This window comes from Strongylocentrotus purpuratus, unplaced genomic scaffold (genome assembly GCF_000002235.5).
Source record: "Strongylocentrotus purpuratus isolate Spur 01 unplaced genomic scaffold, Spur_5.0 spur5_scaffold_4, whole genome shotgun sequence".
Taxonomy (NCBI): Eukaryota; Metazoa; Echinodermata; class Echinoidea; order Camarodonta; family Strongylocentrotidae; genus Strongylocentrotus; species Strongylocentrotus purpuratus.
Window position 1 is genome coordinate 33,160,150 of NW_022145610.1, and position 144,179 is coordinate 33,304,328.

Sequence of the window (144,179 nt, forward strand, 5' to 3'; positions counted from 1 at the left end):
GGAGCTTGATTTCAAAACGTGAAGCTTGAAATATGTAATGGCCAATATGGTGAAACAGTGGTGAAGCTTGAACTATGCAAATGGCCAGTATGGTGAAACAGTGGTGAAGCTTCAGACCGGCCGAAAACTTACAAAAGTGAAGCCTCACCTATGGAAAACTGACACAAGTGAAGCCTCACCTATGTAAAACTGACAAAAGTGAAGCATCACCTATGCAAATAATTCAAAGGGTGAAGCCTGGACTAACACATTTGCTGATAAGAGTGATGCTTTGCCTTTGTTTTTTGTAAAGCACATGAAGTGATGGTGAAACCCTGAGGTTACAAATAATTGGCTCAGGTGAAGAAAGGTGATGACCTGAGGAGGGTGGGTCCAGGCCACAGAGTGACCCTTGCATTAAGGATAGTATGTATCACCATAGGAAGACGATCTGATTAGATTTTGGAGCACGTAGGTCAAAGGTCAAGGGTCACAGAGGTCAACTTATGAAATTCCATACATTGAGATTGTTATCATAATATCTCAAGAACCACTGGAGATTTAAACTTCAAACTTAATGATAGTGTGTATCACCATAGGAAGACAATCTGATTAGATTTTGGAGCACGTAGGTCAAAGGTCAAGGGTCACAGAGGTCAACTTATGAAATTCCATACATTGAGATTGTTATCATGATATCTCAAGAACCACTGGAGATTTAAACTCCAAACTTGTTTAAATTGCTCTATGGCGGAGGCATCATTTTCGACTGCACGCAGTCAAAATTCCATCTAGTTTTATTATGAATTTCAAGTTAGAAAACATGATTTAATAATGAAAACCTGTATTGTCTAGGGAACAGGAGAAAGATTTTTTTTAATTCATGAACTTAAATATTGTATCAGTATTTATTAACGTATCAGTATTAATCAGTTCTATCTATTCTTATGATTTGTTTTTGCATTTTTTAAATATTTTTATAATAATATTTGATTGATATATTCTTGGTGTAACCATATGTATTTATGTTCTATTTTACCTGGATTAAGTGTAATTTTTTGTTGAAAGAAAAGTTGTAAACTTTATTACCGAAAATTGCTTGTAAGCTATCATGTATTGTTTTATTTTTAAGTCTTGTAGATATTAATGTAAATTTGAAATAACACGTTGTAAAAGCTTCAGTTATGCAAAAACAATCATGGTCTTGAGGAAATTTGTTGTTAAATTCAAATACGCAATTTAGCTAAATAATACCTGACACGTACATGATTAAAATGTAACTTATATTCCTGGAAATTCAGATTATATTCATGTATATTTCTAGATAGTATCTCATTGATGATAAGCAAATAGATCACTTCCGATTATATTGACTCCATTTCAACATTTACTAATTAATTAAATAATGTATTTGTATACTCTTTATTTCCTGCAACTTTTAATTTGATGCTCTCTAATGTTTTTACGCAGTATCTAAAATGAGAAATGATTCTAATCTGTGCTGCAATTTATTATTTTCTACATGCATATTTTACATGAAATTACAAAAAGATGAAATATATAATGCTTTATTATATTTTTATTGTGTATTATTTTTCTGAATTATGTTAATATTTTTCTTCTTTAAATTCTATTTTCCTGTCATATTTAGATGCATATCATTCTTGAATAAAGTTATGAGGAAAAAAAAATCAAGTTTTCACATTTATTGTTTGTTGATTTATTATAACAAATACATTTGAATGCTACACTTGACATACTTTGAAAAAGTAATTTAGGTGCTTTTAGGATATTTGAATTACCTGATACAAAAACAAGCATTAGTTTCAAACATAGTATAATTGAAAAATATATGTTATGCATTTCCATTGAAACTGAAATATGAATTACCTCCAATGTTAAAAATTTAATAAAAAAATTGATAAAATAAAAAATGATTTTGAAAAATCCAAACAATCAAATTCACTTTTTTTATTGCGAAACTTGGTTGGGGAATAAATAATAATTAAATGTGTTTATCGGGTGCACACCGGAATATTACTGGCCATAAAGATCATGTGGCATAATACTGAAACTTTAGCTTTAAAAACATACATAATATTCTGAACACGTACGGAATCTGTTTCCCCTGCATACACTTGAGGTCTTCTTCATCGTCATGTTTTCTCGTCTGAATCCTTAAAGAGGAAAGCAAAACCCTGCAGGTCTGTCATTACATTGCAGTCACTTTCACTATCCCCAGTGTTCCTTGAGTCTATACTATAACATTCCTTGTTTGTAAAGCTCTTGGTATTCTCATAAACATCACTCTGACTAACATCCAAGTCTTTCTCAGTGTCACTGGTATCTGTCTGGGTGAGTTTGTGTTTGACTGGATGACGCTCATTTAATCTTCTTCCATGTTTGTTTTTCCTTGAATTGGGATCAGCTTCGTTTTGCTTTTCCTCTCTGAACATGGCTTGGAGGGTATCTTGGAATCTGAAAAGTACAAACACACAGAAACATGACTTCTATCCTACATCCAAACTTCTTGATTGATTGATATTATCATAGATGATTCAAGATTTATCCATGGAGATGTATTTTATTCTACTCAGTGTACTTTCATCACCAGTAGGTACAAACTAACATTGGACTCAATGACAAGTGTATTGGAAATATGTTCATGGTTTCAAAATGTAAAGAGGATGATTAAAGATAAAGTTGAGTTCTGGTCATGTGATTGCATTGTGAAAGAAGCATTGTGGAATTGATCAGAAAAGGTTGATCATCTAGCAATAGCATATAGGTATTGGTGTGTACTGCAAGGTACTGGAATGATCAAAATGATAACAAATTTGGCCCAGTCTTGGTAAAGTTACAAGCACTGTACACAGAAAGATGTATATGGAGCTACGCAATATCTATCCAGGCCGGATAGATATGTTACCAAATATATGAATTAGTAGGCGGTTTCCCAGCAAAATTTGTATCATCACGTATTAGTCAAAAAATATTCTTTTACATGATTGTTATAAGAGCTTCCATTTCTTTTTTTGAGAGGGGGGCGTTTCCAAAACTGGTCTATACCTTTATCCCTTTGCTTACAGGAACCTGGTGGTCTCTGTGTTAAGCTTATTGGACCTATACAATTCAGTAGTCAACAGAATAAATTAAACATTAACAAAAAAAAAGGGCTATCGTGATGACTACAGTGATGGAGACATCTCTATTACATCAACAGAAATACTTGAAATAATAACAATTTGTCACAATACCATCCCCTCTCTAGTCTCTGAATGACAATGACTGAGTACGGCAATTGCACAGTCATTAAAAACATCACGCACCCGCTTCGTAACAGTTCATATTTAATGTATCACATCGATTTTAAAATGCACATAACATAGAGGAAACTCACTTCTCGATCCTGTTGAAGTTTTCCTTCATCTTTGAGTTGGCAAGGCTAACAATAAAGTCTATGTAATCCTCAGAAACTAGCAGTCTACCTTCCTTTGTGAGAGGCACCTCCAAACCATGAGTACTGCGGATTGCCTGTTGGTAATAAAAGCACCAATTGGCACATTAATTCTCTTAACACCACTTTATGCCTCCTGTTTCTTATTCAATTTCATTTATTTCCACAGATTCATAAAAGACAATGTAAATTACAATAAAATATAAAAGTATTACAACAAAAGATGAACCGGCAGAGGGGGTGATCAAAAACCACAGAGGTTTATCGGGGGTCATCCCCTGATTAAAATTACAATATAAAAATACAATAGTTTTTTTTTAATTAAACAATAACACATACATGTACAAAAACATATATAGATATTAAATGCAAATCTATGCGTGGGGTGAGTAGTAGTGGGTTGGTGGTACCAAGAAATACAATATAAAGAGGAAATGAATGATATACAGGAAAGAAATATTGAGAACAATAGAAAGAAACACCGTACAAACTATATCTTATTTTCTTGTTGTTTTTGATGTTTTTAATTTAGGATGAATTTGAACTGGTTCAACATTTAGGTAATGGAGGAAGAATGTATTTCATTGCCTTTACAATCAACGGAATAAAGAAAACACAATTCTGAAGGGAGTTTTAATAATGTTAAACATGTTTTTGTATTTAAAAATTAAAAGGGATTAGATAATAACATTTTTAAATAAAGGACTTACTGCCATAATCTTTCCTCCATTTCCAATTGTGATTCCTGAATTTCTGAAGCCAGATGCCACTGCTGCTTGATGCTGTTAATTGAGACAACATAAATGAAACTGATGATATATCAGTCATGATAAATGATACATAATGCAAGGCTTGTATTTCTTCATTCCAATTTTCATTATCCTCTTTCTTCTCCATCTTTCTCTTTACACCTCTCTTGTTCATCATCACCATCACCACCACCACAAGCACAATCATCATTATTATCATCATTGTTATCATCATCATCATCATCTTTACCATCACCATCACCACCACCACAAGCACAATCATTATTATCATCATTGTTATCATCATCATCATCACCATCTCCATCACCACCACCACAAGCACAATCATCATTATTATCATGATTGTTATCATCATCATCACCATCACCACCACCACAAACACAATCATCATTATTATCATCATTGTTATCATCATCACCATCACTATCACCACCACCACAAGCACAATCATCATTATCATCAACTCTCTCTCTCTCTCTCTTCCTCTCTGTTAAGGTCTTCTGGTGGTGTGAGGTTCCTACCATCTTTCTGGCATGTTCTGTTGTTTCACATTGGACATGAAGAACGAATGGCTCAAACTTGAAAACAGCCTCTCCCTTTGTTTCTTCTAGATCTAGAGCTGAAATCTGTTACAAGAAGATAAAGGAATTAATCATTAATGTTTTGAAATTTAGAGCGACAATCACAAGCCACAGACCTTACAAAGGCATTTCTTTCATTGGTGGTAGCAGCACTAGGTATTAATAACCCCTTGCATTTATGCTTCAGATAAACATCACAATAAGGTCTTTAAAAAAACAAATGTTGTGTTGCCCTTTAGGTGCCAAAACATGGGTCGGTCGGTCGGAAATCTTTTTTTTCTTTTTTTTTCTCCCTTTTTGGGCTGATATTCTTCAGTTTTGAATGTTTTCATATTTTTCTTCTCTAAAAAGTAGTATAAAAAAACTTTTAAAAAGTCAACCATAGATTTCAAGACTTTGGGGTCGGTCGCAAAGGGCAATACAACATCTTGTTTTAAAGCCTAATGTACATCTCTAATCTCTAGACCATTAATCATTAAAATTCTTCATGGAAAAGGTTGGGAGATGGAAGTGGATGGCATAAGAGGGAAATGAAGACAAAAGAAGTCAAGGGAGGGAGTGTCATGGTACAGAATTTCATTAACTTCTATATTTTCAACAGGGCAAATGCTGACTTTGCTAATAATAAATAATGATTATAATGATGAACAGTTATAAAATAAATGGATGAATTTATTTGAAAAGAACTTACAATGTCTGCAGTTGAAGCCGATTCATGAGACACAAAGAGCCACCGACAACCTTTTTTCCTAACACTATATTCATCAAGACTCTGTAACAAAAATACACAAAATGTATAAGATAACTTGTCTTTTATAGAGGTTTAATTTAAATTACAGTTTGAAAATACTAACACAAGGCAGTTATTGTAATCTGGTACATCTACATGTATACGGTATCAGACTAAAATTATGATAATGATATTGATAATGATGATTGTGACAATTATCAATAATAACAACAATGGCAACAACTACAATAACAAAAATATTAATAATGACAGTATTATTATTACTTAGAACAATTAGTAGAAATAACAATTATAATCAATACTAATAATAATAATATCAATAATAATGCTAGAACCCTACAGGGTAGGGTGTATACCTATTCTAAATCTAATTATAAATAGACCTAGAAATAGATCTAGAGGTCTATTACTACAATAATATAATAACTCCATTGATAATATCTACTAAATAATAATAATGAATGAACGAATGAATAAATAAAATTAAACCAATAAATAGAAAAAAGATAGAAAACAAGGCAGCATTTCACAAAAACGTCATCTAAGTACAAGTTCACTGACATCCTACTTAAATGCTCCAAAAATTGTACTAGAAGTAGGCCTACCCCACACATAGGTGCATTTCTATCCTGGCTGTGTATTAAAAGCTGTGCTATTGATTCTCAACATTTCAAACACCAATGTACAACTAGAGTCTAGATCTACAAAACTCAACTGATTTCACTCAAAAATGGTACTTTAGTGACGATTGATGACACCTAAATACTCACAGTAAAATACAATTTTTTGAACTTTCCGATGTTAGAAAGAGTAATTCAAAAATTCCAATAGTGAGTCCACTGTCAAACTTGCCGATCAGCCGCATCGGCATGATTGTGTGCATCTGTGTGTTATGAATGTAATGTATCAACTTTTCATGTATTCAATGCTTTGCTGGAGTGGCCTACCCGAATGTTGACGTATGGGACTAAAGTGAAAAATACTCGCCTCTGAAAACAAGATTATCCGTCCAGAACAAGAACTTGTCGTGAAATAACTGTCATGGTTATTGATGATTTCCACAAGGCTAATTATAAACTGATCTATTTCACCTTTTCGACTAAAATCCGTGCATTTAAGGCGACTTGCCTTTGTTTTGGAAAATGCCATTCCTTCTCTCGGTAGTACGAAGATGCTAGCCTGGCGGCCTCATGAATAAACATGATTACTTGACGTCACGATACGTCATCCCTTCGCTCCCTATAAAAACATATTTTCGTAATAGTGGCCTAGGCCTATATGTTTCATTTTGAAGAACTTCAGTCAGTGTTCTCGCTCATTAATTATCAACTCCATATATCTCCTAGCATGATTTCATTTAAACTTGTCACAGGCTTAGGAAGATTTTTAGGATTGGGGGGGGGGGGGGGGGGGGGGGGGGGGGGGGGGGGGGGGGAGGGGGGGCTCCATCATTTGTTTTTGACCCGCCGTTTGAAGATTTTTTTTTACCCCCCCCCCCCCCCCCCCCGTTGTCACCATTTTAGACAGTCCAAAATTTTTAAAGGTACACAAAGTTTTGGGAAATTTTGAAAATTGGGTGGATGGTGAATCTTTACAATTTTGATATATTTTGATGCACTGAAACATTTATCAAAATTTACTGGGAGCACCGGTAAATTTTTCTCGAAAGCAGAAGTGTTTTAGGGGCTAAATTTTCTAGTGCTTCACTGGTATTATGAAAAATGTATTGAACAGGTGAATAAAAATGCTCAATGTACCCCCTAAATTCGGAATAATTTCTCAGGAGTCCAAAGACTGAGAGAAAAACAGAAAAAACACCCCCTTTTTAAAGAAGTCGCCCGAAAAGTTTACCGGACACTTTGGTAACACGCATGCAGTCATTCCGACCCCGGAGTGGGGGGGGGGGGGGGCCGGGGATGTTAGTCAGAGTGATGTATATGAGAATACCAAGAGCTTTACAAACAAGGAATGTTATAGTATAGACTCAAGGAACACTGGGGATAGTGAAAGTGACTGCAATGTAATGACAGACCTGCAGGGTTTTGCTTTCCTCTTTAAGGATTCAGTTGAGAAATCATGACGATGACGAAGACCTCAAGTGTATGCAGGGAAACAGATGCCGTGTTCAGAATATTATGTTTGTTTTTAAAGCTAAATCTTCATATTATGCCACATGATCTTTTTGGCCAGTAATATTCCATTTTTAGTATTATATCATTAATCAGTGTGCACTCGATAAACACATAATAATTACTATTTATTCCCCAACCAAAAAAAGTGAATTTGATTGTTTGGATTTTTCAAAACCATTTTTTATTTTATTAATTTTTTTATTTAATATTTTTATTTAATTTTTAAAACTGGAGGTAATTCATATTTCAGTTTCAATGTAAATGCATAACATATATATTTCAAATATACTATGTTCGAACTAATGCTTTTTTTTGTATCAGGTAATTCAAATATCCTAAAAGCACCGAAATTACTTCATCAAAGTTGATTTGCAGAGTAGATATATGTATGTACTATGTACCCCTAGTGGATGTCAAGTGTAGCATTCAAATGTATTTGTTATAATCAATCAACTAACAATAAAGGTGAAAACTTGATTTTTTTTTCTTCATAACTTTATTCAAGAATGATATGCATCTAAATATGACAGGAAAATATAAAAAATAGAATTCGATTCAGAAAAATATTTATATAATTCAGAAAAATAACACACAATGAAAATATAATAAAGCATTATATATTTCATCTTTTTGTAATTTCATGTAAAATATGCATGTAGAAAATAATAAATTGCTGCACAGATTAGAATCATTTCTCATTTCTCATTTGAGAGCATCAAATTAAAAGTTGCAGGAAATAAAGAGTATACAAATACATTATTTAATTAATTAGTAAATGTTGAAATGGAGTCAATATAATCGGAAGTGATCTATTTACTTATCATTAATGAGATACTATCTAGAAATATACATGAATATAATCTGAATTTCCAGGAATATAAGTTACATTTTAATCATGTACGTGTTAGAAATTATTCAGCTAAATTGCGTATTTGAATTTAACAACAAATTTCCTCAAGAACATGATTGTTTTTGTATAACGTTACTGAAGCTTTTACAATGTGTTATTTCAAATTTACATCAATATCTACAAGCCTTAAAAATAAAACAATACATGATAATAATAATTATCCTTGCTTATATAGCGCCTTACACTTACTTTATCAGAAGTCTCTAAGCGCTCTACAATAATGCAGCATAATTACACTGGCTTTAGCAGTGCAGCTGTTACGCACGCTGCGTTTCAAGGAATAAATTCCTGCCAGGTACCCATTTACTTCACCTGGATGGAGTGTGGCAAATGTAGATCAATGTCTTGCCAAAGGACATTATATGAAAATATATATAAACAAATAGAATCAAATTCATTTAAAACTTTTAAAAAATGAAGAAAAATATTTATATAATATATATTTATATAACTTAAAAATAAAACAATACATAATAGCTTACAAGCAATTTTTGGTAATAAAATTTACAACTTTTCTCTCAACAAAAAATTACACTTAATCCAGGTAAAATGGAACATAAATACATATGGTTACACCAAGAATATATCAATAATCAAATATTATTATAAAAATATCATGAAAATAGAGTTATTACTGATGGAGTTGTTAAAATTTGAATTTATAATGCAAAAACGAATCATAAGAATAGATAGAACTGATTAATACTGATATGTTAATAAATACTGATACAATATTTAAGTTCATGAATTTAAAAAAATCTTTCTCCTGTTCCCAAGAAAAGACAGGTTTTCATTATTAAATCATGTTTCTAACTTAAAATTTATAATAAAAAAATTGATACATTATTCATTTGACTTACATTTTAAGTATTCTCTGTATTATCATGCACTTTCTTGATTGTCATAGGGTATATCGTTTACAAATTTGAAGAAAGACAGAGTGATAGACCATGGAACCTTGTTATAGTAAACACTTTGGGAACAAGGAGATTATTTGTATGTTGAAAACTTGTTAACTGTATAACCTGTCCTAAAGAAACGTCATAAAAAATAAGGGGGTATGGTAAAAATATGTTATGTTAAGAGTTTGTTTTAACAAGATTCCACTGTAATCAGTTGTATAATGCAAGCTAATTAAATAATAATGATTGCTTGATTTTACAGTCTCTAACTCTCTATCACCATCTCGCTTTGCGTGTACATGTAAATATTCAAGAATTACAGCTTACTTTGCATAAGTTGAAGTCGCACAAGTTGAAACAATCATTTTGACCAAACTATGCAAAACTTGATATTAACACTTCTAAAGCCAAATTTTGCATAACTTAACTATTGGTTTGCTGTCTGAACAGATTGGCCTTAATATGCAGAGTTAAGTGTATTTGCAACACTCAAAGAAATATAACCATAAGCATTTCCTTAAAGCCCCACTGTCCTACTTGTAGCTACTTGCTCCCTCATATATAGAAAACTTCCCCAATCGGTGCCTGTTGGTCCCCCATGATCCTCTTTTTCTTATGTTAGTTGAGAGCTAAGTTGATGAGATAACCACCTGTCAGTAACCTGGCTGATGTCTAATCTCTTCTGGCCCAGTAATATTGACGGTCTTTAATAAGTACTTATGAGAATATCTAAAAGTAAATACATGAATCATTTGCTTTATAGTTTTATGTGTGGCTTTCTCGAAGACCCCATGGAACTTGAGCTCTTGGTATCTGGAACCTTCTGGTTGGACTGATATTGTCTCCTGAGTCGCTAGCCTGTAGAGTGACAGGAAACAGAGGTCAGAGGTCATTGCTTGGGTCAAAGGTCATTGTTTGGGTAAAATGGTAATTTACATTCCTCAATGAAAGAGAAACAATATCAATTGTTTTATTCACAGAAATGTTGAAATGGGAAAGGATAATGTATATATATATATGAAAGAAACAAATTTTACTTGCAAATAGAAAGAAAAAAAAGCTAATAACTGATATAATTGCATAATACTAATGTGTATGACATGAAATAGAAGTAGAATCATGAACCATCTTGTTTCTAAACAATTTGTACAAGTATGTAAATGAACTTTCAAAATATTGATTGCTGGACTGGACATAAATTATCTTCAATGGGCATGAACTGTACAATGTAGGTACTTATTTCTGTTTTGGGGAAGCCATTTGTAGTCTCAAACTTCAATTTCTTGGGAGGGATTTGCTGCCCAAATATAGTTAGGGCATTCAACAAAAAAAGATCTACATGAACACCCATTTTCCTCATAAACAGTACATGCTTGTGAGTACTTACCGTTGATAAGAATTCTGCTTCTCGACCGGACGCCACGTAGGGCCGCACAAATTCAGACTGTTGGGGCGGCCTGTGACGAGACCTGCCAGCAATATCCGTAATCTGGGATCGCATCCGTTCCTGTAGTTTGCACAAAGTATAACAATAAAAAGAATTTAATTTGACTGAATTTGATTTTCAAAATTTCATATACAAAACAAGAAATAAGTTCAAGACAATGTTAGAATTTAAAGAAAGTAACATGGATGCCACAAACAGAAAAAGATTAACTAAACACTCTGTACCTACATTACAACACGATGGTTTCTTTTACAATCCTTGTGAACTTACAATTTTACAGACATGAAGTGGCATTCTGCAGGGCTTGGCAGATATAAAAATGGAGAGCAGTGAATTTGATCAAAGCTATTAAAGTCGAGTTGCAACTTTCAAGCAAAAGAGCCTTGCACATTTTCAATTTCAAAACGAATTAAACAATGTTGCTACTGATTTGAGGATCAAGCTACATCTAAATTGCAGCTATAAAGCAAAAAAGCCTTAAAAATCTTAAATTTCAAAATAAGCTAAGTTCTGCTGATTCAATTCAAGGTGGAACTCACATTGAGGTACGGTGATTGTGTGATGACTTCTGCCAATTGCTGCATGCGACGATCCTCCTCCGTATTGTAGCTTACATTATTCACAGAATAGCTCTCATCTGTATAACTGCCCATGGTCCTGAAGATATCACTTGTTCTCTCGCTGGAGTCAATCTCTGAATCAAAGAGATAGGATGGCAGCCTGTACTGCTCTGAGCCATCGTTGTGGCGGAAGTCAGAGCGTCCTGTGCGTTGAGCGCGAGGAACATTGTACAGGACATGTTGACGATCATCGGCAATGTCGTAGGAACGGGGCTTGGAGTAGAGCAACATGTTGCGCTGGCGGTGGCGGATGACAACGGCGCAGCAGCAAACGATGAATAGGAACACGACAACGATGAATCCCAGGATGCCAAAGACGATGCCGATGATTTGAGCATCAGAAAGGCCAGCTGTTAAATTTAACAAAGAATAGCAGAATGAACATGTGCGACAACTAATGAAAGCAGGACAATGAGTATTGATTAACCTAGGGGTTGTTAGGCATGACCTCCATTGGGCTTGTTTTCTGAGTTTCAGCAGGACATTTTCAACAAATTCATTAGACTCCTAAATAATATGATCAAGCATATTTCAGGGGTTTAGATCCTGGTAAGAATGTCTGATTTGGTCACGATTCTGATTCGAAACATCTGATGGAGTCTTGGGACCATCAAGATCAACATGGTGAATGCTAAGCTCAGACTGGAGTCTCTGGAACATGCATGGTATATCAGATTCAAAGTTTACCTAACAAGTTAAGAGCCAGAGCCACTGCTCTAAGATGTTGCATTATAGCACCATGAGATCAATCCTACTATGAATAAAATAATGTGACTGATAAGTCCAATGTAAATCAACAGCATATGGGGTTTTGATTTCAAATCATTCAAATATTGAAGTTAAAGGGCAAAAATAAAGACAAAAAAGATTTTTCAAGATTAGTTGGTTGGTTTAAAGTTGGTTTGTTTTACCTGACCGAAAACAAAGCATGTGTTTGCTTAAGTAAATGTCCAGGGGGTAAACAGCCTTAAGTTCTCTTTGAGGGACTTGGTAATAAAGATTAATGCCTAACCAAAGCTAGGGCACTAGCGCATCAACTGGGCTTTGAACTCAAGACCTCCCAGTTACAAGACCACTGCTCTACCACTGAGCCATCGTGCCTCCTTTGAATAAATCCAGTAGTGTGTCATTCTTAATTTCTCTTAACTCTTCTGCAAAGCTCAATGATTATGCGCTCCCCTCATAACTTACTTGTCTGGGATGATGTTGTGGTGTTGGTCATCTCAGTGATGTTTTCCGTTGCCATGGTACTCTCCTCCAGGGTGGTGGTTATAGTAGGAGGCTGAGTCCTAGGAGCAATCTCACAAGTATCTCCCTCATAACCACTAGGGCACCTTCATGAACAAAGCATTATACAAGGTTTTAGTCATGATGGTGTGACCTGTAGTATCACTTGTGCATGAAACACATATCTATAATTGTTGTTTAGATGCAAGGAGGCAGTAGCTGAATGTTGTATAGGATCATGAAGTGCCCTTATAGCTCTCAGCAAACAATATTCAATGAGCCTTTAATCAGTATATCACCTGCATCATCTGCTCAGAGCCAGAAAGGCATCCTAGCATTAACTCTACAGTTGAGCATGTATGTCAATGAACATGTATCAATTGGGAGTTGATGAGATAACCACCTGTCAAGTGACCTTGAAGGGTGGTCTAATCCCTCCTTCACACTAGTACAGATGGCCTTTAAGCCCACTGTGCACTTTACTATCTGAATACAAGTAGGGAGATGGGTAAACACATGTAACTGTATATGAAAAGAATAAAAATGAGCTTATACTCACTGGCAGACTCTCAATCCATTCTGCAAAGAACATGTTCCTCCATTGAAACAGAAAGTGTTTGTGCACTCTTGGGTAATTTCTGAAAAAGTCAAACAATATCATCAAATTACAATATTTCTTTGACAAAAATAATTATGCGTTGCAGATATTTGCTTGTGCTAATCTTCATAACCTTCATATTGGATGCACTTCCAGGCTTTCAAAATAATTAGCTTTGTCTGATTTTAACTTTAGGTTAAATACATATACATGTATGTATTAAAGTCAAATGATGCAATTGAATTCTAATGTTTGCTAAGAATTTTATCTGGAGCCAAGCTAAGTACTATGCAAATATTTCTGTCTGAAGCATTGAATTAAATACCAACTATTTACATGTACACTGTAAAAATGCGGTACCGGTAGTACAATACTCGCAAGAGTTTAACAGTGAAATGTCTACTTACTGGTGAATTCAACAGAGTTAATATCTGCAGTGATATTCCCTTGAGAGGCAATGCCTGTAGTAAGAATGCCATCAGTCTCAAGGGTGTTCACAACGAGAGCTGTGAGGGAGCTCTTTGAAGTATTGACCGACTGGGTGAAGGAAACATAGTATGTCGCCACCACACTGCCGTTGGTGAAACCAGACACCGTGCAAGACTGGAAGAAGTCTTGCAGGTTTGGCTCCAGTAGGAAGAGATATCGTATCTGAAATGGTCACATAAAAACACATACTTTTATCTCTTTTTCTTTAAATACCATACACATGAACAGCTATTTATCCACAAACCTCTATACGGTAAGCCAAAATTTAAGATACATGCCCGCAATGGGTGATTTAGTTCTTAAACAGCATTGGTAAACTAACAGTTAGCTATGATATAAACATAAACAAATTGCCACAAAGTAATCTGATTATTTTTACTATTGAATATCCAAAAAGAGCGTCATAAAAAATGAGAGAAAAAAAAGAGAGTACTTCTGACACTATCATGCAAGATTATGTAAATGCATACAAAGAGCAGTCTGAATATTAATCCGCAGACTACTGAATTTCTTCATTGCCACAGGCTTAATACAGGAGTCTCCTAGTTCAAGTAGGTAACAGGTTAAACATACTTTCCTGCAAGATTTATTTGTACAATAAACAATTGCAAAACAAAACCACAAAAATGTATATTACTGAGCTAGCTAACTTGAAAGATACATTGTAGAAATCATCAAATGATACACTGTACATATTCTGTACATAGACTTACCGCATTGCTGACTAAGAAAGCTAAACTCGAGTAAGCCTGGCTAGAGGAGTCGGTGAGGTCAGAGGTGAATATAGCTGGAAGACCGCTGATAAAAGTGGCAGTGAGCTGGCCGCGGTATACTTCATATACTGTGTTGGGAATAAAAGAGGTTGATAGACTTAACTCATATCCTGCCATGAGACTGCTAGCGCGCTATTGTTATAGTGCTCTGTGCACACGAGCGCGCTATCGATTGATTGCTACGTTCAAGCTAGCGAGCCACCGCTTGTCTGCTTTGTGCACGCTAGCGCACATATGTAATAACAGTTATTGTTCATGCCAGTTGCACCGTGCTGAGTGCTTTTGCAGCGCTATTGAAAGTACCATCGCGTGCATCAGATTATCAGCTTTGGATTACGTGTCTTTGTATACAACAGTCAGATTGGACTTTCTCGAGTAATTCAGCGATTTATTTTTGGTAAAGATTTCAATAACACGCACTTGAACCAACCCTAAAATTAACTTGGCACACAGGAGATTTGTGACTGGCACAATAGGGATTAGCACTGTGGCATTGGGTGCATTGTATGGGTGGCAGCTTAAGAGTTAATATCTACCTTAGATAAGTAATTCTGTAAAGGTAAATGATCATTTTGTCCGATGTCATTTTTTTTTTTAACCTGACTGCTAAAAAGCATGGGTGTGCTTGTCAGTAAGCAACTAAAGGACCAACGGTGTTAAGTCCTCTCCGAGGGACTTGGTAATGAGAATTAATGCCTTACCAAAGGGCACTAGCACATCGACTTGGTTTCGAACAAAGGACATCCAAGTTATGCAACCACTGCTACATGTATCTACCACTGAGCTATCACACCTCCTTCGTCCCACCCAACTTCTATAAATCATTATTTACTTGTCTTCATCAAGATCATCAATCTCCATATCTTATTTTCCCTTTTCTCACCAGTCAGTTACTCTAATTTGGGCTGTTAACTTTTAGTCTAAACTTCTTTAAGGTGTGCTTCAGTTACCATGGAACTGAATTTTAGACCAAATATGCACTCAACAAATTGTAGCAGCCTTATTGCTCATAGTCATTACATCTTCTGATAGACTATTTGGAAATTTTACAGGGGTGGTAGTTTTGTGAGCAAAATTATAATGCACCCGTTTCACACAGACTGTATTTTGACTACCTGAGACTACAAACAAGATCATTGCCATGTTGCATAAAACTTACCATTGATGGTAAGTTTGTCATCAATAGCAACTACCGTGGTAACAGGGCTCAACAGCCAATCAAAATCGAGGTTTCCATGGTAGTTACCATTGATGGCAAAGTTACCATCAATGGTAAGTTTTGTGCAACAGGGGCCCTGCCTACAAACTACTACAGACTTACATGTGCATACTCCATCGTTAGCAACGTAACCTCTTTCAATCATGCAGTCACAAGAATAGCTTCCGGCAGTGTTAACACACCTCTCTCCTTCATTTGTGCATGACATGTCATTCAGGCATTCATTGATGTCTGTGTACAAAAAGGTAATAATAATAATAATAATAATAATAATAATATTGAATATTTAGGAGCAGGCTAAAAACAATAAGTACCATAGCACTTACAAATACAAATATATGAAAAGAGGTCTCACAGGAAGTAGATCACTGGAGAAAAAGGTAAGTTTTGATGCTGACAAATACACGGTACGTACATTGCACTTGTACAATACAATAATTCGTAAACAGATGTGAATATGATCAGGAAAACAGAAAAATAACAAAAGGAAAATTGAAGCAGGCAATTTTATTGGATTACCAAACATTGGGGAAGAAAGAAACTTCAAATTATTTAAAGACTAAATAGTCATATTATGTGTGTGTGTGTATTGGGTTTTTACAGACGTGTATCAATCAGATATGATTATTTACGTCTGGGACCGACCTTTAAACGTCACCATCCGAAAGACGTGACTCAGTTTCGAACCTGCGTCCTCGGCTGAATCAGTTTGTAACTTCCACTTTTTAGCTGGATTACAGGCGCACGCCACAGCGCCTAGTATATTACAGTTGCTCAAGTGTGGGCATATAGAGGGCAGCACATGGACGTACACACAGGAGTGTTATACCCATTATCTCAGTGCTATGTAGTGATCGGCAAGTTGTCTACTTCTTGGACGACTATATACCCACGCATGAACATCTTTAATATATGACATCTTTATGCCTAAAAAATGTATAGATTATTAAAGAATACCACGACTTCCAAGTGCTTACTGTAATACCCAAAGTCAGGTTTTTATTTATCTTATCTTTACTTTTCCTCAGAGTATGCCATCCATCAAATTTCATATGAATATAAACAATTTTTGCCCAAAACTGAGTAATTCTTTCTTTGCAAATGAAAGTCTTAGCTACTTAAAAAGCTAAAACTTAAATTTCTCTTTTCAAGAATATTGATAAAATGTGAACACTGATATGAAGGAACAGTGTTTTCACTGAAAATCTTTTCATCAAAATAAAATAAAAATTGATTAAAAATCTGTCTCTAGCAATTAAATTTGAGATACATGTTCTTAAACTTGGTGTCATTTCAAAAGTTAACATCTCATGTACATGCTCCACCGGCAATGTACTGCCATATAGTATACCAGGGCCCTGACTGATAGAGACTTGCCATTAATCTGTTTGGATCTCTAGTCCTCAATCAATTGCAAGTTTACAATCTCCCATATCTTAAGTAAACTATGGCATTGTTGCGATTGATTTGAATCAATCATAACTCGTGAGTAGTTTGCCCCTGGTGTTTTAAAAATCAATGTTTCATCCAGTACCTGTACAGGTTGTGAATCCATCTCCCATGAACCCATCTTGACATTGACAAGTATAGTTTCCAGAGGTACCAAGGAAGATACAGTCTGAGTTTGTTGTGCAGTTGTCTGTTTGCTCCACACATGGATTAATCACTGTATACAAGAAAAAAGAAAGAAAAAAGGCTTCAAATTTATCAGGTTTCATCAAATCTATCAGAATAAATCACTTTCTGCAGTCACTAAATCTTTCAAAATCCATCACTTTGAAAAGCCATTAACTTTGTCTGAATTCATCAAATTAATATTTGACTCTTGTACTGTGATTCATTAAAGTACAATGGGGACCAACAGATCATATTGTAGCATTGGACAAATTTTAAGATGAATCATATTTCCCAAAGAATCTCAATTCGTCTATATGTATCTCATTGATTTAACCTGAGAAAAGAAAGTTTGTGAATTACAGCTAATGTGAATTGTACCTGCGTAAAACAAACGATATAACTTCATTGATCATCACTCCCACTTTTCTTGTTTTACAAGCTCTAATAATGCCTATATCTATGAATTGAAGAAAAATATTACCATTACGATTTCAAAGGAGAAAAAATAGAGTTTTCATATAATATCTTGATGTATTGTTAAAGTTTCATAGATTATTGTGCTACAATAATGTTGCTCAACATCAAAATCCTGATTACTCCAAAAGTCTATTGTTTGCAAAAATGGCCTATATGCAGCCTAGAAAAAAATCCGGTACGAAATAAAAAATTCTGTTAGGGACTAACCTGGCTGTCCAACAAACGCAGTACTCCTGATAATGACATTATCTGGCAAGATAACATTATCATCCCTCCCTTGAAGCCCTGCCAGGAAAGCCACTAGAATCTCATCTGCCGTGGTCGTAGATGTCGCAAGGAAGTCCAGGATGAACTCGACCTCAACTCCCAATGTCTGGAGACGAGAGGTAGAGACGGAGACAGCCGTGTAGTTGGTCAGATCGGCGCTTTGGAGGAGGGTGTCCACCTAGAAGACAAGGTATTTTCAGAGGAAATTAGTGACAGTCAGGATCATTACAGAAACAAACATTGTATTACAGCTGGACAGGGAACATATCTGTTGAGGGCAGGAAGAACATCTACTAGTACTCTGAGGTAAAGGACGTGAGTTAATACCCTTCTGGCTCTCATCAGGGACCCGTTTCACAAAGCCTTGTTTCAATGACAAATGACAAAAATCAGTGACAAATCTGTTGATAACCAATCAGAAGCAAGGATTTCAGTAGCTTATAACAAAAACTGTCATTTGTCACTGATGACAAGTTTTGTGAAACGCCTCCCAGGAGATATAAAATTTACATCAATAGAGATCGAGTATTCACATTCGTCTACAAGAAGGATAATCAAAACACAAAATCAATGTGTCATTCACCTCTTGGATTCAAAATAACTATATCCAAGAAAATTGTAGACCTTTCAATATTTGTTTCCCTTCCCTCCTTCATTTGTCTCTGCGTACATACTAATAAAGGTAATTCTGCTTGATCAAAAAACAGAATTTTTGTCACCTCCAAAACAGTATATTAGATAAATAGTGCAGATCCTATATTTACAAATATTAGACGGATCCTGAGATGTGATTTGTCCAGAGCTTGTGACATAACAGCATTTGCGAGGATCGTAATTGTTATATTGCCCATCCGGTTGCTATATTGACCGGCTGTGAAAATTAGTATATTTTTCTAACATTTTTGTCGCCCTAAAGGCCCATTCACTACAGATTTCAAGGAAATCTATTTTTTTTTCTCATCAATTTTTTCTTCTAATTTTGTCCTCAAAAAAAATTTCGGGCAAAAAAATGACCCCCCATTTTTTTTTTAAACCAAGGCTTTCAAATATAACAGAAATTGACTGGCAGGGGGTATATAACATTCTTTGGACCGGAAGGGAGTTATATTTCCACTTGGGAAAATATAACTCCCTTTATCGGTCCAAAGAATATTATATTACGTCCTCTGCCAGTCGATATCTGTATAGTATTACATCTTTATTACTGATCAAACTTTAAAGCATATGTACTCACATTTATTTCAAGCTGTGGTTTATACAAGGCAAAATCATTGTAAACAAAGTACTGTCCGAGCACCTCCAATCCAGCTATATCAGTGAAGGTTGCAGTGAGAAGCATTGACATGGCAGCTGTGATCAAAATGTACAAAATAACCTTTGAATCAAGTGTATTAAAAACTGAAATTTCATTCTACATAACACATTTCATACTTTCATACAAAAAAATTGTGTGCAATGAATGCAAGGACCAGTTTCAGAAATTAAATGCAACTCTCTAAAAGTATCAAACTAAATCCTTTATTTGAGAAATAAAACATTTATATCCAGTGGATACAATGATAATAACTACAATGTTAATAATAATAATGACCATTTCTTATAAAGCACTTTACCAGTTAACTGACAAAAGCACTTATAATATTATTATTACCCTGGTCACTGGATTCAATTATGATTTTGCACTTAACCAATATTTAAATGGTGCACAAAAACCACCACCCAAGGTGTTCAATGTATCTACACTGTGGTTTGAATTAGACCGATTTACAATGACATCAAAGAACAATACAGTATGTGTATGGACTTACATAAAATTATACAGAATGTATAGATTTCCATGATTCTTTTAAAGCCCATCTGTACTGGTGAACAGGAGGGATTAGACCTCCCTGCAAGGTCACTGGACAGGTGATTATCTCATCAAATCAGCTTTCAATTAACATAATAAAAAGAGGATCATGGGGGACCAACAGCCACCAATTAGGCATTGCTTGCTACATAGAGGGCACAAGTAGCTACAGTATAAGTAGTACAGTATAAGTAGTACAGTGGGGCGTTAAAGAATGAGATTAGATTACCACAAATGGGCACAAAATGATCCCAATAGAGTCAGTGTATCAATGAAATGATGTACTTACGTAAGCATTGAGAGTTGACCACATAGTAACCTGTCCTGCAGACGCACTGGTATGATCCAGCTAGGTTCTCACATCGGGTGTTCACCTGGCTTTCACAAGGGTCATCTAGACACTCATCAACATCTATCAAGGAAATGAAAATAAGGAATGAATTATACAGTAATGAATCACAGAGGAAGTATTATTCTTTGATTGGTCTTGTAGCATTATTGTAATCAAGAAAACTTGGTGTTCTGAAACACTTTGGCACCTACATGTAAACAAGTGCCCTTCTGTAAAAAATATTGCTTTATAAGTATGATTCTTTCACTTGATTTCACAGTCAACTTTGAGGATTCTCTAAGTTCATTCTGAATTGAACATTGTGTTGCTGTACCTTAGTAAGGGATATATTAAACGTGTTTGAAATCATTACAAAAAACTTTGTAATTATGAATTCAAGATGACTATACATAGCACACAAATGTAATCTGAAGGCTCTCTCAAAGATTCATCTGTTCTTCATATACCCTGTTTCAATGAAAATAAGTTCTCATCACTCAAATCATATGTTCATAATTCAGCCTAATGGGGAAGTAGAGAGCAATACCAATGTATACCTTGGCATTGTCCACTGCTGAGTGCATAGCCATCAGCACAGCTACATGTGAAGGCTCCGTAGGTGTTAAAACAATCTTCCATCACTGCATCACAAGTACTGATACCTAGTGAACACTCATCAAGATCTGATGTACAAGGAAAAGAACAAAAAATAATTGTGATGATGCTGATGGTTATTGCTGATTTAAAACAAAACATCAAGCTTTGTGATATAAAGCTGCTTTCTATTATTTATGTACTTCAATGTGGTCTTTTACGGACAGACATTTCTCATAGCTTCTGCATCTCCTGTCCAATAAGAACCCTTAAATAATCTTTGATATAAACAAACTTTCATAGACAAGCGAAAGACCAGTGCAAATTGACAACACTTCAGACAATCAGAGAATTAATTACTTTTTGGTTCACAGAAGCCTTCTCTGGATTTTCTCAGTAGAAAGCAATAATTTTGTTTCTTCTCCTTCAGAGCTCTTGATAGCTTCTAGACCAGGGGCCTGTTTCATAAAACTTTTTATCTATAACAAATGCTAAATTTCTATGACAAATTTGCTCTCAGCGAATCAGATGCCATGATTTCAGTAGCTTATAACAGTAGCTTGTAACTTGTTATTGATATCAAGTTTTATGTAACAGGGCCCAGAACCATGTACTCTCCATTCTAGTGCTGTGACTAAACTACATTGTACCATGTTCAGTTTGGTTGGTATATTTTATCTTTTGTTGCCTGTCATACATAAATTCATTTTCATTTTCCTTGAATCATTATTGAAATACACACCATTACATGATCTGCCTCTAGCTCCTTCAGGGGAGATGAGTCCAGTCTGACAGGTACAGATGTAGCTACCTATGGTGTCTGTGCAGGTAGCCAGGGGATGACAGTCATTCAGGGTATCCTCTACACATTCATCAACATCTGGAAGGCAACAAGAGATATCATTACTGTGTTAAACGCATGGCTACAAAGGCCTCACTATCTCCAGTGGAACTTTCATTCATCCGGAAAGAATGATTTTTTTGTTGTTTTGCCTTTGAGAACAGGATCTACTGAGATAATGCATCAGTCAAAGGATTAATTGTTGTCCTGAACATCTTGCACAATGTCAAAAACATCTAACAAGCATTCATTTCAGATATGTTACATCTGTAAGGCTATTGTAAGAATTCCTGGGGATAATGCAACATTATAAATATATATTTTATTGGATTATGATATTTGTGAAATGACAATTAGTTCTGTAAGAGTTTGGGATCTTGAATCTAAGGTTGAGAGCAAAAACAGGTTATAATTTAGTATCAGGAGTACAGGTCAAGTTCAAGACAAGGAAAACCAAGGTTCTGTCTGACTGTATAAAAGGATAAGATTGATATTATTCTAAAATATGTATGTCAAAAGATAAAAGGAAATATTTATTTGTTTTTTATTTACTCATTTTTATCTGATATAGGTTTGTGATTGATTCTGGGGCTTGCTATTGATGTGGATCAAAAGCAACTCTTTTCAATATTGGACGTAGTTGAAAGACTAGTTCAAGGATTTGTACCTGGCTGGCTCAATGGTTGGAGCGCCCGCCTCATGAATGGGAGGTCGTGGGTTCAAACCCCGGCCGAGTCATACCAAAGACTTATAACAATGGGACCTAATTCTGCCTTCTAGCTAGGCGCTCAGCATATTAGATTGGAGAAGGGTAGTAATAACATATTACGTTATGCAGGGCCCGCTGGAAGAGCAGTTTCATAACTGAAGTGGCTACCCTGGGTAAATAAAACGTTACTTTTATTATTATTATTACTTACTTGTGCAAGCAGTCCCATTAGATGCAAATCCATCATTACATGTGCAGGTGTAGCTACCAACCGTGTTATTACAGCTTGCGTTCTCATCACAGATGTTCGGATTCTCATCACACTCGTTGATATCATTGCACTGGATGCGACCATCACCACGGTAACCAGCATCACATGTGCACAGGTAGGACCCGTTGGTGTTAGTACACTGGGAGTTGGTGACGCATGCATCTGGTGTGTTACACTCGTTGATATCTGAAAGTGGAGAAATGTGATGCAAAATATAAAGACAAACCCAAGTCAATAAAGTGACAGTACTTTTTAACATAACCATTTAACTTTGAACCAGTGCATTACAGGGAATTAAAGATGAAGTTGAGTTCTGGTCATGCGATTGCATTGTGAAAGAAACGGTGTGGAACCGACCAGAAAAGGTTGATCATCTAGCATATAAGAATTTGTGTGTATTGCAAGGTTCTGGAATCATCAAAATGATAAGAAGTGTGGCCAAGTCTTGGTAAAGTTACAAACACTTGCACAGAAAGATGTATATGGGACTACACGAACACGAGGCGTAAAAAGCCGGCCCCCGATTTTTACGATGTTACATGCATATTTAGAATATGAAGGCATTTGAAGAGCCATGCTTTTCAGGGAACATGGCTTAACTGATGTTCTTCCACACTTGCATACTAAGAATGAGTAATGCTCACAAATTATTTTTCACCTCTTCCCAGAACTCAACCTTCTCTTTAAGCGGGTGTTGTGTAAAGTCTATGGGAAGTAGTCAATAGGTTCATTCAACTAAGATGGAAATTTCCAATGCATGATCATCAGTTGTTGGTGATGTTGGATTACCAAAAGAAAAATTAAGCAACTTTATATCTGAATTACAGATTTTGTACTATTTAGCCAAATCAAGGTACATATATTAGAGGTACATATATATATATATATATGCAAGATCCAAATGTAAAATAATACAGCTCTGTCTCTTTAAAACAGATTTTATACCTTTTTTTATGCCGAGCACATCTTAATGTGTCACTACACCGAGCTACGTAAGCTACTTAACAAACAAGAATGTTGTGTACAATAATCAAATATCATAGACAGATTGTATGCCATTTTTATGCCGAGTACATTTGAATGTGTCACTACACTGAGTTACGTACGCTACTTAACAGACAATAATGCTGTGTACAATAATCAAATATCACCGCAACTTCTGATAAATCAGTGGTCTCACAACTTCCATTCACTCACCTTCACACTGGAGTCCGTTGCCTTGGTAACCAGCTAAGCAGGAGCAGTTATAACTCCCAGGGAGATCTATACAAGCAGCATTGGTATCACACTCATGACGACGAGTGTCATTCTGAGATAGGGTGCACTCGTTGATGTCTGGGTAGAAACAATTTAGAGAATGAAATATTTACTGTAACCTGCGTGGCAAAATATTTTAATGCAGAAGTACACAAGGAAAATAAGGGATGCATACATACAGTGTACAAGTTTAAAGTTACAAGAAATTGTGGCCTTTATATTGAAATTTGTAGAAGAATAATCAGAAAATGTTTGAAAAGATTAAACATTGTTTTTACAAGTATGTTTCTTGAATATTAACTGTGACATATTTAGTTTTCAATATACATATAAATAAAACTACATTTACAAGAATTGTGAACAAGAAATGTGAGAAAATATCTTGTCAGCCATCCTACCACACATTCTCTGAAACAACTGTGACCCCATGACGGCTTATTTGATTTTTTTTTTCCTGTAATGATTGGGTAATGAAATACCAAATTATCTAACAAATTCATTTTAATTCTATGGAGGATTGCATCAAAGGGTATAAAGTCATGGAACAAGTTCTGCAACTCTGGATGTAATACTGAATGCCAGATGGGGCCTTGGGGGGGGGGGGGGGGGGGGGGGGGGGGTATGAGGAGTAAATAGTCTGAACCATATTCCTAACTTACTGATACAGCTGGTTCCAGTAGGGTCATATCCACTGGGGCATTCACAGATGAAACTTCCAGAGGTGTCAACACAGACCGCTGGTGATATGCAGGTGGTGTCGTTTACACATTCATCGATGTCTGTTAGGAGAAAGAATTTTGATCCAAGTAAATCACAATTGCCCCTTTTCAGGATATCAAAAATAATGAGCAAATACAAAATAAAATAAGATTACTTGCACAATGAAATCAATTCTTAATGCTTTCAAAATGGATGATACTGAGTGCAATGACATAATAGAGTAACATATGCAATAGTATGAGTATATTTACAGTAATACATCCAATTCAATTTAACATAAGAGTGGTCCTATTAAACCGAAAGAAACAATAACTTGCACCTTTAATCAAATAAGATACATAGTAATGTAAAGGAATTTTGATAACACTTTAACAACACTTATCACCTATCACCCAAATATAATGATGGAATATTAGAGGATGATTATTTTACATTTCACTGAATTGAATTTCTTTAAGATAAAATACTCACTTTCACAGAATGTTCCATTTCCGGTGTAACCACTCAAACAAGAACAGTTATAGGATCCCTCTGTATTGACACACTGTGCGAACTCATGACAATCATTCCCATTTGAACACTCATCAACATCTGGAAGAGAAGAACAGGTAATAGCTTACATGAATTAACTCCAGATCAATTACGGAAGTGAAGAAAAGAAGATTCATTACATTATGCACTACACATGACGAGCTAAGGAAAGAAATGTATAGGTTTTTACAACAATTAAATAGATTCTTTAACAAAAACTGCCCCAAAATCTGACGTTAATAACAATGTTGTACCTTTTTGTTATTTTAAAACACAATTCATCTGAAAAAGAATTATGCAGAAAATAGGATAATGAACCTTTGAACATGGCTTGATTTTATAGAACAGATTTCCAGCCAGAAAATCACATTTTGGGTCTTTCCAGGACAACTTTGAAAAATCAAGAATTTTCAAGGATTTCCAAGGACCCAAGGAATCCTGTTAATGCTAGTTTTGTTCTTCATAGATAATTATCAGATCATAATGGGTAAGTAAATGACTTGAATTCCATATCAAACTCACCAAGACAGGTGATCCCATCTCCATCATAACCACTCACACAACTACACATGTAGCTGCCAAAAGAATTGATACACATCGCATTGGTTCCACATAAACTGCTGTCAGCACACTCATCGATGTCTAAAAGGAAACAAAAACATGTAGAAGTTAATAAGTTCTCCCATAATTATTAAAGAATAATGAGGAAAATTTCTTCTTAATTCGTTAGTCAAGTAAAACACCTATAAACATTTCTAAAAACATCTTGAATGCTCAAGCACAATCTAATAAAAAAGCGTTTCACTGGATTGTGAATTTCTTTATTTATTAGGAAAACAAGGAGTATATAAAAATAGAAAAAAGGACAGAGTGAATAACAAACAAACTCAAATTTTTTGAAAGAAGGATATGTGCAGAGATTGAGCAAAATAGTTTGAAACTATTCTAAAAACAATAATCTATTATTGTATTGAGGAAACTGCACAACAGAATACTCTTGCAACAAATAATAGAAATAAAACACATGTTTGTTACCTTGACAAATTGATCCATTTTGTACGAATCCGGTCATGCATTGACACATGAAACCTCCCACTGTATTAATACATATCTGAGATGCTGTATCACATGTGTTACTTCCATCTTGGCATTCATTGATATCTGATTAAAAAAGAAAGGAGCAAAACCAAAACATATAATTAAATAAATAATATGTACCTCACAATGTTTAGGCACAACCATAAACTTATAAGAATCCCTTACAGAAGTTTGTTCAATTGCATTCTTAAAAAGAAATATTGCTAGTGAACTTAATCATTCAGTATTTCGTCAATATATGCCAATGGCATCTACATCATGGGACTCATTTACACTTAGTTTTCAATGATAACAAAAGAATAAGAAAATGTAAAATTTAGTGTTATATGTACAATTTTTCTACAAAATGCATGTATGGTCAAGAAATAAAGGAACATATACAACGTGCATGCAGGTAGGGAAATCTTTCTTGGTTTGAACTTTAAAGGTACACACTTCTGTTTATCTTCAAAATCTTGAACTCAGAGCTTATATTAATAACCCATTGATTCCTGATTTCTTTTCTTCCAACAGGCTTTTAGTACAGGGCCCCATTTCACAAAACTTGTCATCAGTGAAAAATTACAGTTTTGATTATAAGCTAGTGAAATCCTTTAATCTGATTGGTTATCAGCAGATTTGTCATTGATTCTAGTCATTTATCATTGAAAAAAGGCTTTGTGAAACAGGTCCAAGGAGTCATCCTGTTTCCATAGGAAATGGATTAAGGGTATGATACAGATCCTCGAGGATGTACGTCACAAGAATGTACAAGGTATAAGTTCACAAGGTCAAAGGTCAATGATCTTACCATTGCATGTGCGGCCATCAGTCTCAAGGGAATACCCCTCAGAGCAGGAGCAGTTGTACCCTCCAATGGTATTGGTACAGTCCTGATTGCACATGTTGCTGTATTCTACATCAGTGCACTCGTCAATATCTAGAAAGGAAAAAGAACGGTAATGGTTAGTTGAATGTCAATTGAGATTTTAAAGGAGGCGAGTTGGCTCAATTAGTAAAGTGTCTTCATGTCAAACCACAGATCATGATTATAAATCAGGGGGTGTTTCACAGAACTTGTCATCAGTGACAAATGACAGCTTTTGTTATAAGCTACTGAAATGCTTGCTTCTGATTGGTTATCAGCAGATTTGTCACTGACTTTTGTCATTTTTCATTGATAAAAGGCTTTGTGAAACACCCCCCAGCTTGGATTGATGACTCCGAGCTTGTGTTGTCTGTGAAATGAGCCCTTTCCCTGATTCATACATGAAGATGCACACTAGGAAACAATGTAAAACAATGTGATTGATGTCTCTCATACACGATGTCAAAAAGTCCTGATGCACGTTCAGAACCCACTGCACTCCTCACCAAGAGTAGAGTGACCCATGTATAGTGGTTCACCTGTACATCCCCATCAGTTATACTGGGGGGAGGGACCCAAGGGTCAAGGGTCAGAGTGATTAAGTTCAATTATCTCTATCCAAGGCACAGGCAATACAAAGTAACGAATAGTAATAACAGAATAGTGCTTACCTATACAAGATGTGATGTCGGAGCTGTTGAATTTGTAGCCATTGTAGCAAACACACATCTCCATTCCGTTGAGATTAACACAGTCTGCATTGCTACATACAGTACTTATGCAGCTTGTTTCCGCTGAAAAAGAAAAGGGGACCAATCTTATTATACATTGTCACCTAATTAGCCTGAAAGAGGGGTGACGGAGCTTGAAGAGGGGTCATGAGAAAGAGACCCCTGAAAACATTTTTCTAGAATTAAATCTTGTAAAAATAAGGGTATATGTACTGCACATCCTTACTTGGGTGGCAATCATTAATTTCCTATACAAATTGTTTGGGAGATATTATTTATTTTGTGTCCTGGACATTCTGTGTTCCAGTCCATTTTCTTCTTCTATTCTGTTAGAATTCATTTTTTGTCATTAACAGAAATCAAGTTTACTATGAATAATGATGACTGACTGGTTCAAAATAATATGACTAGTAATCAATTGTGATTCTTTGTGCAACATATGGCCAGAAGTTTAGAGAACTCTTTGGTACTTGTATCAATGTAATTTTTAATCAAGAATGAAAAAAATGTGAATTGAATTGAATTGAATTGACTTACGGACACAGTTGCCTTGCAGGTCAGCGATGAAGCCTTCATAGCAGTAGCAACTGAAACCATCTGGGTTCTGAGCAGGGGTGGTATTGTTACACCCCTGGGGGCAACCACTGATACCAAGTGCACACTCATCCTCATCTGGTATAAACACAAAGAAAAGATGATAAACAAATGCAAGATATTTAATCCTTTAACTACTGAATTGTCTCAGTCCCATAAGCTTAATACAGGAAACATCTACATGTAGTTCTGTAAGCTATGGGCTAAAATTGCAACATCTTGAAACAATTCAGAACCTTAACCACCATCAAGGTTTTGGAGCAGGGGTGGTGTTGTTACCCTCCTGGGAGCAACTAATGATACCACGTCATAGTCATATTCATCTGGTATAAACATAAAGTTAATGATTAGATAACTGAAAAAAGTATATTCATTTGACCTTGTATCATTTTCTTGATACTACTTAATGTGACAAAACATCTATATTCTTAAAATATATCAAAGACAACATGGATATATAAAAAGCATTGAATCCCACATTATTATTTTTTAAATCTAAAGAAGATGTTAACTTATTCTTAATTTCTTTGTAAATCAATACTAATGCACATAAACACTGATTATGAATACTTTGTATTGTTGTTAACATCAATATCATAATTATCATCATTTTTATCAATTCATAATTACTTCAAAGTGTTCAATATTTTTTTGTTTTTATTCTACTGAATGTGATATTGATATCTTTAGCAGATGCTAACTTACTCTCAAACCAATTGAACCTCAAGTCAACAATATACACACTCAAAAACAACCCCACTGATTACTTCAAATTTTGCAATCATGCCATACTTTTCTATAAACTCTGATGGAGACGATATTCATATCTAAAGTAGATATTAACTTTTTATTTGTACTGATCATGATTTCCGTAAATCATGCAGAATACTAAGTACTTTCAGAGATGTGACTATAATAAGTCCTACATTAAGAAAAAGCATTCAACTTTGACCCCTCTTCCTAGATACTACTGATTCGGACCTAAATGTGTATGTACATGTATGTACATCTTAGGTAGATGTAAACCTATTCTAAAACAAATTAATATCGAAATACGACATTACACAAAGGAAACACTAAGATACTGACGATATATAATATAAGTGTGCCATTATATAATACACTTACCAAGACAAGTGTTTGGGAGCGAGAGATCGATTCTGTACCCATCTGTGCATGAACACTCAAAGCTACCCACAGTATTGGTACACACTTGCTCACAGTCATCAGCCTGGGTTTGACACTCATCAATATCTACACAGAAATGATAAATTGAAAATATGTAACATTCCTTTTCTTCTTTAAATTGCAAAAGCTCACAAATATGTTGAATCTGATATGCAGGTGAAAGTTTTTTTAAATCAAGAAAATTTGGATATTGGTGGCAAACTTGCGATAAAGGAAGAAATAACATGATAAGAAGTTAAAATGAACTACATGTATAAACATTTCTATGTCACAACTGAATATGATTTTAATGGGACAAAATTGAAATAATTCTTATCATATTGTCAGATTAAAAACTTTGGTAACTCTCATTTTAAAGTATTTCCTTAAAATATATATCAATTTAACAAGTAATCTTAAAGGGATATGTAGAACAAACGTAAAAGATTTATCTCTGCTCATCTCAATTCAAACTGGTGATTATTGAGTCTTAATTGTATCCTAAAATCTCTACTTTGCAGTTCATTGACTTTCAATTATTTATGAATATCTAACCGTGAAATAAAGCTGTATTAATAACGTAATCTGACAAACCTTGACATGTCCTGCCATCCCCTGTATAGCCAGACACACAGGAGCATGAGTAGGAACCAACAGTGTTTGTACAGATACCCAACGTTGAGTTACAGTCATCAGTACCAACAGCACATTCATTCATATCTGAGTGAGAAAGGGAAAGAAGAAATTGAATAATATTTTTGTTTTTTTTTAAAGAAGGAAAGAGTATGCAAGCCTAAATTATGTTTCTGCCTTAAACTTTGGTCAATATCACGAATAAGAATACATAATACATGTACATAAATCATTGTGAACACATGATTTTTAGAAATACAAACCCAACGAAAAACATAAAATATTATAAATACTAGAAGATTAAATGTAATATTTATGCTATAACAGGTTTTTAATAAGCTGGTTTGGTAATATTCAGTCAGGATCTCTCATTGTTTATGATATACCAAATATGAGTTTAAAAGATTATGTACAGATTAATAAGTTCTTTTCCCTTATCCTTGGTTCTACACGAACAACATACACAAAAGAATGATAATGCAGCCATGCCCCAAGCCAAAATCCTGTTTGGAACAGACTTTTTCAAATGCATGAAGGCTAAGCATGTTCCCAACAAAGATTTAATGATATACAAAAACATTTAGCCAAACAAACAACTGCTTTAAAACTTATTTTAAAAAAGTCTCATTTACAAAATGAATGGCAAAGTAAGGGTTAAAAGATAAAACAACAAGAAGACTGACTTACCCACACAAGTCACACCATCCCCTGCGAATCCAGGCTTGCATTGGCAGCTGAATGATCCCACAGTATTATCACATAGAGCATTGCTGGAGCAAACAGATACATTGGATCTGCACTCATTCACATCTGTATAAAAATAAACAATATTCTGAGCTATGTACTTTGGAAATGAGTTCTATGACACATCCAAATATGCTAGGACTCGGTGAAGCCATCTGGATTAAGAGAACACCAGGCAACATGCATAAGGACGGTGGAGGGGGGGGGGGGGGGGCTAACCAGTTGTATGACATCTATGACATGGCAATCACCAAAGGATGCCGTTTAGCTTTCAGAGATGTGACTCAAATGAGACCTACATTACAAATAGCATTCAGCCTTTTGACCCACCTTCCTAGATTCTACCAATTGGACATTCATGTAAATATATACATATATCTTAGGTAGATCTCAACTTATTCTCAAAGTAAATCTGTTCTTCTAGTTATACCAGTACATTTATTGAAGAACTTTGACAAACAACCAATATAATTCATTGCACTTACCCTCGCAAGTAAAGCCATTTCCAGAGTAACCAGTGTTACAGCGGCAGTCATATGATCCTTGGGTGTTCAGGCAGAGGCTTGAACCCTCAGCACACTCATCTAGTCCTGTGATACACTCATCAATATCTGCAGGATGATATTTATATAAATCCTTTTATCCTTTCCCTGATAAAAAAAATCATCAACACTACATAGAAATGAACATCAAATTTGTAGAAAGTTTCTCTTATTCTTTGAATGCTTCCAACAGGTGCTTATTTACAAGCATGTGCTTTCTTTCTTAAAAGTCCATCAATCACCTTCGTCGTCATTTTCATCATCATTATCATCAATATCAACATCATAATCAACCGACCGACCCATGTTGTGGCACCTAAAGGGCAATACAACTTTTCTTTTTAGGCCTCATCATTGTCATCATCATAAAACATATCAACATAATAATTAATCATCATCATTGTCATCATCATCATCATCAATATCCTCCCTCCATATCCTCCTCCTCCTTCTCCTCATTATCTTCATCTCAAATCTAAAGACCTACCAACACAAGTGATGCCATCCCCCACCAGACCCACAGGACAGGTACAGAGGTAGCTTCCCAGGGTGTCTTCACATGTAGCTCTAGGGTGACACTCCCTGGATGCAAGCAGACACTCGTTGATGTTAGAGCAAGACGTGATGCCATCCCCCTCCCAACCAGACTCACATGTACAACCATAGGAGCCAACAGTATTGGTGCAAAATGCATTGATGTTGCAGTTGTCAAGGTTACGAGCACACTCATCGATATCTGTTTGTAAAGGAATAATCAAAATTTGTTTGCATCATAAATACACTTGCAGTTGTGGAAAAAATGACTCTATGAGATATATTTATAATGAAGTATATTACACTCATTCATCTTTAGAGACAAGTAAGCTTAATTAAGGATGCTAGGTTCATAAAAGGCTGAATTACTCAATACATGTAATAATGTCACTTATTCTCATGGATATTCTATGACATTCAAGTATTGCATCACTGATGAACAGTCTTGGCATAAAGTGACAAAACCCTTGATGAGAATCAGCTGATAAGAGCCAGAAGGGCGTTAACTCTATTTGCTGTGCGTGTATGTTGTCAACTCTTTGCAAGAAGGTCATTACTGCCATTAAGACTAGATAGCTGTTAGAGCCTTCTTGGCTCTCCTCAGATGATGTGCACAATGAATGAAGACTCTCACCTGAACATGATTGTCCATTCCCCTCAAATCCTGCAACACAATCACAAACGTAAGAGCCAGGGATGTTCGTGCAGTCAGCATTAGGATCACAAATTTGAGTAACCTCTAGACACTCATCGATATCTGGATGAAGGAGAAAATTAATACCAGGGTTCAGAAGTATAAACACGTATTTATTTGTGATTACCATTATGTAAATTCTTCATAAAATACCCCCTTAAAAATCTAAATACATGTAGTTAACAAAACTGTTGTAATTGTAATACAATTTTTATTCTGATCATTAGCATCATTGACTTTGCAATCATCTCTATCATTATCATCATCACTTCCATTATCATTCCCCCCCCCCCTCCCCCTCCTCCTCCTCCTCCTCCTCCTCCTCCTCATCATCATCACGGGTAAGACCCTCATCTCCTTCCTCTTTGACTCACCTGTACAGCTGACCCCATCTCCTCTGTAGCCATCCAGACAAGAGCAGCTGAATGATCCTACTGTATTGACACAGTCTGCATTCACATCACAGTTATCTGTTCCAAGTTCACACTCATCCATATCTACAATGAAAAGAATAATGATACTATAGTAAAGGAAAAACAACTAAAATAGTTTGAGAGAGAGAGAACAGAGACTTACATGGAGGTACAATGCATATTGGACATTTAGAAACGTAAATATTTTCAGAAAGAAAGAAAAAAAAACATCACATTATAAACAATTCTCCAGGTTTTGAGGTTTAATGTCAAATTCATTTTTGTATTTTTTTTCTTCTAAATTTCAAGAGACACACATAAAGCTGTAACAAAGTAAGAGATAATCCTAAGCTTACCGATGCATGATCTAAGATCTGGATGGAGCTCATAGCCAGGATCACAGTTACAGGAGTAAGATCCTAGGACATTGATACAGATCTGTTCACAAGCTGGTCCTCCATCCGCGGCTGATCGGTTGGCCCACTCCACACATTCATCAAAGTCTGAAATAAAGTTATGCACATTAGTCATGCGTGTATTGGGCTCTGTTTCATAAAACTTGTTATCAATAACAAGTGTCAACAACTGTTATAAGCTACTAAAACCATTGCATTTTGATTGACTGAGAGCAAATTTGTCATAGAATTTTAGCATTTGCTATTGATGAGAAGATTTATAAAATGGGACCCTAGCTGGTCTAGTGAATAAGTCACTGGACTGTGGACTGCATATTACAGGGTTTTAATCCCTGCCATGGCACTAATGACAGGCTTTCACCAAGGCATTCATTTACACTTGTCACTCTTAATATCATGGAAGTTGACCTAAAGCCAATTAAGGAAGTAAATATTATCCGAGACCACTCACAAGATAATAATTATAATAGTTCAGTTCTTGTATAGCGCATAATACGTTATGAAATAACATCTCTATGCGCTTCCAAAGATAATGGGGGATACATTTGAAAGGGATGTGATGGAGGGCATTTCAACCCCATTTAATAGCCCTAGATGACAGCAGATAAATTCTCATCAACCCTTTCAGTACTGTAGGCTGTCTAAATCCCCCGCAGTGTGATATTGTTTCACATGGATAATGTTTCTATAAGAGGAACAATGGAAAAGGAACTTTGGTTGGAAAAATTGTCTCTTGAATATTCCATGGGTGATATATATTTGTATACTTGGTGGCTATAATAATAATAATAATAATAGCTAGTTCTTATATAGCGCTTTTCAGGACCGAAGGCCCTCTCAAAGCGCTTTACAGATATATATATATTATTACCCCGGTCATCGGATTCAGGCTTACCCGCACACAATGTATGCACATTCTCCACTCCCTGGGGAGCATTCCAGCCAGGCGTCATTTTTACAAGCGCACACTTGCTAATCTAAGCACATTAATTCCACTGAACTACATGTAATTACCTGCACATTTGAATCCATCCCCAACTAGCCCATTTGGGCAAGTGCCTGATCCGCAGAGGTTACCCGTACTAGGTGCCATGCTGTCAATGCATGTTACTCCCGGAAAGCAAGGGCTATCAGTGCAAGCATCATTATCCAGCTGGCAGAAATCACCCGTCCAACCCGGGCTGCACACGCACACAACAACCTAAATTAAAAACACAACCAAATGGGGACGATGAGTACATATGATAGATACATGTATCAATAATAGCTATATTTTATAGCACTTAATACTAATATTTCTACAATTAGGTACAGTCTCATGTTATTACAACTACCCCGTCTTTGGATTCAATTGCTTTTTTGCACACAATGAAGTGCACACTCTCCACTCCAGTGGGAGCATTCAATGTAGGACGTACACTGTGATGGCAGGTAATTAACGACAATAATGTAACACACACACATATCCTAAACTTTTGATCAAGATGGAAAAATAATGAATATGCAAGTTATATAAAGCTTAGGAGATGTTTTTAATGTAAATTTGAAAGCAAATTTTAGATATTTAAAAAAAAAAAAAAAAAAAAAAAAATCGTTTTCAGTTGTGTTTTGAATTGTTCTGTTAAATAGAAATGCAGGAGATGAGAAGGAAGAGAGTTCCAGAGAATGGGTGCAGCTTTGGCGATTCAGTAATATTCAGTAATATTTCATATTGCACTGATCAAAGCACTCACCGCAAATCTATCATTGATGATATTGGAGTCGTCCGTGTACTGGTCATACACGCAGGTTCCATTATTCTGGCAGTCACAAATCTTGACCACTGGTTCAACAGGGCTGTAGACTTGACCGTCTGAAGCACGGATGACCAGACTGACCGGCGCGGTGGACTGAGGTGTCCAAATAAATACACCACCTAAGAAGCAGAAGATATAAAGAATACATTGTAAGTGGGCATATCAACTATGGGTAGGAAATCACTGCAGTCTTCACTAATAAGTATTAACCTGTTGAAAACTAAGTATAAGATACATGTGACTTTGGCTTGAGTCTGTGAGAAATGCGCATTATACCAAAATCAAATTGTATCCAACAATTTAGGATTGTAGTTTTTGAGAAAAATACTGATAATGGCACTTGATTTGCTTGATATTTATCTCTTCATATATTCTTTCCATCTCTCATTTCTTATATTTCTATTTTTTTTCTTCAATTATTTTTTTCTTCAATTATTTCAATACATACTCACCAAATTGCTAAATTCCCTGTTTCTTATTTTGTGTGTATTTACAACCAATTCCAAAACTATTTGGATAATCTAATCACAAATGAAGTATGGTTAAAGAACCATTCATTAGACGAAATTCATCTTACAATCAAATTGTCTTACTTAGAAGAATTAATCAGCATGCGTAAATGTCAAGGAAAACAACTATGTAAACATGTGACTTCTATAATCTATCATAGCATTCATTCAAAAAGCGGTATGGCTGGATGCATTTGATCTTACTTGAACTGTTGATCTCTGCACCAGGTACATCATTCAAGAGGTCAAAGGTCACATCACCGCCTTCAGGATCTGTTGCCATGACAGTAAAGTTGACTGGATTCCCAACCTCCACCTCGAGGTTGTTACTAACTCCTGTGACGTTTGGTGGGAAGTTCACTATTCATGGAGAAAATGGGGGAAAGAAGTTTGAATCAATAAATAGGAGAAATATATGTATGACAATATGAGAAATACTGCAAAACATCACAAATTCTTTAACTAAAATAAAGTTTTCTTTTACAGTTCATGGTGAGATCTCTGTATATAGTTTCATGGATGTATTTAACTTAAAAGTATCATAAGTGAATGTTCACTTTTCTCCTCGGTTTTATTAAAGGGAAATCATATTGTTTCTCAATTTTGAACTAAATGGTCACAAATACAAATGATCACAATTTTTTCGTCAATTGAGCGGTAACTAACAAATGACATTATCATTTATCAAAACAGATAGACCTGTATGGGTTCTCCTAAACAAATTATTTCTTTTTTTCACAAATTCTTGTATAAATCTATTCTGGGTGGATTTAATTATGACCCATTTAGGTATAGACACTGAATATATAAATAGGTATTGGTGATTGCCGCTAAAAGCAGTAAAGTGAAGGGGGAAAAGGGAGCCATGATGTGACACAGTCTAACAGATTACAAGCTAAAAAGCAATAAAAAGAGGAGATCAAATAAAACCTCTACCACTGTTTCCTACGATAGTAAAATGAAAATAAAATTGAATGAAAAAGATTTTGAAGACTTACAGAGTATATCATTATTGGTAATGAAGGCCTCTTCCGTCAGTTTTGTTGACATCCCGATGGCATTGTCTCTGGTTGCTAGGGAATCATAAAGACACTCTCTGCTGCTGCCACAGGTGTCTTGGGCTGATGCTAGGAAGGCAGGGTCACTCTGCTCTGTGGCTGCTATCAGGTCATCCAGGAAGACCGGGGTGAAGGTCACGTTATTGAAGGTCACCCAGCTCTGTCCACTGCGGGTGTAGTTAAAGAGGGACTCACTGACCAAGATGCGCCCTAGAGGAATGAAATAGGAATTGAAAGTCACTGATAATACATACACACTTCTGATTCTTAACCCATTGACAATGACTGTAGACATATGTATGCTCTGGTTGCAATGATGCTCCATGGTCAGTTTCTAACAATCAAAATCTGATGTTGATACCTAACTCTAACCTGAAACCTAACCTAAAACATGTATTGATAATAATATTTTGCTTTTATAGCACTTAATACATTGACGATGTCTCTATAAGCACTTTACAAATATATTATTACCCCGGTCATCAGATCTATAGCTATAGGCTTGCCCGCACAAAATGTATGCTCCTTCTCCACTTCCTGGGGAGCATTCCAGCCAGGCACCATTTTATAGAAGCTCACAATGCTGAGCAAACTACACTAAGGTTGCATCCTACCGGGTCCCATTTAACACATGTGTGGCAAATGTGGATTATTGTATTGTCAAAGTACGTTGGTGCCGGGCTGGGATTTGAACCCTGTACCTTGTGATCTGCAATCGGGTGACTTACCCACTAGACCACAACACCTCTACAAACCACGGTACCTCACTTCCCATAACCTCATAACCTTATAACTTTAACAAAATAAAGCTCAAAAGCAAATGTCGCTGACTCAAATGTATAGGATCACTTAACCGTGTGAGCATAAGAACAATGTACACATAACACATACATGTACATGTATAGTGTAACACAAATAAGTAGAATTTTAGATGGAGAAAAAACACTCACATGATTCTCCAAAGGTGAATAGATCACTGTCAGTATAGTTGCCCTCAGGTCCTGTAGCAGTCTGCAGTAAACCATCTGATCTCATGAAGTCATTCCAGATATCACCATCCCACACACCTATAAATCAAAAGGACAAAACAATTTTTTTTGTTGAAAATATACCTTTCATTACATAATTACTTGCTTATACTCAATGTGCTATTAGTTTAATTAACAATTACAACACATACATTTTCATTAGCACACTTGAAAGCTACAAATTAATTCCATAAATTCAGGCTTCTTAATGCATCAAGTAATTTTGCCCTGTTTTCTTTCAATAAGAATAAAGTCACCATTCTTGGGTAAGAATTAAGGCATTCTGTACTGAAAAGGTAACTTTTGACTATTAAAAATCCTAACCATTGCTTCACAAGAGACCTTTAGGGAAATCCAGTTCCAGTTACTGTAACATTTTTGAGACATATTTTCGCTATTCAAACAAATCTTATTCAGAAATCGGAAATTCCTTCCTTGTCAATTTAAGATGAGTCGATTACCCTGACACTTCTGACTCTCCATCTATTTTTAATCCTTTCCTGTCACTTGTCGTGCTCAATATTATTCTGATTAAACCAGAATTTAATTGATACGAGACCAATTTTTGAACATACCCAGAAGTCCTCGAGTGACGCCGGTCTTGTAGCTCTCTGGAGCTGAGAAGACGATATCAAGGAAACCCTCAATGACGCCGACGTTGATGGACATCCCGACCTGCCAGTAAGCAACAACTCTTAGTGATCCATTGCTGATACGCTGCTGTAGGGAGAAGCCTCCATTCACATATGCCCCTAAAATCCGACACAAAATGAGAAATAATCAATGTACAGTTAAACCTGCGTTAGTGACCACCTGTCTACAAAGACCACATTTTTTGTTTCCCTTGAAAATGGTTTCTCATTGAAACATGTGCTATAGGCACCTGTCTACAAAGATCACTTTTCTTGTCTCAATTGGGTAGTCTTCATAGACAGGTTTCAGTGTATTAGGTTTGAAGCAACTAACTGAAATCATTCATAACATTGGTAACACGCCTCCATTTACATAATGCTCCTAAAATCCAACACAAAATGAGATAATCAATGAATTACCGTAAATCACAGTGTATAAGGCGCACTTTTTTGCCGCTGAAAAAATTTGAAAGTCGGGGGTGCATCTTATACACAGGTACAGAAAAAAAAGTTTCGATTTATGGCGCTATATGCCTGGCAATTTCTGCCAGCTCAGTAATCAGTGTGTTGACTCACCACTCGGAAACTACAACAACACTCAAATTTGTCTGTCATGTTGGTTTGAAAGTACTGAATCTTTCTAATAGATCTCAATATGTAGTTTATAATAATAATTCCTCGATTTTTTTTTCTATTTATATCATGCATGACTATTGATGTTTGGCATAGAACACAGTGCTTCTGCTAGGTGATGTGATGAGGCTGGTGTGGGACACTTGGTATCATGAAGCCTTAGAGTCTGGACCTGTTTTTAATTTACATTAATGATCTTACACATTCTTCTACAACGACATTGTTACTATTATTTGTGACAAGTTCACAACTTCAACTGCACCTCGATGTAAAATGAAGGTCCTTCCCCGCGTGGGTTTTCGGCAACAAAACAACAACAACAGCAAAACAAAAAACTTTTTTTTTTCTTCTTTTTCCCCTCAAAATAGGGGTGCGCCTTATACACAGAGATTTACGGTACCGGTAGGTTTGAAGCAAGTAACTGATATCATTAATATCATTGGGAACAAGACTCCACTCACATAGCCCTCTAAACCCAAAATAATTGTATTAGTTGCAGTGATGAACTTGAACACTTAAGCGCTGGTAACATGGAGAGATAAGTTCATCAGAACTATTTTATATGTACACTGTACTGTAAAATGTAAAACGATAAGATATCAGAAATGCTGAAATATATCTTCATTTAACTCTATTGCCCCTGGTGTGTAGCATACACACATCTAAAACAGAGGCAGTTTTAGAATATAATAGTTTTGTATTAATTTACCAATTGGATGCAATATGATTTATTTCCATTGACTACATCCCAAGTTATCTCAGGCTCAGTTCAGCTCAGCTCAGCCAAATTGACAGACATAAAAAGTATAGAATATAGAGTGTAATACTCATTGTAATACTCATTGATATAATTTAAAACCTTGATGGAAGCTTGAAATTAAGACCCCATTCACACTCCCAATAAGAGCAAAAAAAACTAAGACCTGTCATGTTTTACAAGTATGAATGGAGTATTATTAAAATACTAACCTTGAGACAAAGATGACTTATTGAAGAGGACTCCATCTACATAAACATCAAAGTCTGTTCCAATATCATTCAACTCCATCTCAACCTAAAGAAGATAAACACACCAAGAAAAAAAAGAAGAATTATAAAGACAGAAGTTGATCCGCCATGTGTCATACAAATAGACAAAGACAAAAATGTATAAACAAACATCGCATACAGGTCCAGACAATGATACAAATGTATCTGCTTGAAAGCAGAACCTGAAAGAAGAATCAATGATATTTGATCAAATCATTTACAAATTTTGGAACATGACTACAAAATTGAATTCCCTATGTTTACAAACAATGCATATATCCTCTCTCACTTTTTATTTGATGTTCCATCCTATATTCAAATCAATCCTCTTTTTCAAAACTTTTGCTTACAAGAGTAGAGTTGGCGGCCTGAGCAGCGAAGGCAACAAAGAAGGTAGCATTCGTCAAATCCTGGGTCTCTGTATCTAGCGCCCTCATTGTTCGTCCTTGGAGAGTGAAGAGATTGCTGGTACTGGTGTCATCTGGTATGGTGACCATCGTGTATTCCCCTAGACCATTAAAGGTGTAGATGTAGCCATCGAGGGTGGTGATGTGAGGGTCACCAAGCATCCAACCTAGCAGGAGATGTTCATATAACAAAAATGAATGAAAGTGGATGCTTCCACAACCTTTTAGGAGTTTCAACAGCAAAAATAAACTAGATTAAATATGGAACGAGAGAGGATTTAGCCACAGGCTGTTTGGAAGTCACCTACATGCATGCATATGTTGCATCCAGTTTAACAAGATGTTTCACATGGAAAACATAATAAGGATCAGATTCGGAATGAGAAAGGTCAGACTAAGTGACAAGAGTGGCATTAATGTAAGGTAAAATAAATGTAACTGCTCAGAGATTCACGTGCTAAAAATATATTGATTAAATTTGGAATGAGAAGCAAGGTAGGATTGCTTTGGCAAAGGTACATGTAGATTTCATGACAATAAATAGATAAAAATAGATTACCTGAATTTGGTGGCAGATATCCAGTGCATGTACCAGCTGGCCGTTTCTCAGTATACAGATCACAGAAGGCCTCATCATTAGAGGCTCCACAGCAGTAGTGACGAGGTGAAAAATCATACACTGACGCACAGGAATATTGGAGGAGAGATAAAAGTAAAATATTAAACAGGTTTCAATATTTCATAATCTTAAAGATGGCGCATTTTTAAATTTTAAATTTCAATTCAATTTCAATTTATTTATGTTTCCAACAAAACATTACAAATCAATTATAAACATTTACATCTAACTTCTAGAACTTGTATTGGTTTTCCTAATTGATTTCATTAAATAAAGATTGAAATATGTATTCAAAATAGAAATGAATTGATATTGTATCCATGTATTCTGTACAGTATCATTATAGCAAGAGAGGACACGCAATTAACTACATCACATTATCATCTCTAATCAAAAAGAAATTCCTTACCTAGCCAGTTTAGATAGGCAACAAAGTCGAAGGATCCACCAAGATTGAACTGGTATCGCTCTTCAAAACTGCTTGTAAGATCCCCTCCATAGCCTTCTATGAGTGATTGATCACCGCGGTAACAACAGTACATACCAGCTCCATTGTCACCAGGGGATATGCTGGTCTGAAGACAAAATGGCTCCCCTTTTCAATAGAATAAAAAATAAACAATCATTTGATTACATAATTTATATTATTCTTGCTTTCTTTCCTGCTTTAGCCAGAAGTTATGTAATTGTAATATGCAAAAAGAAAAGCTATCCAATTTCATGTATAAAAATTCAGAAGTTTTAAATCCATCTAAATCTATAAATATGTAAATAGACTCAAATGGCACTTGTAGGTATTTGAAAAAGAACACTTTCATCCATAATACATACATTCAACTCTTTTTACAACATTTGTTGTATTGTATGTGAGTTGGTCGGGAGGTCACATCCCTGCTTAGCCAGTACAATGAATAGGTTTATACCCTAACTCATATCTCTTGGAAGGCGATGTTAAAAGTCAGTTCCCAGATGTAACTATCAAATCTGATTGATACATCTTTGCATAAACTTCAAACCAAACGCACACACAGTGAACCTCTCATTGCTTCTACTAAGGTACATAAATTCCAAACTGGTAATATACATGTAAACTACTAGTACATGTACTCTTTCCAATTTACAAAAGTTCTTCCAGCACAAGAAATTCTGAGCAAGGAAAATGATCTTACCCTCAAGGATATTGATCTCCTCAATGAGTGCCTGATCCAAGGCACGCGATGACGACATAGTGGTCGATGACCTCCTACTGCGACGTCCAGAACTGTATGCTCCATCCTCGCCACCCTGAGTGAAAGAGCAGGGGCAGGTGCCCAGGTAGCGGTCCCAGGTGTTCGGAGCTGGTTCTAAGTTGTACCAGTCCAAGCAGAACTGTTTGGCGTTGATGGTATCCACCGTGTTGTTCTCAAGTCGGTAGATCCAACGCCCCTTCAGGCCAGTGTTGCCAACATATCTGAGGAAAGATTTAGTGGTTGTGTCTAAAGTTTGGCAAAATGTTGTAGACAGGTAGTCTTAATGTTGATCGAGTCCACTAGCTTCCATATAGCATATAGCACTTTTTACAATATACATGCCATGATTCACTATGCAAAGTTCATATACAATGTATAACAAATATCTTTTGCTGAAAGCCAAAAGTGCATTTTAACCTCATTGTTACTTTCTGCCAAGAGGAGTTTACAGATTGACTACCATGCAGGATTTGTTTGCTTCTTGTAAGCAATTGTTTTCAAACTTTTGGCTCCAAGTAAACGATTAAACGATATAACTTTAAAATGTTAATGTCTATCATCGAATACATCTACAATGATATGTTTGACTCACTGATCTGGTCTGAAGCGCTCATCTACTCCAGCAAATGGAGGATCATCAAGATGCATGTTGACATACTGGCCATTACCCAAGTTATAGCCCATGATGAGGTTGGTGCTGGCTAGGGTCACAGGGTCCCAGTTCATGTCCTTCTCCTGGTAGTTGAAGAGCACAAAGCTGTAGCGGGAATCGGTTACCAACGCCGCTTGGAAGGTGTTGGTCTGTGGGAGACAACATGATCCATTTATGTAATATCTACATGTATACATATTTTCAGCCTGTTAAGTATAATTCGTGGGCAGAAGATGTTGGCCTACTATTAGTATCAAATGGAACTGATTAGATAAAACTGCACTGAACTAGAATGGGCCTCGATCAAATGGTATGGTTCAGATTATATTAATTTTAACTACACTGGTTCCACACCTGGATCAAGTGGTACAGTTCAATTAAATAGAACTAGACTAGACTGGGCTTGGATCTATATTGATGCAGTTAAAATCATATGGAACTAGGTTCAACAGGCTCTAGATCAGATGAAACATAAACTAGACAGTGCCTGGATAAAATGGAATGAATCAGATCAAGCCTGGACCAGGGACCTGTTTCATAAAACTTGTTAGCAATACAAGTTACAATAAATGTTGTAAGCGACTGGAATCGTGGCATCTGATTGGTTCAGAGCCATTGGTCATTGAAATTTAGCATTAGTTATTGATAATAAGTTTTTATAGGGCCCAGAATCATACTGGACTACATGAACTCTGGACCTGATAGACTGTACGTGGCACTTACATTACTGGAGATGAATGATGGGAGGTCATTCCAGGTCACCACCAGCATCCACGTAGCATTGAACCCTGACATGTCAGGTTCAAAGGCTCTGATCCTGTAGCTGGCATCATCAAGTACGGCAGTCTGGTTGGCATTGTTGGAGTATGACCTCTCATATATCTGTATGAATGCAAGAAAAAAGAAAGATGGGCTAGTACATGTTGTTCAAAGTTATAAGGTATGTAAATGTATGTGGCAATGTATCAAGCTTAAGCTTGTCATAGTTCTGATCCTAGCTGTTACTGGCATGTCATCAAGCACTAGCACTTCATGTACTACTACTACCATTACTACTACTACCATCACCACCAACTCCACTACCACCACCACCACCACCACCACCACCACCACTACCACTACCACTACCACCACCACTAACACTACCATTACCACTACTACTGCTATACTAACACCATCACCAGCACCGCCACCAACACCAATACTTTCATACAACTACCATAATTGCTACAGTTCCATACTAAACTGACCTGATAAAAGACTTCTCCTTCGCCATCACTAATGTCAGCATCGGCCCAGAAGGGAGCCACTAGAGGCAGACGAGTGTCATTGGAGAAACCGTTAGGGTATGGATTGGGGAATCCATACTTCTCATCATTTTCGTTGATGAATATTATTAGCCCATTATCCATGAACTGTTGGAACAGAAACGAATATTTTTGTTATATGGAAGTTTATACATATATGAAATGTTCATCAAATAATCTGAAAATGAAAGAAAGCAATCATAACTGAACATATCTAGGGGAGGCATACATTTATAAGACATCTTACAAACAAAGCATGAGACATGAAATACACACACATATCTGTGACTTGAAAGTATGTATAGCTGTGAAAAAAATGCATTCATCATCCAGTATTTATATAACTGTAAACTATATCCATACCACTTTCTAATTAGGTTCCTTTACTGTTTTTTGTTATTATTTATTACAAGTTTAATTAATTAATTATCATAACAATGCATTTATCAAAAAGTAAGGAAAATATGTGAATCATATGGCTTGTTATGTTGGAACTATTTGAGAAATTCCAATATATTTCTCTTCAACCGTTACGATTGCTAAAGTGAAACTTAATGAACTTGAAAAGACACACATTTCAATTTCCCTATATTGACATTACTTTCTACTATAATGTATCACTGCTTACATAGAGACTGTAGTAGAATGTATCCCCGAATGGGAACCCAGTCGGTGGTCTGATGGTGGGGGAGATCTCCTCTTGTGTTGGGTTCCTGCTCCCATCCGAGGTGGCAGACTCTGAGGTGAGCGATAGCTGGCTATCTCCGTTAGATGTAGCGAATGGGAATAGGATCATCTCTGGATTGGTGACAAGGAGAAAAATGAAGGCAAAGGTGAAGGAGGATCTTATAAATGCCCTTAAAGCCCCTCTAAAATGTTAGGAGCCCCCCAAAAAATTGATGGCAAAATTTTACTTAAATTGTATAATAATGCGAAAGAGGATATTATTTGACACATTTCAAAACAAATGTGTTTACAGTCGAATATTCATGAAAGAATACAAAATTTAGGTTTTCTGCATACAACAGAAAACCCAAATCTTCTTTTATCAATATTTGTCTTCAAACACATTTTTTTTTTTGGGGGGGGGGGGGATCTTTGCAGAAGTGTGTCTTAAATGACATCCTCTTTCACATTATTAAAGGTATTACAAAGTTTTGGGGGATTTTTGATAATTGCTGGATAGTGATTCTTTACAATTTTGAAATATTTGGATGCCCCTGTGGATGTATGATTAGCACTAAAAACTTTAGCCCCTTAAACACTTCTGCTTTCGAGAAAAATCGAATATCAAAATTTACCGGTGCTCCCAGTAAATCTTGATAATCTTCAAATAGCGCCTACGGCCATACAATGGTAGCTGTGACCCTGAAAATCTCAGAATATGTAGTTGTGATATATAATATCCAATGGGAATAGCCAATCGGTCGATTTGAGTCAAGAAACATTGTTTTATAGCTTAATTAATATCTTGACCTTGCGAGGGAGCTATACAACGAAAAGAGTTTATAATTTACAATTTCATCACTTTAGACTCGATTTCGACCGCGACAACGATCACTGAATAATGTAGGATCGCATATGCTTCCAATATGTTTATTTGAACCAAATTCATGACCCCATACCAAAACTTTGTAATACCTTTAAGAATTTAGGTGAAATTTTGCTATCAAATTTTTGGCAAACTTGGGGCTCCCAACACTCTGGAGGGGCTTTAACAAGTACAGTTAAAATCCTCTTTTGTGGATAATTTGAAGTGTTGGATAGCAACAAAACAAACACCAAAATAGCCTGTGATCTGTATTTAGAAAAAAGATTCATAGAAAACTTACCTATGCATGTTATACCATCACCAACAAAGCCTTCATCACACGTGCATATATAGCTCCCATTGGTGTTAGTACAGGTAGCATTCAGACCACAGTCATTTAGGCTAGAGCTGCTGCATTCGTTGATATCTACATGAGGTGTACACAAAAAAGGTATATATATATGTATAATTCAAGAAATCAAGTTGTGTTTCCTGTATTGGTTATTTTAACGATAAGGTAAAAAATGGGAAAATCACTACAACTATGGATGCATGACCATATAGGAAAAAAAGATATATCATAACTAACTTCATGAATAGGTCTACCAGATTATTTGTATACAAACACAAAAGAAATAAATGCAAGAGAAAAATAAATTGTTCATTCAAACTTGTTGGGGACTACATGAAGCTAAAGATCTACTGGTTTGAGTAGGGCAGTACAATGAATCTGTTCCACCACACACCTGTGACTGATATTTTACTTCTCATCAAACTCAAATTTTGGTGGAGTTTACTAGCAGAGTTTTACTTTAAGCATCCAATAAACTCTAATATGATTTAGCTCATAGTATAGTTGTAGAGTAAATACATGTCATTGCTACATTACAACAACTCATTAATAAAGTGGTGTAGTTTTCTAGTTTTCTTGATCTACTTTATTTTAAACTTAAAATATGAAAATACAATTCATCTCTATATAGTCATTATAATACATTTTAGCGAACTTTTCGAAAGTAGCTAAAACAGGTTATTCCCAATCTGAACGAAGAAGTGCGAACCGAGCCGTAGACCACACGCCGCGTGGTCAAGGGAGGGGGGTCGTGAAAGACTTTATTGGCGTCAGCAATAAAACCAGAAAGGTTCGCGCCATACTCCGCGTGCTCTCGGCTCGCTTCATTCTTTCTATGGTCTTCATGAGAGATGGTCAGATTCGTGAACAAACTTTTTAGAGAAATTGGCGGCATTCTTGCGAATTTGGACGCCTATAATCGCTTATACAAGAAATATATTGTTGTGGTAATGTAAATCTAGAGCAAGCGGTCTGTTAGGAAGGGGAGACAAAATTTGATGTTATTAGAGGATTGTTTTATTGCCGTATTTATACAATTTTACGAGCCCGACTTGTCCGTAAGCTGGGAATACAATTAGTATTGCCCAGGGAAGTCGTTTGTGCTCACCACGTTTTTGGTTGGGGTATAGGGGGGGTGAGCGGGTTCCTGTCCGTTGAAGCTGAGATTGCCTGGCTTATGCCGTGTGTAACGCTCAGGGTGTCCGGCTGGAAGTCATCTTCGCTCACCCATGCCTCTTGTCTATGCAAAAAGCCAGCAAGAGATGGGGGAAGCCCGTTCGCATGGCCAGGCGAATGGAAGAATTGTTACGGCTAGTCAAGAGATATTACTTTGTCGCCCGACCGGGCCCCCTATTGGTTCCTTACAGATCGCTCTCGACATATCATAATGCTCGAAGTAATGATTTGCATTCATTGTTGTTTGTTATGTTTTCACTATAATTCCTTTGCTGACCAGTTTGATTGAAACGAGTTAATTATGGTAATCAACTCTCAATAAAGACCATGGTCAATCACACTTACAAAATACAAATTTGTTGACTTCTTCATTTGACTCAGAGTGGGAATAATCTATAGGTACTAACATATCATTTATTAATTCCATTATCCCCATGAGAAAGGCCCGTTTCGGTTTCAAACAAAATGACTTAACAAGCCTTACCCTGTTCACAGTTTGTTCCAGTCCATCCAGTTGAACACTCGCATCGATACTGATTGATCTCATTGAAGCATGTGCCATTGTTTTGGCATGGTAGGCTTGAACACTCATTAATATCTGACAGATGAGCAAAAACATAGAGGAGACATGTTTACATTATTAATTCAAAATGTGCTGTAGGATAGAATGTTATTTCTTTTTTTCACTATCAAACCATCTTAATCGTATACAAGTATATCTTTATATCATACCATTACCATAATCATCATGATAATTATCATCATCACCATCAACATTATCATCATCATCATCATCATCATCATCATCTTCATCATCAACATTATCATTCTCAATATATTGCAAGCACAATAATCAAATCTACATTATCATCATCATTTTCATCATCATCATCTTCATCTTCATCTTCTTCAACATCATCATCATCATCATCATCATCATCCTCATCATCATCATCATCATCATCATCATCATCGTCATCTTCATCTTCATCTTCTTCATCTTCATCTTCTTCATCATCATCATCATCATCATCACCACAACCACCACCACCACCACCACCACCACCACCACTACCGCCATCATAATCATCATCTTCATCATCTTCCTAACCTGTGCATATAGGAATAGTCCCCACGACAGTCCCGTTGTCACATCTCACATAAGCCCCCTCTGGGCTCATCTGGTAGCCATTGTTACAGGTAAAACCAATAACGTCACTGTGGGTGAAAGCGGACCCATTGAGACCACCATTGTTAGGCTCTCTTGGTAAGATGCAACTTCCTGTCAATCAAAATAAATTGTCCAAAATCTTAGTAATAATTTCAAATGGTGAAACAGAACTGTAATATCAAAGATCATGTTCATTCCTATTTTATATCCATCCTATAAATGGTTGGAACAACTTTCTCCGCACATTCTTTATACATGAGCAGTTGATCAAAGCATTTTTTACTAACTTTTTAAGCATTTGCAATAGCTGCTCTCATGTAGCATAGTTTGGTTTAAGGTAATACAATTAACTTTTTTTTAATTTAAAAAAAAATGGTGTGCAGCATGCAATTCCATATAAATATAAATGCATAATTGAAATAACATAAACACTCATTTAAAATTGTAATAAAGATAAAATTAGGCAAAAATCCCCCCCTCCCCCCTCCCTCCCCCCCCCCCCAAAAAAAAAATAAGAAGGATAAAATAAAATTTAAAAAATGTTTCTTAATACAGCACCTAATATGATAATGAACATTAAAAACCTTATATTTACACTCATAACAAAAGACACACAGAACTTACCATAACACTGTGGTAACTCCAAATTGAAAGCCCCTTCGATACATGTGTCACTTGTTTCCCCAATCAGAACATAGCCCTCATTACAGGTATACTCCACCGTTGATCCGTTGGTGTAAACGGTCTGGTAAGGTGAGATGGACCCCTGAGATGGGATGCCAGGGTTAGGGCAGAGACCTGGTAGGCAAGTAGGAAAAGAAATGTAAGACAAAGGGACTTCATTTTTCTAATTGTAGACTGTATCAAGTTGAATATCTATTATAAAATTCATGTCCAAAAGGTTTGAACTATCCAATCCAAGCCAATCAAATCAAATCAAATCAAGGAATTTGTAGAATGCTAATATCTAGTTGCTTAATCAAAGGCGCTGATGAGACAGAAAAACTACTGAAAATGCTTTTCATGATTAACCTGAAAATTTGTACTTATTGGATCTTGTTCCCAATAAAAAAAATCACGTGAAAATCACGTCAATATCAAGGTATCGACTTGAGGAGAGTTACGTTCTTCAAACACCTGACATTTACGTAAATGTGTTAATACGTTTATTGCACTAGGTCACTTAAAACACACGTACACTAAATCACGCAATTTTCACTGCAATATCACCATTATATTAACGTGATTATCCCTACCTTCACAGCTTAGATTATTAATCAATTTTAGCCACGTGATCATCACCAAGAAAGATATGGCAACTTTGAGTACCATTTAAAAAGGTGTTTTAAGACACCTAATAATAACTAATTTTTCACACCTAAATATCACGAATTCACAGCTTAGATTAGTAATCAGTTTTAGCCACGTGATCATCACCAAGAAAGTTATGGTAACCTTGAAACCATTTAAAAGGGCGTTTTAGACACCTAAGAATTACTAATTTTTCACACCTGGAAATCACGGATGCCTAGCTTATATCAATAATCTGCTTGAGTCACAAGATCATCACCATGGAACCTATGGCAATTTTGACTACCATTTAAAAAGGTGTTTTAAGACACCTAATAGTAACTAATTTTACACACCTAAATATCACGGATTCACAGCTTAAATTAGTAATCTGTTTTAGCCGCGTGATCATCACCAAGAAAGTTATGGTAACTTTGAAACCATTTAAAAAGGTGTTTTAAGACACCTAATAATGACTAATTTTTCACACCTAAAAATCACTGATTCACAGCTTAGATTAGTAATCAGCTTGAGCCACGTGATCATCACCAAGAAAGTTATGGAAACTTTGAAACCATTCAAAAGAAGTGTGTAAGACACCTCAGAATTACTAATTTAATACAACCAGAGATATACGGACAGAACAATAAAACGATTAGCCGGTGTAAGTAACGTGATTATTACCATCAACCTTGGATAACCTGTGAAACCAATCGATAAAGGTGCTTAAAAGACCAAATAATTACTTATTTATCACCACCGATCGGTTAACGGTTAAAAAACTTGTTGCTTGGTCAAGTGGTTATTTGGTCATAAACACTTCAGTTGATTTACAGAGGTAAGTGGAATCACGTTATTCCAGTCGCGTGATAAATTGGTGGTTTTTAGGTTAGATGAAAACGTGAACAGAAGTACCTTTTTTGTTTAAATGAAGGCACGTGTCGATAACATTTAAACCTAGTTCAAAAGGCACCATACTTTAAAATCACTTAAAATACACTCCCAAAAGAGGTTATTTTTTCATAGTAGTGTTCTGTTTATTCGGTTATCAACAAGATATACCAACAAGGACAAGAATAAAACTGTACGTGTTATATCCTTGATTTAGGAGAAAAAATACAGTCATACCTGCTTGAGTGACCACCTGTATAGAAAGACCACCTGTCTATAAAGAGCACATTTTTTATTTCCCTTGAATAATGTTTCTCATTGAAAGCTGTACTAAAGGAACCTGTACATACAGACCATCTGCCTCTCAAGACCACTTTTCATGTTTCCCTTTATTATTGAATCCACTTCAAAATGGTTAGAAGTAGGATATACATGGATAAACATTTAACAGGAAAACATAATGTACATTAACTACAAAATCGCAACGACTCAGCCGACCGCTGAATAACCGGGGGGGGGGGGTAAGAGGACACTTTTTTTTTTTTTTTTTGGTCTCGAAATTTGGAAATTTGACATTTTGCTCCGTTGGGTGGGGGGGTAAGGTCACCTTTTTTAGGTCGGCCATGGGAATAATTTTTTTTTTTTTTTTTTTTTAATAATTAAAAAAAAAAAAAAAAAAAAATCCAAAAGGGGGGGGGGGGGTTTTAGGTTTTTTTTAGGGGGGTTTACACACAAAAAATTTCCAAAGGGGGGGGTTTAACCCCCCAAACCCCCCCCCCTGCGTACGCGCCTGCTTATAATCAATATATTCAAACTTGGACAGATTTTTTATCAAATGAAACTTCACCTTGTTTTATTTCTTTTTCAACAATAATTCCTCAATTTACACAGAAAATCTAACAATTTTAACAACAATAAAATCTTTTGTGGCTTCTCTATTAATACATTCTCCTGTTGTACAACTAATAATATGAATTCTTTTGTGGCTTCTCCAATGATACAATTGTATTCAGAAGATGTCAACATACCTGTACAGAGTTCTGGAGATTCATCGTAATTATCCAGACAGTCGTAGGGCCAGTCATCACAGACGTAAGTAAATGGAATGTACACTCCATCTGGGCAACGGAAATGGTTTGGCTTGGGGCAGAAAGCCGTCACATTCCTGATGTCTGGAAAAAAAGAGAAAACGTTTATAGAACTAATTCCTTTCTTTACAAACCAACATGCAGGCGTGTATGCAGGGAAAACCCTGACCAAAAAAATAAATAGAACGAAACGAAATATCCATCGGCCAAATTTTCAAATTTTGGGACACAAAAAAAAAATATATGTTACATACGCGCCTGCCAACATGTATGTATCTCTTTGTTTATCCTGGTCCCTATCTTCTACTGACTTGAGATTGATCTAAATCAATCGCAAGTCCTCCAATCAATCGCAAGTTTGCAGTCTCCTATCTCTTATATACATTGCGATTGATATCAATCACAAATAAGTTATGATTAATATCAACTCTTTATAAGACAGGGCCCAGGAGTGTACAATGTAATTCTGTTAGGTTTTTCGGATTAGGGCCATCGTTTTTATGAAAGCAGATAAAAGCGAGTGAAACGAATCCAAGCACCACACAGAAACTTGTGTTTTAGAGTTAAGCATTTAACCTTAAGACAAACTTTATATTCACCTACTAAAATTCACCTGTAGATCTTCATACTTGTAAACATATGTATCTATACGAATGATTTTAGAACATAGTTATAAAACTTCTCTGAACTTCTAGGAATGGATATCATGTGCTCCTTTGGTTCGTGCCCCTCGCACTCCACTCACACTTTCTCTCTTTCTCATCCTCACACTTTCCTTCCTATATGTATTTTTGCCGAAGAATGTTTCTATACCATATCTAAAACAAACACATATGTCAGATTAGGAAACAAAATATACATGTAGATAAACAGTACAAAAGTACAATTCAAAAAATTGTCAAGCACACAATAAATAATGATAGTGTCTTAAATCAAATAAACAACTTACTACAACACAGCTCTTCAGAGTCATCATAGTTATTGAGGCAGTCTCCTGGGTACTCATCACACACATAGAGCTCTGGAATACATGTTCCTTCAGGACATCGGAAGTAATCCTCCTGACATTGCACTGCAGGCAATATTATGATGATGAAAATAAGCTTGTTTGACACTATACATTGAATTATATATTATTATCATTTTGAATTAATTTACACATATTTACTCTTGCACAACAATATCAGACTTTACATCAATAAAGCTAAACAAAGTTTTGATGACCCCTAACAACTATCATTTATCAAATTTTGTTTAATGACAGTAGTTGATAGAAACCAAGATGTGAATAATTTTAAGCTAACAAAAATATGACCGTGACTCTTGCCTTTAAACCATTCAATGTGACACAATATTCTGTTCCTTTCTTCATTCATATGACTCTTTTTATATCATATATGCATGTTTATGTTTGTTTTATATATGTCATCTTTAAGTAGTTTTTCCTATGTAGTTATATTCAATTTGGTGTCTATATGATCTGTTTTATGTTTGTAACATGGACTTGCTGATGTGAGTTTTACCGTGATCAAATAAATTAAATTCAATTTAATTCTAATGACATTTACATCACTCTACATGTATGTCATAAATTGTAACATCATGCAGAACGAAACCAAAACAGACACCAAAGGAAAAGAATGAGCTCAAAAGATGGACTTACAGAGGCAGTTGACTCCATCTCCTTCATAGCCTTCTCTGCAGGAGCAGTCCAGGGCACCACCCCTGATCTCACAGGTAGAGTACTCACTGCAGGAGAGTGCAACACAGACCGTAGTGCCATTTGAGGAGCAGGTGCATTCCTCTATACATCCCGAGGTCAACCATGTCTCACCAACCTGAGATGGTGAGAATGATGATAATGGTGATGGTAATAACAAGAAGAAACATGAGAAGTAATAGTTGTAGATGCTGAAGAAGAAGAGGAAGAAGAAGAAGAAGAAGAAGAAGAAGAAGAAGAAGAGGAAGAAGAAGAAGAAGAAGAAGAAGAAGAGGAAGTGGAAGAAGAAGAAGAAGAGGAAGAAGAAGAAGAAGAATGCCCAATTGAATATATTGGATAAAACAAGTTACATGTATGGACAGCACATCTTCAGGAATGTATTTGTAAGTAACCTAATCTTCTCTTACCATATGATAAAATCCATTTGAGACACATCCACAGGACTCTGAAGGAACGCAGCCATTCCCTTCCAGAACAAAGCCAGGATCACAGAAACATCCCTCAATGCAGGAGGCATCAGAACACTGGAGATCATCCCCGGTGTTACGCACGCTGTAGCATGTGGTGGGGCAGGCAGGCCCACAGTAGCTGAAGCTGGAGTTGGCATCGCATTGGACAGCTGAGGAAGAACCACAATACCTTGTAAATCAAACTAATAATTGCAAGGCATAATAATATGATTGCAGGGCCCTCAGGGAGAACAGTATGAATACTGATGAGGCTACCCTGGGTAAACAAGACATATCATTATTACTATTATTGTTGTTGTTGTTGTTGTTATCATTATTATTATTATTATTATACTTAACCTGTTGACTACTATCTCATTCCCAAAGGCTTAATACAGATATAACCCGGTTATCATAGGTGATGGGTTAAATCCATATATGTTACAAAATGTCAAGCTGAGCTTAAGCTGAGCTTAACCAATCAGAGATGGAGTCCCACATACAGAATCACACATGTTTTTCAGAAAGATTAATATCACTGCACCTCTGTACAATCCATGCATCCACTTAACACAGGATGTATCCACAGGAAAATAAGTATTAGCATTTAAAAGGGGCATTACAAGTCAAAGTAAAAGACAAAAAATTGTTTTCTTTTTCAACACAAATTGGCAATCTCAGAAATGGGCATCGATAACAAAACTAAGTAACGTCTTAATCTGTACATTAAACGCCTATAACATTTGTTCCCTCTCTAACATGGTTCATTCGTTCGTGTCTCCTTAGATCAAGATAGTTATGTAAAGTTCCTTAATCAAAATTAAATAGGGCCAGGTCTTCATCTGTGCAACCCGTTCAGCCGCACTGCAAGATGTGGTCCATCGTCTAACACAGTAATTTCAGCATATCTAACGAGATGTTTGAACTTACGACACAGATCTGCAGAGCGCCATCCTTGGACTACGTAACCACGTATTCTGCATTCACGAGCAGCAGTTGAGAAGACATCACAGATGCCTTCACCAACAGGATAGGTTGCACAGAAGTCGTAGAGACAACTCTGGTAAAATGCAGAGATGGTGCTTACACGCCCGATGCACTCGCCGAATGGTCCTATACAACAACAAATGAGTATGAGTACACAGATTGAGAACACTATTCCAACAAAAGAAGGTATTATTTAATTGGATATGCCAAACAAAAGTTACAGTTTACAGAAAACAGCTAGCACTATAAGCACCTTGTTATGATATATACAATTATACTAAATAGTCTTGTCAACAACAAAATGAATATAGAAAATAATGAAACTAATAAGACAGTTAGTTAATATCTTACTTAGATACATGTAGGCATATGACACAATGCAATAGGCTAAAGTACGGATACATAAGTACAGTATAATAAGATTATTCTATATGGTATTTATTATACAGGAAACCAATTGATTTCACCCATTTAATCTAGAAAGAGAACCACATTGTGGTTCAAGCCACAAATTTAAATAATCATTTTAATTCTAAGATTACACAGCTACATGTATATCACAGATAATCATAAAAGAACACAAATACAAAATATGCATCACAAGTTGAGATATAAAGACAAAATTTACGAAATCATAATAATGATACCTGATAGATTCACCAACATATCGCAGACAGAGGATGCACTAGCAATGACTGATGCATTCTGGGTAGCGCAAGGGTCATCTGGAGGAGGCACATAGGCTGGGCAGTCCTCAGGGTTCTCCACATAACTGTTTGTGAATTGCATCAGGGATGCCTGCACACACAAAGAACACAGTGAATAGTACAGATAGATGAACATGGTAATGATCGATGTTCCAGCAAAGATACATGTAACTAATCCACTACTACAAACTACAGTTACTTTCCAAAGGATGCTAGAAATAAATGAATGAAAATGGAATCTGTCTAAGCTATCTAATACATAGATACATTACTGTGTTATAACATTTGCTTCTTCAACAATTGCTCCAGGCTTTATTTTGTCAAAATTATACAGATTGAGTTGGGGTTGCAATTAGGTCTTAGGGTAAGTTCAAGGTTAGGTGTGGTGTTGGGTCCGAGGTCCAAGTTAAGAATTTGGTCAGTTTAGAAAACAACCATGAAGTAATTGTCGCAGGAGCAAGTTTCCCGCAATTGTTGATGCATACCACAGTCCCAGTGGCAGTGCGTGTGTCATCCTCGGGGTTGCCGTTGTAGTCACCTGCTAATCCACACATCACATTGGCAAAGGTTGAGTTGAGGATGAGAGTGAGAGATGACGTTATTCCCCACTCCACATTGAAACCAAAGTCACTTGATATTGCCTGTGGGGAAAGATATTTGGTATAAGAATTTTCAAAGGTGTTTTTGAATATATGTTAACATGACTGAAGGCTTTCAATTCAATGTTTCTAAGATTTTCTTGTCTGGGTGTGAGGATACATTGTATCATCCTACATGTACATTGTAACAACTTGAAATGTAATTTTTTTAAAAGAGTCCAGACTTCAACCATTTCACTCAAAGCAAGAGAAACCTAATAAAAGCTGGGGTCTTTGAGAAATATGTCTTATACTAAAATCAGATATGATTGTCCACCAAATATTGTTTCCTTTGCAACTTCACAATGCACATATATGCACGCTCTGTTTCAGGAAGTAAGAATTACGTATAGATATTCTTGGACTGAACATGCAAATTAGTACAGCCTTTACAATCTTGGACTGAACATGCAAATTAGTACAGCCTTTACGATCTTGGGCAGAATTCAATGCCTATGACATCAATAGTGTTACTAGTAATTCTGCAAGAGCAACAAAATATATTTGAATTGAACTCACTATAGTTGAGCCTGTATTCCAGACGGTGAGACCAATAGACGGCTGCACTGGGAGGGTAACACTGATCCCATCTACTGATACACTGCTTCCTATCATTGAAATAAGCTGTAAAACAAATAGACAACAAAATATATGCATGTATAGAACATGATTATGACAGTGTAATGTTTATTTACAGTACTGATAAACTTGTGAATTTCTCAACATTAATATTTGTTCTATTAGAATACAAGAACTACATCATATCAAAAGAACCAATCTGCACAAATTCATAATGATTATGCCATGAAAATCTATGTTGTGCAGTAAAAACCCATCTACCAACTAAGTTCTCTGTTATCGTTATCAAGCTGTTGAAAGCTGAAGTAATTAGGGTGCTAAAAAAGTGCTCCCCTTCCGGCTCTAAACAGAATATATAAATGTTTAAACTTTTTAATGAAGAAATTTATTTGAAGAGTCGATTCAGTACATCTGGGTAAAGACAAATATAGAATGCCTTGGAAAAGTAATTATATAGACCACACTACACCACAAACTTCCACCTCTGTTTCTTGATCTATTTATGCAAAATGATATCAACAAGTTGGATATCAATAACTTGATCAAATATTGGAATGATTAGCTAATACAATGCAGGAAACATACTTACTATATCATCTACAGTCACATCGACACCCGCAACCTGTGCATAGTCAGGGAAGGTAGTTGATTTATCGTTGTTTATGACAACTTGGAAACGTGATGAGTCAGCCAGGCAGTCTGAAGCCAGCAGATATTCACACTCTCCCTGGAAGTTGTATGATCTTGTGTCAAAGGTCAAGAAATGCGGGTCACCGTAAGCATGTGCAGTCACACCTGGTTTTGATACACATATTATATGGAGAAAATAAAATAAAAAGAAATAATGTATTTTTATTAACATAGCATGATTCCGAATATGAAAATGGGGATACTTGTGCATCAGAATGACTTGCAAATCTAAATTTATTCAAAGCATATGTAATATAATGTTACCTATATAGCAACATTAGATCTGTACATAGGCTGCACTGACTAACTTTTGTTTTATTGGTTCTGGAATTACATATGCACAGTTTCATACATTGAGGTAACACATGGTATAATCATTGTAAATGAAAGAAATACACTTTTAATTGCAGCTTGTCTTGTAGTAATGTCAATGTGAATAACCGAAATCAGTGATATGCAGCTTGTTTTCGAATTTCACTGTTTAGGAGTGTATATTTCTGTCTTTGTTAATTCACAAATAAAGATCAAAGAGAAATGTAACAAAAGTTTAGATTTACCTGTTAGAATGGCTCAAATTTCATAAAGCATACACTTTGATGGGTTTAATCTATTTCAAAGGGTTTATTTCCTGACAAACATTTGGTGACCAATACTAAACAGTATGAATGATTACCTGAAAATGTAGAAGTTGGTTGAGTAGTGACTTCATCTGTTGTGACCACTGAATCCCTGGTAGACCCAGAGGGTGTTGTAGGTGTCATGGTTGTTACTTCACCGATAGTTGTCAGGATGACTGTTGAAGCTTCTACCGTTACTGATGTAAAAACCTGCGTTGTCACATCTACTGTTATAGGAAGTGTTGAAACAGTTGGGGTCGTATCATTTCCAGTCGTTGCACCAGCAGTAGATGCTACTGTTGAAGATATTACAGACGTGACAACATCATCTGTTGTTACATCAGTGGAGGCCATCTGTGTTGAAGAAGTTGTTGACACAAATGAAGTTGTTGTTTCAAATTCTGTTGACACTGTTATTGCATCCGAAGTAAGCGCAGACGGGGTTGTAGCCTTTCCTGTGGTTACATCAACAGTAGAAGCTTGTGCTGTAGTTTCTTCTGGACCAATTGTGGTAATAGCTTGTTCAGTGGATGCAGCTTCTATGGTTGTTGACTCGAATAAGGTGGTGCCTTGGCGAGTTGACATTGCATCAGTGGTAGAAAGCCCACTCTTGGTTGTCAAAGCTTGTGTAGTAGACTGAGCCTTTTCCTCAGTAGTTTTCTCAGTGATTGTTGGGGTAGTTTGTATTCTAGTAGTCCTGTCATCTTCAGTAGTCACACTGGTACTGTGTACACTTGTAGATTCTGTTATAGTTGATATCTCAGTGGATGGCATCATTCCTGGTGTACTTGCATCTTTGGTTGTCACCACGTCATCTGTCAGACTCTTTGTTGATGCTTGAGCAGTTGTCTCTTCTGCAGTAGTAACTGATGATGTTGCGAATGGTGATGACATGCTTCCTGAAGTTAAAAGATCTGATGTTAAGGGATCAGTTGGTGTTATCTCTGATGTTGATATATCTGAAGATGTTGTTCTACTTGTTGTTACCTGAGAAGTAAATCCAACAGTACTTAGGAATTCTGTTGATTCTGGCTGTGTAATAGGAGCCTCTGTTGACATTTCTGATGTCAAAGGACCAGTTGATGTTACCTCTGATGTTGATCTATCAGTAGAAGTTGTTCTACTTGATGTTACTTGAGAAGTGGATCCTGTTGTTGGTTGGGTTGATGTGACATCAGCTGTAAACCCTGCTGTAGTTTGAGATTCTGTTGATTCTGGCTGTCTACTTGGAGCCTCTGTTGACATTTCTGATGTCAAAGGACCAGTTGATGTTACCTCTGATGTTGATCTATAAGTAGAAGTTGTTCTACTTGATGTTACTTGAGAAGTGGATCCTGTTGTTGGTTGGGTTGCTGTGACATCAGCTGTAAACCCTGCTGTAGTTTGAGATTCTGTTGATTCTGGCTGTGTACTTGGAGCCTCTGTTGACATTTCTGATGTCAAAGGACCAGTTGATGTTACCTCTGATGTTGATCTATCAGTAGAAGTTGTTCTACTTGATGTTACTTGAGAAGTGGATCCTGTTGTTGGTTGGGTTGCTGTGACATCAGCTGTAAACCCTGCTGTAGTTTGAGATTCTGTTGATTCTGGCTGTGTACTTGGAGCCTCTGTTGACATTTCTGATGTCAAAGGACCAGTTGATGTTACCTGTGATGTTGATCTATCAGTAGAAGTTGTTCTACTTGATGTTACTTGAGAAGTGGATCCTGTTGTTGGTTGGGTTGCTGTGACATCAGCTGTAAACCCTGCTGTAGTTTGAGATTCTGTTGATTCTGGCTGTGTACTTGGAGCCTCTGTTGACATTTCTGATGTCAAAGGACCAGTTGATGTTACCTCTGATGTTGATCTATCAGTAGAAGTTGTTCTACTTGATGTTACTTGAGAAGTGGATCCTGTTGTTGGTTGGGTTGTTGTGACATCAGCTGTAAACCCTGCTGTAGTTTGAGATTCTGTTGATTCTGGCTGTGTACTTGGAGGCTCTGTTGACATTTCTGATGTCAAAGGACCAGTTGATGTTACCTGTGATGTTGATCTATCAGTAGAAGTTGTTCTACTTGATGTGACTTGAGAAGTGGATCCTGTTGTTGGTTGGGTTGTTGTGACATCAGCTGTAAACCCTGCTGTAGTTTGAGATTCTGTTGATTCTGGCTGTGTACTTGGAGCCTCTGTTGACATTTCTGATGTCAAAGGACCAGTTGATGTTACCTGTGATGTTGATCTATCAGTAGAAGTTGTTCTACTTGATGTTACTTGAAAAGTGGATCCTGTTGTTGGTTGGGTTGTTGTGACATCAGCTGTAAACCCTGCTGTAGTTTGAGATTCTGTTGATTCTGGCTGTGTACTTGGAGCCTCTGTTGACATTTCTGATGTCAAAGGACCAGTTGATGTTACCTGTGATGTTGATCTATCAGTAGAAGTTGTTCTACTTGATGTTACTTGAGAAGTGGATCCTGTTGTTGGTTGGGTTGCTGTGACATCAGCTGTAAACCCTGCTGTAGTTTGAGATTCTGTTGATTCTGGCCGTGTACTTGGAGCCTCTGTTGACATTTCTGATGTCAAAGGACCAGTTGATGTTACCTCTGATGTTGATCTATCAGTAGAAGTTGTTCTACTTGATGTTACTTGAGAAGTGGATCCTGTTGTTGGTTGGGTTGTTGTGACATCAGCTGTAAACCCTGCTGTAGTTTGAGATTCTGTTGATTCTGGCTGTGTACTTGGAGGCTCTGTTGACATTTCTGATGTCAAAGGACCAGTTGATGTTACCTGTGATGTTGATCTATCAGTAGAAGTTGTTCTACTTGATGTGACTTGAGAAGTGGATCCTGTTGTTGGTTGGGTTGTTGTGACATCAGCTGTAAACCCTGCTGTAGTTTGAGATTCTGTTGATTCTGGCTGTGTACTTGGAGCCTCTGTTGACAATTCTGATGTCAAAGGACCAGTTGATGTTACCTGTGATGTTGATCTATCAGTAGAAGTTGTTCTACTTGATGTTACTTGAAAAGTGGATCCTGTTGTTGGTTGGGTTGTTGTGACATCAGCTGTAAACCCTGCTGTAGTTTGAGATTCTGTTGATTCTGGCTGTGTACTTAAAGCCTCTGTGGAAGCCTCTGATGTCGAGAGATCAGCTGATGTTATCAGAGTACTAGAAAATTCTGTTGTTGAAGGAGCATTTGATGTGATCTCAGAAGTAAATCCTTCTGTAGTTTGGGGTTCTGTTAATTCAGATCTTGTACTCAATGCCTCTGTTGAAACATCTGATGTTACAGGGCCAGCGGACGTCACATCTGATGTGAACCCTGCAGTGGTCTTTGATTCTGTTGATTCTGACTTGGTAGTCGGAGCCTCTGTTGAAACATCCGATGTGAAAGGAGCAGTTGTAGGTTGGGTTGAAGTAACTTCTGCTGTAAATCCCACAGTAGTTCGAGATTCAGGCTCAGTACTCAGAAGATTTGTTGATGCCCCAGGTGTTGATGAAGCAGTCATTGTTATCGCAGATGTAAATTGTATCTCTCTGGTTGTGGTGAACTCAGATGTCAAAGGAGAAGCTGTTGAAACTTTTGAAGTAAATATTTTAGTTGTTGTTGATTCTTGGGATTTTAGATCAGTAGTCAATCTGCTGGTCATTAAAACTGATGTAGAAGGGGTAATGGCTGAAGTGAGTCCAGTTGTTACCGATTCAGTCAATTCTGCACCAGTAGTCATACCACTTGTGAAAGTTGAAGCAGTTCTTGATTCAGTTGACTCCACCTCAGTAGTCAAACCATTGGTAGTGATAAGTGTTGTTGACGGAGCAGATGATGTAACATCTGAGGTGAATCCCTCAGTTGTTCCTGATTCAGTTGATTCTAATCTTGTAGTCGGACCATTTGTTGTAATAGCTGATGTTGGCGGAACAGTTGAAGTAATGACTGAAGTGAATCCTTCTGTTGTTCCTGATTCAGTTGTCTCCTCCTCGGTAGATAGACCATTGGTGGTGATATCTGATGTTGAAGGCCCAGTTGATGTTACATCTGAGATGACCCTCTCAGTTGTTCCCGATTCAGTTGTCTCCCCCTGGGAAGTCAGACCATTGGTGGTGATATCTGAAGTTGGTAGGGCAGTAGATGTCATTTCTGAGGTGAATCCCTCAGTTGTTCCTGATTCAGTTGACTCCTCTTCGGTAGTCAGACCATTGGTCGTGATATCTGATGTTGGCGGAACAGTTGCAGTAATAACTGAGGTGAATCCTTCTGTTGTTCCTGATTCAGTTGTCTCCTCCTCGGTAGATAGACCATTGGTTTTGGTGGTGATATCTGATGTTAAAGGCCCAATTGATGTAACATCTGAGATGACCCCCTCAGTTGTTCCTAATACAGTTGTCTCCTCCTCGGTAGTCAGACCATTGGTGGTGATATCTGATGTTGAAGGCCCAGTTGATGTAACATCTGAGGTGACCCCCTCAGTTGTTTCTAATCTTGTAGTCGGACCATTTGTTGTTATAGCTGATGTTGGCGGAACAGTTGAAGTAATAACTGAAGTGAATCCTTCTGTTGTTCCTGATTCAGTTGTCTCCTCCTCGGTAGATAGACCATTGGTGGTGGTATCTGATGTTGACAGCCCAGCTGAAGTTATATCTGAAGTAAATCCTTCTGTTGTTCCTGATTCAGTTGTCTCCTCCTCTGTAGTTAGACCATTGGTGGTGATATCTGATGTTGACAGCCCAGTTGAAGTAATATCTGAAGTAAATCCTTCTGTTGTTCCTGATTCAGTTGATTCTAGTCCAGTAGTCAGACCATTTGTTGTTATAGTTGATGTTAACGGACCATTTGATGTAACATCTGAGGTAAATCCCTCAGTTGTTCTTGATTCAGTTGATTCTAGTCCAGTAGTTGGACCGTTTGTTGTTATAGTTGATGTTGGTGGAACAGTTGAAGTAATGTCTGAGGTAAATCCTTCTGTTGTTCCTGATTCAGTTGTCTCCTCCTCGGTAGATAGACCATTGGTGGTGGTATCTGATGTTGACAGCCCAGCTGATGTTATATCTGAAGTAAATCCTTCTGTTGTTCCGGATTCAGTTGCATCCTCCTCGGTAGTCATACCATTGGTGGTGATATCCGATGTTGACAGCCCAGTTGATGTAATGTCTGAAGTGAATCCTTTTGTTGTTCTTGATTCAGTTGTCTCCACCTTGGTAGTCTGACCATTGGTGGTGATATCTGATGTTGACGGCAGAGTTGATGTAACATCTGAGGTGAATCCTTCAGTTGTTCCTGATTCAGTTGTCTCCTCCTCGGTAGTCAGACCATTGGTGGGGATATCTGATGTTGGCAGAGCAGTAGATGTCATATCTGAGGTGATTCCCTCAGTTGTTCCCGATTCCGTTGTCTCCTCAGTAGTTAGACCATTGGTGGTGATATCTGATGTTGGTAGAGAAGTAGATGTCATATCTGAGGTGAATCCCTCAGTTGTTCCCGATTCCGTTGTCTCCTCCTCAGTAGTTAGACCATTGGTGGTGATATCTGATGTTGGTACAGCAGTAGATGTCATATCTGAGATGAATCCCTCATTTGTTCCTGAATCAGTTGTCTCATCCTCAGTAGTTAGACCATTGGTGGTGATATCTGAGGTTGAAGGCCCAGTTGATGTCATATCTGAGGTGAATCCCTCAGTTGTTCCTGATTCAGTTGTCTCCTCCTCAGTAGTTAGAGCATTGGTGGTGATATCCGATGTTGACAGCCCAGTTGATGTAATGTCTGAAGTGAATCCTTTTGTTGTTCTTGATTCAGTTGTCTCCACCTTGGTAGTCAGACCATTTGTGGTGATATCTGATGTTGACGGCAGAGTTGATGTAACATCTGAGGTGAATCCTTCAGTTGTTCCTGATTCAGTTGTCTCCTCCTCGGTAGTCATACCATTGGTGGTATCTGATGTAGGTAGAGCAGTAGATGTCATATCTGACGTGAATCGCTCAGTCGTTCCTGATTCAGTTGTCTCCTCCACAGTAGTCAGACCATTGGTGGTGATATCTGATGTTGGCAGAGCAGTAGATGTCATATCTGAGGTGATTCCCTCAGTTGTTCCCGATTCCGTTGTCTCCTCCTCAGTAGTTAGACCATTGGTGGTGATATCTGATGTTGGTAGAGAAGTAGATGTCATATCTGAGGTGAATCCCTCAGTTGTTCCCGATTCTGTTGTCTCCTCCTCAGTAGTTAGAACATTGGTGGTGATATCTGATGTTGGTAGAGCAGTAGATGTCATATCTGAGGTGATTCCCTCAGTTGTTCCCGATTCCGTTGTCTCCTCCTCAGTAGTTAGACCATTGGTGGTGATATCTGATGTTGGTACAGCAGTAGATGTCATATCTGAGATGAATCCCTCAGTTGTTCCTGAATCAGTTGTCTCATCCTCAGTAGTTAGACCATTGGTGGTGATATCTGAGGTTGAAGGCCCAGTTGATGTCATATCTGAGGTGAATCGCTCAGTCGTTCCTGATTCAGTTGTCTCCTCCTCAGTAGTCAGACCATTGGTGGTGATATCTGATGTTGGCAGAGCAGTAGATGTCATATCTGAGGTGATTCCCTCAGTTGTTCCCGATTCCGTTGTCTCCTCCTCAGTAGTCAGACCATTGGTGGGGATATCTGATGTTGGCAGAGCAGTAGATGTCATATCTGAGGTGATTCCCTCAGTTGTTCCCGATTCCGTTGTCTCCTCCTCAGTAGTTAGACCATTGGTGGTGATATCTGATGTTGGTAGAGAAGTAGATGTCATATCTGAGGTGAATCCCTCAGTTGTTCCCGATTCCGTTGTCTCCTCCTCAGTAGTTAGACCATTGGTTGTGATATCTGATGTTGGTACAGCAGTAGATGTCAAATCTGAGGTGAATCCCTCTGTTGTTCCTGATTCAGTTGTCTCCTCCTCAGTAGTAAGACCATTGGTGGTGATATCTGATGTTGGTAGAGCAGTAGATGTCATATCTGAGGTGAATCCCTCAGTTGTTCCTGATTCAGTTGTCTCCTCCTCAGTAGTTAGACCATTGGTGGTGATATCTGATGTTGGTAGAGCAGTAGATGTCATATCTGAGGTGAATCCCTCAGTTGTTCCTGATTCAGTTGTCTCCTCCTCAGTAGTTAGACCATTAGTTGTGATATCTGATGCTGAAGGCCCAGTTGATGTAACATCTGAAGTGAATCCCTCAGTTGTTCCTAATTCAGTTGTCTCCTCCTCGGTAGTCATACCATTGGTTGTGATATCTGATGTTGGTAGAGAAGTAGATGTCATATCTGAGGTGAATCCCTCAGTTGTTCCTGATTCAGTTGTCTCCTCCTCAGTAGTGAGACCATTGGTGGTGATATCTGATGTTGGTAGAGCGGTAGATGTCATATCTGAGGTAAATCCGTCTGTTGTTCCTGATTCAGTTGTCTCCTCCTCAGTAGTAAGACCATTGGTGGTGATATCTGATGTTGGTAGAGCAGTAGATGTCATATCTGAGGTGATTCCCTCAGTTGTTCCCGATTCCGTTGTCTCCTCCTCAGTAATTAGACCATTGGTGGTGATATCTGAGGTCGGTAGAGCAGTAGATGTCATATCTGAGGTGATTCCCTCAGTTGTTCCTAATTCAGTTGTCTCCTCCTCAGTAGTTAAACCATTAGTTGTGATATCTGATGCTGACGGCCCAGTTGATGTAACATCTGAAGTGAATCCCTCAGTTGTTCCTGATTCAGTTGTCTCCTCCTCGGTAGTCATACCATTGGTTGTGATATCTGATGTTGGTAGAGAAGTAGATGTCATATCTGAGGTGAATCCCTCAGTTGTTCCTGATTCAGTTGTCTCCTCCTCAGTAGTTAGACCATTGGTGGTGATATCCGAGGTTGACGGCCCAGTTGATGTCATATCTGAGGTGAATCCCTCAGTTGTTTCCGATTCTGTTGTCTCCTTCTCAGTAGTTAGACCATTAGTTGTAATATCTGATGTTGGTAGAGCAGTTGATGTCATATCTGAGGTAAATCTGTCTGTTGTTCCTGATTCAGTTGTCTCCTCCTCAGTAGTCAGACCATTGGTGGTGATATCTGTTGTTAAGGGTGCAGTTGATGTAATATCTGAGGTGATTCCCTCAGTTGTTCCTGATTCAGTTGTCTCCTCCTCAGTAGTTAGACCATTGGTGGTGATATCTGATGTTGGTACAGCAGTAGATGTCATATCTGAGGTGAATCCCTCAGTTGTTCCTAATTCAGTTGTCTCCTCCTCAGTAGTCAGACCATTGGTGGTGATATCTGTTGTTAAGGGTGCAGTTGATGTAACATCTGAGGTGATTCCCTCTGTTGTTCCCGATTCCGTTGTCTCCTCCTCAGTAGTCATACCATTGGTTGTGATATCTGATGTTGGTAGAGCAGTAGATGTCATATCTGAGATGAATCCCTCAGTTGTTCCTGAATCAGTTGTCTCATCCTTAGTAGTTAGACCATTGGTGGTGATATCTGAGGTTAAAGGCCCAGTTGATGTCATATCTGAGGTGAATCCCTCAGTTGTTCCTGATTCAGTTGTCTCCTCCTCAGTAGTTAGACCATTGGTGGTGATATCTGATGTTGGTAGAGAAGTAGATGTCATATCTGAGGTGAATCCCTCAGTTGTTCCTGATTCAGTTGTCTCCTCCTCAGTAGTTAGACCATTGGTGGTGATATCCGAGGTTGACGGCCCAGTTGATGTCATATCTGAGGTGAATCCCTCAGTTGTTTCCAATTCTGTTGTCTCCTTCTCAGTAGTTAGACCATTAGTTGTAATATCTAATGTTGGTAGAGCAGTTGATGTCATATCTGAGGTAAATCTGTCTGTTGTTCCTGATTCAGTTGTCTCCTCCTCAGTAGTCAGACCATTGGTGGTGATATCTGTTGTTAAGGGTGCAGTTGATGTAATATCTGAGGTGATTCCCTCAGTTGTTCCTGATTCAGTTGTCTCCTCCTCAGTAGTTAGACCATTGGTGGTGATATCTGATGTTGGTACAGCAGTAGATGTCATATCTGAGGTGAATCCCTCAGTTGTTCCTAATTCAGTTGTCTCCTCCTCAGTAGTTAGACCATTAGTTGTGATATCTGATGCTGACGGCCCAGTTGATGTAACATCTGAAGTGAATCCCTCAGTTGTTCCTGATTCAGTTGTCTCCTCCTCGGTAGTCATACCATTGGTTGTGATATCTGATGTTGGTAGAGCAGTAGATGTCGTATCTGAGATGAATCCCTCAGTTGTTCCTGAATCAGTTGTCTCATCCTCAGAAGTTAGACCATTGGTGGTGATATCTGAGGTTGAAGGCCCAGTTGATGTCATATCTGAGGTGAATCCCTCAGTTGTTCCTGATTCAGTTGTCTCCTCCTCAGTAGTTAGACCATTGGTGGTGATATCTGATGTTGGTAGAGCAGTAGATGTCATATCTGAGGTGAATCCCTCAGTTGTTCCTGATTCAGTTATCTCCTCCTCAGTAGTTAGACCATTGGTTGTGATATCTGATGTTGGTAGAGCAGTAGATGTCATATCTTTGGTGATTCCCTCAGTTGTTCCCGATGCTGTTGTCTCCTCCTCAGTAGTTAGACCATTGGTTGTTATATCTGATGTTGGTAGAGCAGTAGATGTCATATCTGAGGTAAATCCGTCTGTTGTTCCTGATTCAGTTGTCTCCTCCTCAGTAGTCAGACCATTGGTGGTGATATCTGTTGTTAAGGGTGCAGTTGATGTAACATCTGAGGTGATTCCCCCTGTTGTTCCCGATTCCGTTGTCTCCTCCTCAGTAGTTAGACCATTGGTTGTGATATCTGATGTTGGTTCAGCAGTAGATGTCAAATCTGAGGTGAATCCCTCTGTTGTTCCTGATTCAGTTGTCTCCTCCTCAGTAGTAAGACCATTGGTGGTGATATCTGATGTTGGTAGAGCAGTAGATGTCATATCTGAGGTGAATCCCTCAGTTGTTCCTGATTCAGTTGTTTCCTCCTCAGTAGTTAGACCATTAGTTGTGATATCTGATGCTGAAGGCCCAGTTGATGTAACATCTGAAGTGAATCCCTCAGTTGTTCCTAATTCAGTTGTCTCCTCCTCGGTAGTCATACCATTTGTTGTGATATCTGATGTTGGTAGAGAAGTAGATGTCATATCTGAGGTGAATCCCTCAGTTGTTCCTGATTCAGTTGTCTCCTCCTCAGTAGTTAAACCATTGGTGGTGATATCTGATGTTGGTAGAGCAGTAGATGTCATATCTGAGGTGAATCCCTCAGTTGTTCCTGATTCAGTTGTCTCCTCCTCAGTAGTTAAACCATTGGTTGTTATATCTGATGTTGGTAGAGCGGTAGATGTCATATCTGAGGTAAATCCGTCTGTTGTTCCTGATTCAGTTGTCTCCTCCTCAGTAGTAAGACCATTGGTGGTGATATCTGATGTTGGTAGAGCAGTAGATGTCATATCTGAGGTGATTCCCTCAGTTGTTCCCGATTCCGTTGTCTCCTCCTCAGTAGTTAGACCATTGGTGGTGATATCTGATGTCGGTAGAGCAGTAGATGTCATATCTGAGGTGATTCCCTCAGTGGTTCCTAATTCAGTTGTCTCCTCCTCAGTAGTTAAACCATTAGTTGTGATATCTGATGCTGACGGCCCAGTTGATGTAACATCTGAAGTGAATCCCTCAGTTGTTCCTGATTCAGTTGTCTCCTCCTCGGTAGTCATACCATTGGTTGTGATATCTGATGTTGGTAGAGCAGTAGATGTCATATCTGAGGTGATTCCCTCAGTTGTTCCTGATTCAGTTGTCTCCTCCTCAGTAGTTAGACCATTGGTGGTGATATCCGAGGTTGATGGCCCAGTTGATGTCATATCTGAGGTGAATCCCTCAGTTGTTTCCAATTCTGTTGTCTCCTCCTCAGTAGTTAGACCATTAGTTGTAATATCTGATGTTGGTAGAGCAGTTGATGTCATATCTGAGGTAAATCTGTCTGTTGTTCCTGATTCAGTTGTCTCCTCCTCAGTAGTCAGACCATTGGTGGTGATATCTGTTGTTAAGGGTGCAGTTGATGTAATATCTGAGGTGATTCCCTCAGTTGTTCCTGATTCAGTTGTCTCCTCCTCAGTAGTTAGACCATTGGTGGTGATATCTGATGTTGGTACAGCAGTAGATGTCATATCTGAGGTGAATCCCTCAGTTGTTCCTAATTCAGTTGTCTCCTCCTCAGTAGTTAGACCATTAGTTGTGATATCTGATGCTGACGGCCCAGTTGATGTAACATCTGAAGTGAATCCCTCAGTTGTTCCTGATTCAGTTGTCTCCTCCTCGGTAGTCATACCATTGGTTGTGATATCTGATGTTGGTAGAGCAGTAGATGTCATATCTGAGATGAATCCCTCAGTTGTTCCTGAATCAGTTGTCTCATCCTCAGTAGTTAGACCATTGGTGGTGATATCTGAGGTTAAAGGCCCAGTTGATGTCATATCTGAGGTGAATCCCTCAGTTGTTCCTGATTCAGTTGTCTCCTCCTCAGTAGTTAGACCATTGGTGGTGATATCTGATGTTGGTAGAGAAGTAGATGTCATATATGAGGTGAATCCCTCAGTTGTTCCTGATTCAGTTGTCTCCTCCTCAGTAGTTAGACCATTGGTGGTGATATCCGAGGTTGACGGCCCAGTTGATGTCATATCTAAGGTGAATCCCTCAGTTGTTTCCAATTCTGTTGTCTCCTTCTCAGTAGTTAGACCATTAGTTGTAATATCTGATGTTGGTAGAGCAGTTGATGTCATATCTGAGGTAAATCTGTCTGTTGTTCCTGATTCAGTTGTCTCCTCCTCAGTAGTCAGACCATTGGTGGTGATATCTGTTGTTAAGGGTGCAGTTGATGTAATATCTGAGGTGATTCCCTCAGTTGTTCCTGATTCAGTTGTCTCCTCCTCAGTAGTTAGACCATTGGTGGTGATATCTGATGTTGGTACAGCAGTAGATGTCATATCTGAGGTGAATCCCTCAGTTGTTCCTAATTCAGTTGTCTCCTCCTCAGTAGTTAGACCATTAGTTGTGATATCTGATGCTGACGGCCCAGTTGATGTAACATCTGAAGTGAATCCCTCAGTTGTTCCTGATTCAGTTGTCTCCTCCTCGGTAGTCATACCATTGGTTGTGATATCTGATGTTGGTAGAGCAGTAGATGTCATATCTGAGATGAATCCCTCAGTTGTTCCTGAATCAGTTGTCTCATCCTCAGTAGTTAGACCATTGGTGGTGATATCTGAGGTTGAAGGCCCAGTTGATGTCATATCTGAGGTGAATCCCTCAGTTGTTCCTGATTCAGTTGTCTCCTCCTCAGTAGTTAGACCATTGGTGGTGATATCTGATGTTGGTAGAGCAGTAGATGTCATATCTGAGGTGAATCCCTCAGTTGTTCCTGATTCAGTTATCTCCTCCTCAGTAGTCAGACCATTGGTGGTGATATCTGTTGTTAAGGGTGCAGTTGATGTAACATCTGAGGTGATTCCCTCTGTTGTTCCCGATTCCGTTGTCTCCTCCTCAGTAGTTAGACCATTGGTTGTGATATCTGATGTTGGTTCAGCAGTAGATGTCAAATCTGAGGTGAATCCCTCTGTTGTTCCTGATTCAGTTGTCTCCTCCTGAGTAGTAAGACCATTGGTGGTGATATCTGATGTTGGTAGAGCAGTAGATGTTATATCTGATGTGAATCCCTCAGTCGTTCCTGATTCAGTTGTCTCCTCCTCAGTAGTCATACCATTGGTTATGATATCTGATGTTGGTAGAGCAGTAGATGTCATATCTGAGGTGATTCCCTCAGATGTTCCCGATTCCGTTGTTTCCTCCTCAGTAGTTAGACCATTGGTGGTGATATCTGATGTTGGTAGAGCAGTAGATGTTATATCTGACGTGAATCCCTCAGTCGTTCCTGATTCCGTTGTTTCCTCCTCAGTAGTTAGACCATTGGTGGCGATATCTGATGTTGGTAGAGCAGTAGATGTTATATCTGACATGAATCCCTCAGTCGTTCCTGATTCAGTTGTCTCCTCCTCAGTAGTTAGACCATTGGTGGTGATATATGACGTTGGTAGAGCAGTAGATGTTATATCTGAGGTGAATCCCTCAGTCGTTCCTGATTCAGTTGTCTCCTCCTCAGTAGTTAGACCATTGGTGGTGATATCTGATGTTGGTAGAGCAGTAGATGTCATATCTGAGGTGAATCCCTCAGTTGTTCCTGATTCAGTTATCTCCTCCTCAGTAGTTAGACCATTGGTTGTGATATCTGATGTTGACAGCGAAGTTGATGTAACATCTGAAGTGAATCCTTCAGTTGTCTCCTCCTCTGTAGTCATACCATTGGTGGTGATATCTGTTGTTAAGGGTGCAGTTGATGTAACATCTGAGGTGATTCCCTCAGTTGTTCCTGATTCCGTTGTCTCTTCCTCAGTAGTTAGACCATTGGTGGTGATATCTGATGTTGGTAGAAGAGTAGATGTCATATCTGAGGTGAATCCCTCAGTTGTTCCTGATTCAGTTGTCTCCTCCTCGGTAGTCATGCCATTGGTTGTGATATCTGATGTTGGTAGAGAAGTAGATGTCATATCTGAGGTAAATCCCTCAGTTGTTCCTGATTCAGTTGTCTCCTCCTCAGTAGTTAGACCATCGGTGGTGATATCCGAGGTTGACGGCCCAGTTGATGTCATATCTGAGGTGAATCCCTCAGTTGTTTCCATTTCTGTTGTCTCCTTCTCAGTAGTTAGACCATTAGTTGTGATATCTGATGTTGGTAGAGCAGTTGATGTAATATCTGAGGTAAATCCGTCTGTTGTTCCTGATTCAGTTGTCTCCTCCTCAGTAGTCAGACCATTGGTGGTGATATCTGATGTTGGTAGAGCGGTAGATGTCATATCTGAGGTGAATCCCTCAGTTGTTCCTGATTCCGTAGTCTCATCCTCAGTAGTTAGACCATTGGTGGTGATATCTGAGGTTGAAGGCCCAGTTGATGTCATATCTGAGGTGAATCCCTCAGTTGTTCCTGATTCAGTTGTCTCCTCCTCAGTAGTTAGACCATTGGTGGTGATATCTGATGTTGGTAGAGCAGTAGATGTCATATCGAGGTGAATCCCCCAGTTGTTCCTGATTCAGTTGTCTCCTCCTCAGTAGTTAGACCATCGGTTGTGATATCTGATGTTGGTACAGCAGTAGATGTCATATCTGAGGTGAATTCCTCAGTTGTTCCTGATTCAGTTGTCTCTTCCTCAGTAGTTAGACCATTGGTTGTGATATCTGAGGTTGACGGCCCACTTGATGTAACATCTGAAGTGAATCCCTCAGTTGTTCCTGATTCAGTTGTCTCCTCCTCAGTAGTCATACCATTGGTTGTGATATCTGAGGTTGACGGCCCAGTTGATGTAACATCTGAGGTGAATCCCTCAGTTGTTCCTGATTCAGTTGTCTCCTCCTCAGTAGTCATACCATTGGTTGTGATATCTGATGTTGGAAGAGAAGTAGATGTCATATCTGAGGTGAATCCCTCAGTTGTTCCTGATTCAGTTGTCTCCTCCTCAGTAGTTAGACCATTGGTGGTGACATCTGAGGTTGACGGCCCAGTTGATGTTATATCTGATGTGAATCCCTCAGTTGTTCCTGATACAGTTGTCTCCTTCTCAGTAGTTAAACCATTGGTTGTTATATCTGATGTTGGTAGAGCAGTAGATGTCATATCTGAGGTAAATCCGTCTGTTGTTCCTGATTCAGTTGTCTCCTCCTTAGTAGTCAGACCATTAGTTGTGATATCTGATGTTGGTAGAGCAGTAGATGTGATATCTGAGGTAAATTCGTCTGTTGTTCCTGATTCAGTTGTCTCCTCCTTAGTAGTCAGACCATTGGTGGTGATATCTGTTGTAAAGGGTGCAGTTGATGTCATATCTGAGGTGAATCCCTCAGTTGTTCCCGATTCTGTTGTCTCCTCCTCAGTAGTCATACCATTTGTGGTGATATCTGATGTTGGTAGGGCAGTAGATGTCATATCTGAGGTGATTCCCTCAGTTGTTCCCGATTCTGTTGTCTCCTCCTCAGTAGTTAGACCATTTGTGGTGATATCTGATGTTGGTAGGGCAGTAGATGTCATATCTGAGGTGAATCCCTCAGTTGTTCCTAATTCAGTTGTCTCCTCCTCAGTAGTTAAACCATTGATGGTGATATCTGATGTTGACGGCCCAGTTGAAGTAATATCTGAGGTGAATCCCTTAGTTGTTCCTGATTCCGTTGTCTCCTTCTCAGTAATTAGACCATTGGTTGTGATATCTGATGTTGACAGCGAAGTTGATGTAACAGCTGAGGTGAATCCTTCAGTTGTCTCCTCCTCTGTAGTCATACCATTGGTGGTGATATCTGTTGTTAAGGGTGCAGTTGATGTAACATCTGAGGTGATTCCCTCAGTTGTTCCTGATTCCGTTGTCTCTTCCTCAGTAGTTAGACCATTGGTGGTGATATCTGATGTTGGTAGAGCAGTAGATGTTATATCTAAGGTGAATCCCTCAGTTGTTCCTAATTCAGTTGTCTCCTCCTCAGTAGTTAGACCATTGGTTGTGATATCTGATGTTGATACAGCAGTAGATGTCATATCTGAGGTGAATCCCTCAGTTGTTCCTGATTCAGTTGTCTCCTCCTCAGTAGTTAGACCATTGGTGGTGATATCTGATGTTGGTAGAGCAGTAGATGTCATATCTGAGGTGAATCCCCCAGTTGTTCCTGATTCAGTTGTCTCCTCCTCAGTAGTTAAACCATTGATGGTGATATCTGATGTTGACGGCCCAGTTGAAGTAATATCTGAGGTGAATCCCTTAGTTGTTCCTGATTCCGTTGTCTCCTTCTTAGTAATTAGACCATTGGTTGTGATATCTGATGTTGACAGCGAAGTTGATGTAACAGCTGAGGTGAATCCTTCAGTTGTCTCCTCATCTGTAGTCATACCATTGGTGGTGATATCTGTTGTTAAGGGTGCAGTTGATGTTATATCTGAGGTGATTCCCTCAGTTGTTCCTGATTCAGTTGTCTCCTCCTCAGTAGTTAGACCATTGGTGGTGATATCTGATGTTGGTAGAGCGGTAGATGTCATATCTGAGGTAAATCCCTCAGTTGTTCCTGATTCCGTAGTCTCATCCTCAGTAGTTAGACCATTGGTGGTGATATCTGATGTTGAAGGCCCAGTTGATGTCATATCTGAGGTGAATCCCTCAGTTGTTCCTGATTCAGTTGTCTCCTCCTCAGTAGTCATACCATTGGTGGTGATATCTGTTGTTAAGGGTGCAGTTGATGTAACATCTGAGGTGATTCCCTCAGTTGTTCCTGATTCAGTTGTCTCCTCCTCAGTAGTTAGACCATTGGTGGTGATATCTGATGTTGGTAGAGCAGTAGATGTTATATCTGAGGTGAATCCCTCAGTTGTTCCTAATTCAGTTGTCTCCTCCTCAGTAGTTAGACCATTGGTTGTGATATCTGATGTTGATACAGCAGTAGATGTCATATCTGAGGTGAATCCCTCAGTTGTTCCGGATTCAGTTGTCTCCTCCTCAGTAGTTAGACCATTGGTGGTGATATCTGATGTTGGTAGAGCAGTAGATGTCATATCTGAGGTGAATCCCCCAGTTGTTCCTGATTCAGTTGTCTCCTCCTCAGTAGTTAAACCATTGATGGTGATATCTGATGTTGACGGCCCAGTTGAAGTAATATCTGAGGTGAATCCCTTAGTTGTTCCTGATTCCGTTGTCTCCTTCTCAGTAATTAGACCATTGGTTGTGATATCTGATGTTGACAGCGAAGTTGATGTAACAGCTGAGGTGAATCCTTCAGTTGTCTCCTCATCTGTAGTCATACCATTGGTGGTGATATCTGTTGTTAAGGGTGCAGTTGATGTTATATCTGAGGTGATTCCCTCAGTTGTTCCTGATTCAGTTGTCTCCTCCTCAGTAGTTAGACCATTGGTGGTGATATCTGATGTTGGTAGAGCAGTAGATGTCATATCTGAGGTAAATCCCTCAGTTGTTCCTGATTCCGTAGTCTCATCCTCAGTAGTTAGACCATTGGTGGTGATATCTGAGGTTGAAGGCCCAGTTGATGTCATATCTGAGGTGAATCCCTCAGTTGTTCCTGATTCAGTTGTCTCCTCCTCAGTAGTTAGACCATTTGTGGTGATATCTGATGTTGGTAGAGCAGTAGATGTCATATCTGAGGTGAATCCCCCAGTTGTTCCTGATTCAGTTGTCTCCTCCTCAGTAGTTGGACCATCGGTTGTGATATCTGATGTTGGTACAGCAGTAGATGTCATATCTGAGGTGAATTCCTCAGTTGTTCCTGATTCAGTTGTCTCTTCCTCAGTATTTAGACCATTGGTGGTGATATCTGATGTTGGTAGAGCAGTAGATGTTATATCTAAGGTGAATCCCTCAGTTGTTCCTAATTCAGTTGTCTCCTCCTCAGTAGTTAGACCATTGGTTGTGATATCTGATGTTGATACAGCAGTAGATGTCATATCTGAGGTGAATCCCTCAGTTGTTCCTGATTCAGTTGTCTCCTCCTCAGTAGTTAGACCATTGGTGGTGATATCTGATGTTGGTAGAGCAGTAGATGTCATATCTGAGGTGAATCCCCCAGTTGTTCCTGATTCAGTTGTCTCCTCCTCAGTAGTTAGACCATCTGTTGTGATATCTGATGTTGGTACAGCAGTAGAAGTCATATCTGAGGTGAATTCCTCAGTTGTTCCTGATTCAGTTGTCTCTTCCTCAGTAGTTAGACCATTGGTTGTGATATCTGAGGTTGACGGCCCACTTGATGTAACATCTGAAGTGAATCCCTCAGTTGTTCCTGATTCAGTTGTCTCCTTCTCAGTAGTTAAACCATTGGTTGTTATATCTGATGTTGGTAGAGCAGTAGATGTCATATCTGAGGTAAATCCGTCTGTTGTTCCTGATTCAGTTGTCTCCTCCTTAGTAGTCAGACCATTAGTTGTGATATCTGATGTTGGTAGAGCAGTAGATGTGATATCTGAGGTAAATTCGTCTGTTGTTCCTGATTTAGTTGTCTCCTCCTTAGTAGTCAGACCATTGGTGGTGATATCTGTTGTAAAGGGTGCAGTTGATGTCATATCTGAGGTGAATCCCTCAGTTGTTCCTGATTCAGTTGTCTCCTCCTCAGTAGTTAGACCATTGGTTGTGATATCTGATGCTGGTAGAGTAGTAGATGTCATATCTTTGGTGCTTCCCTCAGTTGTTCCCGATTCTGTTGTCTCCTCCTCAGTAGTCATACCATTTGTGGTAATATCTGATGCTGGTAGGGCAGTAGATGTCATATCTGAGGTGATTCCCTCAGTTGTTCCCGATTCTGTTGTCTCCTCCTCAGTAGTTAGACCATTTGTGGTGATATCTGATGTTGGTAGGGCAGTAGATGTCATATCTGAGGTGAATCCCTCAGTTGTTCCTAATTCAGTTGTCTCCTCCTCAGTAGTTAAACCATTGATGGTGATATCTGATGTTGACGGCCCAGTTGAAGTAATATCTGAGGTGAATCCCTTAGTTGTTCCTGATTCCGTTGTCTCCTTCTCAGTAATTAGACCATTGGTTGTGATATCTGATGTTGACAGCGAAGTTGATGTAACAGCTGAGGTGAATCCTTCAGTTGTCTCCTCCTCTGTAGTCATACCATTGGTGGTGATATCTGTTGTTAAGGGTGCAGTTGATGTTATATCTGAGGTGATTCCCTCAGTTGTTCCTGATTCAGTTGTCTCCTCCTCAGTAGTTAGACCATTGGTGGTGATATCTGATGTTGGTAGAGCGGTAGATGTCATATCTGAGGTGAATCCCTCAGTTGTTCCTGATTCCGTAGTCTCATCCTCAGTAGTTAGACCATTGGTGGTGATATCTGAGGTTGAAGGCCCAGTTGATGTCATATCTGAGGTGAATCCCTCAGTTGTTCCTGATTCAGTTGTCTCCTCCTCAGTAGTTAGACCATTTGTGGTGATATCTGATGTTGGTAGAGCAGTAGATGTCATATCTGAGGTGAATCCCCCAGTTGTTCCTGATTCAGTTGTCTCCTCCTCAGTAGTTGGACCATCGGTTGTGATATCTGATGTTGGTACAGCAGTAGATGTCATATCTGAGGTGAATTCCTCAGTTGTTCCTGATTCAGTTGTCTCTTCCTCAGTAGTTAGACCATTGGTTGTGATATCTGATGTTGATACAGCAGTAGATGTCATATCTGAGGTGAATCCCTCAGTTGTTCCTGATTCAGTTGTCTCCTCCTCAGTAGTTAGACCATTGGTGGTGATATCTGATGTTGGTAGAGCAGTAGATGTCATATCTGAGGTGAATCCCCCAGTTGTTCCTGATTCAGTTGTCTCCTCCTCAGTAGTTAGACCATAGGTTGTGATATCTGATGTTGGTACAGCAGTAGAAGTCATATCTGAGGTGAATTCCTCAGTTGTTCCTGATTCAGTTGTCTCTTCCTCAGTAGTTAGACCATTGGTTGTGATATCTGAGGTTGACGGCCCACTTGATGTAACATCTGAAGTGAATCCCTCAGTTGTTCCTGATTCAGTTGTCTCCTTCTCAGTAGTTAAACCATTGGTTGTTATATCTGATGTTGGTAGAGCAGTAGATGTCATATCTGAGGTAAATCCGTCTGTTGTTCCTGATTCAGTTGTCTCCTCCTTAGTAGTCAGACCATTAGTTGTGATATCTGATGTTGGTAGAGCAGTAGATGTGATATCTGAGGTAAATTCGTCTGTTGTTCCTGATTCAGTTGTCTCCTCCTGAGTAGTCAGACCATTGGTGGTGATATCTGTTGTAAAGGGTGTAGTTGATGTCATATCTGAGGTGAATCCCTCAGTTGTTCCTGATTCAGTTGTCTCCTCCTCAGTAGTTAGACCATTGGTTGTGATATCTGATGCTGGTAGAGCAGTAGATGTCATATCTTTGGTGCTTCCCTCAGTTGTTCCTGATTCTGTTGTCTCCTCCTCAGTAGTCATACCATTTGTGGTGATATCTGATGTTGGTAGGGCAGTAGATGTCATATCTGAGGTGATTCCCTCAGTTGTTCCCGATTCTGTTGTCTCCTCCTCAGTAGTTAGACCATTGATGGTAATATCTGATGTTGACGGCCCAGTTGAAGTAATATCTGAGGTGAATCCCTCAGTTGTTCCTGATTCAGTTGTCTCCTTCTCAGTAATTAGACCATTGGTTGTGATATCTGATGTTGACAGCGAAGTTGATGTAACAGCTGAGGTGAATCCTTCAGTTGTCTCCTCCTCTGTAGTCATACCATTGGTGGTGATATCTGTTGTTAAGGGTGCAGTTGATGTTATATCTGAGGTGATTCCCTCAGTTGTTCCTGATTCAGTTGTCTCCTCCTCAGTAGTGAGACCATTGGTGGTGATATCTGATGTTGGTAGAGCGGTAGATGTCATATCTGAGGTGAATCCCTCAGTTGTTCCTGATTCCGTAGTCTCATCCTCAGTAGTTAGACCATTGGTGGTGATATCTGAGGTTGAAGGCCCAGTTGATGTCATATCTGAGGTGAATCCCTCAGTTGTTCCTGATTCAGTTGTCTCCTCCTCAGTAGTTAGACCATTGGTGGTGATATCTGATGTTGGTAGAGCAGTAGATGTCATATCTGAGGTGAATCCCCCAGTTGTTCCTGATTCAGTTGTCTCCTCCTCAGTAGTTAGACCATCGGTTGTGATATCTGATGTTGGTACAGCAGTAGATGTCATATCTGAGGTGAATTCCTCAGTTGTTCCTGATTCAGTTGTCTCTTCCTCAGTAGTTAGACCATTGGTTGTGATATCTGATGTTGGTAGAGCAGTAGATGTTATATCTAAGGTGAATCCCTCAGTTGTTCCTAATTCAGTTGTCTCCTCCTCAGTAGTTAGACCATTGGTTGTGATATCTGATGTTGGTAGAGCAGTAGATGTCATATCTGATGTGAATCCCTCAGTCGTTCCTGATTCAGTTGTCTCCTCCTCAGTAGTTAGACCATTGGTGGTGATATCTAATGTTGGTAGAGCAGTAGATGTCATATCTGAGGTGATTCCCTCAGTTGTTCCCGATTCTGTGGTCTCCTCCTCAGTAGTTGGACCATTGGTTGTGATATCTGATGTTGGTAGAGCAGTAGATGTTATATCTGAGGTGAATCCCTCAGTTGTTCCTAATTCAGTTGTCTCCTCCTCAGTAGTTAGACCATTGGTTGTGATATCTGATGTTGGTACAGCAGTAGATGTCAAATCTGAGGTGAATCCCTCTGTTGTTCCTGATTCAGTTGATTCCTCCTCAGTAGTCCTTGTTCCTGGCTCTGTTGTTTCTGCACCAGTACTCAGCCCAAAGCTTGTCAATCCTTCAGTTGTGGCTTGCTCTGTTGATTCTGCACTTGTGCCCAACCCAGAGGTTGAGATTTCTGTTGTAGGAGCTTCTGGCTCTGTTGTTTCTACACCAGTATTTAAACCAGAGGTTGTGAATCCTGAAGTGGAAAAAGCTTTTGATGATACATCAGAGGTCAATCCTCCAGTTGTGGTTGAACCTTGAACACTTGTGGTAGTATCCTCAATAAATTGGACAGTTGATTCAGGGTCAGTTACAGAATTCTCAGAAGTTACATCAATCATGGTAGACGAAAGAATAACAGTCCCAGTTGAGAGCTCTGAGGAAGTACTCATCTGAGTGGTATATTCCCCAGGGGTTGATGTTACAAATGGTAAGTTATTGGTGGTTTGAATTTGTGAGGTCACTGACTTATCTGTAGTCAAGACCTGACTTGCCATAGAAAATGCAGAAGTTTCTAGAGGAACAGCTGTAGTTACACTGCTTAATGATGAGCCAGCACCATCTGAAGTGTAGAGATCTGGAAAAGGACAGAATGAAAAGAGGAAAACAGCATTACAATTTGTTGCAAGATTCATTATGCAAACATGACGTAAGTATTAATCTATCAATGGGTAAGCTAGAATGTAATAAGAAAGTGGGGATCAATTGAAAAACTAATCTTGAATAAGCAATATAAGTACTGAAATGAAAATGTTGTGGTCGAGTGCATATGTCACCGGACTGCGGATCACAATGTCTGCGGTTCGAGTCCCGCCGCTGCGCTAATGTCCTTTGGCAAGACATTAATCTACATTTGCCACACTCAACCCGGGTGTGGTAAATAGGTACCGAGTAGAAATATTCCTTGACATGCACTGTGCGCTGATAATGGAGCTAAAGCTAGGGTAATCATTTCCAGAGCACTTTGGAAGTGCATAGGGACGTGATAATGCGATATCTTCTATACAAGAACGGAATATTATTATTATTATCTTTATTTTCTCTAGATACAAATGGATCACCTTTTTATGACTGAAGTAATAAAGGAATCATCCATTAAAATGTGTACATTTGAGAAATATGATTTCTATATCAAATCACCACTGGTGTTTGTTAGAGGGGTGGAAACATAAAATCAAAGCCATACTAAATAATAGTTCATTGTTATAAGTGTCTACTATTGATTTGGACTGCTAGCTCAATAATAACAGCTGCTTTGTAAAGAGAGACTTGAAAGCACTACCTTGTGATAAGTTTGACTTTACCTTGGGTAGTGGCTCCAGAGGAAGCAATTTCAACATTGGTAGTAACAGCCTGGACAGTTGTCTCTTCAGCTCCAGTAGTTGTCACTACATTCACGGCTGATGTTGATGTTGACTCTGGCATGGTCTGTGTGGTCTCAGCTGCAGTCCCTGTTGGACTTGAAGGTTCATTTGTTTGTGTTAGGATTTGTTGGCTAGTTTGACTCGGTGCGATACTTTCTGTCACAGATGCCTGATCAGATGTGCTTTCTGCCAGAGGTGTTGCATCTGAAAAGACAGTTTCGGTTGTCACTCTTGTTGTTTCAGGCAAAGAACTTGCTCCAGTTGTACCCATATTTAGAGTTGTAACTTTAGAAGAAATGTCAGCTTGACTTGTAGCATCTGAACTGACAGCTTCTGTAGACACACTTGTTGTCTCAGTTAAAGTTGCTATTTCACTTGTGCTCATATCTGAAGAAATCCCAACTGTAGACTGAACTTGTATTGTTGAAGAATCAAAAGTTGTTTCTATATCCTCAGATATTGCATTGGTTGTTCTAGAAAGAGTTGTAGCTTCCTCTGTAAAAGAACCTGTCAGTTCATCTGAACTGCTTTCTTGACTTGCTTCAGTCGTAGGCACAGTACTTCCTGTAGTATCGGTAGTGCTTATATCTGATGTTAAGATAAGTGTTGTGTCCATTTGAACTGAGGTTTCTACAAATGTTGTGTCTGCATTTTCAGATATTACACCTGTTGTTACTGACAATGTTGTTGCTTCAACTGTGGATGCAAAATCTGTGCTTTCCTCGCTACTTGTTCCCATCTGGCTGGTAAAGACCAACGTTGTAGCTTCATTTTCAGTCGTCTCTGAATCAGTCTGCATTGCACTTGTTCCCCCATCTGTGGTGGCTTCAAATGTTGCACTAATAGAGACATTGGTAGATTCAGACGATACTACTTGGGCTGTTGTCTCTGCAGCTGTTGAGTGACCCTCTGTAATGTCTATTTGGACAGTGGTTTCAGCTGCCGTTATTTCAGAGACTGAACTGTCACTTGAGCTAGTTTTTTCTGTTGTTTCACTATTTATGGTACTTTCAACATATGTTGTTGCTTCCTCGAAAGTTGTGGACTCTACAGTAGTTTCTGCCACACTTTGCTGGAGTTTTCTTCCTACATGAAAAACCTCATCTGAACATTCTGGAATTAAGCAAACAGAAAGGAGAAGAATTATTAAAGGCCAACAAATTTGATAACTTTTCCAGCAATATAATCAATACAATTGAATACATGGTAACAAAGAAATGTATTAAACAGAATATTTGTTTCTGGCTAACTTGTGATACATGTTAAAGGGATTGGGTAACTTTGTCTCAGATTCTGAAACAAAATCCTGGATTTAGCTCATGCTGTAAAGTAATTATAAACCTTTAGGTCAGTCAGGAACCCCATGACTTTTATAAGCCGATCTCCTATCTGATTATCAAGATATTAATGATTGGAAATCAAAATCAAATTTTGCGTTTTCCTAACGGTTTTCATAACACTACAGTCTATTGGGGACATTGAGTATGGTAAAACCGGTCACTCAAAGATTTTAACTTTTTTGAGGCACTTCATAATCATTTTGAACCACAATTTTTTTTAGGGCTTCAATATTACACCATATCACAAACACTGATAACACTTAGGGCCATGCATCTCAGATTTAACATTGTTAAACGATGCCTTTAACATCTATTCAATTTGAAATGGATGTGTTTGCAGAATATCTGGTAGCTCTATTCAGATATGGGTTAAATAGTACTCAAAGTTTTGCCTTCGAACACAATCTGTTAAAAAATTTGGCCTGCCATAATAAAAATCAAACATGTCTCCCACTGTATACACAATCATCATCGTCAATAGTGATCTGTCACTTTATGAAAGATTCAGTGACCCAATCAGAATTCTACATCAAGTGTCTCTCCAAGTACCTCGGTCTTGAGCCATCACTAAATTTTCCCTAAATCATTTTAAATGCAGGAACAAACAAACTTGAGTACAAAGATATCATATTTGGAGGTGCACAAATATTTATATATTTCCAGACATGTTTGCAGAGCATGGTGCCATCACTATTTCATAAGAGGTTAGTCTATTTATCATTTGAAAGAAAACTGATTTTTGTTCAAACAGTTTGTTAATCGTCTTAACCTGTCACAATAAAATATCAAACTCAAACACGTCTTGCACTGTTTAACCAGAATATTTTTGTTCAATTATCTCCCATGAATCAGAAATCTAACACTTTGCAGACCATGTGCATACAGTATATTCCTTGACGAATTTGAAGAGCATGAATCACTTCTTTTCTTTGTTCATGTTAACAATCATTGAAAAAGAGGATAACAAGTTTACTTACCGTATGCAATCTAAAACTGCTTTAACTCAGCAGTCTTATTAGATAATGTTTCTTGGTTAATGTTATAATGCATTCGTATGATTATCTGAGCTGTCTCTCAAGGATTTGCCACCATTTTTGCGCTATAAGCACTAAACTTTTGACGAAATGACTTGTGGATCACCTTCCAATACGCCAAATAATTCTTAATGCATACCTTGAACAAGAGCAGTTATATTTTAAATTATTGCAGAACAAGTCCTCTTTTATAATCTGAAAATTCTGTAATCTGAAAATTTGAAATTCAAAGTATGAGAATCACATTTTACCCCATAGAATCCTGCATGTAGAAATATACATGCACCAGGTCTGAGACATGTTGGGAAATGCATGTTACACCAAATAAAATGAAGAGTCAAATTATTTAAACGACGTGTGATAATTACAACTGTACTACTAACCTGTGCTAACTTCAATGTATACTGAAGTCTCCTTTCCTCTGCTATCTCTTGATATGATGATAATGTGATATAGAGAGCCCTCTTGTAAGCCGCCAAGGACAGTGTGACCTTTTCCGTTCGCTGTCGTCTTGAAGGTTATTACGTTGTCCTCCACATTTGTGCAGGACAGTTGGACATGGACTTGGGATGGAAGAGAGTGCCATCTCACATCTATTGCAGTAGTGTTTAGGGATTGTGCTGTGAGCCATAGACCGTCTGCGGATTTGAACCAAAATAAAATGATGAATTAAGTTATGCTTCACTTTGAACCATTGAACAATAAAAAAAAAATAGTGAAACCAATCTGACCTTGCTTTATTGATATAAGCGAGATTTCATGTGCAGTTCCTACAGCTTTCCATTTCATTGGGATACAACAGAGAGATTACATGAATATTCATGTACTCTTCATGTAAGACTTGAAGATGAAAGCAATGTGTGTTTAATGTATCCAAAGGATTTTTTTAAAGCACTTATCAATACCATTACGAGCAAAATGAATTTGATCAAAATTACTTTGTTTTTTTCTTGTTTTTTTTGTAACTGACAAATTTCTGAAGTCTAATGTTGGCATATTTACAATACAAAACAAAAAAATATGCAACAAGTTTATAAAAATGTCTTTAACATAATAATACTTCACCAATTTTTGTTTGTTTAGGTAGATGACTTTGTTAATGAAAAAGGTAATGAATTACAAGTACCAACAGTGCACGAATAGGAGTATGCTCTTCAGTATGAAGCAAATCAGAAATGTGTGTTGAACAGCCTAAAGGATATTAAGGAATCGAACTTCAAGCAACTTCAGGCATCGTTTAACAATGTCAAATCTGTCATTTCTGGACACTAAACAAAAGTAGAGCTATCATGTTTGCCCTTAGCTTTTGGAAAAATAAGCATTAATCATAATATTTGTCCTCATTAAAACTGTCCAACAGAAGTCTCAATAGACCTTTGATACATTGCTTATTTGTAACTTCTTCAATTTCGGATATAGTAATAATAACGTTTTATTTACCCAGGGTAGCCACTTCAGTTATGAAACTGCTCTTCCAGCGGGCCCTGCATAACATAATATTTTATTACTACCCTTCTCCAATCTAATATCCCAATCAGCAAGAAAAATACCATTAGGAGATCCTCTACCAGTATTTCTCTCCATCTTGTGTTGTGAATGTAACACAAACAAATGATAAGCACTGTTTATGTCACAAGTAACAGCCTCAGTAAAACTCTCTTTCTGTAAAAAAAAAAAATTAAAAAGACGGAAATAAAGTCGATTTGGATACATCTCCAGTGAGATACAGGAGATGAACGATGAGACAGTGATCTTGATGCAATCATGTCTACCAATTTTCATGAAAGACATAACACGTCACGTGTCTAAACAGATTGGTTATCCGGGCATGGCGGCTCAGTGGTAAGAGCGCCCGCCTCATGAACGGGAGGTCGTTGGTTCGAACCCCGGCCGAGCTATACCAAAGACTTATAACAATGGGACCTTCTGCCTTCTAGCTAGGCGCTCAACATACTAGCCTAGACCGAAGATTCTGTCTCTTTCGTTTGTTAGCCTCTGATTTAGGTAGGGTCGACCGGCTCTTCTAAAGAGAAGAAGAAGAAGAAGAAGAAGAAGAATAGGACACAGTCCACCTAAGGACACCTGTCCGGGCCGGACACAGGTCTGGGTATACTATAGATCTAGACCTAGAATAGATCTAGTTAAGTTAGATGATGATCATGATGGGTCTACAAATAAAGCTCTTTGTTGCTCAGTTTAATGTTCACAAGTTGAAGTTCTGTGCTTACTTTGAGTAATTTCAAACATTTGAGTGGACACATGCTTCAAGTTCAAAGAGACTAGAAACTAATCTAGAGAATATATGTGTCTACGTTCTAAGCGGCTCCGAATGCTTAATTCGTAGCGCCGTAGCGCCGAAGCTTAGGCGCTACGCACATGCTTAGATGCTACCCATGTGTGGCGGGCGTCATGCATGCCGTTCCAGATCCACGTTCATCCACGTTTCAGGCACGGGTTTTCAAAACATGAGCACAAAAAATACAATAACCACGCATATCATCAGTCTCATCCTTTAATTCCATCAGGCTAGACAGAACAAAACAGATACTGACCTCATAATGATAATGTTGTTAAATTTCAACACGTGGAGTTGTGATACTTAGGTCTAGTCTAGTCTTGGCCAGGCAGACAGTTCTGATTACATAAATAGGACGCGCCTGCTGCTCGTTGTTATGGTTTGACATCAAAGAGATTCGATCATACACAGTAACTATGTCCTCCGTAGTAGGGAAACCCCCGGCTGCGCCTCCGGCCCTGCCCACTTCGACCACGCCCACCCTGCCCTAGCAGCCATGACGGTGCCAGGTAAAAATGTCAGAGGAAAAAATGTCAGAGGGAAAAATGTCAGAGGTAAAAATGTCAGAGGTAAAAATGTCAGAGGTAAAAATGTCAGAGGTAAAAATGTCAGAGGTAAAAATGTCAGAGGAAAAAATGTCAGAGGTAAAAATGTCAGAGGAAAAAATGTCAGAGGAAAAAATGTCAGAGGTAAAAATGTCAGAGGTAAAAATGTCAGAGGTAAAAATGTCAGAGGAAAAAATGTCAGAGGTAAAAATGTCAGAGGTACAAGCAAAACAAATGAGTGCCGTCATAATATCTCAGCACTTTATCACTCAGAATGTCAAGACGTACAGCTACTGCATGGGCTAGTCTATTATATTCCTTTCTAAATGGATGTGTTGTATATCGTACATGTCCTGAAGATAATATAATGTGGAAAATAGGTTTTGAAAATTTTTTTTGGGGGGGAAGCAATCAGAGAAGGTTAATCATCTAGCATAATCATGTAAGTATTGGTGTGTAGTGCAAGGTTTTGGAGTCATCAAAATGATAAAAAATTTGGCCCAGTCTTGGTAAAGTAACAAGCACTGTAAACAGAAAGATATTGATATGGGACTACACAAACATATGGCATACAAATCGGGCAGGCATACAAAGATGTTACTTGTTATATCTGGGATATGAAGTCATTTGAAATAGATTTTCAGGGAATAACTTTTTTCTTTGATGTTCTATTACACTTGCATTGAACGCTCACAAATAATTTTTTTTTTACCTTTCCCCAGAACTCAACCTTCTCTTTAATTGATGTAACATGGGCGGCTTTCTGCTTTGTATCGGAGTAACAAAGCTGCTTATTGATTTTCTCCCAGACTATTTTATACCGCAATAGTAATCGACAATATTTTATTGCAACGCGCGCACTTCGGGAATGTGATGGTGCGGTTAGCATTGATAACATGGCTTTCTGCTTGTTTCAGAGTATCAAAATACCAAGCCCTCAAGAAAGTGGAATTGTCGGAAATATGCATTTATTGGAAATTACATATAATAGTAGACATTGCCACGCAGTTAAAATGTCCAACAATCTTCAAATACGAAGGAGAAGTAGGAGGGGGAAGGTTCATAGATATCTGATCCTATTTTGGGGGCTGTACTGACTTTTCTTTTTATTTAATGATTACACCATGGAGCGACAACTCAGCCTATAAAACATGGCCAAACTTCTCGATTTTAGAAATCGTTTTCCCCAGAAGTTTGCTCAGTGTACCAGTACCATTTGCTTATACAAAAACATAATATACTGGTATATAAATATTGAATAAGGCAGACTAATGGGACGTGGATGGTGTACTCCGAGTTTCAAGCCTTGCAAGCGGTCATCAGACAACTGATAGCATTCTTCAAAGTACATGATTCCTCTACAACCAGGGCTCAAATTAATTTTTTGGGGCTCAAATTAATTTTTTGTCCACGGGGGTTCTTCCCCCCCAAAAAGAGCCCCCGTGAGCCTTCTCACGGGGGCTCTTTTAGTACTGACGGGGGCTCTCTGTTATACAAATATCCATTGAATTGGTACCTATGATACTCCTCAATTATTTGCTATTTCATCATTATCATTTCAATCAGCATTTTCCCTCTTACAAATTTACAAGCTACATAGCTGTTACTGGCCTGTGTATATACGCATACAACACTGATCTTTATGATGTCTTTAACGTGACATATCTTCTTCTACCCTTGCAAACGAGAAAGAAAACAAGTTCATTAAAAGGGATTAAGCGACAAATAATGATTGTGATTCAAATTGATGCGAATATTTGGTTGAATAAGCACTGCTATTCACCCGAATCTTCTTTGTAAAAACAACTTTTACAATTCTCAGCCATGCTTACTGAGTTGAGACGTTCCATTCAATGTAAAATACTCATTACAGAATACACTTCTCCTAATCTGAAAGTGATCTTACAACACAGTGGCAGATTTGCATGGCTGAGATTTGTAAAAGTCGTTTTTACAAAGAAGATTCTGGTGAAAAGCATTGCTTATTCAAAAAAATCCTTGCATCAATTTGAATCACAATGATTATTTGTCGCATGATCCTTTTATTAAATAACCTTGTTTTCTTTTTTTCTAATGATTACACCATGGAGCGACAACTCAGCCTATAAAACATGGCCAAACTTATCGATTTTAGAAATCTTTTTCCCTAGAAGTTTGCTTAGTGTACCAGTACCATTTGCTTATACAAAAACATAATATACCGGTATATAAATATTTAATAAGGCAGACTAATGGGACATGGATGGTGTACTCCGAGTTTCACGCCTTGCAAGCGGTCATCAGACAACTGATAGCATTCTTCAAAGTACATGATTCCTCTACAAGTTACAACCTTGGTATACGCTCAAAATAAGACTTAACTAATACAATACAATAAGACAGCGGTGAAATAACGACTGCAGAATATCCCTCGCTGTTCTTTTTCGATAAGCCTGATATATAGCCCGGGTGTAAACATAACAATCTTGTCACATGCTTTTGTTTTTATTTTAAACTCTGACATTTTTACCTCTGACATTTTTTCCTCTGACATTTTTACCTCTGACATTTTAAACTCTGACATTTTTACCTCTGACATTTTTACCTCTGACATTTTTACCTCTGACATTTTTTCCTCTGACATTTTTACCTCTGACATTTTTACCTCTGACATTTTACCTCTGACATTTTTACCTCTGACATTTTTTCCTCTGACATTTTTACCTCTGACATTTTTACCTCTGACATTTTTACCTCTGACATTTTTACCTCTGACATTTTTTCCACTGACATTTTTACACCGCATGACACCGAAAGAACAGGCCTAGCTACTCGGTATATCCTCGATGGCGTACGTGCGATAACTATATTTATTTTCTCTAATAAATTTGAAGCTATTGATCCATTACACTAGGAGATTTAATCATAATTTTTGGTAGGGAATGTATAGATCTATATAAGCTTTATCGCCGATTCCGAAAATATCAGCCTAATAATATTGATCCTACTCGAGGTATTTTTGTAACTTTTTGCCATTTTGGGGGCAAAAACTTACCATTATGGTCACGTTTGGTATGGAGTTTTTTTTTCTTTCTTCCATATCCTTATTATCAGCAAATGATATTTTATAAGCCTAGAGTTCTTTAAAAAAAAAAACAATAATGTCACTGAATGAATTAACACAGCTAGGACGGCTTTGACCCAAATTGACCATTCACGCGTAACAAAGTCGAAATTTCAGCGCGAGAGAAGGTATTTCTAATCGAGCAGAATGTATGATGGGCAAGATTTAATGCATTGATCCTATGTAAAAGTATAATATTGATTCTATAAATGACATTTGGTCATTTGGGTCACTTTTGGCCCAAACTGACCATTTGTTTTATCATCAGGATCATTGGGGATCTGTACGTCCTGAGAATTACTCATAACCACTTGTTCATAACTAATATGGGTTTGACACCAAAATTCTATGTAGAAATGTGATATGTTTATGACAATTTACATGATTGTTTATATATCTGGAGAGAATTTTTTTTTTTTAAATGCATTTTCACTATCGATTTCGTATGTCGACGAATGGTTAATGAGAAAGTAAACATTTTGGTCATCTCCAGTTAACAAAAATGTTCGTTAGGATCGTCCTAATACAGCCCTGACACCATTTGACATGAATCCACAAACAACATTATATACATAATGATGCCTTTATTTTTGTTATTTTTGCTGGTTCTTCACATTGAACACCTAAACAAGTCAGGCGATAGCTGGACTTACCTTAAACTAGTCGGACAGGCTAGTTAATTAGACTGCTGGACTAGCGTCAGGCTGCATTTCAAAATTCAAAATGTTAGGCCTATCATGATATTTCTATGTACTGTTTTAATTCAGGATACAAATAATATCAACATCCCCCACGGCATCTATATATATATAATCTCTCTGGTTCTCTATTCCCTCTCTCTTTCTCTCTCTTTCCCTCTCTCTTTCTCATTGTCTCCGTCTATCTGTCCCTCTTTCTCTCTGCATGCCTTCTCTCTTTCTTTCTGTCTTTCTCCCTCTCTCCATATGCCTGTCTCCGTGTCTCTCTTGCTCTTCCACCAACAAATCCCTTCCTCCCTCTTTCTCATTGTCTCCGTCTATCTGTCCATCTTTACTCTCTGCATGCCTTCTCTCTTTCTTTCTGTCTTTCTCCCTCTCTCCATATGCCTGTCTCCGTGTCTCTCTTGCTCTTCCACCAACAAATCCCTTCCTCCCTCTTTCTCATTGTCTCCGTCTATCTGTCCATCTTTACTCTCTGCATGCCTTCTCTCTTTCTTTCTGTCTTTCTCCCTCTCTCCATCTGCCTGTCTCCGTGTCTCTCTTGCTCTTCCACCAACAAATCCCTTGCTCTCTCTTTCGAATTCCCTCTCGTGATCTCCCTCCCATTTTCATGCTCTCCCATCTTCAACCTTGGTCTTTTATTCTTCGTATATATAATTATCATTCATTATCATGTCTTATGTTATTTAACCTTTTCTTCTTTCTAATACCCGTGGCCTTCTTCCTCTTCTTCTTCTTCTTCTTCTTCTTCTTCTTCTTCTTCTTCTTCTTCTTCTTCTTCTTCTTTCCTTTTTCTTTGTAGTGAACAAACTCGTTTTTTACCTTTTCAAAACTTTTTTTTTTCATTTTTGAACACCGTACAGCATATTGGGTGTGTCTATTTCTTCATCTTCTCGTGGGTCTTCCTCTTATTGGAGGCCATTTTCTTCTTTCTTTCTTTTTTTCTCAGTTCAATTGCATGTCCATTCATGAATGAAAAATTTGATATTAGTATTACCTTTCAGATGAATCGAGCTTCATCGTTGTCATGTTTAATTTTTTATTAATGGCATAGTGACGTCGTTACTATGGAGGCCATTTTTTTCTTTCATAAATTTGTCCCTCTTTTTTTTTTTTTTTTTTTTTTTTTTTGCATTTTAGCTTTACATATTAGCCTCGAATGGCGGAAATTGTTTTTTAATAATTGATCCACATCACTATATTCCTGTACATTAGTAATGACTTGCGCTTTCCCAACACTACATTCATCGGTTAATGATCATCTACTTTTCCTAATCATAGTTGAATTAAATTAGGTTTTCAGCAATTATACTTATAGCGGTGTTCATGCCATGGCTCATTAAATGGATAATGTTGATATGTGTATGTCGTGCACGATTCATTGTACTTCTGGTCGCCATGCCGTTAATTCTTTCTCGTTTCTATTTGCTACCAATGCTGAGAAATAATGATTTCATTTTGGCAGGTTTGCAGTTTAGTGAAAAAATTCCCTTTTAAAGGTATATCATGTTGTTGTTTTTTCGGGAGGGGTAGCTATTAGTAAAACAAATGTATCATACTCTTTGTGAATGATAGTGGATTCCGTTGAAATGATTAGAAATCCAATACTTTGACGGTTATAGTTTATACAATAGGCTATTTCTTTGACTAAATATGTAATAGAATAAATCTCAGGACATGTGAAAAGGGGCTTAAAGTTGCTCATTTAAATGTAGGAAGTCTTCGTAATAAAACGGCTGACATTAACTGTTTTGTAAAACGCTATCATTACGATTTGATATCCTTATCTGAAACATGGTTGGACGAGACTGTTGGTAGTACATGTTGTATAGAAGGTTACAATCTGGAGAGGAAAGACAGAGACTATTTAGGAGGAGGTGTGTACCTTGCATAAGGAGACAAGATTTAGAATGCGAAGGCTTAGAATTACTGTGGATTGAATTAAAGCCCAGAAATGAAGCTTGTTTGTACGTGGGCATTAAATATCGTAAACCAAATTCTTCCGTATCCTTTTTCGAAGAATTAGAGGAAAATCTAGAACAAGTATTTTCGCTCTTAGATAGAATAATACTGCTTGGTGACTTAAATTGTAACATGCTAACAGTTAATTCTTTGTCCAATAGGTTAACTGAAATTGGTGAATCTCTGTGTTTAATGCAGCTAATTAACAGGCCAACTCGTGTGACTCCTTTCAGTAAAAGCCTGATTGATCTGATTTTTGTATCACAGGCACTAGGAGAATTACACTTAGGTGTACAGCCTATTGGGTTTAGCGACCATTCCTTAGTGTATGTTGTTACAAAACTAAAAACACCCATTTCGTTGCCTCAAATTACACGCTTTCGGTCTTTTAAACTTTTCAATGAAAATGCATTTCTCAATGATATTGAAGATATTGATTGGAGTGAAATGTTTATAAATGTTACTGATATTGATGTTATGTGGGACAAGTTTAGAGATGTCTCTCTAAAACTCTCTGACAAACATGCACCCTATGTATCAGTGCGTAAAAAAATTAAAAGGGTCTCCATTTTTATTTATTTATTTATTTCTAATATTTTGACAGGGTAGCCCATTCACCAACAAGTAGTGGTCTTCCATGTGGCCCTGAATGAACATATTTACATCGTTTATAACATTTATACAGAACAGTTACAAAAATAATACTCGTTTGCAAAATAAATATAATCATTAACCTAGTAAACAGTAATGTCAATAGGAAAATATTAATTAAGTCGCAATTATGTGAATAAGTCATGTAAATATTACAGAACATGCACGTAGTGTATGTACGGCTGAGCCATTCACAAATTACAACTTTGTTTAAACAATCTCTTAAATGAATTGACAGAGGAAGCCGTTCTCAATGAATTATCTAGCTTATTCCATTCAAATATGGAAGAAACAATTGGGCTACACTTATAACAATCAGTGTGAAATCTAGGCACACGTAAACATCCACTGTCTATTTGCCTTGTATGATGCTCATGTACATCATTAGGATTGATTAAGCCTACCTGAAGGTAAGAAGGTGCTAAGTTATGAATGCATTTATATATCATCATAACGCGACTTAACTCAAACCGCTTGTCTAGTGTCATCCATTTAAGACTTGTGAACAAATCAGCCGACGGTGTGTCATATGTCTTGTTCAATATTATTCTTGCGGCCCTCTTTTGAATTTTTTGCAGCTTAGTTGTATGAGAATGAAATCGGTTCGACCATACAACAGAGCAGTAATCTAATCGTGGCAACACTAGACTGTTATAAAGTAACTTTAAGGATTTTTGAGGCAAAAAACTTTTTGCTCTCTTTATCATGCTAATGTTTTTCTGGGTAAGTTTACTTACGTTTTCGATTTGTTTAGACCATTTCAATTCTTCATCTATCAAAAGTCCTAAGCATTTGGTGAATTGAACTCTTTTGATCAAATTGCCGTTTAATGAAATGGTAAAAGATTCAATTTTCTTGAGATTAGCAGGAGAGCCTATTAACATGACACAAGTTTTTTCAGTGTTAAGAACAAGACGATTTTCCTTAATCCATGCCATGACTCTGTTTAACGCAACAGTTAATTTTTCTTCCACAACAGTTGCATCATTTGCACTGACGGTAAGTGTCGTATCGTCAGCATACATATCTATGATACCTTCAGGAGTACATTCAGGTAGACTATTAACATATATTGAAAAATGGATAACCTCGGCTCATAAAGAATTAGCAAGAGATAGAGACTATTGCAAAAGTCAATTTTATAAAATTAAATGCAATAACATCAGAAATGACTTGAGAAAGGCGTTTGATATCATCCCCCATGCATCTTCTTTTTAAAAAATTAGTTATTTCGGCATCAGTGGAACAGAATTATCATGGTTTGAGTCTTACCTAGAGGGAAGAAACCAATGTGAGTCATACAAGGGCATTAGAAATGATTTCCTTCCAGTTCATTCTGGGGTGCACATATAAAAATGACGCCTGGCTGGAATACTCCCCAGGGAGTGGAGCATGTGCATACATTGTGTGCGGGTAAGCCTGAATCCAATGACCGGGGTAATAATATACTTATCTGTAAAGCGCTTTGTGAGGGCCTCCGGTCCTGAAAAGCGCTATATAAAAACGAGCTATTATTATTATTATTATTATTACTATTTTGTATGTACATTAATGACATATGTGATCTAGCCTTGCATTCAACTACTAATATTTCTTTGTACGCAGATGACACTGCCATTTTCTCCTCTGGTTATGGAGTACAAGCTGTTCAAACCCAGTTACAAAATGACATACTAGTTTTATGTGAACGGATGAATGAAAATGAACTAGTTGTTAACACAGACAAAATTAAAGTTATGTTATTTTCAAGTCGAAGGAAGAAGAATCCAGTCAAATCACAAATAAAAATGGATGGTAAACTTATAGAAAATGTAACAAAATTTAAATATCTGGGTGTTATTGTAAATCAGAACTTAGATTGGTCTTCCCATGTCAATGATGTTGTCAAGAGGATTATGAACTCGCTTATATGTATGCGAAGGATTAAGCACTGTTTGACAAAATGTTTATTTAATCATTTATACTATGTTTTAATTCTTCCTCACATTGATTATTGTTCAACTGTTTTGGGATCACTGAAACAAAATGTCCGTGAAATTCAAATGAGTTGATTTTGCGATCGCTCAGTATGAGGCTCGAACTCGGCTAAGTGAGAGCCCTGCTTTACGTTCAGGGGTTTAAGAAGGGTCTTGAAAAATTGCATTTTGCACCTTTCCATGATATCTATATGATTTCTCAGCAAATTATTCGTGTTTTTACAAGAGAAAATCTTTTTATCCATATGTAATTTGTTCTAATTATCAGTTGCAGTGAATTTTTCTTTGTGTAGGTCCTTTAAAATGCACTTCAGATGTTACATAACAAAATAAGAGGGTTATGCCACAATGAATTCCAGGAAATCACCAGAAAATGCGATTTAAACAACGTACACTCAGCACTGACATCACACTTACATCATGCTTAAAAGGGGGGCATTGATGCAGGCGCGGATCCAGGATTTCTTAGGGGAGGGGGCCCAACTTTTTTTTTTTTTTGCTCCCGAAAATTTGAAAATCGCGCCGGCCGAAAAGTCGCTCAGTGGGGGGGGGGGGGGGGGGGGGGGGGGGGGGGGGGGGGGGGGGGGGGGGGGGGAAGCGGACACTTTTTTTTTTTTTTTGGAGACCCAAAAAAAAATCGCAACGACTCAACCAGCCGAAAAGTCGCTCAGTGGGGGGGGGGGGGGGGGGGGGGGGGGGTGGGTAGTGAGCACATTTTTTTTTTTTTTTTGGTCCTCGAAAATTTTAAAATTTGCACCCCCCCCTTGAGCACCAGGGGGGGGGGGCCCAACCCCCCCAAAAGGTAAAAATCGCGTGATTTTACATGATTTTTTCCCAAGGGGGGGAGGGCCGGGCCCCCCGGGCCCCCCCCCCCTGGATCCGCCACTGCATTGATGTATGTAGAAAAAACAGGATTAAGATTTTATGCAACGCTTCGAAATGTAAAAGAAGAATAAGAAAAGTAAAGTTGAGATCGAGTCGACCTGTATGTCTAGCCGGGCTATTTGAGGTCTTAGTATGGCCGGGGGGGGGGGGGGGCATTATGGCCATGGCCTCCCTTAAGACATCGGCCGTGAAGAGGCCGATCTCCGCGAAAATGTGCATGCATGTCAAGTGAAGTGTACAGAATAATATGATAATTTCATTTTTTACCCATAAATCATATATAATTCATATTTAGGCATTCTTTTTCACCACATATATTCATTAGACCATTTGGAATACAAATACGGCAAACAATTCGGAAGAGCCAGCGTATTCCTTATGTTATCTCTTGTTTTGATAATTTCTTATGTATTTCATTGTTTTCTTTAACTTATGTATTTTATTGTTTTGTTGTTTTATTTCATTTCTCACTACGATTCAACTATTTTGACATCCAAAATAACCACCTAAACTTTAAACAAGACCCAATAACCAATGTTTAGGAAAAATAACATTTCCATATGTTTTGTACACAAATCACAAAAAATGAGCGATTTTCGGCTGACATGCAAAGTCACGTGACCTTGTAACAGTAGCTCCGATTTTCAACCAAAAAAAAACTAAAGATGCGCAAGACTCGAAAGAAAAAAGTCAGCGAGCGGCGGGGCGCCATCCATATGCGTTCCCGAGTAATCGGAAAAATCGTGGAGGGGGGCATAATGCCCCCCCCCCCCCGGCCTTATTAGGGTTAATTCATTTAGTGATTACAGACGTCATTTATATGGATAATAAAGATAAAGCTGTCCGGGTCTTTGAATATAAAACACATTAATATAAACATTTACACAGGTACCAAGTATATGGATGACGGATCAATGAAACATTGGTAATTTAAGATTGAATTATTTCAATGAAGGTCTGAAAATAGAAACAAACAACTTCTCAGCAGATTAGGTAAGCAGGAACTGGCATGAAGATATAGACAGAATAAGAGTAGGCCAAGGGTACGGCGCTTATATAAAATGTAATAGAGCTATGAAATATGGCAATATGGAGTAATTGTCATATCTATTAATTATTGGAGTATCAAACTTGATTTCTCATTATGAATCAGATTGAACAATGAACAGGGTTTTTTTAAAGAGAAGGTTGAGTTCTGGGAAGAGGTGAAAAATAATTTGTGAGCATTACTCATTCTTATTATGCAAGTGTGGAAGAACATCAGTTAAGACATGTTCCCTGAAAAGCATGGCTCTTCAAATGCCTTCATATTCTAAATATGCATGTAAAATCGTAAAAATCGGGGGCCGGCTTTTTACGCCACGTGTTCGTGTAGTCCCATATACATCTTTCTGTGCAAGTGTTTGTATCTTTACCAAGACTTGGCCACATTTCTTATCATTTTGATGATTCGAGAACCTTGCAATACACACAAATTCTTATATGCTAGATGATCAACCTTTTCTGGTCGGTTCCACACCGTTTCTTTCACAATGCAATCGCATGACCAGAACTCAACTTCATCTTTAAAAGAGAAATTGATCACAGATACACGTAATTACACTATTCCTTCAGAGAGAGTAGCTTGTGAAGTTTAGATTCTCTTGTTAGAGCAAGCCCTTTACTACCGTATTGCACGGCCCAGACCTTTATCCACAAACTCGTTTTAAGCTTTTTTAATCTTCCTAATCAAAAGACGTGACCGCTGAGGAGGCAGTGGCGGAGCAATGGAATATATTGAACACGAAGTATGCGGAAGGAAAGAAAGAGGACCATTTCATGAATGAGAACAAAGAACCAGCTGAACAGCGTTCGTTTGAATGTATCCCCGGCTCCCCCACTCAGGTACGCATAAATTATGCATGTATGACGTTCCCTCCTTTTGAAAACACCCCCCTAAGTCCGGTGTGTAAAAGTCAATACGGGCCGGATTTTTGTGTACTACGTACGAGCGGGCCGGACTTTCGTGCGTGAAAGGTACCGCTTTACCGGACATTTTGGTAACACGCATGGTATCCCTCCGTTCACGGGGGGTGGGGGGGGGGGGGGGATAGTATCATGACACTAGCATATGCACTCAGAATTTATTTCCTCAAAATTGCTTTCCATTAAGTTGTTTCATTGCTATATGGGTTCGTGTGCCGATCTCTCCTTCCTTCTACATAACGCTAAAGCACAGTGTTTATGTGGAGTTGGAGTATTACAAATTTTATTACCAATGTTATTATTATCATTATATTACTATGATGTTAAATTCAGTCAGTACAAGTACTGCGTTTGTTTTATGTTGTTATATAAAATATATAGATCATATAACATTTCCCCTGCCCATATTTGTTTATACGTGCACTGGTTATGATTAATCGAGTTATGCACACAAAAAAAATACTTTTAACATCGAAGTAATGCGACTAGTGGATCTTTTTTAGATGAAATAAACCTAAAATGAAAAGGAGAAAACAAATCTGACAAAATAGAAAGAATTATTCAAGTGCCATATAGCAGTCACTTACCTTTCTGTCTTTCGCTTGAAGTTGTTCTGCAAGGTAGGGGCAAATCTGAGTTGTAAAAGAATATGAACAAAATATGATTCTCTAAACTGAAAACACTTCTTTTTAATTAACTGTACCGTTAATCTAAGCATATCAGGAGCTCTTGTAGCGCAGTAGAATATATACCTAATGTTGGATAGTTTCTGCGCTTTATAAATGTACTATTATTATTATTATTATTATTTATAAAGAGAGGAGGAGTCTTTTAGGTAATTTTTAGTGGACAATTTTCCTTGAAAATGGTGGCATTGACCATTACGTTAGTTTGCATTCCACAAAAAAAAAAAAAAAGAAAAATAGGAGGCGGCCCTAAAAAAGGAAGCGGGCGGGGACGCTAAACATGTATATTTTTTTTAATGGCCTAAAAGAGTATTGTTTTAGGTTTTTCGTGTTTAGCTGTAGAGAGCAGAGGTATCTTCCATGCATGATTATAGCATTATGGACTAATGTTGTTGTTTTTTTACTTGAACAGAGTTTAATAGTTGATCTCACACTGATCTAAGACTAAATTTTGGTCAAGAAAAAATAGCATTTTAGAAACGGAAGCCATAGGAAATCACAATATTATATGAAACTTGTAAAACGTTTAAAAAAACAAAAAACAGATATAACCAGGTCAGATATTGCTCTAAATCATCACCAAAGGTAAACTTTTGTTTACGATTTGCTGCCATGTCAACAAAATTATTATTTAAGCGTGTAGCAATTTCCTTAAATCCAAAAATATCTTCAAAAGTGCCCCTTTTCTTTTTTATGAGCCCCTCCCCTTATCAGAATACCCCTTTCAAATTTTCACATGTGCATCTTCTTTTTTATCTTCATATAACAAATTGAAATCCAACTCTCTGTTTTCCCTTTTACCAATATTGTTTCCTCCATTTTTTTAATTATTAATATGTATCCATTGAGGGTAGTCATGCTACAAGCTTTGCTTACTTTGTCAACCCTCCTGTTTGATGTTTTCGATTAGTCACAGCCAGCCTTACTTTGTTATATTCTTTAGTCATGTGTAAAATTTGCAATGTTTGTTTGTTATATATTTGTAAAAGTGCAAAAGAAAAAGAAAATCAATCAGAAATAAATCAATCAAATCAAATCATATCAAGCAAATCAAAGTCTGAGCTTAATAATCTCAATTGTACATAATCTTCTTTAGTTCAAAGTTAAATGATATTCTGTGACGGAGCGTAGCAACCGAGAAAGAATATTTATCATTTTATTAATGTAACTTTGCATCATTATAGCGCTTATGAGCCTAAAAGTGAAGTGTCACACAATAAGTACGAGCGGACAATATGCAATATGGGAAGACATAGAAAAATAATCTCTCTTTCCTCACCTGAAAACTGTTCTGTTGCTTTGCTGAGACATATTGCCAGCAACGTTGAGAGAAATCCGAGAAATAAATGCATTGTTAACCACCGTCATTCCGCTACAGATATCGGAAGCATAACTTATCCATATATATATTCCAACGGCACGTTAAAATGAAGACACAGGTCTGCGAGGTGTGTATTCCTCTCACAATGGGCAGTAATACCAGAGGATATGGTGTGCGTGGCGTAACATTAATTGATCAAGTAATTGTGTTGTATGATATAAATTTATTCCTCATAAATGTTTGATTTTATGAACGAATGAAATTCAGCAAAAATAAATCATACAACAAGCAGCAGGTCTTCTCTATACCCAGTTACGAGTTTCAGCTATTCAGGTGGTCCTGATAAGGTTTGCCGGGAGGAAACTCTATCTAAAACCGATGAATTCAATTTTAATTATCGAGAAGCCGCCTTGCCGACTGAGACGGATGATTCTTTACCAGCGATGATGTTCAAGTAATTCCAAAACAGGTTAAGTCTGCAGAACGTTTATAAATCTCGGAAAAACAGTAAATTGGCTGTAGTCAACTTTCCATCGGCTTGATGAGGATATTTGGGCGACGTTTTCGTCCCGCTTGTGAAGATGGAACTCGTCGTGAGTGAAACGAAGATAATGCAATGATGCGAAGAGTTCCCCACCCTTCTTGAGTTGTCTCAACACGAAGACCGTCCTTAAAGTTGTTCCCCCTCTCATTTCAAAATCTTCAGTATTTACAAAACTTATCATGACTCCAATATTTCGAAATACAATCACACACAGTCTCGGATAATGTGAAACAAATTTTAGGCGATGAATTGTGTATAGGTCTTTTTCTTTTTATGTGAATAAATTCGTCAGTTGTAAGTTTTGGTGACAAACAGTCTCAAAATTGAGACTGTTAGGCCAAAGAAAGCTCTCCTGAAGGTTAACTGTGCACACAGTCCTTTGTTGATTCAATCGTTCACTTGCAATTGTTCCCTTCTTATCTCATATTTACTTCCTCTCTTATATACTCCCGATACATTCAACTGAATTACAAGCCCAACCGTTTTACAAAGTGTTGAATATTTAGAACAATGCTGCTATATACCAACGAAACATCGCGAAGAAAAAAATACTCAATATTATAAAATGTCATTAATTCAGAAGGAGGATATGCATTGTATGTTGTTACTCATTTCATATAATACCAAAGATATACTTGATTATACTGAGGTACCAAAGCGTGCACAATCCATAGAGAGGTCATTCTAAAGGCGTACTCCCTTTTGCATGAAAGTGATCTTTTTGTGGAGGTGGGTAAATCAGTTTCTGGAAAATGGTGGAGGACAAGGACAGTATAACTGCAGGATAAGAGTAGTGAGAACAGTATCGTTTCTTTTAATAGGTGACGGCGAAAAACATTTAGATTTTAGAAACTTCATTATTTTCAATCGAAAGGTTCAGCGCTTATATTTCAAATCAGCAGTAACATGATTACGATGCTATCAATGCTTTAGGACAAGAATTGAATCTACATTAGCCACTCTTTACCCAGGTGTACTAAATGCAGCTGATATGGGGGAATCGAATGCAACAATAATTCGAAATCTCAATCCAGCATTGTGGATCTTTGACAACACATTAATCTACATTTGCCCCTCTTTACCATGTGAATTAAATTGATATTTCGTAGTGAGATATTCCTTGAGTGCTCATGCACCTTAATTGGCAGGTAGTTGAATGCAAATATACCGGTAAAAGAAAGATGTTATGATAATAAATAATAATAATAATAATAATAATAATAATAATAATAATAATAATAATAATAATAATAATCTTTTTTAAAGTCCACTCCAAATTTTATTAAGTTAAACCGAAAATGGAAATTCTTTTTGCCCAATTGATCGTGAGCCCGGCAGCACTGAGCAGCGCCAGATCGACGTTGCTCTAATATTGTTGAACGCCAAACAAGGTAGCACCAATCCCATCTTTTAACGTCTTTTGGTATGACGCGGCCGGGGTTCGAATCCACGACCTCCCGTGCACCAATGTGCATTGGATAATAAAAACGATTAGTACACATTTAATATCATAAATCGCCATAAATAAAAACCGATAGGATATAGCATTAAACTAGCCGGTACTGAAGTAGCCTATAATAACCAATTATTTCTACTGTACCGTTGTAAAATGGTGAGTTTTGTAATTGGGAAATGGGTTGTAGGCTTATAAAACCTACAGCCTTTTCACACAGGGTAAAATTATTTACAGCTGATTAGTTTAAACAGGGAGGTGTCACTTATAAGGAGAAGAATCTTTTATTTTAAGATCCAGGGGTATTAAAGGTATTACAAAGTTTTGGGAATTTTTGAAAAATGGGTGGATAGTGATTCTTTACGATTTATATATATTTGGATGCCTCTGTGAATGTATTAAAAGTACTAAAAATTTTAGCCCCTAAAACACTCCTGCTTTCGAGAAAAATTGAATATAAAGATTTACCGGTGCTCCCGGTAAATTTTGATAAATTTCAAAAAGCTCCTACGGCCGTACAATGGTAGCTGCGACCATGACAATCTCAGAATACGTAGTTATGGTATATAATTTCCGAACGGGAATAGCTAATCGGCCGATTTTAGTTAATATACATTGTTTTGTAGCTTAATTAATATCTTGACCTTGAGAGGGAGCTATTCAACATAAAGTGTTTATTATTTACAATTTTATAACTTTAGAGTCGATTTCGACCGCAACAACGATCACTGAATATTGTAGGATCGCACATGCTTTCAGTATGTTCATTTGAACCAAATTCATGACCCCATTCCAAAACTTTGTAAGCTTGTTTGCTGCAATTGATCCTCCAAACTCTCAGATCGCTCAGACAGCCGCTCGAAACCCGGAGGCTAGAAATGAGCGCTGGGTCGTAAATCAGATCGATAACGCTGTCGCTGAACGGAAAATTTGAAAAAACGTTGAAAAAAACGAAATAACGCCTTTTTACGTCGTATTTCAGCCAATGCCGATGTTGGCTTTTTTGTTGGCATTTTCGTGTTGCTTATATTACCCATAATTAGCCTGCTCATGTATTGTTATTATCGATTAAATAATTAATTAACGGTCACCGTGTTTTTTTAAAGTGGAGCTGAATTAGTATGATCGTATTGGCTAAATTTCACACATTTTGGGGTCTAAAATTACCTTCATACCATTTTTAGGTTCTAAAAGGGCACTATTAATGTCATAGATAAGAATAAGAGCAATAACCATGCACTTTGAAGGCATTTGCGGTCTGAAAACAGAACTCAACTATCCCTTTAAGATTCGAAAACAGAACAACGAATCGTCTTCTTTCTCTAATGATTTAATGAAAACGTCAAAGCTTCCGCGCTTCGCGCGGGAAGGAGGCAACTGAATTCAGACAAGGATTAAGAGTCGAGAACGGTACAACGAATCGTTATTTTCCTCTAATAATTTAATGAAACGTGAAAGCGGGATGAGCGAAAATGAATTCAGACAAGGATCAAGAGTTGAGAACGGTACAACGAATCGTCTTATTCCTCTAATTTTTAAATGGAAACGTCATAGCTTCTGCGCTTCGCGCAGGAGGGGTGAAACAAGAATTAATAGTCAGGAACGGTACAACGAATCGTCTTCTTTCTCTAATAATTTAATGAAGTGTCAAAGCTTCCGCCCTTCGCGCGGGAGGGGGAAAACTAAAAAATAACTCAGTTCTTGCCCCCGGATTTGTAGGGTTAAATTTGTAGACATTGGGACATTGGCATTAATATATTCGTCGGTAATTGGTGGCTAGTTGTGTCGGTTATCGGTGGCCTCTACACCCCCCCCCCCCGCACTTAAAAAGGTCTGGCGACGCCCCTGATAACAACACAGTTGATACACTCGAGATCTTTTTTGCAAGTACTTCTGGTGAGGTACTAGACGACCGTATTTGTGCATTGTGCAGCAACGAAGCATAAACAACGTATCGCGACGTGACAGATCACTTTTTCTCTAACTTCTAACAAATCAAAAGGCAAGGGTGTCGATTTGTATCCGTGGTTGGGGGGGGGGGGGGGGATGATAGGTGCCATATATATAATAAATATTTTCGGCAATGGATCAAAGCACCAAGAGGTAGAAGCGTGTGGCAGGTTGCACCCCATCCCAAAGCGCGTAGCACGTTCCCTAGGGGGTTGGGTGCAGGGAGGGAGGAGTTTCCCCCTCCCCCGAGAAGCGCGGAAGCTTTGACGATTCATTGGAACGTTCTCAACTCTTAATCCTTGTTTAAATCAGGTGCCCCTTCCTCCGCGCGTAGCGCGGAAGCTCTGATGTTTCATTAGATTATTAAAGAAAGAAGACGATTCGATGTACCATTCTCTTGTCTGAATTCAGTCCCCCCCCCCCCTCTCCGCGCAAAGCGCGGAAGCTTTGACGTTTCATTAGATTATTAGAGAAAGAAGACGATTCGTTGTATCGTGTACTTGTCTGAGTGCAACCCCCCCCCCCGGCCCTCCCGCGCAAAGCGCGGAGGCTTTGCACGTTTTCATTTAATTATTAACTCTTAATCCTTGTCTGAATTCATTTTCGCCCATTCCTGCGCGGAGCGCGGAAGCTTCCACATTTCATTACATTATTAGAGAAAGAAGACGGTTCGTTGTATCGTGTCCTTGTCTTAATTCAGTTTCCCCCCTACCGTGCGAAGCGCGGAAGCTTTGACGGTTCAATAAATTATTACTCTTAATCCTTGTCTATATTCATTTTCGCCCATCCCGCGCGACGCGGAAGCTTTACGTTTCATTAAATTATTAGAGAAGGAAGACGATTTGTTGTATCGTGTCCTTGTTTGAATCCAGTTTCCCTATATACGTTTGTCTCATTTATTTCGTATATATGTATATAATGCAAATGAGATAGCAAAATGTATATATCGATGGTCATCTTGCGAGTAATAACCATTAACTACTTTCATCGGGCTCTTATCATATAATTTTTCTCTTTATTATTTTTTTTATGGTGAATTATTGGGGGGGGGGGATGATTGTACAGGCCATTCCCCCCACCTGAAATATTGGGGGGGGGGGGGGATATATCCCCCCATCCCCCCCGGATCGACACCCATGTCAAAAGGCCTCGTGTTTTCCAGGAAGTGCCGGTGGACATTAATCCGCCAAATGTGGTTTTCAAATTGCAAAAGATTCCTACTCTTGGAAGGGGTAGGAGAAATCAATTTTACGTCAAAAAATACTCCAGGAAGTGCCGAAAAATGCGCCTAATGTGGTTCTAAAATTGCAAATGCTTCTTCCTTTTCGAGGGGGATCTGACCCCCTCTCAGGACCCCCCCCCCCCACCCCCTCCCTGCTTGTCACTCCACTCCCTCGCGCTGACGCCTCGCTCCATCGTTTTTAATATAAATTTCACCCCATGCGAAATTTTTGTGCCCCCCGAAATAGCTTTATAGTTCTTGCAAGGAAATCACTTCGTGTCTGCCCTTAGTTTGTATTATGGGGGGTGGGGCGGGGGGGGGGGGGTAACATCCAATTAAACTCATTTTCAGCAGATGCCAGAGAGTGGGAAACTGTTGGAATGAAAGCATTCGAAGCTTTAGAATAATCCAACACAGGACAAATAACATATTGAAGAATAACGACCTTTTTGTAATATTTCATTGTAATTTACAGACGGTTTCCTTTTCCAGTTGACAGAAATCTGTCAGAGGGGAAAAATTGCCCCCTTGCCCCTCAATCAGATACGCCAATGTGCCTGGGTTAGTTGTTCTAGTTTCCTAGCCAGGACATCTCCCCCCCCCCTCTCTCTCTCTCTCTCTCTCTCTCTCTCTCCGTTACCTATCTTTCTATCTATCTACCTATCTCCTTCCCATCTCCCCCTTTTCCCCTCTCTCTCTCTCTTTCTTTGAATAATTTGATTTCTAAATCCGCTTTGCAAACTTACGTCGAGAACGGGACATAACAAAATATGCCTATTTTTTTTTTTTTTACATTTTATAAATACTTTTCTTAGTTATCGGTATAGCTTTTAAAAAAAACTTTCTGAATTTTCAGTTTCAAAGATTTCAAAGATTTTCAAATTTATTCATGTTTCCAACAAAACATTACAAATCATTTATGAGCATTTAAAACAAATTTAAGAAATACATGTTGTATAGTAACTGTTCGTTATCAATGTAATTTTCACAACTAGACGTTGTGGCGTGCGCCTGTAATCCAGCTAAAAGTGGAAGTTACAAACTGATTCAGCCGAGGACGCAGGTTCGAAACTGAGTCACGTCTTTCGGATGGTGACGTTTAAAGGTCGGTCCCCAGACGTAAATAATCATATCTGATTGATACACGTCTGTATAAACCTAAATACACACATACATACACCCACACACACACACACACACACACGCACACCACACACACACGCACACACACTGATCATGTTTGAGAAGGAAGGTTAGTGTGCTAAATAAATAAAAGATCTCAAAATAATCAGTCTGTATCAGAGAAGAAAGAAAGGGTAGGGAGAACAAATTTATCTTCCAGGTATACTTCAGTTTAGTACGGCGGGTAAATAGACAACTCAAAATCAAGTAATTGTCTCACATTCAAGCATGCATTCATATATGGACTAGGTTGAGTATACGTAAATAGAATTAAGTAGCCAGTGATAAAAAGGAAGAGTTCGTTGATTAAAGAATTGCAACTTTACTTCCAAACTGATGAGGTTTCTTCAATGAATTTATGAGGTTTCTCTATATTAGAAAAGCTTTAAAATCTATTGTCCAGTATCTTATAGTACCTCTTCTATGAATCCAGTTTAAGCACCAGTTCAGTTGCTGATGAGTCTTCAGGTGAAACAGACTGTACAACTAACTACATGGGAGAATAAACTACTCCAGCCTACAAATAATAAGTTTTATATATTTATATAATTTTTCTTCAATTTTCAGTTAGTGAATAGATTTACTTTCTTTTTGAGCCACACACAACGGCGGATTCGAAATGTATATATTATTCAATACATAAACAACTAGTTACGGATTACTTTTTTTTGAGAGGAATATGGTAATTTTCAAAATCAAGTAATCATTATTCATTCATATACCATCAATATATCTGAGGCTTGCAGTTTTCATTTTCATGTTCAATAATATTTTTAAAGATTTCACTCTTAACCTCATACCCTTATGCTGTGTAAGCTTTTAATTAAGTGAACAGACAATGGGCAGAAGTTCGAACCCTTAGCCTTCCTGTGTATACCAAACGGACATATCTCTAGGCATCATGCTGGCCAAATTTCCGCCGCTTTGTATCTCAATTTCACAATGCAGTAAATTCTCTTACCAACTGACGTTCTCTCGCAAAAGGTAAGGCGTATATTTGCAGAGCGGTTTAATTCTTATTTGGAAAAGAGCTTTGAACGTAGCAAAACACCAAAATGGTCTATTATAGTTAATCTCCGAATACACAGACTGTTTTTATTCTTTTCTGACATTTACCCTTTGAAAGCATTGTCTTGCCATCGAAAGACTGAAAGGGTATTTTAGGCGCGGTCCAATTTTATTCCAATACATGTAATATATATTCATTCAATAAGTAACCCTGAAAATAAGCAAAAGCAATTTTACTGTCAGTCCAGTATTCTTATATTTTCTAGAATGTTTCATTTTAATTAAACCGTTTTTCGTGGCGGTTTAATTTTGTTTGTAAGTGAAAAAAGCAACATAGTGTGAATTCTCATTTTCTCTCTCTCTCTCTCTCTCTCTCTTCTCTCTCTCTTTCTCTTTCTCTTTCTCTCTCGCTATCTATCTGTTTCTCTTTTTTCTCTCTCCACCCCATCTCTCTCCCTAATGGATTTCCGATGCCCCCGCCCCCTCCCCCGACATCAAAGTCATTATAAGCATTTATTTTTTTTAAATTTTTAATGACCAAATAAACAAAATATAAAAATAAACCAAATTTAAAGAATGGAGGTTTCGGAATTATAGATTTATTCTAAAATGTTCGAAGAGTCACTTTCAAACAAAAAGAATATAATTCTGTGCTTTAACAGAGAATTTGCCCGGTTTTTCTACGTTTCATTTTAGAAATAGAAAGTAGAACTAAAAGTCTGCAGCTGTCAAGAGTGTGTAAAATACTCCCGGAATCTTTATCTTTATTGATTCTTCTAATTTTTCACCCATTTTGGACTGTTAAGTTTTGTCATCTTCCGTATTTGTATTATAGAATGTATCATGATTTATAATACTTCCCATGATATCCTGGACTTACATAACCAATTCGCTCTTACAATCCTGCATTTGCCTTTTGTATTATTATCTAAAAAAATGGGATTATCCAAAAAGATTTTTTAATTATTATGATTCGTTGAATTACTATTTTGAAACTATTTTGTTGCGATATAGAGCTACCCCCTCTTGTTACAATGGCGTTCATTGCCACACACTGCTTACTCATCAATCGTTTGGTGGAAACAGAATGGATGTGGATTAAAAACGTTAAACTTGGAGTGAGCAAAGCGAGCTTAAACTTGGTCAGGGAAAGAGGAAAATTGCGATATACTTCAATGGATTGGAGTATATATTATAACAAATTTATGCATATCCTTGTTGACATAATACACTGTCGCTCATAAAGGTGGAATATTTTTTTTTTTACCCCAATTTATGGAATTATTTTAAAAATAATTTAAAAATAATAGATCTAGATAATAGTATACATTCTCAGATTTTATTGAATACTAATTTGCCAATGTGTGTTTTTGTGTGACTGCTGAAGCATGTGTATGCTACAATGCTTATCAACTAGGGGACCTACGCCCTTAAGTCATAAATGACAGTAATGAGGATTAATACCCCACAAAAGGGCACTAATATAGCACATCGACACAGTTTTTATCCCGGGGCCTCACAGTTACGAGGTCATTGCTTTGTCACTGAACCATGACTGTACGCAGCGGGGGCTAGGGTAGGGGGCAGTTTCCATACATTTAAAAAAAAGAAAATGCAATAAATTTTCAATAATTTATTGCATTTTACCCTGGTCCCCAACATAAAAAATCCTCTGGACGGCCATGCATTATGGCTCAAGGCATGGGCACACAAGAATTTAAAAATACATTGTATCTTTACAGTTAGGTGGAGATTGTGTAACCAAGAAAACATATACATTACGTATATAGGGCCACTTCAGACCTTAGGCAATGACCTTTTGGTTTATTTTTGCCAACGCCTCAGTCTCAATCTTCATTTTGGCTATTTGACTTCCTTTTTCAAGCAACAATAGAACGGGTGAGGAAATTGAGCTTTAAAAAGCAGCTACTGGGCATATATTTATGCAGATTGTATGCTAAATGGTTTGCCAATGCTTTTGTAATCCAGCACACTTGCGTTGTGGGAAGGGTGTGGTGGCCTTTGTGAGCATTGTTCAAAGTACTCGTAAAGGATTAAGGGGTAAACAAAACTGCATTTTTGACATCGCATAACAAAAGGGTGTCGCCCCCAATGGTATGCAGTCTACAAAAGACATGAGCGGGTCGAATGGGTGTGGGCAGGAGATTATGTTTTGTGGCGAAAGCACTCATTCTCGGTAATCATAGGTGATAATTTTACTCAAGGAATACTTCTGGCAATCTCGACATCGGTTGGAGTATGTCAACGAGTTTTCCATTTTTTCCTTTTCCTTTGTTGCTGTAATCGTTTACGCCTTTATTTGTGCTACCATTACCAGACGAATATATGTGCAGAGTTTTGGAAATCGAGAGGGAGAAAACTATTATGGATAGTTAAACCATGGCAGCCTAAAATAAGAGAACTGATATTAAGGGCAAAATTACCAGTCAAACTTTATCACGACCAGACATTCCGTTTTGAAAGGGGGTAATGAGGTAAAATGTTAATTTCTGCTTTAAAAGTCCAATACGGTAAGGAAGAAAGATTGAAATTATTTGGAAAGGTGCAGAACATTAGGTTGTAATCGTCGATGTAGAATTAAAACTAAAGAAGCCCTCATAATTGTGAGGTCGTCAGGGAGAAGAGTAGTATTAATGATGAGGCTACCATAGGTACATGACCATGCTTTTAGTAATATCATTAATCTTCTTCTTCTTCTTCTTCTTCTTCTTATTCTTCTCTAATTATCATTATTATCATTATTATCATTATTATTATCATCATCATCATCATCATTATCATCATCATCATCATCAGTAGAAGCAGAAATAATACTTAGTATACTACTACGTACTACTGATAATAATACTATTAGTCTTCATTATCAAAAGCTTACGGGGGTGAAATCAATGAACAAATATAAGCTATAGACGGAGGTATTGGAGAACATATTCTAACAAAATGGGAAGAAAACATAGAGGAAAAAAGAAAAAGAGTGGAGAAATATCCGGAGAGAAAGTGGCATGACCCCTTCCCATTCCCACAACTTCCCGCAATCTTTGCCTCTTTCTGCTCTCCGACCATCACAATTCATCCACCCATTATTGGGCCCCTCCCTCCTAACATCTTAACCCCCTCCCCAGATCAAAATAATATCAATTGGTGCTGATCCCATTGAACTAATGGGCTCAAAAATCTCACAGGCAGATTTTGAATTAATGTCAAAGTTACGCAACTTAAACTTTAGGGGGCGACATTCATCCAACTTGCGAACTTGCGGACTTCAGCGCTAAAATCGTGGCATATCTATGACTGTGCTCATTAGACTGTCATTATTTTTTGAAAACTTAAAAATATTATATTCCTGAAAAAAATGACTGGACATGGAATATTATGACGGAAGATTATGGAATTCCCTTCATTTCTAGGTCTAGTTTTGTTGAGGAAAAGACTGCTTTCAAAAAATTTTTGAACAAGGAACCAATTTGTATCAAACTAGAAAAATCATATTCGGGTAAAGTTTTTCAAAATGGTATTTATCACAAAACAAAGACAAAAACAAAAACAAATCACATGTCGCAACACAATGTTGAATCGTGCATAATTTACAATCAAACTAAACATGAAACGAGAAACATTCTCACACGTTCACAAAATAATTTACAAGAGTGATGGTTGAAAATAACAATCAATATTATGTGTAGTAACGGAAGAAAAATACATTACGAAGAAAAATATACACAGTCCTTAAATAGCATGATTTCCTCATAAAATACTACTAAAGGTGAGAGCATAGACCTAGTTTTAATATTGTGATGGGTGTAATTATGGAAAAAAAATAGATACTTTAATGTAAATTTCTATTTATAAGTTTTGACAAATTGAAAGAAAATCATGAATATTCGAAGGCTGGGATTACTTAATGTGTGTAAATGTCAAATTGGCAGATTTGAGTCTGAAGTAATTAGCGACATTAGCGAATTAGCAACTTTTACCATTAAATTGTGTAGCCGAAACACCTACAGCACATACGCACACGCACACAAACGCACACACACACCACACACACACACTCACACTCACATACTTATTATCGAACATTACTTCCTTACCTGGTATCAAAGGCAACTTGAAAGTAACACGTAGGTGTATTATACATAGATTAGTTTTGAAAACTAGCATTAATGGCAAACTAGCTAGAAATGGAGTTAATATTTCTAAGGCTCAATGGAGGGGTGCTAGGCTAGATGGAGAGGGTGCTAGGCTGGATGTAGTGCAAGTTTAAATGAAATCATTCTAGGAGATAGATGGAGCTAATATCTCTAAGGCTCAATGGAGGGGTGCTAGGCAAGTTTAAATGAAATCATGCTAGGAGATATTATGGAGTTAATAATTAATGAGCGAGAACACTAACTGAAGTTCTTCAAAATGAATCATACTAGGTATGGGGCTTGTGTGATCATCACACCATTGTTTAGAACAAGATTGTTTGGAACCAGCAACCTTGATAACTTGGCCAGTATGACGTGACATTTCGGTACTTTATAATACATTATATCTGATATATTGTAAAGAGATTGTGAAAACTTTATGTAAAAATTAGTAACATTACAAAATATGCAAGTAGTCAGGAAAACCCTTACACGATCTAGGAGTAAAGATTGTGATAATTCTCTCGCGCTCTAACTCGCCACCTCCCCCCCCCCCCCCTCTCTCTCTCTCTCATTTAATTTTTCACGTCTAGTGACATTCCTAAACATAAGCCTGCTATATAACGAAAACTTGATATTAAAGAAGTAGGAGCAGATGTGCCAAAATAACCAAACATCATAATTCGACATGATCGGTATCAGAAGCTCCGAGAGAGATGAAATGAGACCGAGCCTAATTTGCGTCAACTACACTATATGAGATTGGAGGTGGCTTGTGTTCCAAGTATGGTACATTGCTATCTATGCGCATTACATTGATCTACAGAAACGTATACAATGATCGAGGTGCATGCCGGGAAGGCGTATGAAAGATGACGTAATGGTATCGAAATATAAGAAAGGAAAACAAGTTCAGTTCAAGACAGTTCAAAATAATGCTGGGAAATGGAAATTAAAATGATACCGTTTTAAAAACCAGTTAGATATGGTTTTTGGACAAGAAGCATGAGATAATTCATTGCTCGGCAATCTGGACTGTATTTGAAACAGAGCATCCAATATTCCTGATATTTAATAGTATACTGTCAATAAAAAAATATAACTAAAAAAAATAATAATAATGGACCTCTTTACCCAAGGCTGTGTGTCTTTGTCGAGCACAAAATGATTCTGCTCGGGTATGCAGGCCAGTTGTTATCCCATTTTGGGCTTGAATATATAGACTTGAATTGAAAGACCCTTTGTTTCACTTCGCGAAGTTTGGGCGCTTTTTGTATGAGGAATAAAACCTTGCCCATCATTGAATTCATGTTGTAAAGTTGTTTACAGACTGGAAAAGGATAGCATGGGAGTGTACAAATTGAATAAATGGATGTAAGTAGTACTGCAAATGTAAAAAACTTGTTTAACCTGGCAATAAGGGACTCTTGAATGTAGTTTAAAAAATTGGACATAGCTTTGGGGCTAACGCTACCGGCCACCGGCTACGCTGACGACCGCCAGCTAGCTGACGACCCGCCAGCTAGCTGACGACCCCCCCCCCAAAAACGACCCCCCCCAAAAAAGACCCCCCCCCCAAAAAAGACCCCCCCCAAAAAAGACCCCCCCCCCAAAAAAAAAGACCCCCCCCAAAAAAAAAAGAGACCCCCCCAAAAAAAAGACCCCCCCCCCAAAAAAAAGACCCCTCAGCTGCTTCCCCTCACCATAGGCCCTTTTTCAAGTTTTTTTTGAGGAATCCATTGACATATTGTGATTTGGAACCCTTTCCCATACATCAACAACACCAACAATAATTATTTTATTACACCAAACTTTGAGGGAGATGAAAATGGGTTCTAACATCAGTTTTTCATTTTCAAAGATTTATTAAAAAAAAAAAAAAGCACTAGCTGAGAGTCGAACCCGATACCTTCCACTTGCCAGGCGTTTGCCTATCCACTAGACTAATGTGTCACACTGGTCATGTCTGTGTATTTTTTCATATTGATACTTATATTGTTGTAGATGTAGCAAAAGACGTATTCTAACTTATTCAGAGAGTTGCTTGTTAAAGAAAGAATATCAAATGTTATTTTCTCCTTTGTTGAGGAGGTGGGGGGGGGGTGTCCCCTTTAAAAAAAGGAGATGGACACGTCAATGTCATGGGGTAAAAAAAAAAATTAAAAATAACATGAGGTAGAAAGAAGAAGCTGGGAGTCGAAACCGAGTACATACATACATTGCGTTGTGAAGCGATCAGTCTTATCCACAAGACCACTTTGCCTCACTGCTACTAACTGGTTCGCTTCTTGGTCTTATAGCACTTTCTGCATGTTAACGACTTTAATATGTTGATTTACTGATTTAACGATTTCGGGATGCATAATTATTCATATTTTTGCAGTCCGATGTTGTCAAGATTGCCCGTAAATGTTTTCTTTTAGTTACTGATATTTCTGATATAATAGTGAGGTTTTATGTTATTTTCATTTATTTTGCAAACTGCTGACTTAAACTTAAAGTGATATGACAAAAGGCCACTGCCCTGACATAGCATAATGAACAGAACACGGATCTATTCCATTTAGGATATGCTACGAATTCTATAACAGGGCACCAATGAATAGGGAAGCTTGGCTATTCGATTCCGTGTTCAATAGCTTGCACCTGCAATGTTTGAATAGTTACGTAACACATTATTCAGCTCTTTCTGACATGGCATCAATTAATGAATTGAAAAAAACCCGACCCTCCCTTCATTGACGGAATATTTTTCTCAATTGCGAGGATTACATGAGAGGTAATAAAGCATTCCTGACGTAATGGTATCGAAATATAAGAAAGGAAAACAAGTTCAGTTCAAGACAGTTCAAAATAATGCTGGGAAATGGAAATTAAAATGATACCGTTTTAAAAACCAGTTAGATATGGTTTTTGGACAAGAAGCATGAGATAATTCATTGCTCGGCAATCTGGACTGTATTTGAAACAGAGCATCCAATATTCCTGATATTTAATAGTATACTGTCAATAAAAAATATAACTAAAAAAAATATAATAATGGACCTCTTTACCCAAGGCTGTGTGTCTTTGTCGAGCACAAAATGATTCTGCTCGGGTATGCAGGCCAGTTGTTATCCCATTTTGGGCTTGAATATATAGACTTGAATTGAAAGACCCTTTGTTTCACTTCGCGAAGTTTGGGCGCTTTTTGTATGAGGAATAAAACCTTGCCCATCATTGAATTCATGTTGTAAAGTTGTTTACAGACTGGAAAAGGATAGCATGGGAGTGTACAAATTGAATAAATGGATGTAAGTAGTACTGCAAATGTAAAAAACTTGTTTAACCTGGCAATAAGGGACTCTTGAATGTAGTTTAAAAATTGGACATAGCTTTGGGGCTAACGCTACCGGCCACCGGCTACGCTGACGACCGCCAGCTAGCTGACGACGCCAGCTAGCTGACGACCCCCCCCCCCAAAAAAGACCCCCCCCAAAAAAAGACCCCCCCCCCCAAAAAACCCCCCCAAAAAAAGACCCCCCCCCCCCAAAAAAAAGACCCCCCCCCCCCCCCAAAAAAAAAAGACCCCCCCAAAAAAAAAGACCCCCCCCCCAAAAAAAAGACCCCTCAGCTGCTTCCCCTCACCATAGGCCCTTTTTCAAGTTTTTTTTTGAGGAATCCATTGACATATTGTGATTTGGAACCCTTTCCCATACATCAACAACACCAACAATAATTATTTTTTACACCAAACTTTGAGGGAGATGAAAATGGGTTCTAACATCAGTTTTTTCATTTTCAAAGATTTATTAAAAAAAAAAAAGCACTAGCTGAGAGTCGAACCCGATACCTTCCACTTGCCAGGCGTTTGCCTATCCACTAGACTAATGTGTCACACTGGTCATGTCTGTGTATTTTTTCATATTGATACTTATATTGTTGTAGATGTAGCAAAGACGTATTCTAACTTATTCAGAGAGTTGCTTGTTAAAGAAAGATATCAAATGTTATTTTCTCCTTTGTTGAGGAGGTGGGGGGGGGGTGTCCCCTTTAAAAAAGGAGATGGACACGTCAATGTCATGGGGTAAAGAAAAAAAAATTAAAAAATAACATGAGGTAGAAAGAAGAAGCTGGGAGTCGAAACCGAGTACATACATACATTGCGTTGTGAAGCGATCAGTCTTATCCACAAGACCACTTTGCCTCACTGCTACTAACTGGTTCGCTTCTGGTCTTATAGCACTTTCTGCATGTTAACGACTTTAATATGTTGATTTACTGATTTAACGATTTCGGGATGCATAATTATTCATATTTTTGCAGTCCGATGTTGTCAAGATTGCCCGTAAATGTTTTCTTTTAGTTACTGATATTTCTGATATAATAGTGAGGTTTTATGTTATTTTCATTTATTTTGCAAACTGCTGACTTAAACTTAAAGTGATATGACAAAGGCCACTGCCCTGACATAGCATAATGAACAGAACACGGATCTATTCCATTTAGGATATGCTACGAATTCTATAACAGGGCACCAATTAATAGGGAAGCTTGGCTATTCGATTCCGTGTTCAATAGCTTGCACCTGCAATGTTTGAATAGTTACGTAACACATTATTCAGCTCTTTCTGACATGGCATCAATTATGAATTGAAAAAAAACCCGACCCTCCCTTCATTGACGGAATATTTTTCTCATTGCGAGGATTACATGAGAGGTAATAAAGCATTCCTGACGTAATGGTATCGAAATATAAGAAAGGAAAACAAGTTCAGTTCAAGACAGTTCAAAATAATGCTGGGAAATGGAAATTAAAATGATACCGTTTTAAAAAACCAGTTAGATATGGTTTTTGGACAAGAAGCATGAGATAATTCATTGCTCGGCAATCTGGACTGTATTTGAAACAGAGCATCCATATTCCTGATATTTAATAGTATACTGTCAATAAAAAATATAACTAAAAAAAATAATAATAATGGACCTCTTTACCCAAGGCTGTGTGTCTTTGTCGAGCACAAAATGATTCTGCTCGGTATGCAGGCCAGTTGTTATCCCATTTTGGGCTTGAATATATAGACTTGAATTGAAAGACCCTTTGTTTCACTTCGCGAAGTTTGGGCGCTTTTTGTATGAGGAATAAAACCTTGCCCATCATTGAATTCATGTTGTAAAGTTGTTTACAGACTGAAAAGGATAGCATGGGAGTGTACAAATTGAATAATGGATGTAAGTAGTACTGCAAATGTAAAAACTTGTTTAACCTGGCAATAAGGGACTCTTGAATGTAGTTTAAAAATTGGACATAGCTTTTGGGCTAACGCTACCGGCCACCGGCTACGCTGACGACCGCCAGCTAGCTGACGACCGCCAGCTAGCTGACGACCCCCCCCCCCCAAAAAGACCCCCCCCAAAAAAAGACCCCCCCCCCAAAAAAAGACCCCCCCAAAAAAAGACCCCCCCCCCAAAAAAAAAGACCCCCCCCCCAAAAAAAGACCCCCCCCCAAAAAAAAGACCCCCCCCCAAAAAAAAGACCCCTCAGCTGCTTCCCCTCACCATAGGCCCTTTTTCAAGTTTTTTTTGAGGAATCCATTGACATATTGTGATTTGGAACCCTTTCCCATACATCAACAACACCAACAATAATTATTTTATTACACCAAACTTTGAGGGAGATGAAATGGGTTCTAACATCAGTTTTTCATTTTCAAAGATTTATTAAAAAAAAAAAAAGCACTAGCTGAGAGTCGAACCCGATACCTTCCACTTGCCAGGCGTTTGCCTATCCACTAGACTAATGTGTCACACTGGTCATGTCTGTGTATTTTTTCATATTGATACTTATATTGTTGTAGATGTAGCAAAAGACGTATTCTAACTTATTCAGAGAGTTGCTTGTTAAAGAAAGAATATCAAATGTTATTTTTCTCCTTTGTTGAGGAGGTGGGGGGGGGTGTCCCCTTTAAAAAAGGAGATGGACACGTCAATGTCATGGGGTAAAGAAAAAAAAATTAAAAAATAACATGAGGTAGAAAGAAGAAGCTGGGAGTCGAAACCGAGTACATACATACATTGCGTTGTGAAGCGATCAGTCTTATCCACAAGACCACTTTGCCTCACTGCTACTAACTGTTCGCTTCTTGGTCTTATAGCACTTTCTGCATGTTAACGACTTTAATATGTTGATTTACTGATTTAACGATTTCGGGATGCATAATTATTCATATTTTTGCAGTCCGATGTTGTCAAGATTGCCCGTAAATGTTTTCTTTTAGTTACTGATATTTCTGATATAATAGTGAGGTTTTATGTTATTTTCATTTATTTTGCAAACTGCTGACTTAAACTTAAGTGATATGACAAAAGGCCACTGCCCTGACATAGCATAATGAACAGAACACGGATCTATTCCATTTAGGATATGCTACGAATTCTATAACAGGGCACCAATTAATAGGGAAGCTTGGCTATTCGATTCCGTGTTCAATAGCTTGCACCTGCAATGTTTGAATAGTTACGTAACACATTATTCAGCTCTTTCTGACATGGCATCAATTAATGAATTGAAAAAAACCCGACCCTCCCTTCATTGACGGAATATTTTTCTCAATTGCGAGGATTACATGAGAGGTAATAAAGCATTCCTGACGTAATGGTATCGAAATATAAGAAAGGAAAACAAGTTCAGTTCAAGACAGTTCAAAATAATGCTGGGAAATGGAAATTAAAATGATACCGTTTTAAAAACCAGTTAGATATGGTTTTTGGACAAGAAGCATGAGATAATTCATTGCTCGGCAATCTGGACTGTATTTGAAACAGAGCATCCAATATTCCTGATATTTAATAGTATACTGTCAATAAAAAATATAACTAAAAAAATAATAATAATGGACCTCTTTACCCAAGGCTGTGTGTCTTTGTCGAGCACAAAATGATTCTGCTCGGGTATGCAGGCCAGTTGTTATCCCATTTTGGGCTTGAATATATAGACTTGAATTGAAAGACCCTTTGTTTCACTTCGCGAAGTTTGGGCGCTTTTTGTATGAGGAATAAAACCTTGCCCATCATTGAATTCATGTTGTAAAGTTGTTTACAGACTGGAAAAGGATAGCATGGGAGTGTACAAATTGAATAAATGGATGTAAGTAGTACTGCAAATGTAAAAAACTTGTTTAACCTGGCAATAAGGACTCTTGAATGTAGTTTAAAAATTGGACATAGCTTTGGGGCTAACGCTACCGGCCACCGCTACGCTGACGACCGCCAGCTAGCTGACGACCGCCAGCTAGCTGACGACCCCCCCCCCCCAAAAAAGACCCCCCCCAAAAAAAGACCCCCCCCCCCCAAAAAAAGACCCCCCCAAAAAAAGACCCCCCCCCCAAAAAAAAAGACCCCCCCCCAAAAAAAAGACCCCCCCCCAAAAAAAAGACCCCCCCCCCAAAAAAAGACCCCTCAGCTGCTTCCCCTCACCATAGGCCCTTTTTCAAGTTTTTTTTGAGGAATCCATTGACATATTGTGATTTGGAACCCTTTCCCATACATCAACAACACCAACAATAATTATTTTATTACACCAAACTTTGAGGGAGATGAAAATGGGTTCTAACATCAGTTTTTCATTTTCAAAGATTTATTAAAAAAAAAAAAAGCACTAGCTGAGAGTCGAACCCGATACCTTCCACTTGCCAGGCGTTTGCCTATCCACTAGACTAATGTGTCACACTGGTCATGTCTGTGTATTTTTTCATATTGATACTTATATTGTTGTAGATGTAGCAAAGACGTATTCTAACTTATTCAGAGAGTTGCTTGTTAAAGAAAGAATATCAAATGTTATTTTCTCCTTTGTTGAGGAGGTGGGGGGGGGTGTCCCCTTTAAAAAAAGGAGATGGACACGTCAATGTCATGGGGTAAAGAAAAAAAATTAAAAAATAACATGAGGTAGAAAGAAGAAGCTGGGAGTCGAAACCGAGTACATACATACATTGCGTTGTGAAGCGATCAGTCTTATCCACAAGACCACTTTGCCTCACTGCTACTAACTGGTTCGCTTCTTGGTCTTATAGCACTTTCTGCATGTTAACGACTTTAATATGTTGATTTACTGATTTAACGATTTCGGGATGCATAATTATTCATATTTTTGCAGTCCGATGTTGTCAAGATTGCCCGTAAATGTTTTCTTTTAGTTACTGATATTTCTGATATAATAGTGAGGTTTTATGTTATTTTCATTTATTTTGCAAACTGCTGACTTAAACTTAAAGTGATATGACAAAAGGCCACTGCCCTGACATAGCATAATGAACAGAACACGGATCTATTCCATTTAGGATATGCTACGAATTCTATAACAGGGCACCAATTAATAGGGAAGCTTGGCTATTCGATTCCGTGTTCAATAGCTTGCACCTGCAATGTTTGAATAGTTACGTAACACATTATTCAGCTCTTTCTGACATGGCATCAATTAATGAATTGAAAAAAAACCCGACCCTCCCTTCATTGACGGAATATTTTTCTCAATTGCGAGGATTACATGAGAGGTAATAAAAGCATTCCTGACGTAATGGTATCGAAATATAAGAAAGGAAAACAAGTTCAGTTCAAGACAGTTCAAAATAATGCTGGGAAATGGAAATTAAAATGATACCGTTTTAAAAACCAGTTAGATATGGTTTTTTGGACAAGAAGCATGAGATAATTCATTGCTCGGCAATCTGGACTGAGTTGAAACAGAGCATCCAATATTCCTGATATTTAATAGTATACTGTCAATAAAAAATATAACTAAAAAAAATAATAATAATGGACCTCTTTACCCAAGGCTGTGTGTCTTTGTCGAGCACAAAATGATTCTGCTCGGGTATGCAGGCCAGTTGTTATCCCATTTTGGGCTTGAATATATAGACTTGAATTGAAAGACCCTTTGTTTCACTTCGCGAAGTTTGGGCGCTTTTTGTATGAGGAATAAAACCTTGCCCATCATTGAATTCATGTTGTAAAGTTGTTTACAGACTGGAAAAGGATAGCATGGGAGTGTACAAATTGAATAAATGGATGTAAGTAGTACTGCAAATGTAAAAAACTTGTTTAACCTGGCAATAAGGGACTCTTGAATGTAGTTTAAAAATTGGACATAGCTTTGGGGCTAACGCTACCGGCCACCGGCTACGCTGACGACCGCCAGCTAGCTGACGACCCCCCCCCCCCAAAAAGACCCCCCCCCCAAAAAAAGACCCCCCCCCCAAAAAGACCCCCCCAAAAAAAGACCCCCCCCCAAAAAAAAAGACCCCCCCCCCAAAAAAAAGACCCCCCCCCAAAAAAAGACCCCCCCCCCAAAAAAAAAGACCCCTCAGCTGCTTCCCCTCACCATAGGCCCTTTTTCAAGTTTTTTTTGAGGAATCCATTGACATATTGTGATTTGGAACCCTTTCCCATACATCAACAACACCAACAATAATTATTTTATTACACCAAACTTTGAGGGAGATGAAAATGGGTTCTAACATCAGTTTTTCATTTTCAAAGATTTATTAAAAAAAAAAAAAGCACTAGCTGAGAGTCGAACCCGATACCTTCCACTTGCCAGGCGTTTGCCTATCCACTAGACTAATGTGTCACACTGGTCATGTCTGTGTATTTTTTCATATTGATACTTATATTGTTGTAGATGTAGCAAAAGACGTATTCTAACTTATTCAGAGAGTTGCTTGTTAAAGAAAGAATATCAAATGTTATTTTCTCCTTTGTTGAGGAGGTGGGGGGGGGGTGTCCCCTTTAAAAAAAGGAGATGGACACGTCAATGTCATGGGGTAAAGAAAAAAAATTAAAAATAACATGAGGTAGAAAGAAGAAGCTGGGAGTCGAAACCGAGTACATACATACATTGCGTTGTGAAGCGATCAGTCTTATCCACAAGACCACTTTGCCTCACTGCTACTAACTGGTTCGCTTCTTGGTCTTATAGCACTTTCTGCATGTTAACGACTTTAATATGTTGATTTACTGATTTAACGATTTCGGGATGCATAATTATTCATATTTTTGCAGTCCGATGTTGTCAAGATTGCCCGTAAATGTTTTCTTTTAGTTACTGATATTTCTGATATAATAGTGAGGTTTTATGTTATTTTCATTTATTTTGCAAACTGCTGACTTAAACTTAAAGTGATATGACAAAAGGCCACTGCCCTGACATAGCATAATGAACAGAACACGGATCTATTCCATTTAGGATATGCTACGAATTCTATAACAGGGCACCAATTAATAGGGAAGCTTGGCTATTCGATTCCGTGTTCAATAGCTTGCACCTGCAATGTTTGAATAGTTACGTAACACATTATTCAGCTCTTTCTGACATGGCATCAATTAATGAATTGAAAAAAAACCCGACCCTCCCTTCATTGACGGAATATTTTTCTCAATTGCGAGGATTACATGAGAGGTAATAAAAGCATTCCTGACGTAATGGTATCGAAATATAAGAAAGGAAAACAAGTTCAGTTCAAGACAGTTCAAAATAATGCTGGGAAATGGAAATTAAAATGATACCGTTTTAAAAACCAGTTAGATATGGTTTTTGGACAAGAAGCATGAGATAATTCATTGCTCGGCAATCTGGACTGAGTTGAAACAGAGCATCCAATATTCCTGATATTTAATAGTATACTGTCAATAAAAAAATATAACTAAAAAAAATAATAATAATGGACCTCTTTACCCAAGGCTGTGTGTCTTTGTCGAGCACAAAATGATTCTGCTCGGGTATGCAGGCCAGTTGTTATCCCATTTTGGGCTTGAATATATAGACTTGAATTGAAAGACCCTTTGTTTCACTTCGCGAAGTTTGGGCGCTTTTTGTATGAGGAATAAAACCTTGCCCATCATTGAATTCATGTTGTAAAGTTGTTTACAGACTGGAAAAGGATAGCATGGGAGTGTACAAATTGAATAATGGATGTAAGTAGTACTGCAAATGTAAAAACTTGTTTAACCTGGCAATAAGGGACTCTTGAATGTAGTTTAAAAATTGGACATAGCTTTGGGGCTAACGCTACCGGCCACCGGCTACGCTGACGACCGCCAGCTAGCTGACGACCGCCAGCTAGCTGACGACCGCCAGCTAGCTGACGACCGCCAGCTAGCTGACGACCGCCAGCTAGCTGACGACCGCCAGCTAGCTGACGACCGCCAGCTAGCTGACGACCGCCAGCTAGCCGCCAGCTAGCTGACGACCGCCAGCTAGCTGACGACCGCCAGCTAGCTGACGACCGCCAGCTAGCTGACGACCGCCAGCTAGCTGACGACCGCCAGCTAGCTGACGACCGCCAGCTAGCTGACGACCGCCAGCTAGCTGACGACCGCCAGCTAGCTGACGACCCCCCCCAAAAAAAAGACCCCCCCAAAAAAAGACACCCCCCCAAAAAAGACCCCCCCAAAAAAGACCCCCCCCCCCAAAAAAAAGACCCCCCCCCCAAAAAAAAAGACCCCCCCCAAAAAAAGACCCCTCCCCCCAAAAAAAAAGACCCCTCAGCTGCTTCCCCTCACCATAGGCCCTTTTTCAAGTTTTTTTTGAGGAATCCATTGACATATTGTGATTTGGAACCCTTTCCCATACATCAACAACACCAACAATAATTATTTTATTACACCAAACTTTGAGGGAGATGAAAATGGGTTCTAACATCAGTTTTTCATTTTCAAAGATTTATTAAAAAAAAAAAAAGCACTAGCTGAGAGTCGAACCCGATACCTTCCACTTGCCAGGCGTTTGCCTATCCACTAGACTAATGTGTCACACTGGTCATGTCTGTGTATTTTTTCATATTGATACTTATATTGTTGTAGATGTAGCAAAAGACGTATTCTAACTTATTCAGAGAGTTGCTTGTTAAAGAAAGAATATCAAATGTTATTTTCTCCTTTGTTGAGGAGGTGGGGGGGGGGGTGTCCCCTTTAAAAAAAGGAGATGGACACGTCAATGTCATGGGGTAAAGAAAAAAAAATTAAAAAATAACATGAGGTAGAAAGAAGAAGCTGGGAGTCGAAACCGAGTACATACATACATTGCGTTGTGAAGCGATCAGTCTTATCCACAAGACCACTTTGCCTCACTGCTACTAACTGGTTCGCTTCTTGGTCTTATAGCACTTTCTGCATGTTAACGACTTTAATATGTTGATTTACTGATTTAACGATTTCGGGATGCATAATTATTCATATTTTTGCAGTCCGATGTTGTCAAGATTGCCCGTAAATGTTTTCTTTTAGTTACTGATATTTCTGATATAATAGTGAGGTTTTATGTTATTTTCATTTATTTTGCAAACTGCTGACTTAAACTTAAAGTGATATGACAAAAGGCCACTGCCCTGACATAGCATAATGAACAGAACACGGATCTATTCCATTTAGGATATGCTACGAATTCTATAACAGGGCACCAATTAATAGGGAAGCTTGGCTATTCGATTCCGTGTTCAATAGCTTGCACCTGCAATGTTTGAATAGTTACGTAACACATTATTCAGCTCTTTCTGACATGGCATCAATTAATGAATTGAAAAAAAACCCGACCCTCCCTTCATTGACGGAATATTTTTCTCAATTGCGAGGATTACATGAGAGGTAATAAAGCATTCCTGACGTAATGGTATCGAAATATAAGAAAGGAAAACAAGTTCAGTTCAAGACAGTTCAAAATAATGCTGGGAAATGGAAATTAAAATGATACCGTTTTAAAAACCAGTTAGATATGGTTTTTGGACAAGAAGCATGAGATAATTCATTGCTCGGCAATCTGGACTGAGTTGAAACAGAGCATCCAATATTCCTGATATTTAATAGTATACTGTCAATAAAAAAATATAACTAAAAAAATAATAATAATGGACCTCTTTACCCAAGGCTGTGTGTCTTTGTCGAGCACAAAATGATTCTGCTCGGGTATGCAGGCCAGTTGTTATCCCATTTTGGGCTTGAATATATAGACTTGAATTGAAAGACCCTTTGTTTCACTTCGCGAAGTTTGGGCGCTTTTTGTATGAGGAATAAAACCTTGCCCATCATTGAATTCATGTTGTAAAGTTGTTTACAGACTGGAAAAGGATAGCATGGGAGTGTACAAATTGAATAAATGGATGTAAGTAGTACTGCAAATGTAAAAAACTTGTTTAACCTGGCAATAAGGGACTCTTGAATGTAGTTTAAAAATTGGACATAGCTTTGGGGCCAACGCTACCGGCCACCGGCTACGCTGACGACCGCCAGCTAGCTGACGACCGCCAGCTAGCTGACGACCCAGCTAGCTGACGACCGCCAGCTAGCTGACGACCGCCAGCTAGCTGACGACCGCCAGCTAGCTGACGACCGCCAGCTAGCTGACGACCGCCAGCTAGCTGACGACCGCCAGCTAGCTGACGACCGCCAGCTAGCTGACGACCGCCAGCTAGCTGACGACCCCCCCCAAAAAAAAGACCCCCCCAAAAAAAGACACCCCCCCAAAAAAGACCCCCCCAAAAAAAGACCCCCCCCAAAAAAAAAAAGACCCCCCCCAAAAAAAAGACCCCCCCCAAAAAAAGACCCCCCCCCCCAAAAAAAAAGACCCCTCAGCTGCTTCCCCTCACCATAGGCCCTTTTTCAAGTTTTTTTTGAGGAATCCATTGACATATTGTGATTTGGAACCCTTTCCCATACATCAACAACACCAACAATAATTATTTTATTACACCAAACTTTGAGGGAGATGAAAATGGGTTCTAACATCAGTTTTTCATTTTCAAAGATTTATTAAAAAAAAAAAAAGCACTAGCTGAGAGTCGAACCCGATACCTTCCACTTGCCAGGCGTTTGCCTATCCACTAGACTAATGTGTCACACTGGTCATGTCTGTGTATTTTTTCATATTGATACTTATATTGTTGTAGATGTAGCAAAAGACGTATTCTAACTTATTCAGAGAGTTGCTTGTTAAAGAAAGAATATCAAATGTTATTTTCTCCTTTGTTGAGGAGGTGGGGGGGGTGTCCCCTTTAAAAAAAGGAGATGGACACGTCAATGTCATGGGGTAAAGAAAAAAAAATTAAAAAATAACATGAGGTAGAAAGAAGAAGCTGGGAGTCGAAACCGAGTACATACATACATTGCGTTGTGAAGCGATCAGTCTTATCCACAAGACCACTTTGCCTCACTGCTACTAACTGGTTCGCTTCTTGGTCTTATAGCACTTTCTGCATGTTAACGACTTTAATATGTTGATTTACTGATTTAACGATTTCGGGATGCATAATTATTCATATTTTTGCAGTCCGATGTTGTCAAGATTGCCCGTAAATGTTTTCTTTTAGTTACTGATATTTCTGATATAATAGTGAGGTTTTATGTTATTTTCATTTATTTTGCAAACTGCTGACTTAAACTTAAAGTGATATGACAAAAGGCCACTGCCCTGACATAGCATAATGAACAGAACACGGATCTATTCCATTTAGGATATGCTACGAATTCTATAACAGGGCACCAATTAATAGGGAAGCTTGGCTATTCGATTCCGTGTTCAATAGCTTGCACCTGCAATGTTTGAATAGTTACGTAACACATTATTCAGCTCTTTCTGACATGGCATCAATTAATGAATTGAAAAAAAACCCGACCCTCCCTTCATTGACGGAATATTTTTCTCAATTGCGAGGATTACATGAGAGGTAATAAAAGCATTCCTGACGTAATGGTATCGAAATATAAGAAAGGAAAACAAGTTCAGTTCAAGACAGTTCAAAATAATGCTGGGAAATGGAAATTAAAATGATACCGTTTTAAAAACCAGTTAGATATGGTTTTTGGACAAGAAGCATGAGATAATTCATTGCTCGGCAATCTGGACTGAGTTGAAACAGAGCATCCAATATTCCTGATATTTAATAGTATACTGTCAATAAAAAAATATAACTAAAAAAAATAATAATAATGGACCTCTTTACCCAAGGCTGTGTGTCTTTGTCGAGCACAAAATGATTCTGCTCGGGTATGCAGGCCAGTTGTTATCCCATTTTGGGCTTGAATATATAGACTTGAATTGAAAGACCCTTTGTTTCACTTCGCGAAGTTTGGGCGCTTTTTGTATGAGGAATAAAACCTTGCCCATCATTGAATTCATGTTGTAAAGTTGTTTACAGACTGGAAAAGGATAGCATGGGAGTGTACAAATTGAATAAATGGATGTAAGTAGTACTGCAAATGTAAAAAACTTGTTTAACCTGGCAATAAGGGACTCTTGAATGTAGTTTAAAAATTGGACATAGCTTTGGGGCTAACGCTACCGGCCACCGGCTACGCTGACGACCGCCAGCTAGCTGACGACCGCCAGCTAGCTGACGACCCCCCCCCCAAAAAAAAAGACCCCCCCCAAAAAAGACCCCCCCCCCAAAAAAGACCCCCCCAAAAAAAGACCCCCCCCCCCCCAAAAAAAAAGACCCCCCCCCAAAAAAAAAGACCCCCCCCCAAAAAAAAGACCCCCCCCCCAAAAAAAAGACCCCTCAGCTGCTTCCCCTCACCATAGGCCCTTTTTCAAGTTTTTTTTTGAGGAATCCATTGACATATTGTGATTTGGAACCCTTTCCCATACATCAACAACACCAACAATAATTATTTTATTACACCAAACTTTGAGGGAGATGAAAATGGGTTCTAACATCAGTTTTTCATTTTCAAAGATTTATTAAAAAAAAAAAAAGCACTAGCTGAGAGTCGAACCCGATACCTTCCACTTGCCAGGCGTTTGCCTATCCACTAGACTAATGTGTCACACTGGTCATGTCTGTGTATTTTTTCATATTGATACTTATATTGTTGTAGATGTAGCAAAAGACGTATTCTAACTTATTCAGAGAGTTGCTTGTTAAAGAAAGAATATCAAATGTTATTTTCTCCTTTGTTGAGGAGGTGGGGGGGGGGGTGTCCCCTTTAAAAAAAGGAGATGGACACGTCAATGTCATGGGGTAAAGAAAAAAAATTAAAAAATAACATGAGGTAGAAAGAAGAAGCTGGGAGTCGAAACCGAGTACATACATACATTGCGTTGTGAAGCGATCAGTCTTATCCACAAGACCACTTTGCCTCACTGCTACTAACTGGTTCGCTTCTTGGTCTTATAGCACTTTCTGCATGTTAACGACTTTAATATGTTGATTTACTGATTTAACGATTTCGGGATGCATAATTATTCATATTTTTGCAGTCCGATGTTGTCAAGATTGCCCGTAAATGTTTTCTTTTAGTTACTGATATTTCTGATATAATAGTGAGGTTTTATGTTATTTTCATTTATTTTGCAAACTGCTGACTTAAACTTAAAGTGATATGACAAAAGGCCACTGCCCTGACATAGCATAATGAACAGAACACGGATCTATTCCATTTAGGATATGCTACGAATTCTATAACAGGGCACCAATTAATAGGGAAGCTTGGCTATTCGATTCCGTGTTCAATAGCTTGCACCTGCAATGTTTGAATAGTTACGTAACACATTATTCAGCTCTTTCTGACATGGCATCAATTAATGAATTGAAAAAAAACCCGACCCTCCCTTCATTGACGGAATATTTTTCTCAATTGCGAGGATTACATGAGAGGTAATAAAAGCATTCCTGACGTAATGGTATCGAAATATAAGAAAGGAAAACAAGTTCAGTTCAAGACAGTTCAAAATAATGCTGGGAAATGGAAATTAAAATGATACCGTTTTAAAAACCAGTTAGATATGGTTTTTGGACAAGAAGCATGAGATAATTCATTGCTCGGCAATCTGGACTGAGTTGAAACAGAGCATCCAATATTCCTGATATTTAATAGTATACTGTCAATAAAAAATATAACTAAAAAAAATAATAATAATGGACCTCTTTACCCAAGGCTGTGTGTCTTTGTCGAGCACAAAATGATTCTGCTCGGGTATGCAGGCCAGTTGTTATCCCATTTTGGGCTTGAATATATAGACTTGAATTGAAAGACCCTTTGTTTCACTTCGCGAAGTTTGGGCGCTTTTTGTATGAGGAATAAACCTTGCCCATCATTGAATTCATGTTGTAAAGTTGTTTACAGACTGGAAAAGGATAGCATGGGAGTGTACAAATTGAATAAATGGATGTAAGTAGTACTGCAAATGTAAAAAACTTGTTTAACCTGGCAATAAGGGACTCTTGAATGTAGTTTAAAAATTGGACATAGCTTTGGGGCTAACGCTACCGGCCACCGCTACGCTGACGACCGCCAGCTAGCTGACGACCGCCAGCTAGCTGACGACCGCCAGCTAGCTGACGACCGCCAGCTAGCTGACGACCGCCAGCTAGCTGACGACCGCCAGCTAGCTGACGACCGCCAGCTAGCTGACGACCGCCAGCTAGCTGACGACCGCCAGCTAGCTGACGACCGCCAGCTAGCTGACGACCGCCAGCTAGCTGACCCGCCCTAGCTGACGACCGCCAGCTAGCTGACGACCCCCCCCAAAAAAAGACCCCCCCAAAAAAAGACACCCCCCCAAAAAAGACCCCCCCAAAAAAAGACCCCCCCCCCAAAAAAAAAAGACCCCCCCCAAAAAAAAGACCCCCCCCAAAAAAAAGACCCCCCCCCCCCAAAAAAAAGACCCCTCAGCTGCTTCCCCTCACCATAGGCCCTTTTTCAAGTTTTTTTTGAGGAATCCATTGACATATTGTGATTTGGAACCCTTTCCCATACATCAACAACACCAACAATAATTATTTTATTACACCAAACTTTGAGGGAGATGAAAATGGGTTCTAACATCAGTTTTTTCATTTTCAAAGATTTATTAAAAAAAAAAAAAGCACTAGCTGAGAGTCGAACCCGATACCTTCCACTTGCCAGGCGTTTGCCTATCCACTAGACTAATGTGTCACACTGGTCATGTCTGTGTATTTTTTCATATTGATACTTATATTGTTGTAGATGTAGCAAAAGACGTATTCTAACTTATTCAGAGAGTTGCTTGTTAAAGAAAGAATATCAAATGTTATTTTCTCCTTTGTTGAGGAGGTGGGGGGGGGGTGTCCCCTTTAAAAAAAGGAGATGGACACGTCAATGTCATGGGGTAAAGAAAAAAAAATTAAAAAATAACATGAGGTAGAAAGAAGAAGCTGGGAGTCGAAACCGAGTACATACATACATTGCGTTGTGAAGCGATCAGTCTTATCCACAAGACCACTTTGCCTCACTGCTACTAACTGGTTCGCTTCTTGGTCTTATAGCACTTTCTGCATGTTAACGACTTTAATATGTTGATTTACTGATTTAACGATTTCGGGATGCATAATTATTCATATTTTTGCAGTCCGATGTTGTCAAGATTGCCCGTAAATGTTTTCTTTTAGTTACTGATATTTCTGATATAATAGTGAGGTTTTATGTTATTTTCATTTATTTTGCAAACTGCTGACTTAAACTTAAAGTGATATGACAAAAGGCCACTGCCCTGACATAGCATAATGAACAGAACACGGATCTATTCCATTTAGGATATGCTACGAATTCTATAACAGGGCACCAATTAATAGGGAAGCTTGGCTATTCGATTCCGTGTTCAATAGCTTGCACCTGCAATGTTTGAATAGTTACGTAACACATTATTCAGCTCTTTCTGACATGGCATCAATTAATGAATTGAAAAAAAACCCGACCCTCCCTTCATTGACGGAATATTTTTCTCAATTGCGAGGATTACATGAGAGGTAATAATAGCATTCCTGACGTAATGGTATCGAAATATAAGAAAGGAAAACAAGTTCAGTTCAAGACAGTTCAAAATAATGCTGGGAAATGGAAATTAAAATGATACCGTTTTAAAAACCAGTTAGATATGGTTTTTGGACAAGAAGCATGAGATAATTCATTGCTCGGCAATCTGGACTGAGTTGAAACAGAGCATCCAATATTCCTGATATTTAATAGTATACTGTCAATAAAAAAATATAACTAAAAAAAATAATAATAATGGACCTCTTTACCCAAGGCTGTGTGTCTTTGTCGAGCACAAAATGATTCTGCTCGGGTATGCAGGCCAGTTGTTATCCCATTTTGGGCTTGAATATATAGACTTGAATTGAAAGACCCTTTGTTTCACTTCGCGAAGTTTGGGCGCTTTTTGTATGAGGAATAAAACCTTGCCCATCATTGAATTCATGTTGTAAAGTTGTTTACAGACTGGAAAAGGATAGCATGGGAGTGTACAAATTGAATAAATGGATGTAAGTAGTACTGCAAATGTAAAAAACTTGTTTAACCTGGCAATAAGGGACTCTTGAATGTAGTTTAAAAATTGGACATAGCTTTGGGGCTAACGCTACCGGCCACCGGCTACGCTGACGACCGCCAGCTAGCTGACGACCCCCCCCCCCCAAAAAAAAAGACCCCCCCGAAAAAAAGCTGACGACCGCCCCCCCCCAAAAAAAAAAGACCCCCCCCAAAAAAGACCCCCCCCCCCCCCAAAAAAAAGACCCCCCCCCCAAAAAAAAAGACCCCCCCCCAAAAAAAAAGACCCCCCCCCCCCAAAAAAAAGACCCCTCAGCTGCTTCCCCTCACCATAGGCCCTTTTTCAAGTTTTTTTTGAGGAATCCATTGACATATTGTGATTTGGAACCCTTTCCCATACATCAACAACACCAACAATAATTATTTTATTACACCAAACTTTGAGGGAGATGAAAATGGGTTCTAACATCAGTTTTTCATTTTCAAAGATTTATTAAAAAAAAAAAAAGCACTAGCTGAGAGTCGAACCCGATACCTTCCACTTGCCAGGCGTTTGCCTATCCACTAGACTAATGTGTCACACTGGTCATGTCTGTGTATTTTTTCATATTGATACTTATATTGTTGTAGATGTAGCAAAAGACGTATTCTAACTTATTCAGAGAGTTGCTTGTTAAAGAAAGAATATCAAATGTTATTTTCTCCTTTGTTGAGGAGGTGGGGGGGGGGGGGTGTCCCCTTTAAAAAAAGGAGATGGACACGTCAATGTCATGGGGTAAAGAAAAAAAATTAAAAAATAACATGAGGTAGAAAGAAGAAGCTGGGAGTCGAAACCGAGTACATACATACATTGCGTTGTGAAGCGATCAGTCTTATCCACAAGACCACTTTGCCTCACTGCTACTAACTGGTTCGCTTCTTGGTCTTATAGCACTTTCTGCATGTTAACGACTTTAATATGTTGATTTACTGATTTAACGATTTCGGGATGCATAATTATTCATATTTTTGCAGTCCGATGTTGTCAAGATTGCCCGTAAATGTTTTCTTTTAGTTACTGATATTTCTGATATAATAGTGAGGTTTTATGTTATTTTCATTTATTTTGCAAACTGCTGACTTAAACTTAAAGTGATATGACAAAAGGCCACTGCCCTGACATAGCATAATGAACAGAACACGGATCTATTCCATTTAGGATATGCTACGAATTCTATAACAGGGCACCAATTAATAGGGAAGCTTGGCTATTCGATTCCGTGTTCAATAGCTTGCACCTGCAATGTTTGAATAGTTACGTAACACATTATTCAGCTCTTTCTGACATGGCATCAATTAATGAATTGAAAAAAAACCCGACCCTCCCTTCATTGACGGAATATTTTTCTCAATTGCGAGGATTACATGAGAGGTAATAATAGCATTCCTGACGTAATGGTATCGAAATATAAGAAAGGAAAACAAGTTCAGTTCAAGACAGTTCAAAATAATGCTGGGAAATGGAAATTAAAATGATACCGTTTTAAAAACCAGTTAGATATGGTTTTTGGACAAGAAGCATGAGATAATTCATTGCTCGGCAATCTGGACTGTATTTGAAACAGAGCATCCAATATTCCTGATATTTAATAGTATACTGTCAATAAAAAAATATAACTAAAAAAAATAATAATAATGGACCTCTTTACCCAAGGCTGTGTGTCTTTGTCGAGCACAAAATGATTCTGCTCGGGTATGCAGGCCAGTTGTTATCCCATTTTGGGCTTGAATATATAGACTTGAATTGAAAGACCCTTTGTTTCACTTCGCGAAGTTTGGGCGCTTTTTGTATGAGGAATAAAACCTTGCCCATCATTGAATTCATGTTGTAAAGTTGTTTACAGACTGGAAAAGGATAGCATGGGAGTGTACAAATTGAATAAATGGATGTAAGTAGTACTGCAAATGTAAAAAACTTGTTTAACCTGGCAATAAGGGACTCTTGAATGTAGTTTAAAAATTGGACATAGCTTTGGGGCTAACGCTACCGGCCACCGGCTACGCTGACGACCGCCAGCTAGCTGACGACCCCCCCCCCCCAAAAAAAAGACCCCCCCAAAAAAAAGACCCCCCCCCCAAAAAAAAGACCCCCCCCCCCAAAAAAACCCCCCCCCCAAAAAAGACCCCCCCCCCCAAAAAAAAGACCCCCCCCCCCAAAAAAAGACCCCCCCCCCAAAAAAAAGACCCCTCAGCTGCTTCCCCTCACCATAGGCCCTTTTTCAAGTTTTTTTTGAGGAATCCATTGACATATTGTGATTTGGAACCCTTTCCCATACATCAACAACACCAACAATAATTATTTTATTACACCAAACTTTGAGGGAGATGAAAATGGGTTCTAACATCAGTTTTTCATTTTCAAAGATTTATTAAAAAAAAAAAAGCACTAGCTGAGAGTCGAACCCGATACCTTCCACTTGCCAGGCGTTTGCCTATCCACTAGACTAATGTGTCACACTGGTCATGTCTGTGTATTTTTTCATATTGATACTTATATTGTTGTAGATGTAGCAAAAGACGTATTCTAACTTATTCAGAGAGTTGCTTGTTAAAGAAAGAATATCAAATGTTATTTTCTCCTTTGTTGAGGAGGTGGGGGGGGGGGTGTCCCCTTTAAAAAAAGGAGATGGACACGTCAATGTCATGGGGTAAAGAAAAAAAATTAAAAAATAACATGAGGTAGAAAGAAGAAGCTGGGAGTCGAACCCGAGTACATACATACATTGCGTTGTGAAGCGATCAGTCTTATCCACAAGACCACTTTGCCTCACTGCTACTAACTGGTTCGCTTCTTGGTCTTATAGCACTTTCTGCATGTTAACGACTTTAATATGTTGATTTACTGATTTAACGATTTCGGGATGCATAATTATTCATATTTTTGCAGTCCGATGTTGTCAAGATTGCCCGTAAATGTTTTCTTTTAGTTACTGATATTTCTGATATAATAGTGAGGTTTTATGTTATTTTCATTTATTTTGCAAACTGCTGACTTAAACTTAAAGTGATATGACAAAAGGCCACTGCCCTGACATAGCATAATGAACAGAACACGGATCTATTCCATTTAGGATATGCTACGAATTCTATAACAGGGCACCAATTAATAGGGAAGCTTGGCTATTCGATTCCGTGTTCAATAGCTTGCACCTGCAATGTTTGAATAGTTACGTAACACATTATTCAGCTCTTTCTGACATGGCATCAATTAATGAATTGAAAAAAAACCCGACCCTCCCTTCATTGACGGAATATTTTTCTCAATTGCGAGGATTACATGAGAGGTAATAATAGCATTCCTGACGTAATGGTATCGAAATATAAGAAAGGAAAACAAGTTCAGTTCAAGACAGTTCAAAATAATGCTGGGAAATGGAAATTAAAATGATACCGTTTTAAAAACCAGTTAGATATGGTTTTTGGACAAGAAGCATGAGATAATTCATTGCTCGGCAATCTGGACTGTATTTGAAACAGAGCATCCAATATTCCTGATATTTAATAGTATACTGTCAATAAAAAAATATAACTAAAAAAAATAATAATAATGGACCTCTTTACCCAAGGCTGTGTGTCTTTGTCGAGCACAAAATGATTCTGCTCGGGTATGCAGGCCAGTTGTTATCCCATTTTGGGCTTGAATATATAGACTTGAATTGAAAGACCCTTTGTTTCACTTCGCGAAGTTTGGGCGCTTTTTGTATGAGGAATAAAACCTTGCCCATCATTGAATTCATGTTGTAAAGTTGTTTACAGACTGGAAAAGGATAGCATGGGAGTGTACAAATTGAATAAATGGATGTAAGTAGTACTGCAAATGTAAAAAACTTGTTTAACCTGGCAATAAGGGACTCTTGAATGTAGTTTAAAAATTGGACATAGCTTTGGGGCTAACGCTACCGGCCACCGGCTACGCTGACGACCGCCAGCGCTGACGACAGCTGACGACCGCCCGGCTACGCTGACGACCGCCAGCTAGCTGACGACCGCCCCTGACCCGCCAAAAAGCTAGCTGACGACCCCCCCCCCAAAAAAAAGACCCCCCCCAAAAAAGACCCCCCCCCCCCAAAAAAAAGACCCCCCCAAAAAAAGACCCCCCCCCAAAAAAAAAGACCCCCCCCCCAAAAAAAAAGACCCCCCCCCCAAAAAAAAAAAGACCCCTCAGCTGCTTCCCCTCACCATAGGCCCTTTTTCAAGTTTTTTTTGAGGAATCCATTGACATATTGTGATTTGGAACCCTTTCCCATACATCAACAACACCAACAATAATTATTTTATTACACCAAACTTTGAGGGAGATGAAAATGGGTTCTAACATCAGTTTTTCATTTTCAAAGATTTATTAAAAAAAAAAAAGCACTAGCTGAGAGTCGAACCCGATACCTTCCACTTGCCAGGCGTTTGCCTATCCACTAGACTAATGTGTCACACTGGTCATGTCTGTGTATTTTTTCATATTGATACTTATATTGTTGTAGATGTAGCAAAAGACGTATTCTAACTTATTCAGAGAGTTGCTTGTTAAAGAAAGAATATCAAATGTTATTTTCTCCTTTGTTGAGGAGGTGGGGGGGGGGTGTCCCCTTTAAAAAAAGGAGATGGACACGTCAATGTCATGGGGTAAAGAAAAAAAAATTAAAAAATAACATGAGGTAGAAAGAAGAAGCTGGGAGTCGAACCCGAGTACATACATACATTGCGTTGTGAAGCGATCAGTCTTATCCACAAGACCACTTTGCCTCACTGCTACTAACTGGTTCGCTTCTTGGTCTTATAGCACTTTCTGCATGTTAACGACTTTAATATGTTGATTTACTGATTTAACGATTTCGGGATGCATAATTATTCATATTTTTGCAGTCCGATGTTGTCAAGATTGCCCGTAAATGTTTTCTTTTAGTTACTGATATTTCTGATATAATAGTGAGGTTTTATGTTATTTTCATTTATTTTGCAAACTGCTGACTTAAACTTAAAGTGATATGACAAAAGGCCACTGCCCTGACATAGCATAATGAACAGAACACGGATCTATTCCATTTAGGATATGCTACGAATTCTATAACAGGGCACCAATTAATAGGGAAGCTTGGCTATTCGATTCCGTGTTCAATAGCTTGCACCTGCAATGTTTGAATAGTTACGTAACACATTATTCAGCTCTTTCTGACATGGCATCAATTAATGAATTGAAAAAAAACCCGACCCTCCCTTCATTGACGGAATATTTTTCTCAATTGCGAGGATTACATGAGAGGTAATAATAGCATTCCTGACGTAATGGTATCGAAATATAAGAAAGGAAAACAAGTTCAGTTCAAGACAGTTCAAAATAATGCTGGGAAATGGAAATTAAAATGATACCGTTTTAAAAACCAGTTAGATATGGTTTTTGGACAAGAAGCATGAGATAATTCATTGCTCGGCAATCTGGACTGTATTTGAAACAGAGCATCCAATATTCCTGATATTTAATAGTATACTGTCAATAAAAAAATATAACTAAAAAAAATAATAATAATGGACCTCTTTACCCAAGGCTGTGTGTCTTTGTCGAGCACAAAATGATTCTGCTCGGGTATGCAGGCCAGTTGTTATCCCATTTTGGGCTTGAATATATAGACTTGAATTGAAAGACCCTTTGTTTCACTTCGCGAAGTTTGGGCGCTTTTTGTATGAGGAATAAAACCTTGCCCATCATTGAATTCATGTTGTAAAGTTGTTTACAGACTGGAAAAGGATAGCATGGGAGTGTACAAATTGAATAAATGGATGTAAGTAGTACTGCAAATGTAAAAAACTTGTTTAACCTGGCAATAAGGGACTCTTGAATGTAGTTTAAAAATTGGACATAGCTTTGGGGCTAACGCTACCGGCCACCGGCTACGCTGACGACCGCCAGCTGGCTGACGACCGCCAGCTGGCTGACGACCGCCAGCTGGCTGACGACCGCCAGCTAGCTGGCTGACGACCGCCAGCTGACGACCGCCAGCTAGCTGACGACCCCCCCCCAAAAAAAAAAGACCCCCCCCCAAAAAAGACCCCCCCCCCCCAAAAAAAAAAAAAAAGACCCCCCCCAAAAAAAAGACCCCCCCCAAAAAAAAAGACCCCCCCCCCCCCCCCCCAAAAAAAAAAAAGACCCCTCAGCTGCTTCCCCTCACCATAGGCCCTTTTTCAAGTTTTTTTTGAGGAATCCATTGACATATTGTGATTTGGAACCCTTTCCCATACATCAACAACACCAACAATAATTATTTTATTACACCAAACTTTGAGGGAGATGAAAATGGGTTCTAACATCAGTTTTTCATTTTCAAAGATTTATTAAAAAAAAAAAAAGCACTAGCTGAGAGTCGAACCCGATACCTTCCACTTGCCAGGCGTTTGCCTATCCACTAGACTAATGTGTCACACTGGTCATGTCTGTGTATTTTTTCATATTGATACTTATATTGTTGTAGATGTAGCAAAAGACGTATTCTAACTTATTCAGAGAGTTGCTTGTTAAAGAAAGAATATCAAATGTTATTTTCTCCTTTGTTGAGGAGGTGGGGGGGGGGGGTGTCCCCTTTAAAAAAAGGAGATGGACACGTCAATGTCATGGGGTAAAGAAAAAAAAATTAAAAAATAACATGAGGTAGAAAGAAGAAGCTGGGAGTCGAACCCGAGTACATACATACATTGCGTTGTGAAGCGATCAGTCTTATCCACAAGACCACTTTGCCTCACTGCTACTAACTGGTTCGCTTCTTGGTCTTATAGCACTTTCTGCATGTTAACGACTTTAATATGTTGATTTACTGATTTAACGATTTCGGGATGCATAATTATTCATATTTTTGCAGTCCGATGTTGTCAAGATTGCCCGTAAATGTTTTCTTTTAGTTACTGATATTTCTGATATAATAGTGAGGTTTTATGTTATTTTCATTTATTTTGCAAACTGCTGACTTAAACTTAAAGTGATATGACAAAAGGCCACTGCCCTGACATAGCATAATGAACAGAACACGGATCTATTCCATTTAGGATATGCTACGAATTCTATAACAGGGCACCAATTAATAGGGAAGCTTGGCTATTCGATTCCGTGTTCAATAGCTTGCACCTGCAATGTTTGAATAGTTACGTAACACATTATTCAGCTCTTTCTGACATGGCATCAATTAATGAATTGAAAAAAAACCCGACCCTCCCTTCATTGACGGAATATTTTTCTCAATTGCGAGGATTACATGAGAGGTAATAATAGCATTCCTGACGTAATGGTATCGAAATATAAGAAAGGAAAACAAGTTCAGTTCAAGACAGTTCAAAATAATGCTGGGAAATGGAAATTAAAATGATACCGTTTTAAAAACCAGTTAGATATGGTTTTTGGACAAGAAGCATGAGATAATTCATTGCTCGGCAATCTGGACTGTATTTGAAACAGAGCATCCAATATTCCTGATATTTAATAGTATACTGTCAATAAAAAAATATAACTAAAAAAAATAATAATAATGGACCTCTTTACCCAAGGCTGTGTGTCTTTGTCGAGCACAAAATGATTCTGCTCGGGTATGCAGACCAGTTGTTATCCCATTTTGGGCTTGAATATATAGACTTGAATTGAAAGACCCTTTGTTTCACTTCGCGAAGTTTGGGCGCTTTTTGTATGAGGAATAAAACCTTGCCCATCATTGAATTCATGTTGTAAAGTTGTTTACAGACTGGAAAAGGATAGCATGGGAGTGTACAAATTGAATAAATGGATGTAAGTAGTACTGCAAATGTAAAAAACTTGTTTAACCTGGCAATAAGGGACTCTTGAATGTAGTTTAAAAATTGGACATAGCTTTGGGGCTAACGCTACCGGCCACCGGCTACGCTGACGACCGCCAGCTGGCTGACGACCGCCAGCTGGCTGACGACCAGCTGGCTGACGACCGCCAGCTGGCTGACGACCGCCAGCTGGCTGACGACCCCCCCCAAAAAAAAAGACCCCCCCCCCCCAAAAAAGACCCCCCCAAAAAAAAAGACCCCCCCCCCCCCCCAAAAAAAAAGACCCCCCCCCCCCCCAAAAAAAAGACCCCTCAGCTGCTTCCCCTCACCATAGGCCCTTTTTCAAGTTTTTTTTGAGGAATCCATTGACATATTGTGATTTGGAACCCTTTCCCATACATCAACAACACCAACAATAATTATTTTATTACACCAAACTTTGAGGGAGATGAAAATGGGTTCTAACATCAGTTTTTCATTTTCAAAGATTTATTAAAAAAAAAAAAAGCACTAGCTGAGAGTCGAACCCGATACCTTCCACTTGCCAGGCGTTTGCCTATCCACTAGACTAATGTGTCACACTGGTCATGTCTGTGTATTTTTTCATATTGATACTTATATTGTTGTAGATGTAGCAAAAGACGTATTCTAACTTATTCAGAGAGTTGCTTGTTAAAGAAAGAATATCAAATGTTATTTTCTCCTTTGTTGAGGAGGTGGGGGGGGGTGTCCCCTTTAAAAAAAGGAGATGGACACGTCAATGTCATGGGGTAAAGAAAAAAAAATTAAAAAATAACATGAGGTAGAAAGAAGAAGCTGGGAGTCGAACCCGAGTACATACATACATTGCGTTGTGAAGCGATCAGTCTTATCCACAAGACCACTTTGCCTCACTGCTACTAACTGGTTCGCTTCTTGGTCTTATAGCACTTTCTGCATGTTAACGACTTTAATATGTTGATTTACTGATTTAACGATTTCGGGATGCATAATTATTCATATTTTTGCAGTCCGATGTTGTCAAGATTGCCCGTAAATGTTTTCTTTTAGTTACTGATATTTCTGATATAATAGTGAGGTTTTATGTTATTTTCATTTATTTTGCAAACTGCTGACTTAAACTTAAAGTGATATGACAAAAGGCCACTGCCCTGACATAGCATAATGAACAGAACACGGATCTATTCCATTTAGGATATGCTACGAATTCTATAACAGGGCACCAATTAATAGGGAAGCTTGGCTATTCGATTCCGTGTTCAATAGCTTGCACCTGCAATGTTTGAATAGTTACGTAACACATTATTCAGCTCTTTCTGACATGGCATCAATTAATGAATTGAAAAAAAACCCGACCCTCCCTTCATTGACGGAATATTTTTCTCAATTGCGAGGATTACATGAGAGGTAATAATAGCATTCCTGACGTAATGGTATCGAAATATAAGAAAGGAAAACAAGTTCAGTTCAAGACAGTACAAAATAATGCTGGGAAATGGAAATTAAAATGATACCGTTTTAAAAACCAGTTAGATATGGTTTTTGGACAAGAAGCATGAGATAATTCATTGCTCGGCAATCTGGACTGTATTTGAAACAGAGCATCCAATATTCCTGATATTTAATAGTATACTGTCAATAAAAAAATATAACTAAAAAAATAATAATAATGGACCTCTTTACCCAAGGCTGTGTGTCTTTGTCGAGCACAAAATGATTCTGCTCGGGTATGCAGACCAGTTGTTATCCCATTTTGGGCTTGAATATATAGACTTGAATTGAAAGACCCTTTGTTTCACTTCGCGAAGTTTGGGCGCTTTTTGTATGAGGAATAAAACCTTGCCCATCATTGAATTCATGTTGTAAAGTTGTTTACAGACTGGAAAAGGATAGCATGGGAGTGTACAAATTGAATAAATGGATGTAAGTAGTACTGCAAATGTAAAAAACTTGTTTAACCTGGCAATAAGGGACTCTTGAATGTAGTTTAAAAATTGGACATAGCTTTGGGGCTAACGCTACCGGCCACCGGCTACGCTGACGACCGCCAGCTGGCTGACGACCAGCTGGCTGACGACCGCCAGCTGGCTGACGACCGCCAGCTGGCTGACGACCCCCCCCCAAAAAAAAAGACCCCCCAAAAAAAAGACCCCCCCCCCAAAAAAAAAAAGACCCCCCCCCAAAAAAAAGACCCCCCCCAAAAAAAAAAGACCCCCCCCCCCCAAAAAAAAGACCCCTCAGCTGCTTCCCCTCACCATAGGCCCTTTTTCAAGTTTTTTTTGAGGAATCCATTGACATATTGTGATTTGGAACCCTTTCCCATACATCAACAACACCAACAATAATTATTTTATTACACCAAACTTTGAGGGAGATGAAAATGGGTTCTAACAGCAGTTTTTCATTTTCAAAGATTTATTAAAAAAAAAAAAAGCACTAGCTGAGAGTCGAACCCGATACCTTCCACTTGCCAGGCGTTTGCCTATCCACTAGACTAATGTGTCACACTGGTCATGTCTGTGTATTTTTTCATATTGATACTTATATTGTTGTAGATGTAGCAAAAGACGTATTCTAACTTATTCAGAGAGTTGCTTGTTAAAGAAAGAATATCAAATGTTATTTTCTCCTTTGTTGAGGAGGTGGGGGGGGTGTCCCCTTTAAAAAAAGGAGATGGACACGTCAATGTCATGGGGTAAAGAAAAAAAAATTAAAAAATAACATGAGGTAGAAAGAAGAAGCTGGGAGTCGAACCCGAGTACATACATACATTGCGTTGTGAAGCGATCAGTCTTATCCACAAGACCACTTTGCCTCACTGCTACTAACTGGTTCGCTTCTTGGTCTTATAGCACTTTCTGCATGTTAACGACTTTAATATGTTGATTTACTGATTTAACGATTTCGGGATGCATAATTATTCATATTTTTGCAGTCCGATGTTGTCAAGATTGCCCGTAAATGTTTTCTTTTAGTTACTGATATTTCTGATATAATAGTGAGGTTTTATGTTATTTTCATTTATTTTGCAAACTGCTGACTTAAACTTAAAGTGATATGACAAAAGGCCACTGCCCTGACATAGCATAATGAACAGAACACGGATCTATTCCATTTAGGATATGCTACGAATTCTATAACAGGGCACCAATTAATAGGGAAGCTTGGCTATTCGATTCCGTGTTCAATAGCTTGCACCTGCAATGTTTGAATAGTTACGTAACACATTATTCAGCTCTTTCTGACATGGCATCAATTAATGAATTGAAAAAAAACCCGACCCTCCCTTCATTGACGGAATATTTTTCTCAATTGCGAGGATTACATGAGAGGTAATAATAGCATTCCTGACGTAATGGTATCGAAATATAAGAAAGGAAAACAAGTTCAGTTCAAGACAGTACAAAATAATGCTGGGAAATGGAAATTAAAATGATACCGTTTTAAAAACCAGTTAGATATGGTTTTTGGACAAGAAGCATGAGATAATTCATTGCTCGGCAATCTGGACTGTATTTGAAACAGAGCATCCAATATTCCTGATATTTAATAGTATACTGTCAATAAAAAAATATAACTAAAAAAAATAATAATAATGGACCTCTTTACCCAAGGCTGTGTGTCTTTGTCGAGCACAAAATGATTCTGCTCGGGTATGCAGGCCAGTTGTTATCCCATTTTGGGCTTGAATATATAGACTTGAATTGAAAGACCCTTTGTTTCACTTCGCGAAGTTTGGGCGCTTTTTGTATGAGGAATAAAACCTTGCCCATCATTGAATTCATGTTGTAAAGTTGTTTACAGACTGGAAAAGGATAGCCCGCCAGCAAGCTGACGCCCCCTCCAAAGACCCCCCAAAGGGGCTCCCTAACAGTTTTTTTCCTACACTGCTCCCCCTCACCATAGGCCCATTTTTTAATCTTTTTTGAGGAATCCATTGACATATTGTGCTTTGGAACCTTTTCCCATACATCAACAACACCAACAATAATTATTTTATCACACCAAAATTGGAAAAAATGATTAACTTTTAATATCTGGCTTTTTGGCTTTAAAATAAAATACACTAAAAAAAAAATTGTAACTGATATCCCCTACCTTTCTTCTTCCTCTTTTTCGCCCCATTCCCTTCCCTTACTTCTCTCACCCTCTCTCATTTAAGTTTGGTGAGGGAGGCAGGGGCCTTTTGCCCCCTCCCCTCGATCCACACGATGTTGGTGGGATTAATCGCAACTGATCTCTGCTTCTTTTCACCCTTTTCTTTTCTTCTACCTCTTTTGTGTTCCATTTTAGCTCTCCTCTTTCCCTTTCCCTTCTTTCTCTCTTTTTTGTTGGCTGGAAGGGGGGGGGGGGGCAGAGGCAAAGGCCTTACCCCGCGATCCACATATTGTTTGCAGGAAAATTGCTACTGATATCCTTTCTTTTCTTTTCTTCTTTTGTTTCTTTCCCTTTCCTTCCTTCTCTCTTGTTTTGCGGGGGGGGGGGAGAGGCAACAGCATGGGCGGCAAGGCCCTTTTTGGTCCCCCCCCCGATCTCCTTCCTTTCCCCTTTTTCATTTTTTCTTCCTTTCCTCCTCTCTCTTTTTTCACTTCTTTTCCTTCTTTCTCTCTCTCTCTCTCTCTATCTCTCTTTTTGTTTGCTGAGGGGCCAGGGGAGGGCAGGCGAAGGCCTTTCGCCCCCGATCCACACTGCGTTGTTGGAAAAATTCACAATTGATCTCCCGTAACTTTCTTTTCTTTCCCTTTTCCTTCTCTTCCTTTCTCTCTCTGTTAAGTTTGCTGTAGAAGGGGGGAGGCAAGGGCCATTTGCCGCCCCCGATCCCCAACTTGTTGGCGGGAAAACTGCAACTGATATCCCCCCCCCCCTTTTTTCTTTCCTTCCCTTTATCTCCTCTTTTCCCTTTTTTCTTTCCCTTCTCTTCCTTCTATCTTTCTTTTTGCTGGGGGGGGGGGCAACAGCCTGGGAGGCAAAGCCCTTTCGCCCCCCCCCCCGATCTCCTTCTTTCTCCTTTTCTTTTCTTCTTCCTTTCCCTTTGTCTCTTCTTAACCTTTCCTTTTTTTAAATTTCCTTCTTTCTCTCTCTCTCTCTCTCTCTTGCTGAAAGGGGGGTGGCGATGGCCTTTCGCCCCGATCTCCTTCTTTTCCCCCTTTTCTTTTCTTCTTCCTCTTCTTACTTTCCCTTACTCTCCGCTTTACCTTCTCTTTCTCTCTCTCTCTTTCTCTTAAGTTTTTGTTGGCGGTTGGGGGGTCAAGGCCCTCTCGCCCCCCCCCCCCCCGCCCCCTGGATCCACGCCGGGAAGACCTGTAGTCAGGCGCGGATCCAGGATTTCCTAGGGGAGGGGGCCCAATTTTTTTTTTTTTTTTGCTCCCGAAAATTTGAAAATCGCGCCTGCCGAAAAGTCGCTCAGTAGGGGGGGGGGGATATGAGAGTATATCCCTGTTTGTTTTGACTATGTATACGTGTGGACTAGAGTACGGACATTCGGTGCGGCAGGCGGACAATTGGTGCGAGACCTCTTCCGCACAGGTTGTCCGTCAGACATTTGAGGCGCGCACAGAATGTCCGACAAGGACATTCTGCGCGGATAAAATCCGCACCGATCGTCCGCTCTCGATCGATCTCTAATAGTCGGACGATCGGTGCGGGTTACATTCTATGCGGTCACACCGGTCTGGAGTAAACTGGTATATCGCCCTTTTGCGGCGGTCGTCAGCAGTGGAGCCAGACATAGTCTTACTCTTAGTGACTCAGTAGAAATATACTAGGATTTGAGACTAGCTGCTCATCATAGCAGTCTCGATCGGACAGGACACACACACACACACCACTACACGCACACGCACGCACACACGCACACACACACATTTTCACTCATCTGCACATATATTTTAAGGCTAATTATACTGTAGTTGTTGAATCTTTCGAGGATTTGTTTTTCTTCTTCAAATTTAGATTTATTTATTTTTAATTTAAAAAAAAAAATTATA

At 38.1% G+C, this 144,179-nt stretch overlaps 5 protein-coding genes across 10 annotated transcripts; all 5 read right to left on the reverse strand.

The window, feature by feature from the left end:
* Positions 1 to 1,670: 1,670 nt before the first annotated feature.
* LOC100890851 (tRNA wybutosine-synthesizing protein 3 homolog) lies at positions 1,671 to 6,755 on the reverse strand. 2 transcript variants are annotated; one of them, XM_030997930.1, is made up of 6 exons: positions 6,630 to 6,755; positions 5,479 to 5,559; positions 4,728 to 4,832; positions 4,147 to 4,218; positions 3,380 to 3,513; positions 1,671 to 2,457 (listed from the first exon to the last, which is right to left on the reverse strand). In XM_030997930.1, exons 1-6 carry the CDS (start codon positions 6,738 to 6,740, stop codon positions 2,136 to 2,138), a joined length of 825 nt encoding a protein of 274 aa, XP_030853790.1. In that variant the 5' UTR covers positions 6,741 to 6,755; the 3' UTR covers positions 1,671 to 2,135. The 2 variants fall into 2 exon arrangements, with proteins under 2 accessions (XP_030853790.1, XP_003729633.2); XM_003729585.3 differs by having other exon boundaries at positions 6,526 to 6,738.
* Positions 6,756 to 9,015: 2,260 nt separating this feature from the next.
* On the reverse strand, positions 9,016 to 65,743 carry LOC590125. 5 transcript variants are annotated; one of them, XR_004066424.1, is made up of 61 exons: positions 58,574 to 65,743; positions 57,800 to 58,005; positions 57,151 to 57,255; positions 56,479 to 56,634; positions 55,934 to 56,084; positions 55,230 to 55,412; positions 54,258 to 54,469; positions 53,794 to 53,968; positions 53,080 to 53,202; positions 52,071 to 52,214; positions 49,486 to 49,659; positions 48,802 to 48,972; positions 48,175 to 48,288; positions 46,464 to 46,589; positions 45,260 to 45,429; positions 44,575 to 44,739; positions 44,048 to 44,206; positions 43,265 to 43,473; positions 42,613 to 42,893; positions 41,853 to 42,038; positions 41,384 to 41,503; positions 40,768 to 40,991; positions 40,358 to 40,442; positions 38,699 to 38,875; positions 38,046 to 38,162; positions 37,036 to 37,305; positions 36,242 to 36,397; positions 35,466 to 35,647; positions 34,747 to 34,933; positions 33,673 to 33,819; positions 33,278 to 33,400; positions 32,844 to 32,966; positions 32,163 to 32,411; positions 31,619 to 31,744; positions 31,077 to 31,199; positions 30,351 to 30,476; positions 29,718 to 29,843; positions 28,533 to 28,667; positions 27,936 to 28,058; positions 27,208 to 27,336; positions 26,355 to 26,480; positions 25,842 to 25,961; positions 25,260 to 25,379; positions 24,728 to 24,847; positions 24,009 to 24,146; positions 22,752 to 22,997; positions 21,733 to 21,870; positions 20,954 to 21,079; positions 20,355 to 20,477; positions 19,451 to 19,566; positions 18,157 to 18,394; positions 17,390 to 17,521; positions 15,958 to 16,086; positions 14,577 to 14,704; positions 13,782 to 14,025; positions 13,336 to 13,414; positions 12,741 to 12,883; positions 11,469 to 11,899; positions 10,870 to 10,989; positions 10,184 to 10,340; positions 9,016 to 9,529 (listed from the first exon to the last, which is right to left on the reverse strand). XR_004066424.1 is itself a non-coding variant. In XM_030998108.1 (61 exons), exons 1-61 carry the CDS (start codon positions 65,727 to 65,729, stop codon positions 10,248 to 10,250), a joined length of 16,152 nt encoding a protein of 5,383 aa, XP_030853968.1. In that variant the 5' UTR covers positions 65,730 to 65,743; the 3' UTR covers positions 9,016 to 10,247. The 5 variants fall into 5 exon arrangements, 4 of the variants coding, with proteins under 4 accessions (XP_030853968.1, XP_030853966.1, XP_030853967.1 ...); XM_030998108.1 differs by having other exon boundaries at positions 9,016 to 10,340; positions 58,574 to 59,564; positions 59,937 to 65,743; XM_030998106.1 differs by having other exon boundaries at positions 9,016 to 10,340.
* Positions 65,744 to 65,861: 118 nt separating this feature from the next.
* On the reverse strand, positions 65,862 to 71,724 carry LOC115929118 (flocculation protein FLO1-like; the record flags this gene model as incomplete). Its single annotated transcript, XM_030997331.1, has 4 exons — positions 70,908 to 71,724; positions 69,264 to 70,805; positions 68,823 to 69,209; positions 65,862 to 66,251 (listed from the first exon to the last, which is right to left on the reverse strand). Coding segments are annotated over exons 1-4 (3,102 nt in total), but the record flags the coding sequence as incomplete, so codon positions are not given.
* A 1,243-nt stretch (positions 71,725 to 72,967) lies between these two features.
* Positions 72,968 to 74,091, reverse strand: LOC115929119 (bypass of stop codon protein 1-like; the record flags this gene model as incomplete). The annotated part of the gene is made up of 1 exon (XM_030997332.1): positions 72,968 to 74,091. A coding segment is annotated over exon 1 (891 nt), but the record flags the coding sequence as incomplete, so codon positions are not given.
* A 1,454-nt stretch (positions 74,092 to 75,545) lies between these two features.
* LOC105438445 (flocculation protein FLO11-like) lies at positions 75,546 to 100,298 on the reverse strand. Its single transcript, XM_030997333.1, has 10 exons — positions 99,581 to 100,298; positions 98,203 to 98,247; positions 83,918 to 84,172; positions 81,101 to 82,273; positions 79,442 to 80,373; positions 78,406 to 78,784; positions 78,100 to 78,318; positions 76,687 to 76,809; positions 76,381 to 76,599; positions 75,546 to 75,550 (listed from the first exon to the last, which is right to left on the reverse strand). Exons 1-10 carry the CDS (start codon positions 99,651 to 99,653, stop codon positions 75,546 to 75,548), a joined length of 3,423 nt encoding a protein of 1,140 aa, XP_030853193.1. The 5' UTR covers positions 99,654 to 100,298.
* Positions 100,299 to 144,179: the final 43,881 nt, after the last annotated feature.

Bases quoted from the DNA above. Each gene is read 5' to 3' on its own strand.
- LOC100890851 (XM_003729585.3), bottom strand. From the start codon at position 6,687: ATGGCATTTTCCAAAACAAAGGCAAGTCGCCTTAAATGCACGGATTTT. The intron at 3,514-4,146 runs GTAAGTCCTTTA...TATTACCAACAG, and splicing joins ATGGAGGAAAGATTATGGCA to GCAATCCGCAGTACTCATGG. The intron at 2,458-3,379 runs GTGAGTTTCCTC...TGTACTTTTCAG, and splicing joins AACTTCAACAGGATCGAGAA to ATTCCAAGATACCCTCCAAG.
- LOC105438445 (XM_030997333.1), bottom strand. From the start codon at position 99,653: ATGCATTTATTTCTCGGATTTCTCTCAACGTTGCTGGCAATATGTCTC. The intron at 84,173-98,202 runs GTAAGTGACTGC...TCAAATCCGCAG, and splicing joins TTCAAGCGAAAGACAGAAAG to ACGGTCTATGGCTCACAGCA. The intron at 82,274-83,917 runs GTTAGTAGTACA...GCTTAATTCCAG, and splicing joins ATACATTGAAGTTAGCACAG to AATGTTCAGATGAGGTTTTT.
- LOC590125 (XM_030998106.1), bottom strand. From the start codon at position 65,729: ATGACTACCGAGGAGGAGACAACTGAATTAGGAACAACTGAGGGATTC. The intron at 48,289-48,801 runs GTTAGGAAGATG...CTCATCTGTCAG, and splicing joins GACTATTCCTATATGCACAG to ATATTAATGAGTGTTCAAGC. The intron at 17,522-18,156 runs GTTAGTCCCTAA...TCTTGTATACAG, and splicing joins TGCGTTTGTTGGACAGCCAG to TGATTAATCCATGTGTGGAG.